General features: G+C 45.7%; 5 protein-coding genes, 3 long non-coding RNA genes and 2 pseudogenes across 8 annotated transcripts; 3 read left to right on the top strand and 7 right to left on the bottom strand.

The window, feature by feature from the left end:
• Nucleotides 1-25,744: 25,744 nt before the first annotated feature.
• On the bottom strand, nt 25,745-28,069 carry LOC120665653 (keratin, type I cytoskeletal 9-like). The gene is made up of 2 exons (XM_039945273.1): nt 26,547-28,069; nt 25,745-26,461 (listed from the first exon to the last, which is right to left on the bottom strand). Exon 1 carries the CDS (start codon nt 27,630-27,632, stop codon nt 27,033-27,035), a length of 600 nt encoding a protein of 199 aa, XP_039801207.1. The 5' UTR covers nt 27,633-28,069; the 3' UTR covers nt 25,745-26,461; nt 26,547-27,032.
• Nucleotides 28,070-29,781: 1,712 nt separating this feature from the next.
• Nucleotides 29,782-32,542, bottom strand: LOC120665652 (ABC transporter G family member 23-like). Its single transcript, XM_039945272.1, has one exon. The coding sequence runs from the start codon at nt 32,164-32,166 to the stop codon at nt 30,073-30,075; it is 2,094 nt and encodes a 697-aa protein (XP_039801206.1). The 5' UTR covers nt 32,167-32,542; the 3' UTR covers nt 29,782-30,072.
• A 2,777-nt stretch (nt 32,543-35,319) lies between these two features.
• Nucleotides 35,320-48,237, bottom strand: LOC120665650. The gene is made up of 2 exons (XR_005671258.1): nt 47,820-48,237; nt 35,320-38,183 (listed from the first exon to the last, which is right to left on the bottom strand). It is a non-coding gene; the product is annotated as an uncharacterized LOC120665650 (long non-coding RNA).
• LOC120665651 lies at nt 43,549-47,649 on the bottom strand. The gene is made up of 2 exons (XR_005671259.1): nt 45,183-47,649; nt 43,549-44,344 (listed from the first exon to the last, which is right to left on the bottom strand). It is a non-coding gene; the product is annotated as an uncharacterized LOC120665651 (long non-coding RNA).
• Nucleotides 48,238-79,072: 30,835 nt separating the features above from the next.
• On the top strand, nt 79,073-80,098 carry LOC120668103. The gene has a single exon (XM_039948042.1). The coding sequence runs from the start codon at nt 79,191-79,193 to the stop codon at nt 79,821-79,823; it is 633 nt and encodes a 210-aa protein (XP_039803976.1). The 5' UTR covers nt 79,073-79,190; the 3' UTR covers nt 79,824-80,098.
• A 4,965-nt stretch (nt 80,099-85,063) lies between these two features.
• On the top strand, nt 85,064-90,231 carry LOC120665648 (hydroxyproline O-arabinosyltransferase RDN2-like). Its single transcript, XM_039945271.1, has 9 exons — nt 85,064-85,217; nt 85,376-85,805; nt 85,900-85,967; nt 86,057-86,258; nt 86,472-86,569; nt 86,658-86,727; nt 86,815-86,886; nt 87,017-87,130; nt 89,646-90,231. The coding sequence occupies exons 2-9, from the start codon at nt 85,473-85,475 to the stop codon at nt 89,709-89,711; spliced, it is 1,023 nt and encodes a 340-aa protein (XP_039801205.1). The 5' UTR covers nt 85,064-85,217; nt 85,376-85,472; the 3' UTR covers nt 89,712-90,231.
• Nucleotides 89,776-90,615, bottom strand: LOC120665649. Its single transcript, XR_005671257.1, has 2 exons — nt 90,471-90,615; nt 89,776-90,231 (listed from the first exon to the last, which is right to left on the bottom strand). It is a non-coding gene; the product is annotated as an uncharacterized LOC120665649 (long non-coding RNA).
• A 5,563-nt stretch (nt 90,616-96,178) lies between these two features.
• Nucleotides 96,179-98,628, bottom strand: LOC120667740 (protein LATERAL ROOT PRIMORDIUM 1-like). The gene is made up of 3 exons (XM_039947752.1): nt 98,430-98,628; nt 96,910-97,725; nt 96,179-96,804 (listed from the first exon to the last, which is right to left on the bottom strand). The coding sequence occupies exons 1-3, from the start codon at nt 98,626-98,628 to the stop codon at nt 96,494-96,496; spliced, it is 1,326 nt and encodes a 441-aa protein (XP_039803686.1). The 3' UTR covers nt 96,179-96,493.
• A 28,787-nt stretch (nt 98,629-127,415) lies between these two features.
• LOC120665647 lies at nt 127,416-128,434 on the top strand (annotated as a pseudogene).
• A 54-nt stretch (nt 128,435-128,488) lies between these two features.
• On the bottom strand, nt 128,489-139,273 carry LOC120665646 (annotated as a pseudogene).
• Nucleotides 139,274-144,179: the final 4,906 nt, after the last annotated feature.

Raw genomic sequence — 144,179 nt, 5'->3', positions numbered from 1 at the left:
TTACAGATAGCCAGTAAGGATAGTACGGAATAATGGTCTAGGAGTTTTTGGGACATCCTTGCTCAGGATTATATTATTTAATTGAGTTACACGATGCTAAGTGCAAAACATGCTTCTTTATGCCAATGCAATCAAGGGATAATGACAAAATATTCTAACTTAGAGTGCGGATGCTTGATAAACATGATAATGATGCACACTTGAGATGAATGATTGCAATGCCGGTGCAATATAATGATGGAATGCTCTATGCGAATGAAATGGTGCATGTGACATGATGCATTGGTCATGATGCTGACTATGATGCGAGGATGATAATGCTCTTGTTTTATGCACGCAAAAAGATGCATAAAATATGATGCGCACAGGCATAAGTTGATGATGCACATGATTCGCACCTCGTAACCATTCTCTCGTGACTAACACCTTGTTAGCTCTATACCCTTAGGTGAGGCGAAGAAGTTAGGACACTCATACGGGTTGCATAGAAAGGGACTGCAGTGAGTCACGTCTCACATACCTAGACCCCAGCGCGCTCCTAGTGACTCAATCATGTGGCTGCAGCGCACATGAAGCCCTAGGTTCCGTTGCGGCATCAGAGTCATGTGATGAACACCACCATAAGACAATAGGAATAGCAACCCAACAGTGCCAGCAATGACAAGATAGGCTAAGAAAATCGAAGACAATCCGAAGTTCTACTCGGAGCATACCCGTTAGTTAGCTCACATTTTCTCGATGACGATGATGCAACACCATGCACTGACCAATGATATGAAATGATGTGATGCAGGACTGTTGCAACAACTGCAATTAAAAGATTACTTTATCACGACTCTTTTTAATTTATCCAAAACTACTGAACAAGAATGAAGGTACAGGGCTCAGGTGTTAGAATCAAAATAGCCAGCAATGTAAGGCATATCATCAAGAGGAATAGAATGGTCACTGAATGATGGGGTTTTGTCAACAAACATCATGGCTTAGCCAAGGAGCCATGAAGGAAAAAGGAACAAAGGATTTTGTTGGAATAGATTCAAGGCATTGATCAAGGGTAGGATTGATTGACGAGCTTAGAGACATGTAAGATTCACCTAAGATCTAAGCCACTGACTTGCCATAGGTCTTGTCAACTCAAAATCAGACTAGCAGATTATGTTGGCCTACTACCTCAATACAAAACCTAGGAGGACATTCAGATAAAAGCAACACAATTTAGTAAAACGATGTAACAAGCATGACAATCAAACAAACTCAAGATATGCAATGATGCATGTACGTGCTATTCGTTCCTCACCCAACAATTGCCGATAGCTAGGCATACGGGGACAAACGGTGGCACAATACGTACTCTCCCTATATATACTAGCCGTTCTTACGTTCAAAGCTTACGTAACGTGGTTAGTGTATCTGCAGACAACACACAGAATATAAAGAGATATATAAATCCATTTCTGTACCCTTCGTGCCAGCACACACGAATGGCCCCCATGTGTCCTATGCCACACGGGTAACGCATATGCAGTTTCCCACATATTAGACATACATTACCATCCACTATAGAGATGGCACCCAAACGTTCGACGCTGAATGGGCAGCGCTTCATACGTTACCGAGGCAACGTATTCACTTCCCGTACAAATCGCCTTACGGGACACCCAAGGGTAAACGTGTCCCAAGGTACACGGTCATGGCCAATCGCATGACAGATCTACATCTCGTAACATTGCCTTACGAGATGGCCGTGATTACAATCTGTTGACGCTCCTTAGCGCCCCAATTTATATACCGCAAGCGCACGGGATCGTGTAGCTTTTCCCTTAGAGTATTCCCCCAAGGTTTATCAATCCGTGGATCGACAAAGAACTACCCAAGATTTTCCATCTAATCTAATGGATCTATCCTAACATGAAGCATGAATTGCACATATAGAGTAACCTTTAATAGATATGAGTGTTGTGTAAAGGTTGATCTCATCCATGAACATAGGCGTAACCATAGCAAAAACCAAAGACATGACCAGGCCTATTGTCATCTAGTTGTAGTTCAAGCTAACGAGCAAATAAATCATGCATCTCAATCAATGGCATCTTTAAACCCAAAATCTTCAATCCGATCCTTCGATACCCCATCTACTTAAAGCAACGCCCTGTCACGACGCCCCCCTTTGGATGAAAGCACCCTAAAGCAAGTCGAACCCCCTTTGGTAGTTCCGCCATGAACCTCTAGCCACCATGACTACAAGATCATGCTAAGCGATCTATCTCGATAATAGATCTAGGATGAAGCAAACCCAAAGAAAAGAACGAAATCGAAAGAGAGAACATGGTCGCTAAAAGATTCGGAAGACATGATTATCATTACTCACATAATAGATTCGTTTGGATCGTCACCACCGAGTACATACCATTGACGACTCCAACTAGCTCATGAACTCCACCATGGCACAACCACGCAGGGAGGTCCATGGCGGCTAGGGGCGGCCTAAGCCATCTCCTAGACAACTTCGAAGACTTGCGGCGGCTGTCGTCTCCCTCCGGTCTTGGCCCTAGGTTTTTGTCAAGTTCTGGGTGGATGGATGCCCCAGAGTTGAATAAGGTGCGAGCTATTTATAAGCCGAGGAAGCCACCGGTCGAAGGGGAGGCCGAACCGCCTCGGAAACGGGCTAGGCCGGCCGGCTCCTGGGCCTAGGCCGGCCAGCCTACCCTCTTTCGGGCCCGCCTCGCTCTCATCTTTCGCGTGTAGATTCCTCGCATCTTCTAGAGTTTATGTCCTTCACGATTGCACCCCTTTGGACGTTGTTATCTTGGAGATATCTTCGAGGAAAGGATAAGATAGGGAATCCTTCCTTAAATCTTCATTTGCTTTGCTTAATCCCGAAGTATTTTGATCTCATCTTCGTGGGCTTGGTCCTTTGGGCTCTCTTGGAGGATGGATGTGCATGAATGGGCTTTGGTCCTTCCTTTGGGCTTTGGCCTTCGTCTTTCTCCGTGTTAGCGCTCGATCACGGGTCTCGTCATTTCATGCTCCAAAATAGCCCAAAAACCTGCAAAAACGAAGTTCCTCCAAAATATATGTGCAAGTGTGAAAATGACCAATAATTAGGCCGGGGTTAGGACGGTTAGTGATTTTGATATCAAATTCATTCCATTATCAAGGATAAACAAGAGATAAAATGGGTACTTAAGGAGCGCCAACATTCCCCCCATGCTTAAACCTTGCTCGTCCTCGAGTAAGTCTAGGAGCTTTGCTTATAAAGAAATCAGCGTTGCCCCTCAATGTCCTCTCTGCACTTAGTCATACATAACAAGGCATATTGCTCTCTCAAGTATTTAGCATTTAATTTCATATTGTGACCGGCTACTTTTTCATTATGGAAGATAAACTAGCAATTAAAGAACAAGCCACAATAATAAATAAATGTCCATGCTCTCAAACTTAAGCGAACTTCAAACCTTTACCTTGTTTCATCGTGAAGAGTTTTCAAAAGAATGTATATCAAACATAAGTGAGGTTCTCTTGCAAAAGATCATGGAAACACTCATCTCATCAAGTCGCTCAAGCCTACATTGGATTGTCTTCAACCTATTCTACTCATATATAAAAATGGAAGGTTTACGTGGAGCTTGGTAGGTAAAAATAATCTTAGCAAAACATTATACTTGAAATATTATCAAAGTAAGAGAGAGATCTAATGGAATTACCGAGACTAGTCAAAAAGGCCATTGGAGAATAATGTTGGAGAGGGAGAAAGATGAAACACACACATTTAGATAGGTGGACATGTGCAAGTGGCAAATGGATGATCCCGATACCCAAATGAAGTTCTCGTTATTGGATTGCACATGGTTGGAAGATTTGAGTATGGAATAATTCTTCAAAGTAACTTGGAAAATTAATGAAGCCAAAAAGAACTAAGGAGCATTTTATTCTTCTCTTTTTTTTCTTTCATTTTTCTTTTCTTTTCTCCTTTTTTCATTTTTTCTCTTTCTTTCTTTTTTTTCTTTCTTTTTACTCCTTAGAACTTTTGATAACATAGAATACTTACCCAGCCATCCCCCCATGCTTGAACGAATGCTCGTCCTCGAGTATGAATAGTGGGAGAACCAACTAGCTAGGGTAAGTTTCTCAAATTCACCTTCTTCTTTGTAGAACCTCTTGAATCTCCGGGGAGTCTTGTCTCCCAAAACTTTTCCTTATATGGTGCCCTTGATTCTTTTGATTCCGTCGAAATGATAATCCATACTCAAATTAGGTTGTGGTCAAGGAGGTAATCACAAAAAGATATTTTTGGTTTAGGGTGGATATCCAGAGAGGTTTGCAAAATTCCCGAAGAAGAAATTCACAATGCATGGATAAATAGGCTAGCAAAAAGAAGGTTACACAAAAAAAACGGAATGACCAGCTTCTTAGTCTCATACCAAAGAAATCAATCTTAATCCAACTCATCAAAATATAAGTTTGCAATCTAAAGGTTTCATCATGAAAGAATATGTATGTATATGCTTTGGTAGGTAGAACTTTGCAAGAGATTCACAAATGTAGATAGCATAGGAATTAAGTTTTCAAATTAAACAACACAAGATGTAAGGTCATCGGTAGACTTAAATCAAAGAGCAACATAGAATATGTGGGTCTAGAATTTAGTAATTTAGCCTCCACAAATAAAAGAGCCGGTATTTAATCATTTTAATTCCATTTAATTGAGAGCAAATGGTCAAGTCATATACAACATAGCGTAGGTAAAACAAAGCAGCAACTTTCATCATTTTTCCATAAACATAAGGCATTGTCAAAATATATCAATGTGGTGAGCACAAAGTGATGGTGGTTATCATTCATTGAAAACAAAAACAAATCAAGGTTGTACTCCTAGTAGCCATGTTATTATAGGGAGAGATATACGAAGGTTACATCTATGGTTGAAGGCATATATGTACAAGCATTTAGAAAAAGAGAGAGTTGAGGAAGAATTACCGTCCTTCTCGATGCTCGTAATGAAGTGTAGCGCGGCCTCCCCCATACTTAAGCATTGTGCAAAGCATGGAAGAAGAATCATGAACATCTTGTGGCAACCGTGATTATCTTACTCCATGAGATCTTTCTTCCTTGTCCCCGAATCCTCCCCCATGCTTAGCATGATGCTAGTCGTGGAAGGAGAAGATGGACCATCTTGCAATTCTTAAAGTCCTTCCCTCATGTGTATGAATATCATCTTCAATGTATCTTCACCTTTATTGCTTCAATTTTCCTTCAACTTCTTCTTGTACAAAGTCATGGTCCCAATCATTGCTTCACGTCATCGTCGCCTCCTTCAATTCCTTGTTGTCCCATTGCTGCCTCATCTTCATGAATTTTTTCTTTCAATTTCCAGAACAGAACATGTACTGAAACATTGCTCCATTGCGAAGTGCATGAATTTTCCTTTCCAACGAGTCCTCATTCGCCGAAAATTGATTCCGAATAAGAGAGTTATGTCCATTTCGTCCCAGTGCTGCAATATGTCCCGACGAATTTCAGAACGCGCAACGTTCAATGTTCTTGCCATATCTCCTTGTACGGGTCTTCGAATTCATTGATCTTGAATGCATTGGAACGGAAATTTCATAGAGCTTCTAAATATCAACTTTTTCTTCCTTGTACGTCTCTGTCCATATGTAAAATTTGATGAAAACAGCTGTGTTTGCTCTCTAACTTTGGAGGTGTTGACGAATTTGATTTCTTCTTTGATCACGAATTCATGGGAATGCTTTGTCATGCCTGCAAAACAATCAAGTGCACACACTACCCCCGGGGTGATGGTCGGGAGTAGAGACAAATGCCAACAAACCAAGCATCCCTAGACTCAACTTGTGGCATGAACAATGGAATGGATGCAAAGTGCAAATGCAAAGTTAGCAAAAACAAGTGTTAGCAAGATTGAAAAGACATTTCGATGTTGTTCCGCAATTAGCTTATTCAAAAACAATTGCTAAGAGTGACAAAAAGCCTTCGCGACACTTCATAAGTAGTGAGGCTTTTGTCAATGAAAATGTTATTTATCGAAAAGGACCAAGCAACCGAGCTAACAAGGTTTTAGAAGTAGGTTTATGGGTTTCCTATATTTTTTTTGGTTTAAAACAAAAATTTTGAAGAGAGAGTGTTGGGTATAAGAATTCTACCTAAGGTGGTTTTTTTAAAAAAAACTAGAGAGAAACAAAAGTTAGATTTTTTTTGAAAGAAAAACATAACCTATGGTTTTTAGTATTGCTCTATGAGTGGTTTTGCTAAGGGTTTTAGGATCTCAAAAGTGAGGCTAGTCAATGTTTTTAGAAAAAGTTTTTTTAAATGCAATGTGCAATGCAATGCAAGGGTGGGTGAACAACATGGTATGCAATGCAACACGGGGTAGGTGAACAAAATGATATGACATGATGAGGTGGTCTAAAATAAAACACAAAGTTAGCCTAAGTTAACTAGCCACAAGTTTAGAATCAAAGGGTGGTGCAATACTTCATAAATCTCTCTAAAAAGACACAAAGAAAAAGACTCAAAACACTAATAGGCACATAAAAAGGTCTACAAGTTTCCCAAGATCAAATAACAAAGTGATCCCTCAATAACATTTAGAATGAACAACATGAAGTTGTGGTTTTTGTTAGAGCAATGGTACAATGTTACTTGATATTCCGATTAAAGAGTGCAATGTAGACGGTCATATCAATATATATATAAAATAAAAGATCGGGTTGTCTCCCGCAAAGCGCTTCATTTAAAGTCATAGAGCTCGACTTTCTTACCTTCAAATTGATGCGAAGCTATGGTACTTAATGCAAGAGGTGAAGGTGTTCCATGCAGCTCTTATTCCACTTCCCATGTTGGACATGATCAATCACACTTAATGGAAAATTTGTCCAATCGTCTCTCACATCATCGTCACCTCCTTCTTTGTTGTCCTTCGTTGCTACCTTTCTTTTCACGGATTTTTCTCTCTGTCCAGATTGGGAGTTGTGCCAACCAATTGATCCAATGCAAGGTGCACGAAATCTTCTTTCCAACAAGTCTTTATTTGCCCAAAACGCATTCCAATTGAGGGAGTTATGCCCCTTTTTCCCATCACAGCAATCTGCCCCGTGCTGATTTCAGCACGTGCATCTCCGATGTTTGAGACATAGCTCTTCCCGTGGGTCTTCAATTGTATCGATCATGGATGCGTTGAACCGAGAAATTGATGGAGATCCTGAATATTTAACTTTCTTGCATTGTAAATCTCTGGACTTGTGCACAAAATTGATGAGGCTTAGCGACGTCCGTTCTTGAAACTTGAAGATGTTGATGATGGTGTTCAAAATTTTGGGCACGGTTTCCCTCCTCATCATTTGAGTTTCATGTCTTGCATGGTTAGTGAAATTTGGGGCTTCTCCCTACATGCATTCTTTTAGGGTCATGAGCTTGACCAAGCGCAAAGCAAGATCAAAATTTGCAATTATTTGTAAACATATGCAACATAATCACATCCTCAATTAAATTTCATCAACAAGGCATGGTGTAATTAAATGCAGCATGTGTTTCTTGCATAGCACGGAGCTCATTATTAGGCAGAGGTTCTTTAAGCATGAAATCAACTTTCTCAAGAAACTCTAGCCTATCATCAAAAGAACAAGGCATAGAATTTAAACTTTCATTCCGACTATTGGTTCGAGCATGAGATTTCTAAAGATTATCAACTAAACCAATAGAAGCTTGAGAATTCAATGTATACCTTAGCCTCGGAGCTTTTTCATACTCATTGAAGTCGTGGTGCTTTGTGCGAGATGTCATCTTGATGCACTCTTCGTGGTCCGTCGTGGTTTGCTTCTCACGTCTCCATGTGTTGAATGTTGCGCTCTTGTAATCCGTCCTGGTTTGTTTGCAACATCTTCGTTTGTCGAAGGTCAACCGCTTGTGCCTTCATTTGCCAATGTCATTGGGGTTCTTCCTCTGCTCCAAGCCTCTGAATTTTATCATGTACGCTTGATGAAAGCATTGCCCAAGCTCCCCTTCATTGTTGTCATCGTCATCTTCTCTATCTTGTTCTCATCTCGTTGCTCCTGCCTCTTCTTCATGGAATATCTCCTATATACTCAACAGAACATATACCAATATATATATATTGAAATGTTTATGAAATTACCTTTCCAACGAGTGGTCATTCATCTTAAACCGAGTCCAAACGAGGGAGTTATGCCGTTTCACTTTTGGCGTTGCGTGCTGTCCAGAAATTTTCAGAGTGCACAACCTTCAATGTTTTGGCCATACCCGCTTGTAGGAATCTTCGATTGACTTGGTTCTTGATTCGTTGGAACGGGAACTTTGTGGAGCTTTTGAATATCCAAAAATATTTTGCTATTTGCTTCTGAGGTCGAGCTGGGCATTGATGCGAACAATATCTTCTTGTGAATTCATCCGCAGATGTCAATGATCTCGATCATGTGGTCTTTGGAGCGTAGTGTCGTGCGTCCCTAGGCTTCAAGGTCATCACCATTGATTACCAGCAAATATCACGGCTTCAATGATGTGTCTTCTCCATTGTTCTTGCTCTACCCAAGGTGTTGGGATTGGAAGATGCTCCTGTGCTTCGTGTTGATGATCCGAACGGTTTCCTTCCTTGATAGCATTACTCGATTAGAAGTATATCGAGCATCCCACTGGAGAAGATAGGTGGTGTCGTGGTTCTTCTAATCTTGTTGCCTCCAGCTTTGGTCAACTTCAAATCATCATCTTTTGCGTACACAGCCTTCCAATCATCCTTTGACATCGTCATCACCTTCTTCATCGGTTGCTACTGCCTCTGTCCTCATTGAATTCCCCTTCATCCAGTGCAGAACATGTACCAAACTTCTTCTCCATTACAAGGTGCATCAAATTATCTTTCCAACAAGTGGTCATTCGCCCTAATTGGACTCCGGATAAAGAAGTTATGCTTGTTTTATTACGGCGCTGCAATCTATCCAGAGGGATTTCAGAACGCGCAGCGTTGAAAGATTTTACCATAACTCTTCACACCGATCTCCAAAGTTGACAGTTCTTGATCTGTTGTAAAGAAGACTTGATGGAGCTTTAAAATAATCTATTATTTGCTCATGGTACTCCTCTGATCTTGGATGAAAAACTCATCACAATAGTAACACTTCATAGATGATGAAGATCGCACAATTTTCTTCGCGGGCATGCTTCATACCTATTGCTTGAACAAACAATTCTTCCCAAATACATTAGTCTTTAAAATTAATTGACACGGCGGCGTACCTTATTTATCATCTTTTGCTTTGGGGAGTGGGGACTCGATAGCGGATGCTGGGCCACTAACAAAAGTTAGCACCTACCACTAAAGAGCGAATCTCGATGTTGTTGCCGCCATCTCCTAGACAACTTCAAAGACTTGCGGCGGCTGTCGTCTCCCTCCGGTCTTGGCCCTAGGTTTTCGTCGAGTTCTAGGTGGATGGATGCCCCGAGTTGAATAAGGTGCGAGCTATTTATAAGCCGAGGAAGCCACCGGTCGAAGGGGAGGCCGAACCGCCTCGAAAATGGGCTAGGCCGGCTGGCTCATGGGCCTAGGCCGGCCGGCCTACCCTCTTTTGGGCCCACCTCGGTCTCATCTTTCGCGTGTAGACTCCTCGCATCTTCTAGAGTTTTATGTCCTTCACAATTGCACCCCTTTGGACGTTGTTATATTGGAGATATCTTCGAGGAAAGGATAGGATAGGGAATCCTTCCTTGAATCTTCATTTGTTTTGTTTAATCCTGAAGTATCTTGATCTCATCTTCGTGGGCTTGGTCCTTTGGGCTCTCTTGGAGGATGGATGTGCATGGATGGGCTTCGAATCAACATGGGCTTTGGTCCTTCCTTTGGGCTTTGGCCTTCGTCTTTCTCCGTGTTAGCGCTCGATCACGGGCCTCGTCATTTTATGCTCCAAAATAGGCCAAAAACCTGCAAAAATGAAATTCCTCCAAAATATATGTGCAAGTGTGAAAATGACCAATAATTAGGCCGGGGTTAGGACGGTTAGTGATTTTGATATCAAATTCATGCCATTATCAAAGATAAACAAGAGATAAAATGGGTACTTAAGGAGCGCCAACACAATCACACGGAAAGAAATCCGCACTCCATATCAGGTGGCAGATAGCGACAGGCTCGTTTGAATTGAGCCTTATCACCACCTCGTATGCTCATCATACGGGACCCGGGCACGTATAAAACACGTGGGCTATTCTAAGGACTACCAAGTATGCTTACCTTGCTTACCTTAGCGTAAGTGCGTCGTTATGGAATAACAGTTGTGCACATAAGTAAAGTTTAACAAAAAGTAAATGCTGGAAGTGCTGGAATAAAATAGATACATAGATGCCACCATGACTAATAAAACCTAGGTAGGGCATACGAGCTATCTATCTTATTCCTTAGCGCATCTAACATCAACTTTTCGAAACCGAATATTTTGCAAGACACAAAGTTAGTTTTAAACTTAATTAAGCATACAAGTAATCATCTCCAGTGTGTTTCGGCTCTGATACCAGCTGTGACAGAACCGCCTAAATTAAACCGGTTTAAGTGCGCTAACTATCATCTTAAGCGTTAATCAAGTAAACACGCACTTAAAACGGTGTAATCCGGCAGCCTGTTGGGTTAAGGATCGAAAACATTGGAAGTCTCACCCGAAGGCGATAGCAGATGATTACAAGAATACATAAGTTTCTCAAATCTAAATTACAAAACAGAACTTCACAAAACAAGTTTAAAGTAATTGTCAGAGTTAATATGCAACGGAATTTAGATAAAAGCTTAGTTTGAAAACAACGTTATCTACGAAGTCGTGAGAACGTCACATCGAGCCCACCGATGTGAATCCTGGTTAGCTTCAACCAGCAACAGCTACCTGAAAACAGGGTAACAACAAACCCTGAGTATACTAATACTCAGTAAGTCTTACACGACTATGATATATACTTAGCCGACTCTTAGACATGCAAAGCAATTTGGCTCTGGAGTTATTTTGCTGAAAAGCTATTAATAGTGGGTCCTTACTTTCAGTATTTTAGCTCAAGTTTACTATACATATACCGACTAGATTTGCTATGATGTGACAGAGAGATCAAGGTTCTCATATCCGCGAGTCATGGCGAATCGATTCGATTTAACCATGCAAGGTAGACCTAACCAACACGACACATGTAAACCCCGTCGGGCCACACGCATCAACTGTTTTCATTGTTACCACGACATCTGAATCGCGCCTGCTAAAACCCAGGTGTTGGGCCCCTCATGGTGAACTGCCAGAGAACCCGAAGGTGGCATCCATCCAACACCCGCCAACTCCCACGCCCAGCTAGCAGGTAGGGATTCAAAGTATCGTTGTAAAGCGGTACACAGCTTACCGGTTTCGACTACCTCCTACTTCCGGCATCTGGTTAGTACTGTTCAATCCTCGATCAGTAGTGCCAACAACGGTACGGTCCTCAATCGACACAGGCGGAGACTCACTTTCCATACCTTCCATATCCATAACCAAATTCATCTACGCCTGGTCTCCATCTTTCCTTTCTTTCCCAATGATTCATTCTCTAGTAACCCTTTCATAAGTAACAAGGACCTATATCTCGCGAGTGACAGGAATCACTCGACTTCTATCGGGTTCCTACTTAGCACAACATTTCTAACGATACTTGTATACTAGCAGAGACTCATAGGTACCTAGGGAGAGACATGCATACTAGGGTTTCATTCAACTCCTAGAAAACTTAATGCGCAATACTTAAATAATAACATTGAATACTGAAAGTAGGGGTTACGCTCCGGGGCTTGCCTGGTTTTGACACAAAGTCAGTGTTAGTTAGATGATACTCGCTTGGCGAGCATCTGCTTTCGGTCATGCACATCGGGATCCATCCATCCATCTTTTGGATATGTCAACCAAACATCATCTTTAGGTTCGGCTCCGACTTTATCCTTTAGTTCCACGCGTCATGCATCTAGCGTACCTATATGATATGCAACGATGCAAAGGCATGAACGTAAAGAAAACAACACACGATGCATTTAAAAGGCATACAAGATAAACCGAGTCACACCACACAGATTTAAGCACCAAAAGGTGTTTAATTTGATACTACTCAAATCTTCCATAGAAACATAGCAAGGAACATCAAGTATGGTAGGCAAAGCACGAGAGAGCAACTAAAGACTTTATTTAGCTAACAAGCCAACAAAAGCAAGTTTTATAAAAACCACCAACATACTAGTTCTAAATGACTTCACAAGGTTAGCACATGAACAAAACAAGTTGACGCAATTATCTATGCAAGAAGACATTTCTTAGCAATAACAAAAGAAAAACTATATCTAGGAACCATATAAATGTAAAAACTTGACATGCAGCAAGAATCTAATAGCACAAATTAAATATCATGCTAAGATAGTGATAGGGAGTGTAAAAACAATTTGCCAACATTTGTTGATAACATAAAGTATTTATTTTGGTCTTAGCAATACAAGCTGAATAAAAATAGATTTACAAACATACACATAGCTTTAGGATCTGAAATTTTTACAGTGAACTAGGCATGTAAGGAGTAAGCTACTGCATAAATTTCATAATTTATGAACATCCACAGATATTAAATAAACAAAGTAAAACAAGCATTAAACATGATTAAACCAATACATCACAGAAACATTAAACAACCAGCAGGTTAAATATTTTTCCTAAGTTATACATGGCAAAACAAAGCTAACCCAACTAGTTTTACATTTTTGCCATTTTTCTACTATTTACTATGCATTTTCAAATCTCACAACCACTTAAAATAATATTTAAACTGGAGCAAAAACTATTTTGAAACTGAAGATCAACCTGTAAGGAAAGTTGTAGATTTTAGAACAAGGAATCCAACAAATTTTAGTTTGTATTTTTCTGATTTTTCTATGATTTACTACGATTTTCCAAAGTTTCATCAAATTTTCTTCAAAAAGACCCTTCGCGACACTATTCACCTGAGTCTTGGTTTGTGCAGTTAGCCCCCTAAAAAAGTTTCAATTGTTGCGTGGAGCCCCTGGTCGCGATTTGGAACAGGGGAGAATGGGGAAACGGTGATTCCGGCCACGGGGGTGCTTGCTGGCGGCGAGGAAGCGGTGGGGGAGTTTCAGGGCGTCAAAAGATACCTGTGGGTGGCTTCGTTTAGGGTTGGGGGCGACCGGACAAGGGGTGGCTGGGGCGGCACGAACCCACGACCAGGGAGGAGCTGGGGCGCGCCGTGGCATGGAGCAGGGCGGCGCGCGTGCGGCCCGCGGCGAGCGGCAGCATGGCGGCGGCGACGGCGCCATGACGTGCTGGGCTCGACCTGCTCGTCGATTGGGAGCATGGGAAAGCTTCGTGCGACTGGCGTCATGGCGTGCTGACGCTCGAGAGGGAAGGAGGAGATGACAGGTGGGTCCAGTGAACAGTGACCTTGAGAAATATCTTCTACAGTGAATCTATTCCAAAACTTAATTTTTCATATTGAAACTTGAAATTTGACCAAAATAGAAGTTGTAGAGAAAGAGAAGATCTACAACTTTGGTTTTGGGAAAAACTTGATTTGAGACTCGGATCAGGGGAAAAAATGGGGTTGAACTCAACTAAAGCTGATGTTTACTATGCATGCTTAATTAACGCTAATGACCGAATTAGGATCATGATTAGAAATTAAGCACAAAAATTAACACCGGGGTGTTATAGTGTCGGTCGTCACCTCGTTCCCACTCGGTGAAGTTGTTCGCAACCGCGACGCCGTGGGGCGGATTTCTAAATGGGCAGTCGAGCTGATGAGCTATGACGTCAAGTTCGTGCCGCACACAGCGATAAAGTCCCAAGCTCTCGCCGACTTCATCGCCGAGTGGACGGAAGTTCAAGCCCCGACCCTAGAAATCTCTCACGAGTACTGGACCCTCTACTTCGACGGGTCGATCATGGGACCCGGCGTGGGGGCCGGGGTCGTCCTGGTCTCCCCAGAGGGAGGCAAGTTCCAGTACGCAGTCCGCCTCCACTTCCCCGCATCAAACAACGTCGCCGAGTATGAAGCGCTCATCAGCGGCCTACGCATAGCCATCGACATCGGGGCAACCCGTCTGTACGTCTACGGCGACTCCAAGCTGGTAATCGACCAGGTCATGAATAACTCCAACTGCGAGAGCCCTCTCATGGACGCATACTGCCAGGAAGTCCATAAGCTAGAAGGGAGATTCCGGGGTCTGGAGCTCCACCACATCCCACGGAAGCAAAACCCCGATGCGGACGCTCTCGCAAAGATGGCCGCCGAGCGCAAGCCGGCGCCCAGTGGTGTTTTCATCAATGACTTGAACACGCCGTCAGTGAGAGAGAAGCAGCCGGCCGCAGACAGGACAAAAACAGAGAAACACAGAGCGTGCAGGAAAAACAGAGCACGCTCCCTCCGACCCAGCCCCTGACCAGATACCCGGGGGCCCACTCTGCTTAGCAACGGGCCAACCCGACCCAGGCCAGGCAGACAACATAGATTGGAGAGCCGATCTACTGGCTTATCTCCTACACAAAGTCCTCCTAGAGGAACATAACGCAGCCCGCCGGGTAGCCCGACGAGCCAAAACTTTCGCCATAATCGACGGCGAGCTTTACAAACGCGGCCCCTCCGAAACTGGCATCCGCATGAAGTGCATCCCCATTACCCAGGGCAAGGAGCTTCTTCTCAAGATACACGCCGGGATCTGCGGACACCATGCAATGCCACACTCCCTGGTCAGAAAAGCTTTCCGACAAGGATTCTACTGGCCAACAGCACTGCGCAACGTGAAAGAAATCGTCCGTGCATACAAAGGCTGCCAATTCTACGCAAAACAAACCCACCTGCCAGCCCAAGCCCTTCAGACCATTCCCATAACATGGCCATTCGCCGTGTGGGGTCTAGACATGGTTGGGCCGCTCAAGAAGGCACCAGGAGGGTTCACCCACCTACTTGTCGCAATTGACAAGTTCACCAAATGGATAGAGGCAAAGCCGATCACCACAATCGACTCCAAGGAGGCCATCAAGTTCTTCCTGGACATCGTCTACAGGTTCGGCGTGCCCAACTCTATCATCACCGACAACGAAACTAACTTCGCAGGCCATTACTTCCAAGAGTTCGCGGAAGGATACGGGATCCGGATCGACTGGGCATCAGTCGGACACCCATGCACAAACGGGCAAGTTGAGAGAGCCAACGGCCTAATCCTCCAAGGGCTAAAACCACGAATTTTTGACATGTTCAAAAAATTCGCAGGCCGCTGGGTGGAGAAGCTACCGGCAGTGCTCTGGAGCTTGCGAACCACACCTAACCAGTCCACAGGGCTAACACCTTTCTTCCTAACATACGGCTCCGAAGCCGTGCTCCCTTCCGATCTGGACTACGGTGTCCCGAGAGTCAAAGCGTTTGACCCAGAAACGGCAGCTGAAGCCCAGAGGGACACCATGGAAGTCATAGAGGAAGCAAGGCTAGCAACGCTACAACGATCAGTCCGCTACCAACAAACTTTACGCAGGTACCACGAAAGGCGCATACGGGAGAGGACGCTGCAGGTCAGAGATCTGGTTTTGTGACGAGCCATGTCGACAAAGGACAAGTACAAACTCTCGCCGCCATGGGAAGGACCCTACAGCATCGTAGAGGTCATACGCCCAGGCACCTACAAGCTAAAAGACTCTGACGGTAACATTCTGACCAACTCTTGGAACATAGAATAGTTACGACGTTTCTTCCCGTAAAAGCACTAGCGGCTCAGTCCAAGTGCCCCGACCCGGCCACTTCCAGCTCGGAGCACTCGGGGGCCCGATACCTGTCGATTTTTTCTCTCCCGCACATCACAGTGCACTCACCCAGCATCCCGACCCGGCCATTCCCGGCTCGAAATCACTCGGGGGCCGGACACCTACATTTTTACCTACTCACAGCATACAAGCTCCCTGGTTTCTAGCACCCTGACCCATCCACATTTGGCTCGGAGCGCTCGGGGGCCAGACCATAGTCTTCGACCATCCTACCTTATGTTGTTTTTTGCCTCTACAGCCCCTTGCCCTGAGTATTCTCAGACCAAGGCACTCGGGGGCCTCACTAGGACGGACCGTGCAGCACATGCACACTGGTCTCTCTTGTCACACAACACACGACTCTTTCTACTAATTCACATGTTTTCCATCCTACTCAAACGTTTTTCCGAACTATCCGATCAATTGGATCCGTGTAACGATCTACGGCGACTAGCGAATGATGCCTCTGGGCCAGCTCCCAGCTATACGTCGCAGCCTACGATCAGCACGCAGTTCCAAAAGAAAGGAATGCAGAGGATAAAAAATGTTCACGAGCAAGCGTTAAAGCGAACAGTAGAATTCTTTTCAGAAAAATAGATGTTTACTTTGAACACGAAGCGCAAGATGTTCTTCCCCTCACCACCAATCCCACGCAAAATGAAAACTAATATAAACTCGTTTATTTTTGCAACGGTGGATCCACACTCGAGGAAGGAGCGGCAGATCCGCCAGTCGACGACGCGTCCGCCATGGCTCTGGCGCTCCCACCACTCACATCCAATTCCCGCTACGCACGCCGGACTCTCCTCACTGCCGAGAAAGTCAGACCCCACGCAACCTTGTCTGCCATGGGCTCTAGCCTCCTGGCCACCACAAGAACGTCATCGTACGGCTTCCCGACAGAGAGATCATCCTCAAGACCTGCCAGATCCAGCTCTGGATGCCGTAGCACCACGGTGCTCAACGCAGTTGAAGCCCCGTGGTAAGCCGCTATGGCCGTCAACACGGCCAGCTCCTTGAGGACTCTCCGAAGATCATCCTGCAGAGGGCTCGACGGCGGGGAGCCAAGGAAGCAGGAGCAAACCTCTTGGGCTGACGACCGCAGTCGGTCAAACTCGCGCCGCAAGGTCCAGATCCGAGTAGTCATCTCTGAAAGAAACATCACAACACCATGAGGTCACGTTGCAAACATAATCAAAAGAAAGGAATGCGAGGGAAATCACCATCCAGCGCTTTCTCCATCGCTTGGCGACCCGTCTCTTCTTTCGCCAAGTCGGCCTCCGCGCGGGCATGACGAGCCCGTTCCTCCTCCAACCAGGCTTCTATGGCCGCAAGGTTATGGCGATACTCTTGAGCATCCGAGGCACGTGCGGCCTCCACAGAGCGCAACCGCTCTGCAAGGTCCCGGCGCGCTGCCTCGCCCATCACCTCGCGACCATATTCCTCCCGCAAGAAGGATGATTTCCTTTTGGAGATCTTCTCCAACACCTGGAAGACGAAAGGAAGTCACAAGAGAACACCTACGGGCAGGAAGAAACAGACCCGATAAAAAGACCTTACCCCAACGGCGGGAGGCAGGCCAGAGGTAATAAGCTTCTCAGCCCGTTCTACCTCTCCCAGCAGCAGGGCAATGCGGCCCTTGGCGGAGACGAGCACCTCCTAAGCCTCAAGGCCATGCCGACCCACGTGTCGCCAGAGTTTATCCTCCCGAGAGCCATTCAGCATGAAACGCGTGTCACCATCGTCATCGCGAGACGGCCACTCCAACGGCCCCTGCGACAGACGATAGGGAACCAAAGTGCCCTCTGCCAATGGTGACTCCCCCAACACAACGGCCTCCCCTGCGGGTGGCGACAGGAGAGAGCTCTCGGCGGAAGCACCCGCGCAATCCGCAGAATATGGCATGAACGTTGTTGCCACACTGACCGGCGAGAAGATGGGTCCTGGCACCGCCACTGTGACCATCTGCGACGAGGACGTCCCCAGGGGCGCGCTTCCTCCCCGACACCTAGCGACCAGAACCGCCAGCGAAGGACGCTCAGTCCACTCCACCAGATCAGCCAACGGCTGGAAACCGATCGAGATCCTGCATCATGGAAACAAGAAAGCGCGTCACCAAAAGGCTACACCTCCAAGAGCACCAGAGCAGGCGCAACACTCACGTTCTCGCCGCTGTCTTCGTCGGGATGGTCTCGGCCGATGATGTGGGAGGCGAACGCGTCACGACGGCCGTAGTAATAGGCGATGACGCCCCATCAGCCCCTCCGAGGAATGGAGGGAGGGTGCAATCAAAATCCGGAGGGACGTCGCCAGCGATCCCCGGCACACCCGGGCCTTCGCCTCGGAGCCGTTTCGCCGATTCCTGCTCCACATCATCGCGAGCACGCTTGAGGGCCTCGGATCCGCTCGTCCCATCTGGGGACGCATCCAGACCGGAATCTTCACCCCTAAGCGGCTCCAACTCCTCCTCCTCCTTCCCGTCGGATCCGGACTCCGGATATTTCAGGTGTCGAGCGTCAACCAAGTCCTGAGCTTCCGCGGGGTCCATCCACTCACGGATAAGCTTGGCAACCTTCTTCTCACGACTTTCGTGCTCCCTGGCATGGAGTGCTTTCTTCTTCCTCCTCTCCAGGGCCCTCTTCTGCTGCTCGGCCTGGCGAGCGGCCCCTTCCGGCCCCTTACTGCGGTGAGGGAGAGACTTGGGCATGCCGAGACCCTGCAATCATGAACGGTGGTAAGACAGACAGGAATGAAAATGTAGCAGGAAGGGGCAGGAAATGGAAGGCAAGACGGATGCTTACCAGGTTTGGGGGCGACCCCAACCAAAAAGGGGACGGACCGCCAATGGCACGGCGGCCTTCCCCCGCAATCATGCCTTCGAGCCACCTCCAAAGCCCAGAGCTGTCGGGGTCCTGCAGCTCTTCTTGCGGCTCGTCATGCTCGTAATCCCACATCTTCCCCCGCAACGCAGAGAGAACGCGCACTTTGCGAAGGAAGATGGTGGCGAAAACACGGGCACCATCCAGACCGCGCGCCACCAAGCCTTTCAGCACCTCCTCATTCATCTCCACGCGGTTCTTTCTCCTCCGAGCGGCTCCCCAAGTCCAGCTATCCTACTTCTCCGGAGCATTCCTGGTAAAAACCGGGAACGCCTATTCCCTACCGCATGGATTCCGGATGTAGAACCATTCATCGTGCCGCCACCCCCGATTGTTATACACCGGGGTGTACCGGGGATACGAGGCCTGCCCAGGCTTCCGCTGCAGGCCAAAACCGCCGACGGGATACGACGCGCCGGCTTCACGCCTCAGCGTAACCGGGTGACCAATGAACACCTCCCGGAATAGATCTACGTGTGGATCTATCCCGAGGAACGCCTTGCACACCGTCACGAAACCCGCGATATGCAGCATTCCGGTGGGGTTAAGATGATGCAATCCGATTCTCCACTCCTCCAGCAAGCCTACCAATAAGGGGTGGGCAGGGTGCCCGAGACCCCACCCGTAGAAGATACGGAAGGAGACCACCTCGTCAGGGAGCGGATGGGGACTAACCTCGTCGGGCCGCGGCGCCCTCCAGTGGGCTACGCTCCTCGGGGGAATCGACCCCTCCGCGGCCAGCCTTTCGAGCTGGACCTCGGTCATGGAGGGCAGCCTCCACAGTGACATCGCCGCACTTGGATTCCGACGAAACAATGGAAAAGGAGGCGAAGGCGAGGGCGGCGACGAGTGAGAGCAGGAAGGAAAGTAAATGCTAGACGTGGTAGAGGTAGGAGGCAAGATCCGGGCAAAGAAGAAAGTAAACCTCCCCCGCTCCGCGTATTAAAGGGCCAGAGGGCTTGGCCTGGTAGGTCCCACCGATCGGCGAGAAATCCGAAGTGGCACGACATCGAATGCGTCCGGTGCATGCCCCCGTCGGTCGGGAAGCGGGTCGGGCCCTATGGGCCAATTACCCGTTGCACGATGCCGAGGCCTGACCATTCCCGACCTACCCTTGGGTGGCAACCGACCCCACGGGTCCGCGAAGCCCGGAGACCATAAACAGGATGGTGGCAGAAGTGATGGTTTCCTTTGGGCCCATCACCCATGGCGGGAATGACCCTCATCCGAGGCAATACACCTCGACCGATCGGCAGATAGGAACAACGATGCCGAGTCTGATCACGCAGAACAAATCTACTTTCATACTGGTTTCATTAAAATGATTGGCCAAAAGCCGTTACAATGGGCAGGGATTAGCCGACACCGACTCGGGTAAAAGGCAGGTACAATGGATCAAACCCATCACATCCCTCCGGAGGGAAACCAAAAAAAAAAAAGAGAGAGAAGAAAAAGGAAGGCGCCCCCAAGAATGCCTTCCCCATCTACGGCCATGCCCCTCAGCTGCAGAAGACAAAGGCAACGTACGCCCCGGGCAGAGGTAGAGGACATGCTCAAGAGAACCCACGGGGTTTCCTTTGGAGCCCTTGCTGCCTCCTCCCTCCGGGGCCCGTTTCACCAGGAGACCTCCAACAGCGAAGAACGCGGGAGGCCATGACACGGGAAGACTCCAAAGGCGACGCGAGGCAGGGCGCTCCGAGAGCGCTGCCTTCAAGACCGGCGCGGCTCCGTCACGCCAGCGCTGGCGCACGCCGAAAGTTGAGAAAACGGACATGTGGATGGGACGCCATGGCCAGGGGTCATCAAGACCAGGTCCAGCGGCTCCGCGATTACAAAAATCACAGAGCCACTTGGGGGCCTCTGACGGGGGTATAAACCCGGGACCTCTGACGGGCCTGACTCGTATGAAGGAAAGCCCAACAAGCTCCCTGGGCCAGCCGCGATGCAGCCTGCCACCCCGCCTGGGCGGCTGCCTTCGTTCCTAAGCAAATGTAGTCGGGAGCCCGACCTCCCGGGACACGTGGAAGTCCCCCGACCTGGCGCCTCGAGTCAGAGCCATGCCGGACAACCCGGGTCGTGCGCTCCAAGGATGCCGCCCACCCTGACAGGCGTGCCGGCCAAGACAGGCCCCCGTACAGGCTCCACGACGCCAGCTCTCCTTATCTTGCGGTGTAGACATAGGCTACAGGGCTCCCTGACAGAGGGGCAGCGCCGCCCGTGCAGGCCCCGCGACGCTAGGGGAGAGGGCGTCAACGGACGTCCCCTCCCGCACTGTAATGATGGTTGCCCCTGCACACCACTCCTTTACGCCAGCGGGTGTGACCGGACACCCCCTGTCTGGCCTCGGTAAGGCACCCCTCACCGGGAGTGCTGTCCTACGGACAGGGGTTACGAGAGAGAGGCGCAAGATAGCCCTGCAGATAGGGGACGTAGACCCAGGAGGACAAGACTGGAGATGATCCCCGAGCGCCCGTCCGAGTGATCAGGCCGCCCCGACTTGCCAAGGGTGGGACATCACCTGGACAACCCGTTGTCCAAGAAAACCAACCAGGATCAAGCCACCCCACTCCCGACTGACTGAGTGGGCCCCGACGACTGACAAGGACGAAGGACACACCGATGGTGCCAAGACACTACGCTAGGTATATGTAAATGGGGGCCCCACTTTGGAGTATAAAAGAGAAAGCCCCCCACGTAGGAAAGGATTGGACTCCTAGAGGTTCGACACTGCTTGACCAGCTTGTAAGTTTTCCTCTGAATTTTGAGCACCCGGGCTCGAGAGCAATAGAGCAAGAACACCACCCCCCATACTGGACGTAGGGCACATTCGGCCTGAACCAGTCTAAATTCTCGAGTCTTTGCGTGCTAGACCATATCCGATCAAGCACACAACAAATGAGCAATCGAGTAGTTTAGTAGTCGCCTATTTCCCTCAGCGACAGGTATAGTCTATAACTTCTTATAAAAGACTGCTACAAACATCATCTATCTAAAATGGTAAAGTATCCAACAATTCTTACTAGTAATACATCATTCAATGAATCGTATTTCCTATCTTTTCAGTTACCTACACGGTACCTTACCACAAATGACAAATGTCAAATCGTTCCTACACCGTACCTTACCACAAATATCAAATCGTTAGGTCAGATCCAGACCCAGAAATTTTATAGAGTCCGGGCCAATATCACAACTAATATATAAGAAGTTCGCATGAACTAAAGCAAGTAAGATTTAGAGTTGATTCCCTCCATGCCACTGAGAAATATAATTTATCTCTTATGTGCCATTGAAAATTAGCACATCTCCTCTATGCCATCCTTTATAATTTCTCATCCCCTATGTGCCATTACCGTCAGATTTCACTAACTGAGCTGTTAAAGGGTAGCGTGAAAAGACAATTCTACCCCTGGCTAGAATGAAGCCCGAGCTTGGAGCTCGGCGGTGCAGCGGCACGTGCTCGCCGTGCGGAGGAGGAGCGCGGGGCGACTGGGCCCTCAGCGCCCGAGCTCGACGCGCGGCGGCGCTGTGGCACGCGCTTGCCGCACGGAGCAGGAGTGGGGCGCGCTCGCCACGCGGAGCGGGGCGCAGGGGCGGGAGGCGACGATAGATGGGCACTGGCCACGTCCACCGCGTGAAGAGGCTGGGCGCCAACGATGGCTGGCTGGTGTCGTCACGCCGCGGGCGTCGCATACCCGAGCCTAGCAGCGGCCGCGTGCAGCAGCGCCGCCGCGCGTCGAGCTCGGGCGCTGAGGGCCCAGTCGCCCCGCGCTCCTGCTCCGCCCAGCGAGCGCATGCCGCTGCGGCCCTCGCTCCCCGCCGGTTGCCGCGGACCTCGGCGCCCTCGGTCCTTGTCGGCTTCCGCGGCCCTCGCTCCTCCCAGGCCGCCATGGATGTGCTGTTGAGGATGTTCAGGCGTCGGTCCTCACGGCGAACATGGGCAGATGCGCGATGGACAGGAGTCCAGCGGCAGCGGGCAGGCCGGCTTTGATGCCGCCGCCGCTGCGGGCTTGGAGAAGAGCATGGCGAGCCCGCCACCGCCCTGAACCGGGCTCTGCTCCCGGGAGTTGCTCACGCTAGGGCCCTCAGCAGCGAAGCAAGGCCACGCGCTCGCCGCGCGGAGCCGCAGCGGGGCGCGCGCGCTGCGAGGGGCTGCGCGGAGCCGCAACGGCGTGAGCCGGCACCGCCGCAGCAGGCCGGTGGGACGCGGGCCGCGGGGGACGCAGCAGACTGGCGGGGCGCGGGTCCGCAGCAGCAGGCCGGCGGGAGGTGGGGTGCGGGAGGCGCAGCAGGCCGGCGGGAGGAGGGGGGTGGTAGGGGCGCAGCATGGGCACAACCCGATCTAGGTTTAGGGGATTGGGCATCGCGGGAGGCATGTGTGGCCGGGTGGGATTTTTTTTAATCGATCTGGTGCCCATGCGATGGATGCAGGGGTGAAAACGTCCCAGCATAAATAGTTTAACGCCGTTAACACCAGATTTTGACGGTAATGACACATAGAGGATGAGAAATTATAAAAAATGACATAGAGAGGATGTGCTAATTTTCAATGGCACATAGAGGATGAACTATATTTTTCAATGGCATGGAGGGAATTGACTCTAAAATTTATGCCGAAAGCTGTACAATGCAAGGAATAGGGGAGCTGTCTGTACTCCACAACGTGCTTTGTGCCTTTGTCCTCAACTCTGCTACGCTATTTTGGTTTTACCCGTCTTCACTGAGATTGCACATGCATGCCGACTTCACTGGCGGAGCTCGGGATGGTGCCCAAGATCGCCGGGCCCTGGTCCGCCCATGGTCAGATCAATACGGTAAGCACGTGGAAGATTCACCCATCCTAGTTTGTTTTTCTCCCATTTTCTTCTATTTTGATCTTTGTAATTAATATGATCACCATCCTTATGATAACCAAGAAACTCCAAAAACACTATTTTTTAGCAAAGGAAAAATCTAAGTAAGAGAAAAAAGTGAACACCAAAAAAGTGTTCCATGAAAAAGTAAAGATGTTTTGAGCAACGATAAAATTATTTCAATAATTGATAAAAGCAGACTCATGTTGGACGGTAATACTATTCTATACCCAAGGTGTAGCGATTATTCTACACCTTGCAGTCAAATTACTAAATAAAATGTCCAGAAATTACTGCATCATGTTTCGTAAAATGGTGTCAGTAATCTCGCGTAGTAGTTATGACTAAAATTTATCCAATAAATGGTTAGGTATAACTACATCAAGAATAACAGTCTAGGTAACCGTGCGATAACACTTCCCACTGAGACTGGCCTTATAGGTTATGAAAGTTAAATGGACATGTTCATATTCAAAGACCTTTAACGTGACACTGATTTTACAGCAATTGATAACACTCCTCATCGCACGCAGTTAAAAACAGTATCGAAAGTATTATACATTATTCACACTGTTTTGTAAACCGAATCACGATTCTGAGAAAAAAGCGGATATGAACTTTGGGAATTTAAAATCCACTTTCAAATATAATCCTCCTGCATAATTCAGTTTAGACAGTACTACTATGTAGAGTAGTTTTGCAGATCAGGCTGGACGCGATGCCTGCAGGCTGGATGGAACATACTAGGACATCTCACGCGCTCCGCCGCGTGAAGAAAAAAGCACAAAGATAAAAAAGAAGAAGAGGTGAAAACATTACAAAAGAGGGGGGAAATAAAAGAAAAAAAAGAAAAAAAAGAAAAGCCAAAAAAAGAGGCCGGCGTGTGGGCGGAGGAGGCCAAGTGGCGACCAGCGACGGGCAGCGCCTGCACGTCGAGATCTAGCAAGGCGGAGGTCGGCGGCAGGGCGGGACAGCGGCGACGACCATGAGGGAGCGGGAGGGGAAAGGGGGTGGCGGCGACAGCGCGGAGGAGCCCAAGCGAGGGCCGCGGTGACTGGCGACGGGCGCCACCAGGGGCGGAGGGTGGCGTGGGGCGATGCCGCGGGCCAGATCCGCCGCCTGGATGGCCGGATCTGGCGAGGCGGAGGGGCGTGGCAGCGGCGGCGACCGTGAGAGAGCGGGAGGGCTAAGGGGACGGCGGCGACGGGGGGCGTGAGGTGGAGAGGTTAGGAGACCTGCCGCCTGCGCGCCTCCTCGTCGACGCCGCCAGCCAGATCCGCCACCGGCCGGATCCCCCGCCTACACGCCGAGATCCGCCAAGGCAGTGGCCCGCGGCGACCGGGGTGGAGCGGGAGGTTGAACGGGGCGGGGACCTCCGCGGACGATGGCGCCAAAGTGCGGAGCACCAGATCCGCCGCTGGCACGCCGCCGGTCGATCCCCCGTCGGCGACGGCGCGGAGCGGACGCCGGGGTTCGAAGGGGCGGCGAAGGTGGGGGGTGGGGGAGGGGTCGAGAGGTGGGGAGCCCGGGAGCGGGTGGCGGCCAAGGACGGCGACCGGTGGTAGGAGAGGAGGGCGAGGGGCGGAGGGCGGCGCCCGCCGGCGGTGGCGGAGTGTAGCGTGGCGGCGGCGAGGAACGTTAGGATTAGGGGAGAGGGAGGGGGCGGGGGAGGCCGAGGGAGGGTGCGCGGAGGAGGGGGGAGGGCGGTTGTTAGGAGGGTAGGCGGCGGGGGTTTTTTGCAAAAAGACATGGACGGTGGGTTTGATTACAAACAAACTGAAGGGTCTTTTTGCAAAAAAAAACCCAGGAGCGGCCTGGATCAACCTCTTGCAACTGATCGGACGGTTCGCGTCGGGCGTCTTCTCCGGTAGCGCCACGTGTCGCTACCGGGGAAGGGAGCGCGGAGAGGGCTCCCTCTCCACGCCGTATAGAAGTTAGAGTATATATACCGGGAGAAGATGGCTCGTCTCAACTCGAGAGCAGCTTGATTGATTTGAGTAAACAACTCGTCTCGATCAGCAGAGGCGACGACATCGCGTATGACGGTGACAGTCCCATTTCATTAGTATTGCGTGCGCGAGGTGGATCCAACGTCCAAGCTGCCGCGAGCGACCAAGTTTACCTTGCATGCGGCTACCGGTGTACTCTGTTTAGCTGGATTAGTCGGTCAGCAGTATTTTTTTCTCACACTAAATCAACATCAACTACCTACTAGCAGTCAACTAATAGTATTTTTCTCTTAAAACAAATCAACAACAGCTATTAGTTGCAGCCAGCCGAACCCAAGGATGCTTATTAGCTAAGGCACAGAACTACTCCATCACAATCATCATTCAAACCCCTTTTTGACAATCAGAACCTGACCAGATCATGCCCAAGATTTTAGCTCCAGCCTCTTCCACGAGAATCAAAGCACACCTCCGATGGAACGGCCGCCTGCTGACGTGGATGTTTTACTTGGTACAGTAGCACGCTGACGTGGATGTGGGTGCGCGTGGGCGCCATCCAAACCCGTCCAAGCGGCCGCGCCAAACGGCCCGGCGGTGCTCGCAATCGCTGGTCGATCGCGACGCGTCTTTCCCTCACCTTCTATCGTTCTTCTTTTCTTTTTTCGAAAGACATTCTATCGTTCTTCTTGTGACGGGGAAAGAAAAAACATGGCCTTTCGTTCTCGCGTGCTGTCCTCGTCGACGGGACATGGACGTGGAGCAGCAAAGCCGCCGCCGTGCCAAATGCGATCAGCCGCCGGCGGCGATGGTCCTCCGCCCTTCGCTCTTCTGATGTTTTGCTTGCAGCTTGCACCGTCGGGCTGACACAGAAGATGATGATTCAGAGCAGGCAGATGATTTGGCGCCTTTGATCCTCTGGAGTTCCAGCAAAATTACAGGCGGTTCAGGATGCGGCGTCGTCCCTGCAGTTGTCTTGGACTTTTCATCCTGGCGATTCTCAACGCGTACGAAACCTTCACTTTGATTGCAGGGACCGTGAGCTCTGACCTGTGCTGATGAGCCCGCCCTCCACAACTGGCACTTGGCACCACACCTGAGAATTGGCATGGTCCTCCAGCCTACTAGCTTCCAGCGCTGTGCTGGCCTGTCCAGTGGCCATGGCAAAAGGCCACAAGCAATTCTGAGGTCGAATCGAATGCAGCGAGACAGACAGACAGGTAGAGAATGGCAACGGGACAGGGGGCGCGCATGCACATGGCGGGCTGCCTTGCCTGCCCATCCATCACTCGGCTCCACTTCTTTCAGTTGCTCAAAATCACGGCGGCAAGTACATGCACAGATGGATCATGGCAAGGGAAAAAGAAGCCCAGAAAGGAATTTCAAGACTCAATCAATGGCCCGCCCGATCGAACCGAACACCGCTGGGGAGTGAAAATTTTCCTCTTTTTTGTCGGTAAAAATTGTGTGCGCCGCCGCAATGCGCGGTGGCGGTGGTGGATGAACTGCGGCTAACCGGTGCGGGCGCCGGGCCGGCTACGGCGAGGGAGCGTCGGCGGCGGCGGCGTCGGGGGTGCCGTCGGCGTGCGGGTTGCAGTCCGCGGAGAAGAAGTCGTTGCGCTCCAGGAGGGAGCGGAGGCCGGGGTCCTCCTTGCCGTTGGCGCTGGGGTTGGGCTCCAGCGAGCAGTCCCCGCCCGGGCACACGCAGCACCACGCCGGCGGCGGCGCTGCCGGGGCCGTGCCCGGGCCAGAACCATCGTCGGCGTCGCCATCGGCCGGCGCCCGCTCCCGCTCCCGCCGGCTCGACCTCCTCCCCGCGCTGCTCCCGCCGGTCTCCTGGACCACCGAGACGCCCCCGCGGCCGCCGCCGCCCCAGCACGACACGGCGGCGGCCGGCAGCCCGCCGCGGATCGCCCTGGCGACCGCCTCGCGCCTCCCCTGCTTCTTGCGCCCGCCCTGCATACCGGCTCCCCGGTGCTCCTCCCCTCCCTCCTCCCCCCTGCCGGACGAGGAGGACGACGACGCGCCCGCCGCCGCCGAGGAGGAGGACATGCCGGGCTGCCTCCGCCGCCGGAGCGCGTCCCCCCCTTCACCCCCGCCCGCACCATTGGGCCGGCTCTCCCCGCCCGCATACATGCAACCGCCAAGAACCGTCGGCGCGGCCGCCACCGGAGCCGGCCCTCGCCGCGATCGATCGATCGGCCAACCAATCGACCTATCAGCGACCCCGGCCGCCCAGCCCGCCGCCGGCGACGGAAGCCCTCCTGGCCGCGATCAGCGGGTTTTGGTGGGGATTGGGGGAGGAAGGAGGCGGATGCGCGAGGGCGAGAAGCGCAACGCAACCGCGCTATTATTAGGCGGAACAGCTCTGCGCACGGCGTCTCGCTCGTCTCGACCCGCGCCACAGCCAGGCAGCCAGCCTTGGTAGCAGCTTCCCTTTCGCTTTCGCGTCGCGGGGGGTGGGGGAGAAAGAAACCACCCGATTTGTCTCGTCATGAATTGGCCCCGCGCGGGCGTGCTGAAAGGAACGAATCGGCGCCTCTAATGGAGGAAGGTATATGCGACAGCGAAGAGAAAGATGAGTAATTTATTTATTTAACTGCGGCTGGTGATCTAATCTAGCGAGGTTCCAGTTGGATTGCGTCGCGCCACGCTGGTAATCACTTATCACGAGACGCGTTCTTGGATGCCATCGAAATGGGCGAGAAAGAGAAGGGTTACATTGGAAGGTGATGATGTCAGGTTTCGCTCTCGTGTTTCTAAAGTGGTGTGGTTGGGATTTCCAACCAAAGTCTAAAGTAAGTTTACTTTGTTAAACAAAACAAGACGATGCTCCCTTTCATAATCGCGTACGGAGTAAGTCGGAAACATTGTTTCTGTGTGTGGTAACGTTTTATTATCCCATGGTTTTACCAACCGGATTGCTGATTTTTTTCTTTATTTTTATATGAGTATAGTTTCACATATCTACCAATATTTTAGGCTGAACTGTTCGATTGACAAACCTACATGTTCCTGGCCAGCAGGACCCACCACATGTTAAATTGATGAGATGCGGCTAACTCCAAACATCTCACCATCAGTTTCTTAGAACAATCATAGTTTCCGAAAATGGACACTGGATCTCAGTTTCTACTACATTGCCCGTCTTTGCCATTTTTTGGAAAATAACACAAGTAGCCCCTACGAGTACATCTGTATCACATCATTTGTTATTAAAAAGTATTTCCTCCGTTCCAAATTATTAGTCATTTTAAAAATCTTGAAGAGTCAAACCATCTCAAAGTTTGACCAAAATTATAGAGAGAAACATAAAGATTTATGGCATCAATAGGTACACTATGAAAATATAACTAACAAAGAATCTAATGATACTTAATTATTATCATAAATATTATTATCTTGTTATATAATTTTAGTCAAACTTCAAAAACTTTGACTCTCCAAGATTCTTAAAATGACTTATAATTTGGAACGGAGGGAGTATATTTTATCACCATGGTTATAGATGCATGTAGGGAGTGTTGGACTGACGAGCATATCAATTTCAAGACCTGTGTTCGACAACCATGAAAGATGTTTCCCTCACGAGTCATCTACCAATGACAATTTATTAATACTCTATGACAAAGATATAAGTTACTACTTCAGATATTATTATATTTTGCCTAAAACAGTAGACATATATGTATCCACGCTTTAATTGTGTCCTTTTGTTTTTTTTTTTAAAATACTACACTCTGTTATTCTTTGATAGAGGATGTCCCACATCATGGACGCTGTGGTGAAAGTTAATTAAAATCTACATTTTGTCCCATTGTAGTAACTAAGGGTGCAACATATGAACTGGAAAATAGATTCATTATAAAATCCAAAGAGAATGTCTAGGATCAGATTCGCAACAAGTGGTAAAGTTTGAACTTAACCATGCAAACAAAAAAATTCATGGAAATTGCAGTAGGTAGAATACAATTTGGGAAACTAATGCCTGGACTATTAGTGAAATCAACATAGATGGGATGAAACAAGAGCTGGCATAGCTCAACTTTTTCAAACCATCGGGGTATCCAATTTCATTTCGTGCCAGTAGAAGAACAGCTAATGTTGTTGAGTTGGTTCACCAAGCACTTCCACGCTGAAATATCCCGTCCAAGTGTCAAGTGTGGTCAAACAAACGAGCTCGTGCTCAGCATCCTACTTCAATCTAGCTATGGCTGAATTACTGTGTAAACAAGCTCGAGCCTACACCAGTGCTTGTCGAGCTAAATGAGCCGAGCTCGAGCAATTTTGTCACTATAAATGAGCTGGTTTATTGCCGAAGATCACACTAATGTTCCACTTAGCCAAGATTAACATCACATTTCTTAGTAAACACCAACTCCCAAAATAACCCAAAGATAATAGTAAAAAGGAATACAATACAGAGATATTACATGAACCAATATAACTTAATCAACTAGTGACCTCGAAACAGAAGACGATGCCTGCTGAAACAGAGTACTACAGGTCTTCCCCTGACTGAATGAACAATCGAAACCCTGAAGAGAAGAGAAGCGATGCCAGAGATCGATCACAGTCACAGGGTGGTCTTGGAGGCCCTCCTGACGAGCACGGCCCAGCACATGACCCTGTAGAGCAGGAAGAACCCCAGCATGACCCCGACGTTGGCCCACTTCATCACCTCGTCGATGCCCCTGTCCCTGAGCACGTCGGCTCCCGTCCGCAAGCACACGCCGCCGCCGGCCATGGCGGCGTTCCCCCCCACCCACTCCACGCACCTGCCCCTCGCGCTGCCCCCGTACTCGTTGATGAGCAGCAGGTCCAGCGGGTACCTGTACATGGACACGTAGTACATGAAGGCCCAGTACCTCGGGATGCTGCCCCTGGGGATGAAGTAGCCGGAGAAGAGGAAGAAGACGCCCAGGCACACGCAGATGAGGGCGTTGCCCAGCACGAAGTCCGGCGACACGGCGCTGAGGAAGAGCACCAGGGAGCTGGCCATGAGCACGATGAGCCAGACGGCGAGCACGAACAGGGCGAAGGCCCCGAGCGGCGCCGCGCGGAGCCCCGCGAGCCAGTAGAGGGGCCCCGAGAAGAGGAGCGCCACGGCGAGGAGGCACGGCGCGAAGACCAGCGCGTTGGCGACCACGTAGGAGGAGAGCCGGTACGCGCGGCGGGAGGCCTCCCGCATCAGCACGCGGCGCTCGTGGAGGAGGATGGGCAGCGCCTCCACGGTGGAGGAGAGGAGGAAGGACAGGGTGAAGGCGAAGAGCCCCAGCCGGAGCGCCACGCCGTCGGGGCCGTCGGGGCGCAGCCGGAAGTAGACGCTGCCGAGGCCGAGCCCGCCCACCACGGCCTGCGCGGCGCGCGCCGCGAAGAGCTCCCGCGTGCGGACCATGGTGCGCCAGCAGCGCACGGTCAGCGCCGAGACCTCCGTGGCGCGGCTGCAGTAGCCGCGGTCGGGGACGTCGAGGCGCCGGCCGGCGTTGCTGCTGCTGTCGAGGAGGCTGCTCATCGCGTCCTCGTCGTCGAGGAACCCGGCGCCGCGGCGGCGGCGGTCCTCCGCGAGCTCGCCGGTGACCTCCATCTCCATGGCGAGCTCCAGCGGGTTGAGCTGCACGGGGATCTTGTGGCCAAGCCGCGCCAGCGCGTCCTCGAGCGACTTGAGCGTGCCCGAGTGCGCGACGGCGCCGCGGGAGAGGAGAAGCAGCGAGGAGATGTAGCCGAGCATGCGGTAGCTGGGCTGGTGGATGCTGAGCACCACCACCTGCCGCCGCGCGCGGGACACCTCGCGCAGCAGCGCCAGCACGTCCACGGCCGACCGGCTGTCCAGCCCCGACGTGGGCTCGTCCAGCAGCAGCACCGGCGGGTCGTGCACCATGTCCACCGCGATGGACACCCGCTTCCGCTCGCCGCCGGACACGCCGCGCGCCCCGCCGCCGCCGCCGACGTAGCTGTCGGCCACCTCGGACAGGCCCAGCTCCTGCATCAGCGCCTCCACGCGGTCGAGGCGCTCCCGCGCGGTGGCGGCGGCGCGGAGCCGGAACCGCGCGGCGAAGAGGATGGTCTCGCGGACCGTGAGCAGCGGCAGCAGGTTGTCGTCCTGCGTGACGAACCCGCAGAGCCGCCGCAGCTGCGCGCGGGAGGTGACGGCGTGGCCGTTGAGCGACACCGTCCCCGGCCTGGCGATCTCGGACCCCGTGCCGCGCCCGGACAGGATGCGGAGCAGCGTCGACTTGCCGGCGCCGCTGGGGCCCACGACGGCGAGGATGTTGGAGCTGGAGGCGGTGAAGGACACGGACTTGAGGAGCAGCCTCTCGCCGCCGCCGCTGGCGTCGGTGGCCGGGGAGGTGGAGAAGCAGGAGGACAGGAAGGACGGCAGGATGGAGGCGCGGCGGCGAGGCGCGGGGCAGGAGAGGTTGCTGACGGCGAGGGTGTAGTGTGGAGGGGACGGGTGGGAGAAGGAGAAGGAGGGAGAGGCGGAGTCCGGCGGCGACGAGGAGGACGTGGACGCGGACATGAGCAGCGCCGGGTCCAGCTCCGCCGACAGGTCCTGGTGGTGATCCATGGCCCTTTCCCTGCCTCTCAGCTGAGCCGCCGACGACGACGAGGATGCCGCGAAGCGGCTGAGCAGATATAGCTCGCTTCCGCCGCCGCCTTCGTCTCCCATGAGCACGCAGATCCGATCCAAACAGCTCGATTACTTGAACGTGTCACGCACCCATTGCGCGCGCGCACGAAACGTCGCGGCACGCCACACCGCCATCAGCAGCTTGCTGCCGAGGGCGAGCTTCTAGACCTGCTCAGCTCCATGGACCACGCAAATCAGAGCGAAGAAGGGAGAGCTGCTAGGTCTCGTTTGGGGTACGTGGTTTGCATTGGGTGAGCGAATGGGAGAAGAAAACGAAAGCCTCGTCGGCGCAGGGGGCGACGAAGAAGAAGAAGAAGGAAGAAGAGTGAGGGCAACGGTTTCGTTTCGTGCATGTCGTTTGGGTGAGGGGCCGCTGCGACCCGCGAGCTACTCTGTGACCTAACGGCGGCCATGTCCGCGCGTCGTGGCCGTTGGACCTAAGCACGCCGGCCTGACCAACCGGCCGGGCCGGCGCGCGTCGCGGCCTGGCTGAACAGGTCGAGCCGCGGGCACGGGGCTCGCGTTTCGTGGCGTGTGGTTGGGGTCTGGTCTCGCCGCGCATCTACCTCCTAGGATACAAAAGGCACCCGAGCCGGGCGTAGCAACGGTTGGTGAGAGCTTGAGCTACACGAGTCACGAGTGGCGTTCTGCCTTCTGCTTGAGAGATCAGATGACTGCATTTCACCTACAGCTTCAAGTAGCAGATTATTTCCGAGTATGTGAGAATTAGAATTTGTTGGGTGTCAATTGGTGACCCTTAGGTATCCGTAGTTCAAAATTTTGTACTACTTCTTCAAAATAAGATTTTATTTTGGACTAGTATAAAATTTTGAACTAAAAAAGATTGGAGGTATAACTAAAAATCACCAATTTGCACCCCAAGAATTTGTGTCATACCCATCCCATGTAAAAAGCCCATGATCGGAACACAACTGCCCTCTATTCTACATTTCTACTCCTAGTATGTCAGAAATGTTTGTTTCTTGTTTGGTGCAGACCTCGGCCAAAGTGGAATCAAATCCTGCTGGGAAACTTTGCATCCCGACCTACAATGGCAGCCAAAATCCTTTGCGCAATGGCCACTTTGAATCTTTGGACCTTGCTAGGAACACTAGGAGGAACATATTCTGAAAACGATATCCCTTTGCTTGGTGTGTGAACGTATATGCAAGATAGATCAAGCAGCTGCCACTACATGCATCTTTTATGCACATGAGAAAGAAAGCGGAAAGAATTGCGAAAGGAAAAAAAATGCAAGCCTCCCTTTCCTTTTTATTTTTTCGAGAAACAAAGCAAATGCAATCGCTCACGTATGCACGCAGACTCTTACAAACACGTGTGCACCCTTATTAGCTCTATCAACATCTGTAATTAATATTTTTTTTGGATCAGCTAATTAATTTTAATAGCATGCCACTCTAGTTTTTTTTTTTGCAAGAACTTCCAAATTATTTACACAGAATGACGTTCTAGTTCATTTGATCAAATCTTTGGGTCGACCAATGATCCAAAATATATATAACTTACATCCCTAACCATGGAAGACAGGAGCAATAAATTGAGATCGACCAAGCAACCACATGTGTCTGAACATGTTGCTTACTAAAAGCAATTAGTCAAAATTGTAGACACCCCGGTTGTTCACTATGACGAATCTAACTAACTAATTTGCATCCAGTTTGCCAATATATAGTCTCATATTGATCACGTATTTCTATTTTCTTCAACAAACCGAATCAACTAACCCCGCCAACTACCCTTGCTAATTTTCATCTCTAGCTTTGTGACACCATAGAAGAAATAATGGTTTGCATTTGATTCGTCCATTGGTACCTTAGGTCTCGTTTGGAAACAGGATAATACCCTCCCCAATCAACACGTATGGGAGGATCAGACCTAAAGAGAAGAACAGTTCATTTTGTACTCTAAACCATATGTAATAATGGGATGGAATCATTTTGTCCAAACAAAAATATTTACAGGGAGCCTTTGCCCCAAACATGCCTCTTCTATTTCTCGCATATATAACTAAACATAAAGCCATCCACCAACCATAACAAGTCAATTCCTTATGTCAACCAGGGTTCACCAAACCGGCCGGAACCGGTCCGGTTACCACGGTTACCGGTCTAACCGGCCCGGACCGGTTCCGGTTCCGGCCGGTTTTAAACCGGCCCAAATTCAAATTTTAAATTTGAATTCTAAAAAATAGAAAAATCCCAAAAAATCTTTAAAATACTTCAAGTTGCGACGAATCTAATGATGTCAAATTTTTTCAAATATTCGTTCATTTAGTATACTTTGCGAGCATTTAAAGTTAAACAAAAAAAACGTGCATACAAAAGTATACAAATACAATGTAAAAGTAGTATAAAAAAGAGTTGGAGGGTTCATTTAGGCTAAAACATGTTATACAAACATTCATTTAGTATACTTTGCGAATATTTGAATTTAAACAAAAAAAGAAAAAAAATTGAATTTAATGGGTTACCAGTCAAACCGACCGGTTACCAGTCAAACCGACCGGTAACCGGTCAAACCGGACCGGTAAACCGGTCTAACCGGCCGGTTAGCCGTTCGAAACCGGTATAACTGCGAGTTTTGAATTCAAATTTGAGTTTGACCGGTTTTTACCGGTAACCGGTCAAACCGGACCGGTTAGCCGGAACCGGGCACCGGCGGTTCGGTCCAAACGGTCGGATAAAAAAACCCTGATGTCAACTAGGTGTATCATTATCAATATTACGTGAGTACCCCGGACGTTGTTGCGGGAACTTCAAAGATGGTCTTTGCATATATGGGTCTTTGAAACTAGATAAAAGTGAAAGTATTACTGTTTTGATCATATCAGATAAATTATCACTTGGATAGCTATAAATTGTTGCGAAAGCAGCCAAGACGTTAAGTGAAACCTGGATAAGAGCATAATCGATAGCACAGAGCAGAAGACACGCAATAGAGCTCCTACCTGATGCTAATATATGATGCAAATAGACTTTCAGTAGTCAAGCCGCAGAACAACTTCAGAGATGCAAACTTATTATGAATTATGTCAAGATCATATACCATATTGTTTTATGATCAGAAAACTGTGACCGAAGTGCTTTTTGGATACTTGGATATTGCAAATCTCAAATGTCTTCTCTAATTATAACTAAAATTGCTACCACACAGGTCAAAGAAGAGGCATCCTGTAAATAAAGGCTTTAAATTTCATCAGTGAACAAAATTCTTATAACCACATTTTTTGGGAAAAATACAAAATATAGTGACCCAATCTTCTTAATTTACATAAGTTGGCAAATAAAAAACCTACAGCCAGACTACAGGAGATGGAAAGACCTGAACGCGGATGAAGAATGACGAATATGATTGAACTTGGGCTTAAAATTGGATGGACATAATAATCTTGTAGATGATGTGGCTCAATGTGGAAACAATAAATGAGGTTTAGTGGGTTCCGTTTATATATGGTATACAGATTAGCATTTGACTTGTTGATCACAATAACCTTATATGGGCATATACCTTGTCTAATTCTCTTGCAACCATATTCTTCTGCTAGCTTCTCCATTCTTGTTGAAATGATGCTTTCAGTTGCACATAAACAAAATGTTAGTAGATAGTAATGGAATAAAATTATCCTGGCCCCTGCATCACAGGAAAATATATGAAGCTGTCTGTTGTTACAATGTGACATCCAAAAGGCGGAGAGATATAGAAATTAGCCCAAAAACATTTCAAACTGATAGAAAGATGAATTAGGCTGGACCCAAGCTTGAGAGAATGATTTTAGGCCTGGAAGGGGCACACCTATTTAGCCCCCATCATAGCCTCGAATAAACTGGGCTTTTAGACCATATTTTAGATCCCCAAACAAGACTTTAGATGCAACACACTTGCTATCTATATATGCATCATTGTTATAAAACAAATCTGATGCTTAATGTATTATTATTATTATTATTATTATTATTATTATTATTATACCATGTTGTCAAAGGTCAGTACATGGTAGTGTACTTCACTGGCTAGGTAAGTCTGAACTCCATTGTGCCGGTGGTAAAAAAAAAAAAGCAGGTGGTTATTTGTGGTGAGCTCCTCCGTCACTGGGTGGCCGAAAGTAGAGACACGGACTAGGGCTGGGTTGGAAGAGGAGCCCACCATATATGAGATAATAGAGCGGCTCTATTACCATGTAAACTGGATGGCTGTTGGTTTCATTGAACCCTTGTGAGAGATGCACCTTTGTTGATAACTTGATATATGCTGGTAACAACAACTAGCGCGACATGCACATCGGTAGGTTTGTTATTGTAGGAGAATAGAATTCAGTATAATGTGTGGATGATTGTATTGCATTGAGACCAAGGCCGGTATATATTGGGGTACATGACTTGGAGGGCAAGCCTCTCCTACGGTATGGTAGAATCTGGATACAATCTTAACCTACCTATCATAGAGAATATCCCAAATATACTCCAATAGTTATAGAAGTTACTCGCACAATTAAGATAGGTAGAACTAACTCTACCGCTTGAACAACACTACCTAAAACTAACAAATCTAACAGAGGAACCCGGACTATTGCTTGTCGCTTCAAGTTCATCGAGTTCATCAAGTTTGAATATTTGGATCTCAACTCCATCAACACAGAGGGAGACACTCCAGAGGAGTTGTTCCATTCATCAAGCCTCAAGAACTTAATTTATTCTTATGATTCATCAAGCCGAACTTGGAATGCATCTAGATACGTCTGGCAGTCACTAGAGCTTTAAGAGGAGGATCAAACGTGGAGATAGAGGGGCTCATGCCCCTCAACCTGATAGAGCTCCATAGAGAAAAGAGATCAAGAGGAGCTATGAAGACATCCATCACACAAGATTGCAGAATTTAATGTTGCAAGAGAACAATCTAACAAGGTGGGATTCCATATGGTCTTTTTGCCCTACTTTCTATTACTGTCGTCAACCTATTGCTGAATAAGCTCAGCAGCATTCTTCATCCCGAATAACTAGCATTGATAAAGTCATCAGTTCAGCCTTGTCAATTGTTCAACAGCAGGATAACTTGTTGCCATGCAATATATGAAAGTACATAGGTGCATTTTGTATGATGCTAGTGGCATTAAAATTTGAAGCATACATATCATTTATCATAGCCTCTTGTATGTGATTATTGTTTTTAGATTCATAATTTGAATAGCTAAAATAACAACCTGAATAATCCTTAGTGGATGCAATATGTTCCCTACCAAGTAGGTCTAGCAACATGCTACAATAATTCCTTAAATGAGGCCCTTTAACTTGGCAGAGCTTTTCCAACTCATATCAAGACAAGCATATAATGAATATCTCAACCTGCAGGTAGATTTGGACAGGCTCAGAGAACATATGGTCCTGATGATTTGCGGAATTACATATTGGGATCACCTAAATTTAATATATGCTGTTCGGAGATTTTATAAATTCAGTTTCAGTGCTATACATCCACCTTTGCCCTTGAAATGGATTTGAAAAAGCAAGTGCGTGCGCAAATTTAAGTTCTTCGCTTGGCTTTTACTCGATGATCATTTGAACACCACAAACATTCTAGGAGAAATACCTATCTACAACCAGGCTCTAACTGTGTATTATCCGCTGAAACTGTTCGAGAAATATCCATCTTTCCTTAGAATGCTCCACAAATACTGGGTTCACAAATGGGATACAATATAACAGGTTCCAAGAGGTTAAAGCATCAATGCAAAATCCTTTCTTAATGGAAGTTTTTATTATTGCTATTTAGTTGTGTTTGTCTCTTAACACTCAAAGCAGCCATCTTAAGCATAAAAAAGAGAAGCCACTCACGTAAAAAGGGGTAAGAGGGAAAGGGAATGATTGAAGAAAATGACTTTTAATTAAAGATTGATATGTGCTATGAGAACGTGCAATCTAACCAACTGTGGAGGGATAAGCAAAATGCATTCTTCAAAACTCAGTGAGTGGTGCTGACCTCATTTGCTCTTTAGATACTTGTGTACGAGCATTCCTCTCCTGATACTAACGATAGAAATACTACAAAAAGAAGCGACAACAATTAGAAGTATTTCATTCAGAGATCCATATTTAGCATGAAATAGAGGAACACACTTGCACATGGAAAAAGAGTAGGGGGAGCAAATCAAAAACAGGTGTTAAAACAAAGAGAAATTTTTGGAATGAAGTAAAATGTGTTTGCTTTATATTATGCAATTGGAACAAGCATGGAGATCCAAAATACATACTTCACAGCAAGCTGTTCCTATTTAGGAGTGATTGAGTGTTTGTGCCATAAGCATTAGATTCAAAGAAGCCACCTCAATCAAGCATAAAAAATAAGAACACATTTACACATGAAAAAGGTAAGGGAGAAAGAGAGGATGATGTTATAATTTTTTAACCGAAGGAAACTATGTGAAATGGCGGCAAGCTTCTGGCATTCTTTGTGACAAGAGGGTGCCACAAAAGCTAAAAGGCAAATTCTATAGGACAGCAATTCGTCCGGCGATGTTATACGATGCTGAATGTTGGCCTACAAAAAGGCGACATGTCCAGCAACTGAGTGTAGCAGAGATGCGGATGTTGCGGTAGTTTTGCGGGCACACAAGGAGGGATAGAGTCCGGTACGAAGTTATTCGGGATAGGGTCGGGGTGGCACCAATTGAGGAGAAACTTACCCAGCATCGGCTGAGATGGTTTGGACATGTCCAAAAAAGGCCTCCTGAGGCGCCGGTGCGTAATAGGGTTCTTGAGCGGGTCGATAATGTAAAGAGAGGTAGAGGTGGACCTAAACTGACGTGGGATGAGTCTGTTAAGAGAGACCTTAAGGATTGGAATATCTCTAAAGAGATAGCTTTGAATAGGAGCGCTTGGAGACTAGCTATCAATGTGCCTGAACTTTGAACTTATTTCTTTTGGGTTTCATCTCTAGCCTACCCCAACTTACTTGGGAAAAAAGGCTATGTTGTATGTTGTTGTTGTTGTTGAAGGAAACTATGTGTATTTTCAATTCAGAAATGGGATTGAGGCTAGGGTAAATATAAGTGCTTCCCTTGCTCTTTATATAGACCCCCCCTCTCTCTCTCTATGTGCAAGTGCGCTCGTCTGCTGACTCTAAAGGTGGGGATACCACAAAAGGAAGCAACAACACTTGGGAAGTGTTTCGTTCAGAGCATCCACCTTTAGGATCAAACAGAGGAACACACTTGCACATGGAAAAAAGTAAGGGGTAACGAGCAACAGAGATGAGTTGAAAAATATTCTGGAATGAAGTAAATATGTGTTCCAGAATACATGCTTCGAAAGTCAGCAAGTAGTTTGTTACCTCATTTTGATTTTCATTCTGTAATGCCACTTTCCCTTTCCATGTGTGATTGTGTTTGTCTCTTAACACTTAAAGCTGGAATGCTATAAAAGGAAGCAACAACACTTTGGATGTGTTCAATTTAAAGCAGCCGCCTCAAGCATAAGAAAGAGGAACACACTTTCACATAGAAAATGGTAAGTGGGAAAGGAATTGGTGTAAGGAAAATGTTTTTTACCTTGAGCATAATATGTGCTATGAAAATTGCACTTTAACTAACTGTAGAAGGATATCCAAAATGCATGCTTCAATACTCAGTATGCGGTTTCCTAACTCATTTGCTCTTTGGACACCCTACTTCATTGTGTGCGAGTGTGTTCATCACTTGAAGCTAAAGATATAAATATTACAAAAGGAAATAGCAACAATTAGGGTTTTTCATTCACAGCATCCATCTTTATTGTCAAATAGAGGAACACACTTGTGTGTTGAAAGAGAGTAGGGGAGAGCAAGCAATGGGAAATTTTTAGAATGAGGTAAAATGTGTTTCCTATATATTCTGCAATTGGAACGAGCATGAAGATAAAAAATGCATGCTTCAAAAGTCGGAAAGCGGTTACCTAGATCATTTTCTCTTTCCTTCTTTCCCTTACCTTATCTATGGGTGATCGTGTTTGTCTCTTAACGCTTCAGGCAGGAATACTACAAAAGTATGATGTGTTCGATCCATTGAAACCACCTAACAATCCCCATCCCCTTCCCTAAACCGCCCTGCCACCCATGCTTTTCTGTGTGTGAGTGTGTTCGTCTCTTGACACTAGAGGTCAAAATACAACAAAAGCAAGCAACAATACATGGAAAGTGTTTCATTTGGAGCATTCACCTTTAGCCTCAAACAGAGGAACACAATTGCACACAAAAAAGAGCAGGTGGCAGTGTGCGAAAGAGATAGTTAGAAAAATGAGACCATTTTGGAATGAAGTAAATATGAATTCCAAAATTGCTTGCTTCAAAAGTCAGCAAGTAGTTGCCTTCCTCATTTTCTCTTCTCTACTCTTTCCATGTTTGTGTGAGATTATGTTTCTCTTATAGGAAACAATACTTGTCTTATTTATAGAAACCCCAACTCCTCTTCTGATCTGTCCACAATCATATTCAGTTTTTATCCCTAAATGTAGGAATAATATAAGGAGAAACAACATTTGTGAAGTGCTCCATTTGGATCATCCACTTTCAACATCAAACATCAGATGTGCAAATGGAAAAGTGTAGAAGCCTGACTAGCGAGAGGGAGAGGTTATGAACTGAGTTATTTTTAATTAAGTAAAATGCATCTGTCTTGTAAATTCTAGGACCAAGGTTAGAGAGATAACCAACATGCATGCTTTAAAAGTCATAAATGAATCCCCTACCTCATTCTCTTCCCTTTCCAACATTTCCTATATGTGAGTGAGTGTGTTATCTATTGGCATTTAAAGTAGGGATAGTGCAAAAAGAAGAAACAATACTTAGGAAGTCTTTGATTCAAAGGAGACACCTTAAGCATCGAGAACATGTGTTTGTGTAGAAAATAATAAGGATGAGCAAGGAAGAAAATTTGTCTTTTGGGATGAAAGTGTTTTATACATTCCATTGTTGGAAAAAATTTAGGGAGATAACAATAATGCATAATTCAATACCCAATTCACAAGCCCTCGGGGAGAAACCATGGTGCTCGCACTGGACTGGGCACTGATGGCGTACAACAATGACAATAATAGTTTGAAAGCATGAACCATGCTACCAAAGATGCTCCTGTTAGTGCACCTATGTTTGAGCATCGTTAAAAGTTGGAAGAACCATGCCAAGGACAGAAAACCACATGCAAAAAGTGCATATTGCAAGCTCCAGCGAGTTGTATGTGATTGAGAATAGCACGCGGGATGTGCTAGTGGGAGTTGGAGTTAGGAGGCCCTGCTGATCACATTGTGTGCTGATCACGGGAGTTAGGACCAATAATGATCAGTGTCCTGCACTCCTGCTCCAACCAAGGTTCTAAATAGCGGTTTATACGATTTAGCAGTAGCAATCCAAAAATCCCACTAAAATCCTGCTATAGCGCGCTTTAGCCCACTATAGCCCACTAAATCGCCGCTATAGCCTGTTACGGCGACCTTCTCTAGGCGCTATAGCGCCGCTATATAGCTGGGCTATAGCCCGCTATTTAGAACTATGGCTCCAACACATAATAATGTGGTCAAGCCATCAAGGAGTACGACAATGGCCTACATGAAGTGAGCTTATCGAGGTCGCTTGCAAATTTTCAAACAACATAACCTGTTGTGTTAACACATCATAGAATTGCCTCAATCCACTTGGCAGCTAGCTCTACAGCTCAATATCCAATTGCATGTACTGCTCGGCATCTACCTACAAAAGATCCCCCACTAACCAATCAACTTCACCAAATCTATTAGACTCCATACCTAGGGGTGGTAAAGGGCCTACAAATTTAACCTTGGAATTTTAAAGGTCGGGACTAAGAAGGGTTGGGCTCATATTCTATATGCTTTTGTAAGAATGATTAAGGATTGAGTTGGATTGTGAAAGGGGCATAGTGGCCATGATCCATTACCATCCCTATCCATACCAAATATCATGCTTCTTCCGTCGAATTAATCAGCTCTTTTTCCAAATCAAGCCTTCACCAAATCGGTTTGTCTTATTCCTAAATTCGTCAACTCTTTCCCTAAATATGTTGCCCTCCTCCTAGTTCTCTAGTACCAAAGCATCGAACGTATAAAGCTCCATAGTGATAGTGTTGCAGTTTTGAGTAACATGGTGAGACATAAAGCGATGGTCAAGTATGTTGGCCCCCTCCTAGTTCTCTAGGACCAAAGCATCAAACGTATAAAGCTGCATAGTGATAGTGTTGCAGTTTCAAGTGACATGGTGAGACACGAAGCGATGGTCAAGCTCAATGTTTTCAAATAGTTAAATCGAGTCTAGACATTGGGCACCGACTAGATGACACTACTCAAGTTTGTTTGATTGCAGTAGCATGGCAAGGCTCAACTCCTAGTTGAGAAAAAGGATGGCTTGATCTATGAGACAAGTTTAGTTTGGTTGTCAAGGTTTTATGTAGATGCACAATTGGATGGGTGGCAATGCTAACATCGTGTAGTAGCCAGTTAAGAGGTAACTAGAAGTTAATTTGGGAGATTTTTATGTCGTGTGAACCATTTAAAAACTTTTGAGTGTAACAACCCCTTGCCGCCGGTGATGTTTTGGAACATGATGTGACATCCGGCCCAATTTGGATATGGCCCAGTAGTGGCCCATGAGTGCTGTGTGCATATGTTTAGTACCACATTGCTAGTTGAGTAAGGGTGGAGCCAACTTATAAGCCTTTGGCTTCCAACCATAGCACCTTCGGGTTAACCCTTTTACGCGAAGCGAGGACGAAAACGTAAGTAAGGTGCTATGTGTAAGCGGGCTCGCCCCTAGGAAGGGCCGGACTGTGCGGCGTTGGAGGCCGAGGTGTTACACATGAGTAGATCACAGAAAGCAACCGTAGGTGGAAGAGGCCGGGCAGAGAACCCTGACACCCCGAGCAAGTATTTTTTCTCATGTTTCATGTCCTCACAACACAAAGACTCGGCCTATATGCGCAAACTCAGACACTGACGCACTGGGTCCACAATTATAATTGATAACTAAAATAAAGTGTGACTCAAATCACACATCGATGTTGTAGGTTTCCCACGTCCTCCTCCTCCGTATACTTTACGTTGTCTTGAAACTAAACTTTTGGCTTAGGGACTAGGTAAAATAATCAGACAAGTTTAGGAATCATCACTATATTTTTATTCTAAATAAAATCCTTCCATTTAATCAATGGAAGTCTTCATATACACATATAAGATTAATATGAATCTAGGATAGCTTGGCTAAATCCGACCTTGTACCTATTTGCACCATGTTGTGATTGAGCAGAATTGACAATGGATACATGCATATTTACATTGCACAACTTAAAAGTGATAGCAAGTGTAAATTGGCATGAAAAGCAATGGTTCTAGTTTGCAGGTACCACATGCATGTAATATAGAGTTTCGGTAGCAATATTATCATGAGATGGATTATTTTATAATGACTATTCCTTTACAAATATGAACATAGGTGTCAACATTGGAACTGAAGAGTCCAACACTCTACCAGCTGAAATATTGGTCCTTCAAATGCATCAGCATAAGTTGTGGTAGTTTGACGTTCACGCTTGGTTCGAGGCAATTAACCTTTTCCATTATTTTAGAGGGTGCATTCTTAATGTTGTCCTTCCGAAAAACTTGGACAAAATTGGTATTTACAGCTCATTATTTATTGAAAAGTTAACATTTTGTTGAGCTAGCACGCCATGTACACTTTTTAGGCCCACTCGAGCGTTGCACTAAAGGATTGTGCCCCTACCTTCTTATTCCTCCCTTTCTTATCCTTCCTCCTTCTAGTCATTTTGAGAGCTCCTCCATGGTTGGTGTCGGCGCTATCAGCACTCCACCACTGTCATGGCTAGCTACCACCCACTCCCACATTTAATCATACTCCTGCCTACTACCTTTGCAACCATATGCCACTGCTATGAAGTATGACCATCACCATGTGCCCCATAGGGAAGAGACGGGGTTATTGCATTCTCAGAGGCCAAGTGCGATGGTTACGACGTTGTAGAGAGATTTTCAATCTCAATCTCATCTAGAAGGTCCTCTATGTGACCACCACTTCGGAGAGATCAGTTTGGATTTCTTGCCGCCGGAGCAACACAACATTCCATGTTGTCTGCTTGAAATATGAGGGCTAGGAGCTCCATTAATGGTAGAGGGAGCAAGACTTTCGGCGAAAACATTATTGGGGTCACCTGCATAAGAATGGATAGCCTTTGCCAGCTTCACTTGGATAGCTCAACGATGCCACAGTTTGCGATAGCAGCACATACATGAAACAGGGCTAGAGTAGTTAACTAGAAGGATAGATGAAATCATGAAACGAAAATAGGAAAGTAGAAATCTAATGTTATTTCTTGTTCTTGATCGTATTGATCTAGAACATAAATAGGATATGCTAGCACCAGCAATTCTATTATGAGTTTGACTCATATCTCTGCAAATCAACTTCAGCCAAAATCTACTAACTAATTGACTCTCAGACCAAATACAACTCATAGATAACTCAAAGCCAAAATCCTAGCTCATTTGATTGTAGTCCTAGTCCTGCAACCTATGCTAATGGCAGTTTCTTAACGTGGTTCTTCGCACTACACTGTGTTTGATTTAGATGGTTATGACATAACAGAGTTCCTATCCAACTGACCACTTTTCAGTAAATGTTTTGTTACTTTTGCTTAAAAAAGATTATTTGAAGTAGCTACAATATCAAAATTAAGCAACTACAATGAAAATACAAAATAATTTTCCCAAGTTTTTCTAATTGTACTAGTACCAGCAATGACCCCTAGAACTAGAATGAGACTCATGGTAAAGTTATTGAACCAAGCATAATGAAAATTATCATCTTAGAAGCACTAAGAATAAAGGAAATTCCTGAGTGTATACAAACGACTTGAGAACAAGGTTGAACAAGCAAAGAGAATTTTGCAGATGAACTGATCATTTTTATGGTAAATAACATTTTGGCATCATGTGATTGGGTACATTAATAATAAAAAAAGTTTATCAAAAAGAAGCATCTTGACTCACATTACATTATCCAACAATTACTCTGGACAAATGGAACAATATTATGCTTCTCTTTCCCTGAGAACCATATCAATATAGATGGACCTGGAGCATGAAAAGAATGGCACCAAAGGGATTCATACGTAAAATGAAAGAATATGTAAGGCTTCACAAATATGTGATGGAGAAATGCAAAAAAAATTATCTTAATGAATAAATTGTGGCCTTCCTCAACACACAAGCAATAGTGTACAGGTTTCACCAAGCATCAACACAATAGCTAGTACCAGAATACCACAATACCGACCAACTAAAACTCTAAAGAAAAAAACAATACTCCAAATATCAAATGCGAAGGTGCAAATGCCATGGAACAAAGACATGTGTTTCGCCCGCAGCAATGCATAGTATATTTGCTAGGCAATGTTAAAAGTGGAAAAAAAGATCGCATGTTCTCTATAACACCACAAAGAGATTAGTTTGAAGGTTCAAATAACATTATCAGATTTAGAAGTTCAATTAAATCATCCTATTGCCATATCAAGAAATTTATATTTCGCTAAATGAACATTCCGAATTTTAGAATCATAATTAAGTGTAGATACTAGTAATTTGTTTATAACTCACAATTGAGCAACTATCCAAGCAAAGCTTGACCTAGATCATATTTGGGAGGTCCCTGGTTCTAGTCCTCACTGTTACCTCCATATCCATATGCTTCTTATTACAACAATAGGCCCCATTCAAGAATTGAAGAAATATGAAAAAAAAAACAAAATGGGGGAAGAAACAAATAACATGTGATTCAATCCTAGAGCCATGATGACAAGATGTACCTGTTTATCAGAAGCGCGATGCCTTCTTTGGACTTAGAAGGGTTTGTTATCTCATTCTATTTGTTTAAATTTCAGGTAAAAATCACCCACAGTAACACTTTAGACAAGATTAATTTCACATAGCCCACAAGGAAGAAAACAGAACATAAAAACAAGATCTAGTTAGAAATATGCAACTGGATGTTGCCTATCAAGATGGCACATAGGTTTTTGTTCCCCAGCGAGATAGCTTAGGTTGCCGACAGGTCACAGGTACAACCATTACTGAATGCGACTGTATCGATACAGCATATAAAAAACCATAAAATGAGAAATAAGTAAAGGCATTCGTGTTATTGCCCTATAGAACTTGCCTTTTAGGGTGCCACAAAAGCTAAAAGGCAAGTTCTATAGGACATCGATTCACCCAGCGATGTTATATGGTGCGTAATGTTGGCCTACAAAAAGGTGACATGTCCAGTAACTGAGTGTAGTAGAGATGCGAATGTTGCGGTGGTTTTGCAGGCACACAAGGAGGGATAGAGTCCGGAACGAAGTTATTCGGGATAGGGTCAGGGTGGCACTATTTGAGGAGAAACTTACCCAACATCGGTTGAGATGGTTTGAACATGTCCAATGGAGGCCTCCTGATGTGCCGGTACGTAGTGGGGTTCTATAGCGGGTCGATAATGTAAAGAGGGGTAGAGGTAGACCTAAACTGACTTGAGATGAGTCGGTTAAGAGAGACCTTAAGGATTGGAATATCTCTAAAGAGATAGCTTTGGATACGAGCGCTTGGAAACTAGCTATCAATGTGCCTGAACCGCGACCATTGTTTCTTTTGGATTTCATCTCTAGCCTACCCCAACTTGCTTGGGAAAAAAGACTATGTTGTTGTTGTTGTTTTCATGTTATTGCCCTACTTTACAGTGCAATCATGGCTTTACCCTTCTTAACTCTGTAATTTTACCCTTGCTATTCACAAGTCAACGCAATTTTGCCCCTGGTCAACAGTCAAAACAGGGGCAAAATCACCTTGAATAATCAAATTATCAAATGACATACTTCTCTCAAAGCAACATTACACTATTACAGCACACAACTGGATGACCCTCTCAAAGCAACGTTCACCCTACGTAATGTATGACAACCCCAGACCGGGTCGATGATGCCAACCAGACCAGAGCAAAGCATCAGTCCAGTAAACAATTCGTTTAATAATCAAATTATCAAATGACATACTCCTCTCAAAGCAACATTACACTATTACAGCACACAGCTGGATGACCCTCTCAAAACAGAGAGTTTTCAAAACGATGTTCACCCTACGCAATGTATGACAACCCCAGACCAGGTCGATGACGCCGACCAAACCAGAGCAAAACATCGGTCCAGTAAACAATTCGAGCCCACGGCTTCCCCATATAACCAAAGGCCAACAGATTGCAGTTGAACTGTACGCGAGAGAGAGCTAGAACAGAATTCATCCCCTACCCCCCATCCGTCCACCGGGGGTACAGCCCCGCCCGGCTGGCGGCGCGGTCCCGCGCCGCTTCGCCTCCGCCGGCGACCTCTCCACCCCGTCCCCCCTCCCCTACCTTGGCGGCGCGGCGAGCGGCGGCGGTGGTCCGTTGACGGGCCTTCTGCGACCCGTTGACTCCCACCCGCGCGCGTGAGCCCTAACATTGGGGGTTGGGGGGGGGGGGGGGTGATGATTCCCGAGAGCATCCATCGATTCCGGATTCCCTCAGCCCCCAATCACAGAACAGAGCAAAACACGAGCATATAGGCCGCGCCAGGAAGATTTCCACAGCATTTCGAGGAGGGGATCGGGGACGCAAACCTGCTCAACGTCGCGACTGGCGGCCCACGGTCCAGGCAAGGCCGAGATCCAGCGGCACACGCCCGGCACCGCCGTCGCCGCGCCGGCAGCCTCCCTCGGCGCCGCCCGGCCCCCCGCCAACGCCCCCGTGGCGCCAGGGGATGCGGGGAGGCCACATCGTCGCCTCGATTCAAACCCCGCCCCGGTCGTCCCTCCGCGCAACGACGGAGGCCTTCCGACCCACCGCCCACAGGGCGCGCGCGGCTCCGGGTCGCCGGGCGACGCGGGGGTGGCGGAAACGCGGAGTCCGCGCGCGGCGGAGACACGGGCCGCCCGGTCGAGAGCGGCTGGGGCTTCGGCGCGGATCGGGGTTGCGGGATCCTGGCGCGGAGAGGGGAGAGGGATTTGGAGACAGCGGCGAGCGAGCGGGAGAGGAACACGAGGAGCGGGCTGGGGGAGGGCGGGGAGGCGAGGGCCGCTTTTTTCTTTTTTATATTTAAAAAAAATAAAAATTTCAAAAGTATATGTCCGTTTTGAAATATTTCAAAAATACAGCCGATCGCCCCCATAGGGCGACAGGCCTTAAGTGTAATTTTTTTCTTTAAATTTGCAACGAGGTCCCTGGAAAAAAAGGGGGCCTGTCGCCCCCCTCGGGCGATCACTGGGCCCCGCCCACGGGCGCGTCAGGGGGGCGTGTCGCCCCCCCGGGCGATAGGGGGCCTGTCGCCCCCCCGCGGGCGACCGGGGTACCCTTATATAAGGATCTGATCCCCATTACCTCCTCATTTGAGCCCGAAAATTCCATCAAAAATCCAGAAAAAAAAGAGAGGGGTGAGGAGAAGGGAAGCGGCGAAGCCCTGCCGGATTCAGCACTTGTGATCTGCAGGTTAGTACATTTAGTTTATATATTTTTCCATTTAAGTACTACGCATTTAAGTATGAGTAATTTAAGTAGGGGTGAGTAATTTAATTTAATTAGTGCTATAGTAGAACCATTTAAGTAGGAGTTTAATGACACTTTAGTTTGTAGTTACGTAGTAGTAAATTAGTTTAGAAAATTAGTACTACGCATTTATTATTATAATTGCAGTACTATTAGAGACGTGTTTATAAATTAATTATGATTTAGAATAGAATTTGGCATATGCAGTATAGAATTTGAGTGTCATCACGTAGTTATAAATACTTATACGTTGTAGTTGAATTTCATACTTAGTTTTTACGGATTATTGAATAAGGTAGTGAAGTAAAGAGTATAACTCGATAAGTATTATGTGATATACATATATGGCGAGCAAGATGCAGTTTCAAGTATTTTATGGTGACTACAATGTTTTGTATGGGCCAAATGAAGTAGATCTTTCTGCCTTTAAGTGCACATCTAGCGCCATAGATAAATCTCTGGAAAGGAGTTTTGGTTCCATATGTAAGTGGCTACAGCGTGGGTTCCGTGTTGATCTGTTGACACATGTGATCACCGTCCAGTCTCTTGTTAATTGGGAGGTAGAAAGTGATTTTTGGGAATTGATGATGATACACAGCACTGATGACTGGCAGAAGTACATGCAAGCAGCTCTAAAGCGTGGGTGGCCTCTGGCCATTCTTGTTCAAATCTGGGAGAAGACAAAAATGAAATCCAACATTGTGCAGATCAAGGAACTCCGAGTATTCGAAGAGAGACCAATTATGTTGAGCAAGATGAGTCAGAAGAGACAGATAACCAAAATATGGGACCACAGGGCCTTACTGATGAGGGAGAGAGAATACATAGCATTGTGGACGAGATGGAGGCAGAAGACCAAACCGCAATAGAGATGGAAGAATATGAGGGCTCATCTGATCACGAGCAGCACTCATTGCCAAAAGAGTGGAAGGAGCATGGTTTTGGCAGTCATGTCGCAGAAGACGTACGAAATCAGGAGTGGGAGTACAGAGGGAATGAGGTAGTGCAAGGTGCAACATATCCAAATATTGAAGCCGTAAAAGATGCTGTGAGACTATGGGCAATATCATTGAAACGAGAATTCAGAGTCGTAAAGTCTGGCAGTAAAGAATATGAGGTGAAGTGTGTAAATGATGGATGTCCATGGCGAGTACATGCATTCAAGGGAAAATGGAAGTCGAATTGGAAATGTTCCATTGTGACAGAGCACACTTGTTTGCTGTCAGAAGTTCTTCCCTCGCATCGCAATATATCATGCGACTTTGTTGCAAAGCAAATGTATGGGTTTATTATGGACAACCTAAATTATGAGCCAAAAATGATTGTTCGACACATTGAGCAGACTTACCAATACACCATTAGTTATTTGAAAGCATGGCGAGCTAAACAAAGGGTGTTCGAGATGCGGTTCGTCACATACGAGGCATCATATGATAACCTTCCTCGTATGTTATCCCAGGTTGCTGCTAGAAATCCTGAAAGTTTTTATGACACATACCTCGTACCAGCCGTGACTAGGGGCAAAGAATTATGCAACGAGCCTTCTTTTACATAGGTGCTTGTGTTAGAGCATTTCAGTGTTGTCTTCCGGTGATCTGCATTGATGGCACATTTCTGACTGGAAGGTATAAAGGTCAGATACTCACCGCAATCGGGGTAGATTGCAACAACCAAATAGTTCCGCTCGCATTTGCATTTGTTGAGAATGAGAATTTAGACAGTTGGTATTGGTTCCTTGAACGAGTGAATGTTCATGTTGTTGCTGCACGTCCAGATGTGTGCCTTATTAGTGATAGGCATGCAGGTCTGCTGCAATCAATACTGAAATTGCAACGTGGAACTGCGACAACACCTCCATTGTGGCCCGATGTCCAAAACAGGTGGTGCATTAGGCATATGGGTGCAAACTTCTATGACCATTTCAAGAAAAAGGATCTTAAGAACCTGTTTAAGAGGTTGTGCACCCAAAATCAATAGAGAAAATTCAATGCATTATGGCAGATGCTTGATCAGTTGACAGCAGAGCTAGTGAAGGTAAGGGCATCAGGAGCAGGCACGAGTCAGGCTGCAGAGGCTAGGGATTCAATTGAGAAGCCATTTTTACACTGGATTCGAGGTGCACCTAAGGAGAAATGGTCATTCCTTTATGATACCAACGGAATACGGTATGGTATTCAGACAACGAACCATGCAGAGTGTTTCAATATGGTTATGCGTTCTTGTCATGCCTTTCCTCTTGTGGGAATTGTTGAGTTCATCATGTATGGGTGCATGAAGTATTTCAGAAAGCGTTACACGGCTGCAAACATAAACATCAGCAACCCCCAAATTCAGTTTTGCACAAGAGTGACACAATATATGTAAGAGAAGATTGAAAAGGCCAAACTGCACCGCATCATATCGACAGGTACAATGGAGCATAGATTTGAGGTTCTATGCATTGGTCGTGGTATCCGTAGAGATAGGGTGGTACAGGAGAGTTTGATTACAGTAGATGGCAAAGCCTTCTGCTCCTGCATGAAGCCTAAGTTATTGCATTTGCCATGCTCCCATCTCATTGCGGCATGTGCAGAGTCTGGGTTGCAGCCAGGAGTATTTGTTTCACCTTACTTCAGCAAGGAAGCAGCTGTATCCACCTGGGGGCATGAGCTATACGGGATTGGAATAGTGGGGCCTTTCATTCAGGATAATGAGAATAAGATGTTTATTCATGGTCCAGCCACTAAGAAAGGCAAAGGCCGCCGTCAGACACGCCGTATTCGGAATGGTATGGACGAGTCCGAAGCAAGCAAGGCACAAAAGCGTTGAAGCCAATGTGGAGCATTGGGTCACAACTACAAGAAGTGTCCTCAGAATGCACTTCACGATGCTCCTGACGTCGGTCCTTCCGGAAATCCCAGAGATGGAGCATCTCCTACGTTCAGACGAGCATCGGCGAGAATTGCTCGTGGAAGGCATTCGGTGTCATGATCCACAATTGTATTTCATTATTTGTAATATGTAGTAATGAAATATTACAGGTATGTAATGAAATATTATTGTACCTATGTGTCCAGTTTGTATGAAATATATATGTACCTATGTGTTTTCATATATTTTTGAATGCAGGTATGGAGATGAACTCCTTGCTAGACCCAGTTATCGACTCGAGCCACAGGTCTTACTTTGCAGCTGTTGAGCACCGAGCCCTAGAGGTGCTACGTCCTCGTCCACCCGGGGAGGCGATCTCTATACACCACGATTGCTGTGACCGGTATGTAACGAAATATTATTGTTTATCACTTATGTATTCGTCGGTATTTCTTTGTTTCGACAATTTTGTTTATTGCAGGTTACGTGAGGCCGGTCTACTGACTCTGAGCTGTCTTGTCGAGGTTGGGCCTATTCAGCTCGACCGATCCCTCCTGACGGCACTCGTTGACAGATGGAGGCCGGAGACACACACGTTCCACCTCCCGTGTGGGGAGATGACTCCTACGCTGCAGGACGTGGCCTACCTCCTCGGCCTCCCTATCGTCGGGGAGGCTGTAGGTCCGCGTGTGGTGGCGGCCTCGTGGAAGGATGACCTGGAAGCCCGTTTTGCCCTGGTTGACCGTGTGGAAGAAGCAGGTCCGATCAACCCGCACCCGCGAGCAGCAGGTTCTTCGAAGACCTAGTTCCTACAGTTTACAGTACGTATTCATTCCATATATAAATTTAATTGTTACAATTCACATGTTCCATTGTCAGTTGAAACCATTAATCTTAATTGTTTATGCAGCCTGCCCTGTTGGCTGCGGATGCCGACGAGTACAGTGTGACCAGATCGCTGGAGGCGTACCTACTTTGGTTGTTTGGTTACATCATGTTCAACAACACTCATGGCAACTTGGTCGATAGGATTCTCCTTCCGTATGCATGGGAGATTGCAGATGGAGACGAGGACGTACCGCCCTACAGCTGGGGTGAGGCGGTACTTGCAGCCACTTACCGTGGACTCTGCGACGGCTGCATGAAGACACATGGGAACGCTATCCTGGCAGGGTGCCCACTACTGCTACAACTTTGGTCGTACGAGAGGCTAGCCGTTGGTCAGCCCATGGTCAGCCACAAGCCTTACCACAGGGGCATGTACGGCGACGAGGAGGACGAAAGGCCCACTATGGGAACTATCTGGATCTGGCGTCAGGTACGTTCGCAACAAATCTAATTTTGTTATTCATTGTTACATGATGCATTAGCGCACTTTTAATTTTTCTTATTCGGAATGCAGAGGTCCTGGGCGCATGCGTAGGTTAGACGCGCATATCCTGAGTTTGTTTCGGAGCTCGACATGCTGACGCCCGAGGACGTTGTCTGGGAGCCTTACAGCCCAGAGGCTGTGGCTACCCGTGCACCAGTAGGCCTGTCTTCGCACTGCTCCGCCAATGCGAGCTTGTGGCTTACTAATGCCATTCTGGTTTATGACATCGCGGTTGAGGTATATTGCCCCTGGAGAGTCAGGAGACAGTTTGGACAGCGCTAGGAGTTTCCGGTGCCCACCGCGTTGGTGCGTGTCAGTCGCCAGGACCACAGGTAATTATGAATGAACTTGGCTCATACATTCATGTCGAATCTAACGATTCTTCGTGGTCCACTTTTGTAGGTTGTCAGGATGGCTATGCCCGGCACCACGTGGAGGCACTAGCTGGCGCGGTGAGTCTCTTGATCATATTTGCATATATATATATATTCATATTCATAAGATAATTAATGTGTTTCTAACTGTACCTTTACTGAATGGATGCAGTTTCGCCTTTGCAACATGATGGAGACGGACTGCTCGACTTACCTGACGAGGGTACGTGCCGGATCCCCAATGACCCAGTTTGAGCAGACAGAGGCATGGTCGAGGCAGCGTGATCAGTTGCGTCAGGTAGTGCACAACTTGGGAAGCCGTGTGCAGTACGAAGACAGCCACGGGTCATCCCAGGCCTCGTCGTCGTTCCCGTGTCCGTCGACCGTGCACGGGCCGACGTCGCAGTTCTTCCCAAGTGCAGGTAACGCACATATCTCTTTAAAATTAGATCAAGTGTTCGTACATATTTACTAATATCACATACAGGATATGATCCAGCTACTGCGTTCGGCCATACTGGAATGTTTAGAGGGACAGCACTAGTTGGCGGACCGTATCCAGGGATGGTACCGGGGCCACAGATACCGGTCTATACAGGTTAGTTTATGTTTCGTATTTTGGTTTCTACATGTCATGACGAAATACATGAGCGTACGCTAACATCCACATTTTATGCGTAGGATTCTACCCCGATGCGGGCGCCGGACCTTCTTCTTCCTCCTTTCGACCAGATAACGAGACCTTCACCTTAGACGACCTCGACAGCTTGACTCCAGAAGAGCTTGCCGCGCAAGGTGACCCCGATGTCTTGGGGTATTCACAGTTAGGAGGAGCACCACTTGGGATCTCTCAGCAGCAGACACCGCAGCCCCTTACGCGTCCTGAGCGACAGGTGAGGTCTCCGGATGTTCTCACCTACTCCGAGGGCCATGTCCGTGCCCAACAGAGGGCTAAGAGGGTCCGACGCCCTAGGGGTGGTTAGATATATCTGATGTTTATTTGTAATGAGATAGATGTGGACCGCTTATTTGTATCCGATGTTTATGATTGTTCTAGTTTACTTGTCATTTGTTTCTATAGATACTATTGATGTGAACTTGTTATGTTTGTGGGTTCCATAATGCTCGTGAAATAAGGGAAGTTCTTGCGATTTTTTTTCGTGATTTAATGAAGGACAAGTTAGGTGCGGTAGGAGTTAGCGCCCGAGCTCCTGCCAACGATGATAACGTCTACACGCTCGAATAGCTTAAAATAGGAACCATAGTGTATCTAGCTGCGAGTACGAGATCACAGGTTGCCACTGCTCAGCACGGCGATCACGGGTTTCCCAAATGTCGCATTCTTTGCCCAGACATACGTGACCCAATAGCAGTGCCCTTCCACCATTTCAAAAAGATGTGACAACACGGCAACCATTCCAGCTCACGTTCAAAGCAGTCTCTCTGGCGAGGACGACGGACCTGTCATTCTACAGCGCAGGTCTGTGGCGTGTAGTGGGGAAGGCGGCATCTAGGCGCGATCGACCGAGAGGTAGCAATGCAGCACTGTGAGTCTGCATGCACAGAGATGCATCGAGTAGTCATTTCGAGAATCGAATCTAGCCTTTTCAGTGTTAGGTCAGCTAGCCTCTTCACTGTGTTGTCATGTAGGCTTTTTAGGTGCATTTACACTCCACACTCCGGGTATCAGACCTTTGTGCGCCTATAAATACTCCGAAGTTTGTGAACTCCCAGCAGCACTTAAACACCAAAGCTCATTGTATACCCAATGTCTGGAGGTGGGTCTAGCGGGAAGAATTACTACGGTTTTGGGAAAGGAAAAGGGGGAAGAAAGGGAGACCCCATAATATGGGAGGGGCCTCTTGGACCTGATTCCTTTCCGGAACCAGTGTTTGAGTTTCCGCCACAGCACAAGAGTGAATTTACCAATGAAACTCCTCTTCGACAATACGATAACCGTAGAGAACCGTGGCCAAAATGCAGACATGGTGAGGACTGCTTAGTGCAGATGTGCACCGACGGGATGGATGGCGGTCGGCGTTTCTTTAAATGTCCACATGCATGGGTAATACTCGGTTGTTTCATTTCTTTATCTTCAATGAGACACCTTACATGAAATTTGTTTTGCAGTCTTCCGATGCTCCAGAAAACTATGGTTTTATTAGGTGGGTCGATCCTGCACCAATTGATTCTGTTCAGGAGTTCATCGAGTACCTCCAGATAAAGATCTTTGATCTGGAATGCAAGGTGAACCATTATGAGGAAGTGAGCGAGGGTAACAAAGACGACGAAGTTGATGATACCAGCAATGCTGCTGGTTCACAGAATGAACCATGCACTATTTCTTACTGCAACTGCCCTTGTCACAAGAAGAAGGGCCCTGCGCCTCCGGCACCACCGCCTGCACCACCTGCAATGGGTGGATACTGCGGAGAAGGCTCAACGCAGTTTGCTACGTGGGGGTACGGCTACTAGGACTACCCTATTGCTAGTGACATGCTGCATCGTTGTGTTTGTTCTGTTTTTTTAATTTCCTAAGGCATGTTAGGTTAGTCCGGAATCTGTTTACCGTAGTTTGCAACGGGTTCTGCCATGCCACTGCATGTGTGATGTGTGTTTCATTATCGTTGTATTATAATGTAAAATTTGATGATTCACATTATGTAATGCATTTCTTAGTTCTTATTTCTTATCGTTATATTAATTAAATGTATGCCTTTTAGTATTCTAGTGACATGAAAAGCTCCGAGGGCCATGTCCGTGCCCAGCAGAGGGCTAAGAAGGTCCGACGCCCTAGGGGTGGTTAGATATATCTGATATTTGAATCTCTGATGTTTATTTGTAATGAGATAGCTGTGGACCGCTTATTTATACACTTCAACGTTCGCCTCTGATCACTCTCGTATTTTCCATTACATACAATAGATGGTATGTTTATACTTCGATGCTCCATTACGACTAAGTACGATTCAAACTCGACATTATGTACATGTCCAGTGAATGCAAGTTAGGTACGAGACATACATACAAGCATAATACAACATTAACAATACTAAATGCGAATACATCTTAAACCGATGAACGTCATATGTTATAGATCATGTCATAAAATCATCTAGGTCATCATCCCAGTTGACAGATGGTGGTGCTGCAGGTGGTGTAGTATGGCTCGACGAACCTCTTGGCTATCACTTTCTCTCTTTTCTGGATCTACATTCATGTACAGGGGGAGGAACATCATGTGTTGGAGGCCATGGTTTGGGGGGCATGAAGTCATCCATGTCGTCATCCCAGTTAACACAAGTTTGTGCTGCAGGTGGTGCAACATGACTTGACGAACCTCTTGCCTTTCCCTTTGTCTCTTTTCTGATTCTAGGTTCATGTAAAGGGGGAGGAACATCATGTGTTGGAGGCCATGGTTTGGGGGGCATGAAGTCATCCATGTCGTCATCTCAGTTAACACAAGTTGGTGGTTGAGGTGCTGAAGCATGACTCGACGAACCTCCGGGCATCTGTTCTTGCGCAGGCCAAGTACTATCACCCGAATATCTTATCCACCTCCTTCGTCAAGTTTGCGGCATAAGTCCACCAAAGATACATACCAATTTACGGAAATTTGGTATCATTTTGTTAATCAACTCCGTGTCCTCAGGGTAATCCTAGCATATAATTAAAAAACAATGTTACTGTTTCATAAATATGGATTCGAAATGACGGACGGGATTACAACTGAATGAGAGTTACCTTAATGTGCATCTCATACACCTCTGGCCGCATCCATATCTTAGAAGAACTTTGTAAGAATCCAATGATATTAGGATGATTCGCTAGTTCACATACTCTCATGTATATCTTCCGACGTTCTAGCAGGTGTCCCTTTACATCTTGCGTCGTAATACCTCGAAATAATGTGAAATCTTTAAACTCTACTACTTTGGACAACACCATCTCTATCGTACCATCCGCTAACGGATCCAACTTCTTACTGATAACAAGATGGGTCATGATATCAAGTATTATACTAGATTTTTCTTCGATCCATGAAAATCCTCCACAATTGGAGGCAGCCATTGCCTTATGCTGCAATATCAATAAGGTACTTTCATAATTCTATTCTAATTTATAATTAATTTAAAAACAAGTCTGTAATAGTACTGAAATTGTAATACTAAACGAGTGTTCTAAAGCACCAAATCTAATTCAGCTAATCCGCTAATTAAATTAAATTGTTATACAATATCAATGGATTCATACGGAAGTTACCGGTAGATCACAAGTACGCAATTTAGCAGAGCTTCGCCGCTTTTCTTCTCCTCACCTCTCTCTTTTTTCCTGAATTTTTAGGCTCAAATGACAAAGGGAATGGCGGCATATGGCGGCCAGGGCTTATATAGGAGGGAGGGGACCCTGTCGCTCCCCAACGGGCGACATGCCCCTGTCGCCCGTGGGAGGGGGGGGGGGCGACAGGCCCCCTTTTTTTTTTGTCAGGGACCTCGTTGCGAATTTGAAGAAAAAAAATAACACTTAGGGCCTGTCGCCCTATGGGGGGGCGACCGGGGGGTATTTTTGAAATATTTCAAAACGGACATATATTTTTGAAATTTTTATTTTTTAAAAATATAAAAAAGAAAAAAGCGCGCGCGTGACACTGCGGAGTTCAAAGGCGAGGCAAAGCCGCTTTTGTGATGTCACGCTGCAAGTGCGGCTGCGGTGGTGGCCGTGGTGCGAGGCTGACGGGCGTCCCGGGCCGCAGGAGTTACAGGTGTTGTTTGAATGACTGCCTCACTTTGCCGGCCACAGTTTAGAGCATTTTTAAACGCTCTTCTATTTTAGGTAAGTTAGCTAAAAAAAGAAAAAGAAGATAAAAAGTCCTATCCAACTGAAACTCTATTTACCTCGTCTTCTATCCTCGTTTTTTATCTAGAAGGTACCGCTTGGCATCTTTGTCTAGCGCTGAGCGCTAGCCATTCCTTTTTGGATTGTAGAGAAGTTGTTGGATTTCATCCCTTTTTCGCTAGCTATTTCATTTTACATAATAGCTATATCAGGATTTTAGCTATCCATAGATACAAGAGCTCTTGGAGATGCTCTTAGGCGGCAACAGATGGATGGCTGATGTTTGCTTCAGCATTCAAGTTTGGCCACCACATTCCTTTTTTTAGTTTCCAAAAAATTTTCTACGGTACTCGTCACATCGAATCTTCGGATACATGCATGGTGCATTAAATACAGATGAAAAAAATAACTAACTACATAGTTCAATTGAAAATGACGAAATAAATCTTTCAAACCTAATTAGTCTATAATTGAACACTAATTACTAAATAACAACGAAAGTGCTACAGTACCCAAATCCAAAAAATTTCATGAACTAAACACAATCTCAGTGAAAAAGGACGCCAAAGCTTAGGCGGCCGTTTTCACCGCCACAGGTGCATCGCCGCCACACTTCCATGGCAGGGTATGGCCGGCATCCAAACATGCCCATAAGTTGCTAGCGTGATGCCATCGCTCGAAGACTATTTTTATATGATTTTAGCCCAATTACTATTTAAGTCCAGCTAGATTAGGGTTTTGGGGTCATGCCAGCGCTCCTTCCTCGTGTTCACGCCACCGCTCATCATCGTTCATTGTCGTGCTAGGTTGGGATTTCGGGATTAGGGGTTCGCGGCTGCCAGGGGGGCAGCTGCTCACCACTGGCCAAAGAGGGAGGGCCCGGGACGGCGGCGGACTGGTGGTGGCGACGAGTTGTGGGTGGGGCGGCTTGGGGGCGGGACGCCGCCGGCTACAGGTGGCGGAGGACATCCGGTGGGCGGGGGTAGGTGGTAGGTGAGCGGCTTTTCTCCTGCGATGGCCTGGAGCTAAGGACGACGGGACGCGGGCGGCGGGAGCTGCCAAATCTGAGTAAGATGGCAGGCGACGGGAGGAGGTAGGGTGAGGAGGGGACGAGGGAGGTGGGAGCCGCCAGAGCCTAGGAAGATGATAGGGCGGGGGCGAGGAGGATGGGCAGTCACCATCATCTTGAGGTGATGATGGATTCGGTTTTCATCACCTGAAGTGATGTCCAATCACATGTGTTCTGGGGCTCCTGGCGGCCACTACAGCAGTACTGCTTGTACTTGGCAACGATCGGAGACTACAACAGGCACATTCTTAATAAACTATATTTTCCCATCTGGAGTGTGTTCGCTTGAATCCGCTTCTCCGGCCAAAAGCAGCTTTTAGAGGAGAACCCATAGCAAAGCCAAACAAAAACCGACCATCAACCAAAAAGATAGCGAAAGATGACAACGCTTGTTTTGCGGGTGACCACTGGATGCATGTGTAACCAGACCCGATCAAAGCTTGGGCTTGGGTCAGGCCAGATTCAGGCCTGGCCAAAAGAAAACTAATATTCTTTTCTGTCGGCCCGCGCCCGACCTCCCGAGCTTCGGGTCGGAAATACTAGCCTGTGCCCACCCGATGCACGGCCTGACGGTCTGTAGGCCGACCCGGTGGCCCGACGCTAGCTCCATGGCTGTCGGTTGCCTTGTGGCACGGCCGCACAAGCCAGATGCTCCTGGCCACATGTTGTCGATGCCCACCCGCGCGCCGCCGGCTCCCGCTCGCGGCCTGGCTGCCGGCCACCGCACATAGGAGACAGGAGAGGAGAGGAAGGAAGGCCATGGGATGGGGCTGCGAGTGAGAGGAGCATTTGCAAATTAGGATTAGATTCAACTATTTACATGTCTTTAGTTTTTGAATACTTAATGCCCTATTTGGATGCAACAAGAATCATGCAGTTCTGAAACTATGATAGCATTTATAACTTAATGGGATGACTTTTTTTCCCAGATCATGGTCCTACGTATCTCCGGTCTCTAAGATCGTAGTCCGTCAATACAATAGTGTTTCAAAAACTTTAGCATTCAAAAAAATGCCTAATACACTTATGCTACGAAAGGAGCTTCTAAAGGGCCTGCAAGGATCCAAACAAAGAGGGGCATCAACAACAGAAGGAAGGAAGGAAAGGACGAACTTGCTTGTTTTGTGGTGTGACTTGTGAGTGAGCACCGGTCGCATATGTAACGAAATATCTTTCCACCTCTCTGCACTAAATTTATCTTTCCACCTCGCATCACAATAGGATTGCTTTTCATCTGTCACTACTAGAAAAACTCCCTTGTAGATACGTTGCAGTAGTAACACCACTTCAAAGCGTCTCTACATTGCCTCATAAATATGTTTCATGAAATGTTTTTCGAGAATGTGTCAAATTGTCACGATATTAAAGATGCTTATAGCGTCAATAGTGCTGTAAAGATCTTGTAGACGCTTACTGCTAATGTGGAGGACCTCCAAAGAAGAAGAAGAAAACCATCAAATCAGAGAGGGTGAAGCACCACAATTCTCTATGACATTTCCACCAAGGTAAAATATTCTACACTTTATGCTTATAACTTTAAGGTTTCAAACAGCAAATCTAATTTCCATTTGTCTCACCGTATAGTCAAATCTTGGAAACTGCAACTAAGCCAAAGGGGAAAAAGGTTACCCCTAGTTCTCAAGCATATATAAGATAGCACTACTTGTTTATTCTACTTGTTGAGTTATTATGTTTACATGCATGTAAATTTTTCTTTCGTTTTGAATTTTATTCTTTGTCATTATAGCCGAAGTTGGGGCACAACATGTGACTCTAAGAAAGTGGGGAAAATGGTAACTTTGATTCTGGAACATTAAAAAGGTAGCTATATTGGTTCTGAAATTTTGATTACATAATTGTGCTTTGCTGCTATTTTCATTTGATTTACTTTCTCTAAAGTTGTTGCTGCCATACATGGACAGGCGTAGGTAAGAAGTGGATCAAATCAACTTGATCCTGTTGAGCAAATAACTGCTCCGGCAAAGGTAGCGGCGAAGAGGAAAAGAAAAGAGGTACAAAAAAAAGGACAATCCAACATATATATATATGCTGCCATTAGACATTCCAGCAATGGCCACAAGAAGCAAAAAAATGGATCCCTGCAAGTCCTGCCATGAGCACACGAAGCAAACGACGTCTCAGCTTGTGATTTTTTCGCTTCCTTAGTTCCTTGTAAACAATATACGTATGCATGCTCCTTGTGTAATGTTTCAAATGGGATGTATCTGGACATGTGATGTGTGTGGACAGCTTGAAATGGATGTATCTTGTGTGTGGACAGCTAGACATTGTGTATGTTTTAACCTATTGTGTTAACCTTATTTGAAAGTGCTTTGTCTGGTCGTTAATTTATATTTCAAATATTCTTCCATTGCAAGCATGAATTTGCCTGATCATTAGTTTACACCTGATTAAGTATGGTACGCAACAAAAATCATGCTGAAATTATTATCAGATCGACAAAACAAGAGCCTAGAAAGATGATTGAATATGTATAAATACGTAAACCAACTTGCTGATTTTTTTCATTAAATTTATTGGGTGCAAAACTCTTCCGGACATCAGGGGAAAAATGGTCTATTAATGCTTGATTTAACACCATGAACCGTTAAAACACCCGGTAGTGCCAAATAGGGAATCAAAATTTGATTTGGGGTCAAATAGGGAAGAAAAAATTTTGAGAGCAAAGGAAGGAATAAACAACTTTTGTAGTGCCATATAAAGAATTTTCTCTAGTTTGAACAAGAAGATGAGGTATTGAGGATGAACCGATGAAACCAACCGAATCGAAATGATGAGAAAAAAAATGAAGCCTAACTCACAGTTATGTCAGGAAGATTACCTATTAATGAATCCTAGATGTTACGTTGCTCCTCTCCCCTGGTCCACATAGTTATAGGAAGTATGTGCTGTGTGTGTTTTTGAAAACATATATATACTGGGTTCGTGGCTGTGGGTTGCTACGCGCGGTAAAAGAATTTAGCTGTTGTGTGTTTGAGGCAGAAGCCCCGTTGATACAGATTAATGGGCAAATAAAACAACAATTGTTCAACTCGCAAATATAACAATAGTATACCTTATGACACCAAAAATTGTTCGCTCAAAACATATACGATATAACTAAACAATAAAAAGCAAACATAAATACGCGCCCAAATGAAGTCTATTTTATGTCCTTTTCCTGCGATGCACCTAAGATGATGCTTCATGTTAGCAGGTAGTAGTTTTCGATACGCATTCGCATCATGTGCCAACACATCAATAACGAAGTCTATCGCATTATCCTCGTGTCCTGCATATAGCCATTTTACATATAAACTTTACCTCATGTGGCATAGTTTTTTATTATATTATCTCTCAAAAAAATTTCAAGTTGCATCAATATTTTGTACTCATCGAATACATGGGAACATGGCGGTTGCTGTGATAAACCATTTGAAACACATAAATAGGTGAAACTAAACTTTACTCGGCATTAGATGGGTTCTATGGACTAACATACTAAATATTAGTTGGGATGAAACAAAACTTTAGTCCAAAGTTTGGAGCACTTAATGGACTAAACTTTAGGCCTAAATGTCAGTCCATGGATCCAAATAGGGCCTTATTAGTCGTCGGATCAAGTGACTTCTAAGGCACCCACGCCGTATCGTGCTATGAGTCATCGTGCCAGCAGCGATCCAGAACCGGCGGTGATAGCTCTTCCCATCACCATCGACTTAAATCCAACGCCTCCCAAACCGGCGGTGATAGCCATTTTGAACTGGCTGTGATGGAGGACGCTGAAGTAGTGGATTGAGGATCCTGACGGCAGTCTACGCGTCCAATGCCACGTGTCACCGCCGTCCAACTTGTGCCGCAGGTACTGGAATTGAAGTAAGGTTTGGAAGGCGTAGTTTGATACTACAGGCACAGCGAGATATTGTGTTCGTGATTGTTTCAATGACGGATGACTAGCCATGAGAGGAACAAAGTATGGCATGACGATCGGAGGCGATGGACGGCTACAATTAGAGATGCATACGGCACGAACGGACCGCATTTGCGCACGGCAAGTCGATGGGCAGGCCGATTGTTAGGGCATTAGCGGAGGGGGATCGGTAGGCAATGGATGGCTAATGATGTGTAACCAAGACGACCGTGCGACGAGCGGCGCAAAATTACCGTTGGCATGCCCATAGGGCGACGGACCGTTCGCCAGTTTCTTGTTTTCAGTAGCTAGTGATGAGAGATGAGAGGTCAGAGCATACAGGAAGGTTCAAGTCCAACCTTAGACGCCAGAGAATCTGCTACTAGTGCACTTGTTCATTTGAAATATATCATAATTTAATGGTTAAATATATTACTTGCCTAGTAAAATGATGTTTATGCAACGTTATTTTTATACGAGATGGGCCTCTTAAATCTTTAGAAGAGTCAGCCCAGTCGCATCGAGAAGCCCGGCGAGGGATGTTAGCAAGGGGACTAGAGTTCCAACTTCCTACTACGGAGCTTATGCATGCCTTGCTTTTCAAGTGTATAGTATCTGTTTCAAAATTCACGCTGCTATTTGATTCAACTTAGGTGCCCACCAAACCCTCTCCTTTTCCTTTGTTAGGCGTTAATGTCAATTTTATCCCCAACCTAATTTTTCCTTTGTTTGCAACTAATAAAAACCAACCTTGTAACCCTTTAATTTTTTTACGCTAAATTAACGAACCACATGCCATTCGAATTTCGAACACATGCAAAACATACGATTAATCTACAAGTTTTCAAATGTATGGGATTTAATTTGTTGCGATTGTAATAATGTTTTCCTCTCTTTTTCCTTTGCTGAGGAGAGCGCAATAAGCAATTCAACGGACTGTCATCAGCTTGAAAATGACCAAACCAGCCCCGGATTACGATTTACGGTGGTCCTTGGTTTCCTTTTTTCGCAGTTGACGTATGCATGGCCGGGAGGAGACGGCGATCGAGGAGCTTGCCCGTCAAGCACGTCCGCAGGTCGAGCTGGCCGGTTGATCAGCACGCAAAACACGTGGTCGAAACCGGCGCGCTGACCGTACAGGCTAGGTATTACCAACCGCGCGCACGACGCACGTGCTAACCACAAGGCAGGGACTCTCGTCGTCGTGCATCGGCGTTGCACTACTAGAAAACAGGTGTTCAGCACCGACTGAGAAGGGCCTAAGGTACTGGTTTTCCAACCGGTGCCCTGCAACCGAGACCATTGGCTTGGGTCTAAAACACCGGGTATTTAACCCGGTGCCTTAAGCACACATTGGTACCGGTTGGAAAGTCCAACCTGTACTAAAGAGGCTGCCACGCTGACGCACTGCCACGCTGACGCAAGGTGGCAGCCCCTTTGGTACCGGTTGTTCTTTCCAACCGGTACCAATGATATTTTTCTTTTTTTTCCCAAATCCAGTTTTGTTTGCTATATTTATTACTATTTATTTTTTATAATTGCTAAACGCACTCAAGCTCTACAATACTATACGTTCATTGGTCGTTCGTGTTCGTTTTCAGATAATACTTGAAACTAACTAAAAGTGAAATGCGAGCATATAATTAAGCTAATTAGATGAACTAATATATTTACAAATTTACAAACATCAAGGCATAATGTTTAAAAATATTTACAAATGTACAAGTCATGTTTGTAGTCCAACTACTGGTCCCCTCAGAAGGTTCGATGGAAGTCCTCTATGGATGTGACCGTCGTGGTAGAACTCGCCTCTAGGATCCAAGATCTCGTTCAAAATGAATCCGGCGAGCTGCTCGCACACGTCGTTGATCCGATCAGTAGAGTAACATTATTCATCCCCCATTTGAGACATCTATCATTTAGGAAAAAAGGATTAATATCATGTGCGTTAGTACAATTATAAAAATATACTAGTGAACGGTTTGGATGTATAGTACAATTATAAAAATATACTAGTGAACAGTTTGGACGTACTCTCGTGTCTTCATCAGTAGCCTTCCCGCATGGAGTCATGATGTGCAAGTAGTCGCATACGTAGTACCCGCACCAATCAGTTCCTTGTTGTTGTCTCGCACACTTAAGGAGAAACAAATAAATTACTCAATTTAGAACAATTTGGGATTATATACCTAACTAGACAAATCTTTATGAATCAACATACAAGATAATCCATGTTAGCGTTTAGTTCGGACCACCATTGACCACGTCCTTTGTTATTTTTCACAAATTTTTTCCAAACCATGTGCTCAAAGTTAAGTTTGATATTCAGAAATTGTTATTAACAGAAAAAGGATTTGATTGTGCAACCTGAACTTACCTGTTCAAGGGGTCTAGGATATGTTGGATTGCAGACTTTGGATTTCTCATTGAGTCAAAGACTATAAGATTGCCGGTCTCTATGGAAAGTATGAGTAAAATCCAATGATAACTAAAGATATAGATAGGATATATACATACATGCATTAGACGACTTAGTATTTATTTAGTAATATAACAGAGGATTGAGTCGACCAAGACTTACCCAAAGTTGTATGGTAGGAATATATAGGATTTGTAATTTTGCCTAGTCAACGAATCATACATGTTTTGGCACGTTTCCTTGTAATTTTCGTTGAGCACTTTCTGGTTGACTAGCAAAGGAGTCATGAAGCCGATCTGATGGTGCCATCCATGTTTTCGGCTTCTTTGGGTCTCCTGTCTAAATGATACAATAGAAATTTTATAATGCACACATATAATTACGTTATTGTTAACAAAAAGTATTAATGTAGAGGTAAGTGATACTTACAAAACTCAAATGGTGATGATAGAGGCGTCGAGGGCTTGTCGATGGTAAATGTGATATAAATTTTCGAAGTACACCCAGAAGTCGTCCTCCCCGCGTAAGAAATCATGGTCACGATACTTGACTCCAAACATTTTCCCTTCGTCATTCGACATTCGCAGGTACCATCTATGCAAATTGAACATCTGCGTGCCTAGACTTTTCTCCTCTTTCTCAGTGACAAAAGGTTTTCCATACTGCAATGGAGTAAGAACGGGAGCAACAGGGGTTTCCGCCTCCACTTGCCCCGTTGCCTCCTCTAGCGTTAATCTAGTTTCAGAAAGAAATATCACGGCCTGTAGGTCCGCCTGGAGTTGTACGTCCGTCGGGTGTAGGAGTGGCAACCCTGGCACCCGGAGGGGCTCAAGTTCTTTTTGTTGTGTGCCAAGCTGAGGAATGGTCTTGCCACATTTTTTCTTCAGATTTCTCTCCTTGTGTGCCTTTGTCAGAGTACGATCATAGTCCGAGGGTAAGCTTTTCGGTTTTGGTGGGTTGTCTAGGTTTGCGAGAAGCTTTTTCCCTAGTTCTAGAGGCACCTTTTCCCTCGGCGGGGGGACTTTAGGCTTCAATTGTTCTTTTATATATCGAGTAGTCTCCTCTTCCAACTCCTCAGCGGTTTTCTCATAGGTTAATTTTCTTTCGACCGTTTTCTGCTTCTTCTTTGAGGGTCCAGTCGCTAAGAGGAATGTTGTCTTTTTCTTTTCTTTTTCTGGTGCAGGAGGAGTTGGAGTACTCGTGGCCCTTTGCGCCGGCGGAGACGGTGGTGAAGGAGGTGGTTGTGGGGACGGTGGTGAGGGAGGCCGCGGAGACGGGCGATCGGTCTGCACGGGAGCCGTTGTGCTTGCAGTAAGTTTGATGTCGGCCTTGCGCCATAGAACGACCCCGTGCAGTGTGTCTCCCAATGTCTTCTCTCCATCCCCTCCAACGAAGTCGAGCTCAAGATCCTCATTATTTCCAACTATCTGCTCGACTGTGACGGAGGTGTAGCCAGGGGGTATCGGCCTTCCATGAATTGTAGTAGAAGGATTCAGGGGCAGGGCTGACCCGTATGCGACATGAATGTATATATTTCTTGCTCGCACATGAAGCTCTCACGGTGTCGGCATGGTGACATCATCCACTAGATACCTCTTTTCATCTACTGCCGTTGGCTCAATCTGGGGTTGTTGTTCCGCTTGTACGTCGGGCGCTGCCGTGGATGCACAGCTGCTACGTCGCTGAGAGGCCGGGCTTATCACAACATCCGGGTGCGACCCAGCTGTGCCCCTTTGGCTCAGAGCTAGCTGCACTGCCTCATTGACCCTGGCATCTATATGAGATTCCAAGGACGCAATCCTCATGTTCATCTCTTCTTGTATGGCACGAAATTTTTCTTCCTGTTCGGCTTTGCCCTTTCGGTGAGTCTTGTAAGAGGAATCTCCGGCCCAAGCAACTTTCCATGGGACCACGCCGATGCCGCGGGCTCGTCCAGGGTGTTCCAGATTCTTTAATGCCCTTGTCAGCTCATCATTCTCCCTTTGAGGCTTGAATGTTCCTTGTTGGGTCTCATCTATTGCAGCGACTAGATCGCGGGACACTTCTTGCATATGCTCGGGCACGACCAAACTTCCATCCAACTGGTTTAGTGTCACGCCATTAGCAAATAACCACCACTTGGATCTATCCTGCTAATCCCAAGTCGTCGGCATGATGCCTCTATTCATAAGGTCTTGCTCCATCTTCTGCCATTTTTTAACTGACTTCTTGTATCCGGCAACCCCAAGGTGGTGGCTGTACTTCTTATTTGCTGCATTCACCTTGGCCTGTTCGGATTTTTCTTGGGCTTCCTCTGATAGTTTGTATTGTTTGAACTCTTCCCAGTATGGTTTAACCTGAGGAAGATCGTCCCAGTTCGGCTCCTTATCCTTCTTGATGTAATTGATGTACAACTTCTTCTTGAAAGTTGCAAAGGCAAGGGCCATCTTTTTCAAGGCACATTTCTTCACAAGTTCTTGGTCAACTCCTTCAGGAAGAGTGAACATATCCTTGAGTTCTGCCCATAGCATTTCCTTCTGATGTGCAGGCACGGCGTGTTGCTGTTCTTCGGGTTTGCTCATTTTCCATAGTCTTGTGGTGATCGGAATTCTTGCCCGAACAATAACCCCACATTGGTTGACAAATTTTGTGCTAGCAGCCTCTGGAGCACTTGGATAGCCCTCTGCGTCCACTTCTGTGATGACCTATCTTCCCTCCATTTTCTTGGTTGGCTGGCGTCTCCCTTTTGACTGGCTCAACGAAGTCGATGCGGAGGTCGACTAAATTATAGAAAAGATATGTTAATCGCAAAACTAATCTACCAAAGTCACCGTGCATATAGTTTTAAGATTCGTACTGAAACATGCTGCTGTTGATTGGGCAGCGGTGCAAAGTCATCATCTTCTTCATCGACATCTCCAGACATATTCAGGAATGAATCAGGTGTCCGAGCATCTTCTTCAGCGATTGGCTGGGTGGTGTTGGCCCTCATATCTTCGTTTATTGCGTCCAACATGTATTGCTTGGCGACCTCGTCATCACCGAAGGGGTCCATCCTTAATTGAAACTGTAAAAATGTGTTAGAGTATGTGTCCATCCTTAAATGAAGTAGGAGAATTCAATTCTTTGAACGAAAATGCTTGTTTGAGAGAGAGAATGTGTGTGTGTATGTTAGAGGGATAGAGAAAGAGAGAGAGTTAGTGAGTGTGTGTGTGAGTCAGTGTGTGTGGGTGGGTGTGTCTGTGTGTTAGTGGGATAGAGAAAGAGAGAGAGAGAGTTAGTGTGTGTGTGTGAGTCAGTGTGTGAGTGTGTGTGAGTGAGTGTATGTGTCAAGGGTCGAGGGTCGATACTTCATATAAATGTGTTAGAGTGTGTTAGGGTGTGTTTGTGTGTGTGTTAGAGTGTGTGTGTGTGTGTCGAGGGTCGATACTTTATACAATTGTGTTAGAGTGTGAGTGTGTGTGTGTTAGAGTGTATTAGACAGTGTGTGTGTGTGTGTGTGTGTCTGTGTGTGTGTTAGTGGGAGTGTGTGTGTGTGTGTCGTGGAACGGGGTTGAGGGTTGAGGGTCGAGGTCTAGGGTTGAGGGTCGAGGGACGGGGTTGAGAGTCGGGGTCAAGGTCGAGAGTCGAGGGACGGCGAATGCGTGAGTTTTATATGCTTAGCCGCAATCATATATGTGCCAGGATCAAGTCACACGTATATACAACAGAATGAACAGTATATCACAGCACATATCACGTAAAAGATATAATAAAGCCAGTACGAATGTTATTTATTACATAAATGACAAATGTCTGATACAGAGTATGCGGAAGCGTAAAACATGTACGAAACTCAGAAGCTGGGCGCCACAGGGACGTCGACTGGGAGACGACCGCCTAGAAGTCCTCGTACTCCTAGTAGCTCTGGGTGAACTCCTCCGCGCCGCCGGGAACTGAGCAGCAGTAGAGTTTTCCCAAAGAGAACAAGAGGAAAAGAGTAGAGGAGGCAACCAAAACTGAGCTAAAGCTATTCTACGCGTTACAACGATCACGTGGACAAAAAGAACACCTAAAACGGAGCTAGAACGTGAAAACTAGAGCTAAAACTAGGTCTAGGGACTAAACTGTGAGAAAAACTAAGGTTCTAGGGGCTTCTACGCAAAAACCAGGGACTAAAACATAATTAAACCTTAGATCTAGGGTCTAACATGCAAAAAGATAGGGGTTGGACGGCGGGTCCTATTTTTAAAAAGGTCAGGGGCCTAAATGTTAAAAACTGGGCTGATCTGGAATTATTTTTGAACTACGCTGGACTGCGGGTTGATTTCTAATAAACAGAGGGGCTCATTAGCAAAACTGCCTCGGCTGACCGGTACGCGGCCGGGTCAAACGGCTCTGGGCTGTTGGATCGCGATCGTGCGATCCCGAGCGAAGGGGTACGCGGGATCTAATCTGGGCCGCGTGTCCCGGATCGGGCGGCCAGGGTTGGTTGGGCGCGCGGGGCGGTGGCTATACGATGCCGACGAGCTATCCCACGGCGACGCTGGGCGAACTTCGCCGGACTTGGCTAAATCCGATGCTCAGGGGTCCAATTCGTCCCGAGTTCTGGTCAGGGGTGGTGTACGCGACATGCGTAACCCTCCTAGGGCAACAGCGGGGTTCTGCAAGGGTCGGAGCGTGGTGCGCAGCAGCAGAGGCGGCGCTGCGGTGGCGGATCTCGCCGGCGCAAGCGGTTGGGCGACGCCAGTGCTCGGGTCTCGGCGTAACCGGGTCAGTGAGCATGCGCAAGGTTAGCGCGGGCCAAAACAAGGGCCGCACGTGGCTGTGCTGTGCTGTGCTATAGTGAGGTCCGCCACGGTGGATCCGCGGTGGGTGCGGTGGTGAGGCACCGGCGTCCGATGTTTCGGCCCCTGGGGCTTGCTACAGGCTACGAAAGCTGGCCTAAAAGGAAGAGGAGAGGGAGGCGAGGCTCACCGAGGCTCAACACGAAAGATGACGCGGTGCGAGGGCGGTGCGTTGCTCGTGGACGGGGCTGCAGGAGTACACCTCCGGGCTCCTGGACTCCACGGGTCAACGCACGAGGCTCCGGCGAAGTGGGGGGGTCAGCGTGGCCGGAGCAGCACCGGCGGCGACGATGCGAGGGCGCGCGGCGGCGGTCGACTGGAGGAGGCGATGAGCAGTGGAGAATTGGGAGGAAGAAGCAGAGGTGACGGATTTATACCCCAGGCAAAAGGTACCGGGTAAAAAACACAACTGGTACCTATGTAATCCTTAGGTACCGGTTGTTGACCCACCCGGTACCCTTGGCAAGCCTAAGGTACCGGTTCTTGGCACACCCGGTGCCTTAGGCCCCAATGGGCGGGAAATGAAAATCACCTATGGTACCGGGTGGACTTCTGGAACCGGTACCTTAGGCCTTTTGAAGTTAACTTTTCTGTCTACTTTGACCGGATTTGAATGGAATTCTTCAGTATCTCAATGGTAACGCGATGTAATTTGGGCTCCGCAGCTACAGTTCGACTCCCGCGCGATGCCCCACTTTTTTTTACCCAAATAGGCCGCTAAGGTACCGGTTAGATTTTCCAACCGGTACCAATGGTTCTCTTTTCTTTTTGTGTTTCTTTTTCTCTTATAATTCCCTAACAAATCATTTAGGTGCATAACTAATTATTTTAATTGCATAATTAATCATAATAAATCAAATAATTGCATAATAAATCATTTAATTGGACAATAAATCAATTCATTGCATAAGAAATCTGATAATGTTCACAGAAAATATTACAAGACATAATCATTCAACTAAGGGAATATTAACGATGGTTCGCTTTACAATCGTCCCTTCATTATGATCATGACGTGCGTACGGAGCCTCCTCTTCGGCTAAAAGAATACTTGTGTCAACCTCCACTGCGAATGGAGTCATATCTTCAACCTTATTGTATTCTTCTTCATCTGTGACATCGTCGACTCCCACAATTTTCCTTTTTCCTGCCAGAACAATATGGTGCTTTGGCTCATCTCCAGCACCTACAAAACTTGATTTATTTCTAGACTTGTCCTTTCTCGGTTTGGTAGACATGTCCTGCACATAGAGAACTTGAGTGACATCTTTAGCTAGGACGAATGGTTCGTCTCGATAGCCAAGCTCTTTGAGATCTACCGTTGTCATTCCATACTCGTCGATATCGACACCTTTTCATGTGAGTTTAACCCATTGACAACGAAATAGAGGTATCTTTAACGGCCCATAGTCGAGTTCCCAGATCTCTGCAATGTAACCAAAATATGAGTTCGTTTGGCCACTAGAGTCGGTGGCATCTATATGGACACCACTATTTTGATTGGTGCTCTTGTTATCTTGGGCTCTTGTATAAAATGTGTAACCATTAATTTCATATCCTTGGTACATCAGGATTGAATTTGCCGGACCCCTGGCTAGCCAAGCTAGCTGCTCATGAATTTGATCGTTGGCCATGACTTCCTTCTGCAACCAGGTGGCGAATGTATCATTATGATGTTTTGTAATCCATGTCTCAGACTTCAAAGGGTATATGCTTCGCACAATTTGCATGTGCTCCTCCATGTATGGAGTCACCAAGACTGATTGTTGTAGAACTGTGAGATGTGCTTTGCTCAACGTGGCATGATCTGTGGCATTTACTGATTTTCTTCCAAGTGTGCCCTTTCCAATCAGCCGCCCCTCATGACGTGATACTGGAATTCCAATTGGGCAGAGTTCTTCCACATAGTCAACACAAAACTCAATGACCTCCTCTGCGACGTAACCCTTCGCAATGCTTCCTTCTGGACGAGTCTGATTACGAACGTATTTCTTTAGGACTGCAAAGTATCGTTCAAAAGGGAACATATTATGAAGGAAAACAAGACCGAGAATACCAATCTCTTTGACCAGGTGAACTAGAAGATAAGTCATAATATTGAAGAATGATGGAGGAAATATCATTTCAAGACTGACTAAACTTTGGACAACATCCTCTTGTAGCCTGCTTAAACTCGGTGGATCGATATCCTTCTGAGAAATTATGTTGAGAAAGGAGCCTAGCTTTATAATTGTTGCTTGAACATTAGCTGGTAGAATACCTCTAAGTGCAACTGAAATCAATTGCGTCATCAACACGTGACAGTCATGGGACTTTACGTGTGCGAATTTCTTCTCTTTCAAATTCAGTAGCCTCTTTATATTCGAAGAGTAGCCTGATGGGACCTTGATACTGTTCAAACAGTCAAACATACTTTGCTTCTCTTCCTTACTAAGAGTGTAGCACGCAGGACCCAGATAATGACGTCCTTTATCTCTTTTCTCTGGATGTAGGGCGGCCCGTTGTTTCTTACGTTGAAGATCTTGCCGCGCTTCTAATGTATCCTTTGGCTTACCGTAGACACCAATGAAGCCCAGATGGTTCACACAAAGATTTTTTTGTTAGGTGCATCACATCAATTGCGTGGCAGACGTCTAAGACTTCCCAATAAGGTAACCCCCAAAAAATACTCTTCTTCTTCCACATAGGTGCACGTCCGTCATCACTCTGCACTGATCTGCTGCCGGGTCCTTTTCCAAATACTGGTTTTATATCTTTGACCATTTCAAACACCATTTTCCCACAACGGTGCCTAGGCTTGGTACGATGATATGCATTTCCATCGTAGTGAGCATGCCTCCTCCTTAATGGGTGCTTGATCGGAAGAAATCGACGATGACCCATATACACGATCTTTCTATAGTGCTTGAGGTACGTGCTATCGGTTTCTTCTAAACAATGGGTGCATGCCCTATAACCCTTATTAGATTGTCCGGAGAGGTTACTTGGTGCTGGCCAATCGTTGGTGGTTACGAAAAGTAATGCACGAAGGTTAAAATGATCATCTGCGTGCGCATTCCACATACGAACATCCTACTCTTTCCACAACAATAGAATATCCTCAATCAGTGGTTTCAGATACACATCTATATCGTTACCAGGTTGCTTCGGGCCGGAGATAAGCACCGGCATCATAATGAATTTCCACTTCATACACAACTAGGGAGGAAGGTTGTATATACAGAGTGTCACAGGCCAGGTACTATGGCCACTCCTCTGCTCATCGAAAGGATTCATGCCATTTGTACTTAAGACGAACCTTATATTCCTCGCATCATTTGCAAATATTGGGAATGTTCTGTCCACTTTTCTCCACTGCGACCCATCAACGGGGTGTCTCAACATATTGTCTTGCTTACGTTCTTCTTTGTGCCATCGCATCAATTTAGCATTCGTTTTGTTCATGAACAAACGTTTCAGACGTGGTATTAGAGGCAAATACCACATCACCTTGGCAGGCACCCTCTTCTTGACACGCATCCCCTCAACGTCGCCTGGATCATCTCGAGGAATCTTATACCGGCATGCATTGCATACAGGTCATGAATCCAAATTTTCAAACTCACCTCGATATAGGATGCAGTCATTAGGACAAGCATGTATCTTCTGTGCCTCTAATCCTAAATGACAAACAATATTTTTTTGCCTCGTATGTTGTCGCCGGCAAGGTGTTACCCTCAGGGATTAAGTTTTTTATAAGTTTCAGCAACTCCTCGAATCACTTGTCAGACAAACCATTTGATGCATTCCATTGCAACAATTCCAATGTTGTACCTAACTTCTTTTGGTCTTGTTTGCAATCAGGGTACAACAATGTTCTGTAGTCCTCCAACATACGCTTCAGATCTCTTGATTCCTTTTCTATTTCGCAACCTTCCTCAGTTTCACGCAGCATCTGACCAAGATCATCTTCTACAACGTATCCTTCAGTATCTTCTTCAGGCTCACCCATTGCAGTGTCATTGAAAAAGGCATTATAATTGGCTGCAAAGTCAGGAATCCTGTCCTCTTCTTCTATATTATTATCCAGCATAATTCCTCTTTCGCCATGCTTGGTCCAAACATAGTAGTTCGGCATGAAACCACTATTGAATAAGTGACTGTGGATGGTTCTTGATGATGAGTAATCCTTCTCATTCTTACAGAATTTGCATGGACAACGAACGAAACCGTCATACTTGTGTTTCAAGGCCGCTTCTATGAATTCATGCACGCCATCAATGAACTTCTTTGAACGCCGGTCGGCCATGTACATCCATTGCCGACTCATCTGGGTCCATAATACATTTATATACATTATTGTAGTATACAAATAGTTCATTCATACTACCAATTTATAACTAATATTGAATACGCTATTAATAAAACTGAACTACAAAATTATAACGATGCATATGGCCTTCTGACTGCATGACTGTGTAAAAACATTATTTCTCTATATGAAACTTTATATTTTTATACAAGAAACGACGCATGTGGCCTTCTAGCCTAGCTGAGCTGCGGGCCTCGAATTGGCGCAACATGCATCTCGAATGTGGAATCTTGTAAAGTTTTGGAATTTTGAAGGGAACTAAATAAAGCACCCTTGCATATGTAATTGATAATATTTCTATACAAAATTTGAATTCAAATATATAATTGATAATGCATATAATTATAATAAATAGATACTATTCACTTATCAAATAAATTGATAAAACATATAAATACAATAATTTGATAGTATTCACATATCAAATAAATTGATAACACATATAACTACAATAAAATGCTACAACTAAAAATAAGTATCAAATGTATAAACTAAATTAAGTGATAACTGCTTCTAAAAACCAATTGCTAAGTTATGGAGAAAAATAACTAACTTTTTTAAAAAAAAAACAAAAATTCGCCTCCCCTCCCCTCACTCAGCTGCCATGAGAAGTGAGTTCACGGCAGCTTGGATGGGGGAGGGGTTGGGGGTATTTATAGGCGTGGCTCAAAGACACCGGTTGGTGCTCAACAACCGGTGCCAAACAATAGACATAGGCGCCGGTTGAAGTTACCAACCGGTGCCTTTGTTGTGGGCACGTGGCGGCACCCGGTCATGGAAAAACCCGGTGCCATTGTCCGCCCTTTAGGCATCGGTTGGTGCCACCAATGGTACCGGATGGTGGCACCAACCGATGCCTATACTGGGGTTTTGGTATCGGGTAATGCTTTAACCCGGTACCAAACCCCTTATCTTGATCGCCGCTGGGCAAAGGTACCAGCTGCTTTTGCAACCGGTACTGATGCGTCATCAGTACCGGTTGCAAAAGCAGCTGGTATCTTTGGCCATGACCTTTGGCCCGTTTTCTAGTAGTGGACAATCCAGCTTGCTGACGACACTACTAGGCGCCCACATCATTTATTTCTAAATCACCGACTAGAAATGAAAGCATGGGGATATTCATGATGAGCTGTAATCGTAGTTCCATGCGGAATTTAATCCAGAATGTTCTAAAAAGGAGCTCAAAAATCGGACGAACCTAGGTTGGTCTCATTGACAATGAGCTTTGGCTAAGCAAAGATGACAATGACACAACGAGCAATGTCAAGCTTCAGAAAAAAAAAAACTTGCAGCGTTCTTCAGAAGATGGCTGAAGCTGTACAGCCTCCTTTGAATGAATGTGATGGTCAACACCGACATTGGTAGACTACAACAGGAGTGATAACCGATTGGGGTTTCCGTGACGTAAGAAAACATGTCATCGGGAAAAAAAAAGGTGTTCATGCGTAGGGCCATGGGCCAATATTATTTTCTGAAGCATGTCGGCTGGCTGACTTGTTGGACAAAGATTCACCAGTTAAGGAAGCTCCTGACGGTTGACCTCCATCGTGTGTATCACAACATAAAAAATAATATATTATATCTTCTCTATTGAAAAATACTAGCCTGGTTCACTACTACAAAAACGATTTATATAAATGCCTCATTTTTTCAAGGGACAAGTCAAAATATAATCGGCTCTTCCCAATAGAGTGGACCTACTGAGTTGACTCGCCTCTAAAAATACATTTCTAGGGGCGGATTATAGTGTCACCCATCCTTGAAAACTAGAGAACTTACAATAATTTTTAGGGCTGGGCACCACCATCACCAGCCCTTGAAAATTGATCTTTAGGACAAGTTGATGCCATCACCTACCGCCGAAAATGGCCATTATTTTTCGGGGGCAGGTGATGGCTTGATCTGTCCCTACGAATGGTTTCACACAAAAAAAAGAAAAATCATAACATTTTCATATGATCTCAGATAAAGACAAACTTTATACAAAAGTTATAGAGCTTGATGAGATTTAAAAAATTTTATTTGATAAATTTTTTATTTGAGGTTATTTAATAGTCCAAAAAATTATTGTAAGTTTTTCGGTTTCAAAATCTACTAGTTTTGAATTTGAATTTCTTTTCAAACAACGTCGGATGTAGAGTAGTTCCATATCAAAGTTGAAGTGGTAAGATCTAAAATTTTATAGTTCATATATTATTCATTTAAGACCTTTTAGGATCACAAGATCATTTACTAGTTGTACCCTACATATGACTATGACTATATACTATCTTATACAACTCAAGTTATATTTTCAAGTTTCCACTATCTTAACCTTTATGTACAATGAAATATAATTGGTTTTTTCTATATCTATAGTTTAAAATAACCATAGTGTAGAAGTTTCACTTTTTTATTTGTTCTGTTGTATTTAAAGATTTAATGAATTTTTAGAATAAAATAGTAAAGTATTTTTAGGGGTGGGTGATGGCGTCACCCGTCTCTACAAATCGATTTCCACGTTAATATAAAAGAATAGCATATGTCATAGAGTCATAAGTGACTGTGTATTATAGTGGAGAGGAGGGTATGCGCGAGGCTTGGCGTAAGCGGTTTGAACCTCGGTGGTAAATGGACTTATGGTGTTGGCCGGTTGACTAGGATATTCTTCTTTTTTATTTTGTTATTTTCAAGATTTTTCTATTTTTTTCATTATCTGATAATTGATTTGCAGGGGCAGGTGACGCCATGACCCACCTCTGTAAATGCATTTGTTCGTACAAATCGATTGTTCGCTTGGGGAACTAGGGACAGGAACCGCATCAGTTTCTAAAATACGTTTTTACCCAGCTCTAAATTTTGATTTCGTTTTATTTCAAATTCGAATTTAATTATGAAAATATGACATCTCCAAACCCCACATCTTCTTTGGCTTCCTAGTTCCTAAACGCTCACCTATATACACGTATAGCGGGGATCCAAGTGCTCTTTTGGTCAATAAATCTTCTCCTACACAAACTATCTATTATGTCATTTTTCCTGAAAAAAAAATATCTAGTTGAATAGACGCCAGGACAAAAGGCCAGACGCATTGGTTCCGGATAGGTATATTATATAGTCCCGGTTGGAAGAGACTTAAACCGATTTCCAACCGGGATAATGAATGATTCTATACTAGTGTTCGAAATTATAAACGTGACATGTCCAACCTCACATCTTCTTTGGCTTGATCAAACCCAGCCTATACACGTAAAGCGGGGATCCAAGTGATCTTTTGGTCAATAAATCATCTCCTACGCAAACTATCTACTCTGTCAATGTATGAATGCTCCTCCACAATTGATGTTCACGATACATACAGTTCTAAGTCAATGTGAATTATCATAAAAATTCTCTTCTTTTAATGCCTTTAATTAATAGGGGGTGGTGAGTGGAAATATTAAAATCCTCAATGGACATGTTTTCTCGAGGAATAGGGCAAACTTATTTCACAAAAAAAGTAGGATAAAATACATATGGTATCTCAAGATGAATTGGATGTCAAAGGATACAAAATGAATTTAAAATTCTGCCTAGATTTCAATTCTTAAATATAAATTTATAGCTTTTAATAAAATGTCATTGTGTCAAGGGAATGTTGACTCCATAAATATTAACACCCCCAATCAATGGCATGGCTCCGAAGTCCTAAGGACAATATAAAGCTCTAGTTAGTGTTCTCTTTTAAAAAAATTCTATAAAACCATCCAAAATTCAAACTTTATAATGTTTGACAAAAGTTAGCTTAAATTACTCTATCCAAATTTAGTACTATTGGATTCATATTTGAAAGTATTTTGATATATAATATTAATTCATAGATGAGATATTAGCTGTCAAATGTATAATTTAGAGACCCCAAGGATTGAATTTGGGCTTCAAATTCCGAAATGGGTTGGGTGAGAAAGACCTTGCCCAATCAATTACTGCGGTGTTGCGTCAACAGCCCCCAACAATTACTGCTCAACTACCCGGACATGGCATCGCTTTTCTTGGGGGAACCATTCACCCAAATTACACACGAGCAAAAACTACTCCCTCCATATCTTTTTACATGTTGTTAGGACATAAAATTTTAGTTTATTTTAGTACAATTATTTGGTCTGAAACGTCATATAAAAAGATACGGAGGTAGTACCAAGTTTCTAAATCTTGGCCACAATGGGGCGTTGACATACGATACGAGCCTCCCACTAACAATTAAATAAGGCCGACCGTTTTGATTTGAGCACCTATCTCTGGTCAACCCTCTAGCTAACACAGAAATCAAACCCAGAAGCTCTGACCATTCCAAGGTCAAACCCGTCTGGTCAACCCTCCCCTATAAATACATCTCCACACGACACCCCTCCTCAGGCCACCCATTCGGCTCCTTCCTTTCACAACCTTTGCGCCTTGGCAAGTTCTAGAAGCTTCCATCCGGTAGCCTCACCCCATCGCTCGCCATGGGCAACGGCCTCTCCCCGTGCCTGTGCCCCGGGTCCGCGCGCGGCGAGGCGGCGCGGCTGGTGTTCTGGGGCGGGTCGGCGAGAACGGCCGGCGGCGAGCGGCGGCCCGTCACCGCCGGGGACGTCGCGGCGGAGCTCCCTGGCCAGCACCTCGTCTGCGCCGCGGACTCCTTCTTCATCGGCCTGCCGGTCCCGGCGCTGCCGCCGGGGGAGCGGCTCGTGGCCGGGCGGACCTACTTCGTGCTCCCCGCGGCGCGCTTCTCCTGCCGCCAGGCGCTCACCGCCGCGACGCTCGCCAAGCTCTCGCCGTCCCCCGCCGCGAAGGTGCCCATCGCCGGCGGCGCGGCGTCCCCGTTCGAGTACGTCACGGGCGCCGACGGCGCGCCGCTCATCAGGATCCTGCCCGAGTTCATCGAGAAGGTGATCACGTCGTGCGGCGGCAAGTGCGGCGCAGCGGAGCAGCTGTGCAGCACGCCGGAGCTGAGGAAGCACTACATGCAGCTCGTGGGGGCGCGGGCGGAGCGGCCGTGGTCGCCGGTGCTCGAGACCATTTCGGAGGCCGAGAAGAGGAGGAGGATGCCGTCGCCGGTGAGGCTGATCGAGCTGGCCAGCAAGGCTTCTTCAAGATAGGAGATAGGAGATAGGAGATAGGAGATAGGAGGATATAGGAGATGGATTCCAAGATAGATTGGGGATAGAATTTAACCCTCTTTGTGTCTTCTGAATTCTGATACGGAAGGGAGAGGATGCAATGTGCATAGATTCAAAAAAGCGAGATATGAGTAGGTGGATTTGAATTAGTTTTAGTTCATTAATTTTCTCTCCGGAGTCCGGGACAACAGAAGATTAGTGGAACGGATGCAAATGAACGAATTAATGAAATTGCATGTCATCCAATCCATGTTTACCATGAACCGTTGAAGTAGTACTAATTGCGTAGAAATTGAAATGTGTCAAACTAAATGATGTGTTTTCCTCAAAGTTTCCACTTGACATTGGGCACTACAGATACTGATAATTAACCAAGCTAGATTTGGAGTAAACCAACAAACTTTCGATTTGGAGCAAGACAACAGATTGCGGCGACCCTCAGCTCATTTGGAAATAGCTAGGAAAACCTTGATGTTCTGTTGTTGAATCTTACTCCTAGTATATATAGAACTCGAAGATTTAAATTCAGATTTGCTGCAATAATAGTCCTGCAACCTGCTGCGGTACATCTTTCCATTTGGTGTGGTATGTCTTTTCGATTTGTTGGGATGGCCTTTCGATCGATTTGTTGTGCAGGTCTTTTGATTTGCTGCGGCAGGCCTTTCGATTGGTGGTTCAGACTTCAGAGTGTCTTTCGATTTATTGCAAAAGTCCTCCGGCTTGTTGTTTTGTGTTTTTATTTCATTTCATTGGCTGTAGTATTAGTAAATTTAATTGAAAAATAAATAGAAGCTTCTATCTGGTAGCCTCTCCTTCACTCGCCGGAGTATTTTTTATCATGGCTTACTTTATTAAATGTATACTCTAATCATGATTTATACTTTGCATGTTTGCGGAAATTTTTTGAATAAGATAAATGGTTGAACGTCATTATCAAATTGAATGGTGTGAACATATAAAGACAAAGGAAATAGTGACTAGGTGAAATTATTAAAATTTAGTGTCATATGCATGGTGGGTAATTTCCCGTTAAAATCATGCTTATTTCATTTTGTTAGCACAAATCTTTGACAACAATAACTTTATTAACACCAAAGCCCTAAATAAATCATAGGAATCTCGTACTAGTAGTTTACTTCCTTTTTCGAAGTATGGACACAATAGACACATAATCAAAGCTATGAATATGTAGGAGAGACTAAACCGATAGATCTTGAGATTAATGAAGTCACTTGGGTGCCGTTATGGATGGGTACATCATTATATGGAGCACGGGTGCTGAGTTGCATATTTGAACCCCTTGGGTCAGGTCCCATGTCTTGATTTGGGGTAGAACACAATTAGGTTAGATCATTACATCAAAAACAAGCTTTTCATCTAGTGGTGCAAATAAACATGCCCGATAGAACATTTAATTTGGCTTTCCTTCTACGAGATAACTAAACAATCAGATCATGCTCTCAACTCTGTACTTAATTCCCTCTTCTTGAAAAGGAAATACGTGCCGTGCACGTTCTAGAAAAAAGATCATTCTCCCAACTCTGTAATGTTGAGGAAGATAGTTAATTAGTAGTGCTTCGGTGAGGCTATCTTTCCCATCGGCCATGCCTTCATGTGTAGTCACTAGTCAGGCTAGTGTCAATATAGTGAATTTTCTTGGGGTTAAAGTTCTAGCGATAGTCTGAAGTCTGAACAAGGTAGAATGGTCCCCTCCCCCCCTAACACTTAGTTTATTTTGCTTGTGGCCTAATAAATTAACCCTTGAGAATTCGTTCAAACTTTGGCATGCAAAATCACGGCGACCAAAATAGTTGCCAAGTTCTTGGTAGCTTGCTTTGGCTGGCATGAAATGAAGTGCCAACCAAACAGATTCGAGATGCTTGTGATCAGTAGGGCAGTAGGCAGATATCTATGGTAAGATGGTTATTAGCTGTTCATCACACATAAACCAAGGCCCTTCTCAAATCTCACCTGATAATAAGCAATGCCAGGTTGACCTTTGACCTTCGCCCATCATATCATCAGGCTAAGTCAACCACCATAGTCTAATCTCCAAATCAACTCAACCTATCGTGCAGTGTTGCCCTTCTAATCCGTGGCAGCAATCAGTCTCCCAGGTAGGTCAGGTCAGGTGAGAGTACTACTACGTGTACATCGTGTCCGCGTGTCGCTCACAAACTCCACAGTACAGATAAAGATCCTGGACGATCCCTGGCCACGCCTTTCCCGAAAGGAGCATCCCCAGTGGATCTCGCCCTCCCAGCGTGTGTCCGAGATCTCGCCGGGCCGGGCTGGTGGCACCCACCATGCTATTGCGGCGACCACGATGAATCGCCGTCGTCGGGCTTGACCGGCGGAGTGCGCGGCCGGCGGGAACTGACCCGGACGAGGAGGAAAGCCACTTTGCTTAGAAAATTATCAACCTGGTGAACCGATAAAGTCCCGCGCGATTTTGTTGACCTAATCTTGAGCTCATGCGTGCATCTAGGCGTGCAGACTGATTTGTGGTGGGCTGTGAACTGCTTGTTACTGGCTAATAAGGAAAGTCTTTTAATCCCTTCCACACAAGAAAAAGGAGAGAGTCCTCAAGAGAAGGAACCACAAAAAAGAAAAAAAGGACTCGGTTGGCGTACGGGTGCACGCTGTTCACTTTTGTTGGCAATTGAGATCCATATACTACTCCCCTATGGTTTTTCTTAAGAAAGAAACAAAGTTTGGAGTTCCACGCTGGTTCTACAAGGAAGCAGGAAAAGGGCTGTTCAAATTCTTGGCCCAAAAGCAACGCATCTGGTCGGGTAGCGAAGAATTTCAAAAGAGACAAGTGACACTTGAAACTACCATGTTTAACTAAAATATTTCTAGCAAAATTTTACAGTTTTTGGTTTGATTGGAACCATCTTGTTTTAAATTCGGCATGCTTAATTCATCTCGACGCTTAAGAAATGCTTTGTTATTGGGCCAATTATGAACACATCAAAATGGAGCCACATCAAGATATTGATTTAACCACCCTATCGCAATGCTTAAGAAATCGATTGGTATCAAAACCAGATTTGAAAAGTAACTGTTCCTACTCTCACATAATTGTGTCTTCTCATCCTAATGTGAACACATACTTCATATAACATTTACGCCCAAATTTTTTGCTTGCTGGAACGCTGCGTGCGGTGCAGACAGTGGTGCTCACTGCAGAGGAGCATCAACGGTGGTGCTCACTGCAGAGGAGCATCAATGAGTCTGACTGTAGAGGATCTATTTTCCTTCGCAAAGACGACAAAATGCCAAATACAAAAGCTAGTTGACTGCTGACCACTAATTGAAGGCATTTCTACAATTGCCATCAAACAGTTGGATCAATAGTTGTTCATCTCTGCGATCGTCAGAGTCATGGGAGACAAATCGAAGTAGGACGATATATGGCAGATGTAGCTCTATAATTTTCATTTCGAGCCAGCAAAAGTGTCAGTCAAGTAGCGGTAACATTTTTTTTTCTTTTGAAAGGTAGGTAACATTTAGATTCGCAGTCCCCGATAAAATCACGAGATGGGCGTGCAAGAACGGCTGAGGTTGAAGCAATAACTAGGGATCAACTTTCCTAATCCCTTCATTGCAAAATATAAGTCGTTTTGATTTTTTTTATGTTCATAGATTTCAGTACTACTATGCACCTACACATAGCGGAACACACGGCTTAAGGAGGAGGCCAGCCACGGCGACGGCTTGGGGCCTATAGAGGAGGGAGGCCCAACATCTAGTATATCATAGGTAGTAATATTTGGTACAACTTGGAGTATACGAGTAGGCAGCTAGGTATACAAATCTTTCGGTAAATATTAGGAGTCACACGTGTGACCAGCAGTTAAACTATCACACATGATGAAATAATTTTTCTATGCTAGAATAATTTGTTGTTCCACCAATAAAAAATTTATATTGACCCAACCTAACTTCTTACTATCGGCCCATCTAAGAAGAAAGTAGCTTGTCATGCCTAGCATCCACTCGGGGTCCAAGTAGCGCTTGGTTTTCCGGACTTCCGCCTTTCCGAGCCGCGATCGCGACTGGGGGTTTCAATTTCATCTGCTTTCATTCGGACCCGATGTCGTGTATTCTCCTTTTACAGACGACCAGACACGAGTTTGACGCACTCATGCACATGCAGGCCGGTCGGCACGGCAGCACCACGCGAGCATATGCTGCCTTGGTGCTAGCACTAGCGCTCTAGCAGGTTGCTGGTAATTCAAGTTTTATGGTGTTTCATTTTAGTTTGTAATATTAACATTATTCTTCATGAATTACATATATTTTTAGAATTTCTATATTACTTTTAGTTACCATCACAAATAAAAAATAGTTGACCTAAAGTGTATATACACCGTGTTCGGCTGGTGTGGAGTGGGCTGCTATTGGCTGGCTGCAGCGGAAGCAGCCCAGTAGCAACCAGCCGAACACCGTCATAGTGTCTGGCTCGCACTGGAGCCCTAGGAAATCACACCCCCCCCCCCCCCCCCCCCCCCCACAAATGAAAAGTAGTTGCCTATAGTGTCTGCCTTGCCGTGGCTCTTGGAAATCATGAGCCCCCTCCAATGAAATTTTTCTCTTGCAATCCTCCTATTTCTTAGTTATTTCAGACTGCGGTTTCAAATTAGCCTCCCTTTAATTTAGCTAATGTTCCACCACTGCATACATTATATCTAGGATTCTAGGTGCATAACAAATATTATGAATTTAAAATAAATCTAAAACGACTTACATTTTGAAATAGATCGAGGGAGTACTTCCCTTCCCTTCCTCCTCGTGTCATAGAATCAGCAAGCACCGACAAAGGGGAACCTCTCTAAAATTAGAAGAGAAAGCAAGTGTATTCTTGATCTTATCTGGCGGATTGAAGATTATGACAAGTATCCAGTTATGCTAACTGCTAAGCAAACTCACTGAGGAGGATTGGTATCCTGAAACATGCCAAAACTAGCATAGCAATTCCTGCCATGACAGGAAGGAGTAGCTTCCTCTAGCCAATGCTACTCCATCTGATCGATGAGCCTGATGACGACGACTCGCGAGGTCCAAATCCAAACGCTCCAGTCGAATCATATGCTGTCGAGAAATACGTCTCCTCAGAGCGGATACGGGGTGAGCCGTGAGCGCCGCCCAACAGATAACGGAGCGAAGCAACGCGGGCTGACGGAGCGCGAGCGAGTCGACAGGGATTTTGCCTTATACCTATGACGGCGTCAGCTTAAGCCCTTCCTCTCACTGTTCCCTCTACTGCACCGAGTTCTCCTCTTCTCCTTCCCGGCCGCGCCACGCACGGCACGCCATCGCCGCGGCGGAGGCCCGCGAGACCGGCCGGCCAGCGCCGGCCTTGTCGCGGTCAGTACCCTCGCCTCGCCTCGACCTCCCCTTCGCCTCCCCCTATTCCCTCCCGGCAATATTCTCTCGCCCGATCCCTCAGCTTCACCCGCCCGAAGGCGATCCCAATCCCAGATCCGGCCAGCGACTCACCCAGCTCTATCCCACTCCCACGGCAGGCTCCCAGGTGACTCCCGCGATCGGCCCCCGCCGGCGCGCGGCGCACGGCTCGACTGGAGTAGCGGCGCCCCCGGCCCCTGGTTGCGGTTGTCGAGGATGAGCGGGAGGAAGAATGCCGGCAGGACCTCCCCCTGGCTGCTCATCCTCATCTCCGCAGGGTGCTTCTTCGCGACCTACAACTTCCTGACGATGCACGGCCGGGGCCGGGACGGGCCGCGCAAGCGGTTCCACGTCGCGCTGACGGCGACGGACGCGCTCTACAGCCAGTGGCAGTCCCGGATCATGTACTACTGGTGCAAGGAGATGAGGGACCGCCCCGGCTCCGACATGGGCGGCTTCACACGGATCCTTCACTCGGGGAAACCTGATGGGTTGATGGACGAGATGCCCACCATGGTGGTGGACCCGCTTCCTGAAGGCACGGATAAGGTGGTGTCTTGGTTGTTCTTTTTTGGGTGTTTGTTTGGCTAGTTATATGACACCACATTGGATGATGCTCGTGCTCATACGATGATTTATCCAGGGATACATTGTCTTAAATAGGCCTTGGGCATTTGTCCAGTGGCTGCAGAGAGCAAAGATTGATGAAGAGTAAGTAGATTTCCCTTCTTTTCTTTTCTTTTCTTTTTTGCTCATGTTTGAAGGATTTCTTTATGTACTCATAATTGAAACGTTTGCAGGTATATACTAATGGCGGAGCCAGATCATGTCTTTGTGAAGCCTTTGCCAAACTTAGCTCATGGTGATGAACCAGCGGCGTTTCCATTTTTCTACATCAACCCAACTCAGAATGAGAAGATATTGCGGAAGTTTTTTCCAGAAGAAAAAGGGCCTGTCTCAAAAATTGATCCTATTGGCAACTCTCCAGTAATAATAAAGAAGGTATCTCATGATTAATGGAACACTTGGATTTGGTTATGGTGGCTGCCAAGATAGTATACGTGCCCATGCATTGTTCTTTTTAGTTTTTATATAGTTGTGCACATGTAAATACTGATTTTGTGTTAATAACATTGTCCAATGCTAATCCAGTCTGTTTACCTATCATGTTAATCTTGATTGATCTGTTATGGATGCCTTCACGAACATCTTTAGGCCCAACTTGAGAAGATTGCTCCAACCTGGATGAATGTTTCATTAAAAATGAAAGAGGATCAGGATACAGACAAAGCTTTTGGATGGGTCTTGGAAATGTCAGTATAGAGTTCTTATCTGCTTTTATTTGTTCTCTTTAGCATGTGTGAATCTTATTCATGTCTATTTTTCCCATTGTATCTGTAGGTATGCATATGCTGTTGCTAGTGCACTGCATGGTGTGCACCATAGTCTCCGTAAAGATTTCATGATTCAGGTGCTAAGTCTTGTCACTAGATAATTAATCGCATATTGAAGTGATGGCAGTTTATATCATTAAAGATGTGCTTGATAATAACTGCAGCCTCCTTGGGACCTAAAAACAGACAACACATTCATTATCCATTATACATATGGATGTGATTATACAATGAAGGTGACTACACTTTACCTTAGTATCTATGAAATACTTTCAGCCGTGTCGATGCTCTCTTTTGCTCTGTAAAATCTATTGATCTGCATCAGAGAAAGATTGTATGCTTACTGTTTTCCTTGTGCTAATTCAGGGTCAGCTAACTTATGGGAAAATTGGTGAATGGCGTTTTGACAAAAGATCTTATCTTGAATCACCACCACCAAGAAATCTTTCACTACCCCCTCCTGGAGTTCCTGAAAGTGTGGTATGTGCATAATATTTTGTATTGTTGACTATGTGTGATGCCTATTTGCTTCTACATATGATTGGCCTTTCATGTTTATGAAATCTCTGAACTGCTTATTGAATGTGTAAAAATGTGTTTTGTGTGTTGATCTATGTCACATTGATTTTCTATTCTCACTTGTTTAGCCTCACATTTAGGTTATAATGTGCTCCATCAAATAATGTTGAATGAGTACAATTTTATTGAGATATCAAGAATATTGATGTTTTCCTTGTGTGGTCTTCTTCCAATTTGTAGTTGGAGATCTGTTGTAAACTGTTGGTCAAATTTAGGCTAGGTGCTCATGAAATTGTGTTGCCGCCTATATACTACCAGAGTATTGTTTTGTAGAAGTTGTATTGTATCAACCAAACAGTTTATTTATAATATTTTTCTATGACGATTAGAAAACCTGTTGTGGACGTCTTTGTTGGGCGCACCCATAGGCGCCGTGACAAGAAGGCACAGGCTCTGGCCGGTTAGTTGAGTCAGGAAATCAGCGAGGAGGATAGCATTAGTTGGAGTGGAGGTAATCTTATCTAGTCAGGTCTGTTAGGATTTGTTTGTGGCCGGCAGTATCTAAGCCGGCTAAGCCTTGGACTCTGTAACAAGGAATATATCTCTAAGTTAAGAGCCTCTTCGGAGGCAGAACAAAGAGATATCCTTCCCAAATCGATCAATAAAGCTAACCTTGTTAAGCCCATATCAAAACCATGTTTTCTTAGCACAAGCTTTGTGGCCATATTGGTATCTATGGTATTAACAGGTTTTATTACCAGACCCAAGAACATGATATGGCAAGTTTGTATTACTCTAAAAACAGCTCCTAGTTGGCTAGTTCCCAGAAAAGTATAGGTCTAGATTTTGAGGACAAAATAATTTTAAGATAAGCTACTGATTGACTCCTTGATGATATGCATATCCAATCTGCATTATACAGTCTTGCTATTGTGGTATCCATTCATCATCAAAAGCTTTAGAATGATAATTACTATACTCTTTTCTTTTGGTAACGAAGTGCAATATGTCTTCTTATTTACAATTGTGATGCACCTGACCGGACATGTAAAGGAAAAAAGAAGTCAACCCATGGAGAGAGACATCCCAAACACGTTGCACACTTGCATCGATAAAAGGCCCTGAAAGCCGGCTACTACCTGCATGCTGTCGCTTTAGCACTTGCAGTACGACCACAGGGAACACACAGTTATTGGCCTTTTTTTTGTGAGTACATGAGTTTGAGCCTGGGTTGGTAGCCTCTCAACTGGAGGTCTTACCACCATGCTATGAGCGCATCCCAGACATGTAAAACAACCAAACTAGAATCCCAACAAGTGTAAACCATATCACAGGGAACAGGGTCAATGCCACAATCCGGACCCAGGAATGCTGTCCCAAATCACTGGTCCAAATCAACTGGGGTTGATGTTCTGTTTCAGGCTGGGTCGCGGCCCTTCGGTTCCTGGGTCATGAACTTAGGGTCAAGGTTCGCCGGTGATGGGAAAGGATCAAAGGAGTATGAGATGCAGGAGAGGATGCTGCAGTGAAGGTTGAATTGGATGTATGTGGTGGCGGCTTTGGAGGGCGACGTGAGGTGGCGCTGCATCGAATGATTGCATGGAAGTGGGTAGAACCGTAGCAGGAAAATCCCAGGTAACAGGTGGCGACGCTGCTTTACAGAAGAGAACTGCAGGGGGGAAAGGAAGCAGTGGTTGCGCTTCCACACAAGGCTTCCTGCACACGAGACCAGAATACTAGGGTTGGAGGGCTGGTTGAGGTTAAAGTGGGCTGGATGGGCAAGGAAATAGCGGCTGATGATGTCATTTAGTCATTTTCTTTTATTATTTGCCTTTTTCCTTTCGAACATGTCATTTATTTACGTGTGGGTTTAGTCACATACGGATATTGTGCATCCTTTGACCTATTGTCATCGACCTCAGTTGCTTGGTGTTGCGTACCACGTACCCATTTATCATCCCTTAAAGATGTAACACCCCCCCGGTTCCCCATTTTCTCCAAGAGCACCAACCCACGTCACACGACCCTGTTCGTTGACCTGATCGACACAACCTGGACCTTTTCTGTGTAGAATTGCTTTGCTCAAGTTCCAATTGTTTGATTGTTGCAGCATATTGAAAACACTAAGAGGACAGCCCGAGCCCATCCCAGTTGTGCACATGTCAATCATTTAAATGTTAAATTTGCCTCATTCATTTTTATACCAGTATTATCCAACTAGGGTGCTATGCTGCTGAAGTGTTGTTATTGCTGTCGGTTGTCCAGATCTTCTGCCATTTTTGCTGGCAATCCACACAGCAATGGACACATGAGGAAGCTCAAATGGCATTGCAAGTTCAATGCATATTCTAGAGCGAACTTACAGAATTTCACCTTTCATGATCCTAGCCTTAGTATGCTTGATCAATATTTTTGAAATTAGAATTTACTTCAGGCGACCCTAGATTCATATGTTAATCTGAGTTTTTTTTTTCAGGCCACCCTTGTGAAGATGGTGAATGAGGCCACTGCAAACATTCCAGGGTGGGAGGATGAGAGATAATATGATGGCTTGGCTGAGTTGTAGCTTATTTTAGCTCCTAGCTGGTATGGTTTTTGTTGGAAAACATAGAGGAATACCACGGGTGAATAAAAGAAGAGTGTTCAATTCATATCTGAAGTCTAGGACTGTGTCCAATTTTCCACAGTTTAACCTAGGTTAGTGTTCGGGAAGAAAAAGATATATTCACTTTGATCTAGTGAGTTGCATCGTTTTTGTATTGTAAAGCAGAAATATAGGCTTCTGGCTACTTTTGGTTCATTTAGTTAGCCGTGTTGTAAAGCAGAGATGTAGTTTAGACTTCAGAGTCCTCCAACCATGAGAGGTTTGTTATTAGTCATCTTGGGAAAAGTTCTGGTGGATGCTGCCAACATCCTGCTGAGTGCTATCACTGGAAACCACCAAAGACTTTCAGAAATAATCTAGTGTACCTAGATAAAAATATTTGATGATCAGGTTTTTTGCTTTCGAACCTATGTGTGTAATACAGCTGTTGTCTTTGTAGTACTTACTGTACTACTCCCTCCATCGAAATATGATAGATATATTTCTATATGGCACAATGACCAAGGGCACCAAGTGTGCTTATCAATCTCATAAATGCAACATAGATTTTTTGTTGGTCCTCCAATGTTTTAACTGGGAACTCCTCGTTTCTAGTGCTATTTATTGCCACAACCTATGTCAATAGCAAATATAGCTATCATTTTTGAACATTTGAAGTTTTGAAATATAGCTATCAAAAGTGGATGGAGGGAGTACTATTTTCTTCTGCCCAGAATACAGATGCTGCCGTCTAATCTGGAAAGAGGGCCTCTGCACAGTCAGGATTGTATTACCACCCATGACCCATCAATGTGTGCCATAATTGTGGATGAATACTTGCTTCAAATTCCCTAAAAGCAGGATACTCTTTTGTCTGTGTTGGTTACAATTTCTTTGCAGGTGTGGTGTTGAGTGCGGGTTTATACGCGTCTTCCTTGCACCCCTTATAAAGAGTACTTGACTTCCAAATGATTTTCGGGGAATCTAATGTCCAATAGGAATAATTTTAGAAACAAAAACTGCCTTTTTTTGGGGAGTCTATTCCCTATCTATTATCACTTTCCGTACGTTTGTATTAAGTCATAAGAATGGTCCTATCAGGAAAAGAAGTTCCTAAAAATAGCGATCGTAAAAAAAAATGACCCGTATTGAAGTGTGGATAATTGGGTAAATAAGAATGGTCCACACAAAATAGGGTTTGGGTGATGGTGATGTACACAAGGTGGAGTGTCAACGATGGTTGCCGAGCAGTGAACTCCTTGTGATGTCTGGAATAGCAATAATTGCTGACAAGTGACAACCCTTCTCATGATGCGCAATAGCAGGAGCCAAATTTACAGGCCAAACACAGGGCGGTTCATTTTCATAGACTATGTATGGTACCACTGCAATCACAAAACAATACTCCCCCCCGTTCTAAATTGTAAATTATTTTAGTATTTTCAGATGCAGATATACATTATGCATAGATGAATAGCAAAAATATGTACATAGAAATGCTAAAACGGCATATAATTTGGAATGGAGGGAATACTAGCCACTAAAGAAGCTGCAAAGTACAGGCTTAAAGCCAAAGAAAATCACCTGGCACCCGGTAGATTTCAACCATAGAGAAATCATAGAGGAAAAACGCAGCAACCAAAATAGCCGGTACCAGCATGAAAGGCCTATAGGATCCAGGGCTGGCGGCAAGTAGGTGGTGTTTGGTCCATGGGACTTATACAGATTTTTGGGGCTAAAGAACCAAACAGAAGAGACTTTTTGGGGACTAAAATGGTAGTTGGGGCTAAAGAATTAGAAGTCTCTCTTGAGTAGTTTTTTGGGACTAAAAGCCTACATGAGGCCTACTATTCCACCCCTATCCCCGGTCCCCACCTCTTGAATGCATACAGATTAAAGGTAATATAGTACTTTGTGCAATCATTTAATGACTTCTAGTTCCTTTGAATCCTTGAAACTATATATGCCCATGCAGCCCGAGGCCCGTTTTTTTGGCCCAGCCCAAGCACGGCCCGGCCCGGGAGAGCAAGCCGTGCCTGGGCCGCACCCTAGGCACGTAGGCCGGCACGGGCACGGCCCTCTCCCACCAATAGGCCCGGTAGCGGCCCGATGTGCCTCTGGCCCACCCAGCCAGCCAGCCCACAAATCCCCCCTCTTCACAAAACCTAACCCTAAATCCCCTGCGCCTCCAGCCTCTTCCCGCGGTCTCGCGTGCCGCCACATCCCGCTCCTCCTTCCGCATCGGCGCGCACCTCCTCCCGCCACCGGTGCACGCCACGCAACCCGCCATCGCCGCCGCATCTCCTCCTCCCGCTGCTGGTACTTGTCGTGCCTCCCGCCGCCGCTGATGCGCGTCGCCGCCGCCGCACCATCCCCTGCCGCAGTACCCCTGCCTCCTCCCCGCCGCCGGTGCACGCCGCGCCACCCGCCGTCGCCTCCGCACCTTCTCCCACAAGCGCCACCGGGGCTGAAGACGAGGCCGCGCCACCCGACGAGGAGATGTCGAGACGAGGAGAAAGAGAAGGAGGCCGGGGCTTCACGGGCCGCCACGGCCTGCTATGTTTGACGGGCTTCACGGGCCGGCATGGTGTAACGTCCCGCCTCCTCGAGGCCGGGCCAGCTTACTTCTGGCAGCTTTATAGGACATAGATTACCCTCACAGACCAATACCAGTCTTTTCTACACACTTTGTCCTCACTCGTGCGCACCCGGGAAGAACTTCCTGGTCGGTCACCCATCCCGAAATTGCTCCAGGCCAAGCACGTTTAACTTTGGAGTTCTTTCGAGATTAGCTTCCGGGAAAAAAGTTGCAACTTATTGGTATGAGTATCCTATTAATCATATTAAGCCCAAGGCCGGGGTGTCACATACTCACCCCCTTAAGAGACCGACGTCCCCGTCGGTCAATCCAAAGCCAGGAACGTCCTCTCTTGTCCACGTCTCGTACGTCAGTGCCAACGGCCCATGTGCCACGTCTGTGCGTCCAGGGCCAACGGTCCCTGTGTCACGTCCGTGCGTTCAGTGCCAACGACGCATCCCAGATGCCCGCGCACTGACCCGCCATGCGCCCGTCCACATGCCGGTGGCATCTGCGCCCCCACACGCCCGTGCTCATGCCCGCGCACTTACGCCCGTATGTGTCCGTGAAACCATTCTGTAACGTCCCGCCTCCCCGAGGCCGGACCCGCTTACATCTGGCAATTCTCTAGGACATAGACTACCCTCACAGACCAATACCAGTCTTTTCTACACACTTTATCCTCACTCGTGCGCACCCGGGAAGAACTTCCCGATCGGTCACCCATCCCGAAATTGCTCCAGGCCAAGCACGTTTAACTTTGGAGTTCTTTCGAGATTAGCTTCCGGAAAAAAAGTTGCAATTTGTTGGTATAAGTATCCTATTAATACTATTAAGCCCAGTGCCGGGGTGTCACACACGGCTCGAAAAAACGGCTCATAGTGCCGTGCCTGGGCCGATTGCCAGGCACGAAGCACGCAGCGGCTCGGCCCGTAAGGCACGATGGCCCGTGAGGGCCCGAGCAGTAACGGGCCGTGTCGGGCCGGCCCATTGGACATCTATACTTGAAACCAAACAGATAAGGACTAAAATTTTAGTCCAGAAACTAAAATTAGTCTAGGGACTTTTGGCAACCAAACACCACCGTAGCCTTTGCTTCAAACCAACGCAGACCTTCCTGCAGGAATTTATTGAGAGCCCCTTGATTGCTTGAATACATTGATGTTTTTTATTTCAAAAAGATACATTGATATTTTCGCAATTGATATATGGAAGATGAGGCACAATAGGTATTAGTGTAGAGCATTGTCAATTAGGACTTCAAAGGTGATGTGTTCTTACCTCTTACGCACAAGCTATAAACGTGATGTGTTATATGTAATTAATTTAGGGTGAAAAGTAAACTAGAAACTAGAATGATATGCCATCATAATTAATCAGCTGGTCTGGAAAACACCATTTGATATCGTTTCATTTGCATGTTTTGATATCATTGCATCTGCGAGGTAGCTTGATAAAAGAGTACAACACACACTCATAGCTCAACTGAAGAAAGTGCACCATATATGTGTTGCTTGACAGCGATAAGATATTAGATGCTTTGCATTGCTGCAATGATTATAAATAGCACAATATGTATTGAGGAAACAGGTTTAAAGTAGCATTATTTTAGCATCCATATTTTGATCGAGCAAACATGTGAAATCATGGGGAGTGTCACCATATGAATAATGATAGAAACTAAGAATAGACAAGTTTGAAACCAAAACAAAAAGGGGGCAATGAATTTCATAATTCGGTAACCAAACCAACTAAGAATAGACAAGTTCCAAATAATGTCCTTTATGATTGATAATCGATCATTCGACCCATTTTCTAATCATCGAGTCGAACTATTCACCTAGGTTGACGACTTTGACGACAACATTTACCATGCACACAAACTGCTTTGTTTTACCGTCTGAAAGTATCCCCAGTTAAACAAAGGCCATTAGTCAATGCACGACGTACGCGCTGCCTGCAGGTGATCCACCAAGATTCTACTCCACTACTGCATCAAATAAAGAAGCGCCCCGAACAGTAGCCGTGCTCCCTGTGCGGCTAAGCACGGCGGCATGGACCAAACAAAATCTAAGCCCTCATCAGCACGCATTCAATAATCATGCATCAGCCTCTAAACCACAGCTCTGATCCTGACAGGGACAGTTGACAAGATGGTGTTGTACTGCCCATCAGCAGCATCAACCTCCAAAAGCACAGCCAAAGGTTTCCTTAAAGATCACTGCGCTACGTCGCTACCGACTCCTCCAAATAACCACCACCATCATGCAGTGCATGTGACACGGATTTTGCGTAGGTGGTGAGGGATCAATCATTGGACATGACGCGATTAGGTGAGAAACAGCCAAGACAAGTTACTACTCCAACTAAAAAAGGAGGACCCAAGCAAGTTTCTGCAACCAGCCCACCACCAGTACAAAGTCCTGGCTTTGCCTTGACACCGCCTTTCTTTCCCTTCACATCTTTTCGCTCTTGATGGGATCCAGCAGGATGAAACAAAAAATATGAGGATCATGCACAAAGATTGGTGAAGTGCAAAACAACACCAAGTACGAAACGCGCAAATTTAGCTCGTTTTACTTGTTGCAAATTGAGAATTAAGAAGTTTAACTTGTTGAAATGCACATGTTGCCACTCATGTAAAACGTGCAATATGATTAGTGTATGCCCACAGCCTTTCTTTCCAAAGAAAGAAACTACCGCGAGAAGCAACGCCTAGCTAAACAAATCTGCCAAAGTCACTTTGTAAATTCCTAAAAAGTAGCCGAGGAGGCTAAAACGGCCCATATTTACAAATCAGTTTATATTTAGATGTGCATTTACGAGATCCATCATCAAACGTACCACTCCTTTGTCGCCACTATAGGGACTTCCAGTAGGTTCAGTATTATAACAAGGCTAAGAAATCCTATCAGCACATGCAATGCGTGTTGCCCTCACGGCTACAAGTTCCGATGCGTGGATAAGAAAGATGCTTAATTAACAGCTAGCACATATAATAATAATAATAATAATAGCAGGTTTAAGGTAGTAGTAGTACTAGAAGAAGCAGTAAGAACCTGTCAAAGCTGCGTGGCTGAATAAGGGCAGTCCCAACCCAGACTCTATCATGGAGTCTAAGCCTCATATTTATTGTGTTTTGCTGATGTGGCAGTATATTTATGGAAGAGAGAGGGAGAGAAATCAAGACTCCAAGTCTTATTTAGACTCTAAGTCTTCACGCAAATCAAGAATGAATGTGAGAGAGACAAGTGGGTCATATAAACCAAAGTAACACACTTTGCATTGGGAAGTATAGTTTTTTGTGATGGAGTCTTTGAGGCTTAGACTCCATGAGTGAAGTCTGCATTGGGACTGCCCTAAGGTAACAACGGAATATTGGCGCTTGGAGCCCAGTGCACGCAAGGGACTGTGACTGGGGGACTCCAGTCACGGCATTTGGGGAGCATGGCATCGAAGAGTCAAACTTTTCAGCTGCAAGCCAAACACCCCAATTATCGGTCCATTCCATCAGCGACTTCCTCTCTCGTTGCTTCTCGAAAAAAAACTTTAATTAATTTTATATAAAAATATATTAACATTTATGATACATAATTAATATTATTAGATAGATCTTTTAATCTAACTTTTTAACAAATTTATTTAGAGACACAAGTGTTGCACATTTTTTCTACAAATCGAGTCAAACTCGTGACATGCACACCAACATCAACAGTTAAAAAGAGATAGAGGGAGTAGTCAGTAAAGAACTGCTCCTAGAGCCCCGTCACTGGAAAATTTAATTTGGTTTGTTGCTACGAGTTTTCAGTAAATTTCATGCATTGTGTCATGTAGATTTCATGGGATCTGAAGAAATTCAGATGTCCCAAACGGCATCAGGCGCCCCTGTGCTGTGACTTCGGGACTTTGGGTGCCCAGTTTTTCTTGCAAAGGGTGAAAGATGTGAGTGCTGAACTATACCCTTTCCAGCTTCCGGACACGAAGAGTTCAATGGCAGCAGCATCGCCAGTAACATGAAACTGAGCTACAGTATACTACTGCTGCTTGCAGTGACTGGGAGCTGAAACAAAGAAAGCGAAGGGCAGAACATTGACTAGGTAAAGGTACCCTTGCTGGCTGCTCGATCCTGGCTGCTGTGTGCTGTTGCTTGCTTCCCATCAGTTCATGGCGTGTTACCGTAGCCCAGGCCGCCGAGGATGAGCGGGGCGCTGGCGCCGCTGCACAGGTTGGCGGCCGCGGCCGAGGCGCTGCCGAGGTGGAGGTCGGAGGTGCCGAGCTGCACGGCGTCGGCGGCGCGGCCGTCGGTGTCGGCGCCGTGGTCGTACAGGAGGCCCCTGAACAGGTGCCCGTTGATGGTCACCGCAGCCTGGTACGCGACCTCGCCGCCGCCGTCGTCGACGGACGTCACCTGCACGCACCGGAACACCGCCGGCCCCCGCACCTGCCGGGGCAGGTTGTCCTTGAACGACGCGTCTGCGGATGGCGAAGGGAACCGAGACGCTCAGTGATCGATCTTCCCTGAATTGTATCGCTGTGCAATTGTGAATAAGACGCCGACGCCGATGATGATGCGGTTACCTTGGTGGCTCGAGGAGGTGTCGAGGCTGCGAGGGGTGGTGGCGTTGGAGGTGGAGGTGCGGGAGTTGGTGGTCATCGTGGAGGTCTGGCACGCGAGGCGTGGTTTCTTGGCGGCGGCGGGCGCGGGGGGAGGTGGGGACGCGCCGGCGAGCTGCAGGCGCTCCCGGCGCCGGGCGGCGGGCACCCAGGTGCTCCTGACGTGGGTCTCGCAGTCGAAGCCGCGGCTGTTGCAGCAGGTGCGGCAGCGGCTGTGCGCGCACCCCTTCTTCGCCTGGTTGCCGCAGTCGTGGCACGTCGCCGCGCCGGACCCGGAGCCGGCCCCGCCGCGGCCCTGGTCCAGCATGGCGAGGGCCTTCTTGCCGCGGGAGCCGTCCGCGGCCGCCAAATCCCCCGCCTGCGGCTCCGGGTGCCAGAACTGGATGGCGCCCGCGGCGGACGGCTTCCCGGAGGCGGCGTCGGCGTCGACGAGGGTGCGCTGCGCCGCGGCGATGAGCGGGAACACGGGGTCGTCGGCGGCCGACGCTCCCCCAGCCCGCTGGTGGTGGAACGAGCCCGCGGGCGCGACGACCAGCATCCCGACGTCACCGGCAGCGCCGCCTACCGCCCCGTACCCGAGCGCCGCGGCGGCCTGGCGCGAGGCCGCGGGGCCCCAGAGCCCGGCCGCCAGCGAGCCCGCGCCGGGCCCCGCGGAGGCGGCGCCGGCATTGAAGCCGAGCGAGAGGTCGTCCCCGCGGCCGCCGGGGGCCGCCGGCAGCCAGCCCGCGATCGCCGTGGCGTCCGCCGGGAAGCGCCGCCCCGACGAGGACGCCACGCTTGCTCACTCGAGGAGGAGCCGAGCCGGAAGCAGGGCGGAGCAGACAGGATCACGCACAGTGATCGGGTGGGCTACGCGGAGCAGGCGGGGAGAGGAGCTTCCTGCGAAAGCTAGCTAGAAGAGCCGCTAGAGGCTACACTGCGCCGCGCTGCCCCCCCTTTCTCCCTGCCTCGCCTCCACTATAAAGAATCTCGTCTAGTTGCAGGAGCACTCGAAAAGACCTAGCCTCTAGAGCCTACGCCCTAGCTAGGTAGCTATGGTCGCAGGCTTTGCCTCACCTCTACTTCCCCATTTAGCTGCGTGTTTACACCTGTAAAATGATGGTAAAAAGAATCACGTAGGATACTATAGTATTTTTCGTTTGTTTAGGATAATTGTTGTCGTACCATGATCTAAATAGGTCAAAAAATTCGTCTCGTCGTATACATTAAAACTATACAATTAGTTTTTTATTTACCTATATTTAATGCTCCATACATATATACACGAGGTAAAAGATTTGATGTGATGAGTGAATAATGAAATTTGGATTGAGAAATTTTGAAACTAAACACAGCCTTTCTCTCTCTACGCGGCACAGCTGCTACTTTCTCAGTTCTTTTCTCGCTCGCTTTTCCGCAGAGGCAGGCGCGAGAGAGAAGCGAAGCGAGAAAGGAACGGAGGGGAGACGAGAGAGAGGGAGAGAATCGATCGTCGGCGTGGGGACCGGCCGCGGCCGGCTCTGGGAAATTCCTCTGCGCGGGCGGGGATCGATCGCCACTCGGCCTCTGGCCCTTGGGCAGGCAGGAGCTCTGCGCTTCTGGCTCACTGCGCCTGCGGCCGCCGCCTGCTCGGCAGGACTGCAGCAGGAGGCTGCTGCCGCGGCGCGCGTTAAAAGCTGGCCCGGGCGGCTGCGCGAAGGACATGCGCGGCAGGGGGGCTAGAGGACGGCAGCCTAACTGCCGCCTAGATCGGCGGCAGCGCGCACCGCGCAGGCGAGCTGCCGAGCTGAGCCGACGGTGCCGATCCGTCGTCGTCTTTGCGCTCGCAGTGGCAGTGCCTGCGGCTGGGCACGGCGATGATGCGATGCGCCGCGCGCTCCCTGGTCCGAACCGGAACGGCCGAACGGGAACGCGACGGGGTCGCTGCGCCGGTGCCGCCGGCTGCGGTTAATGGCGCGGCAGGTCCTCCTTTTCTCCACGGATCGGCAGGACCAGGGGCTAGGGCTACCTGCTACCCCCGTACCCGGCTATGGCCTATGGCCAGGGTAGGGTGGTAGGCGGAGGACTGGGGAGTTTGGGGAGGAGCTCGCTGCTCGATCCCCATGGCGTAGCTGCGGCGCTCCTGCCACGCCTAGGAGTACGTACGTTGCCAAGGGCTGGGACGGCAGGTCCAGCCGTGCTGTCCGGTTCTGATCCGGCTGGCGGATCTGCCTTGCTCTTGGCTCTTGCACCTGCCCTGCACCGAGCAATTTTTAGTTCGATTTTTGGTTGAAGTTATTTCGAATTTATCTTGACTTTTTGTCCCTGGTCCAAATTCCGCAGTGTGCATTATTAGCTAGGAACAAATTAACTTCAATGACAGAGCCATTCTGAATATCTATCTAGCCTTTTCTTTTTGAGAAAAATAGTACTTAACGACAGTAGCTGAGGTAGTAAGATAGGTAGAACAAATCATTATCATCCTTTTCTTTCCACGAAGTGAAAAGAGACACTAGCTACGGGCCAAAGATGTCATTTTCGAGTGGTTGTATATCTGGCCTAAGTTTTGACCCTACGTTCTCGAGGTAGATTGGATCAAAGAACTACCGCATATTTGGCACGACGACATCAGATATCTTCTTTTTTGTGTATCCATTTAAATGTACAAGCCTTGCTTTGACTGCGTGAGGTATTAATTGTTCAAATTCCAATTGGAATTCAGACCCTGATTAGGATTTAGATTGATGAATCAAGAAATTATTGCTTACTTCTGAAATAGCAAAGGTAGAGATAGAAATAGAGATTTCCTAAAATTATTAGTATTCTTTATGTATTCTCGTAATTGCCTAATCAGATAAGAAAAGAAAAACACATATATGCAAGCACGTGTAACAAACCACGCACGTGTATTGTTCATAACCCGTCCACTTATGCTTGCATGCACCGATGCACGCCACAAGCGTGGCCGGGTGAAGATGAATTCTCAAAATGACGGGGAACTAATCAATGTGTATGTCACTTAATGGTCGATTTTGATTAGTTTCTTAAAATCTCAAGCGGATCGAAAGATTTGCTCTGGCGTTGATTATGGTAATGACTCTCGGCTTTGGCTCCCTGTATCCAATCCTTGTGCGCCGGCGGAATAAATTATTTCATATCCGGCTACAGACATAGTTGGTGTGCCATATATAAATATCAGATACATATAGTTATCTGTACGTTAACTTGTACGGAGAGTTGATTCGACTCATAAATAGAATGAACTAAGACTCATCTGTCAATAATTCTGCCAACAAAAAATATTGAGTTATAGTCAGAATACAACAAGATTAGCAGTTAGGTCAATACCAACACAAGACACCATTAGTAGTTTCTATACTTGCCATGTCATATAGATACTACTCATAGAAATTATATCCCAATGGATATTTTCTTCAAAATAAGTTGCTATCCAATCATATCTCTTCTCTCTCTTATCCCTCTCCAATCCTCTTTCTTTTTGTCTTGGTTTTTGTGTAGACATGGTTTCTTGCATGAGACATGTTCTTCTTATTTTATCTTCTCTCCTCGTTAACTTCCTTGCCACCTCAGTTTTTTTCTTACGTGGCAACGTATTTAATGATATGGAAACCAGCTGAGTTGGAGGGTTGGGACTGCTCTTACGACTAATCTCTTTGGAACTAGCCATGAGGAGGATGGCTCTGCGCTTGTAGTAAGGTCTGTGGAATGAGTTAGAACTAATAATTGTTCGATTGACTTTGGCAAAATAGAAATATTGATCCTTCAACTTCACTCTTTGGATCAAATTCGTCCCCCAACTCTTAAAAAGTCAATTTAGTTCCTCAACTTTTATTTCAAGATCAAATTCATCTACTTCAATATTTAATTGTCTCCATGTCTTTCACAATGCAATTATTTCTTGATATTTGATATTACTTTAATTAAATGGACTTTACAATCTAAACGAATAGTCTTTGTGGGATAAAATTTAATGGCTAAATGAACGGTCTTTATAGGACGGAAGGAGTACACTCTACAACCCATAATGTCATGGTGTGGTTTTCTATTAAACTCATTGTCTCATCTCCACACAATCATATTTGATCTCCATTTATTATGAAGACACCACCTCCCTTCCAATGCATAATTTAACAAGTCTAGCGAATAGATTCTCTTGTTGACTTTGGGTCTTGCATGAGATCCAATTTCTTTCTCTCTCCACTCTCTTTCTCATTTATTATGGTGCCACATAAGCTTAAAGTTCTATCTGGCACTAAGAAGACGATACCGCGCGTGACGAGGAAAGAGCGAAAGGCGGCTTTGTCGAACTCGCAGCCGTTGTCTGGTTGGAATGCCATGATCGGCTTGCCGTACTGGCAAGGGCGAAGCCAGGCAAGAGAGCCGCGGGGGTCTGATGCACTAAACACTGGGGTCAGCCACATGGATAAACAGTGCTAAACAGTAATTTTCCATTGATTTTAGCAAATTTTGTCGGGGTCTGGCGACCCCGACAGCTACATGTAGCTCCGCCCCTGCGTACTTGGTCTACACAAAGGCATGAAAAGAAACTAGAGTGGCGAAAACGTCGGACTTGCGGCGAAGCGGGAACGTCTAGACGTAATGAGAGTAGTCATCAAGCACGACAAGATAGTATTGGAAAGCCGGAATCGCTAGTAACAGGTGATGTCCATACATCACAGTGCAAGAGACAAAAAGAAAAAGGGGAAACAATGTTTGATTCACTCAAAGGGAAACATGTTTACCAATGTGACAAGAGGTGACAAGAGTGTCACTCAAAAGAAGGGTGGAGGAAGAGGAAGTTGTAGGAAGAGAGCCATGGTCGGGGCACTGCATGGGCAAGGAGGCCCTGTTGCCGACAATGATCCGAGAGGATGATGGGGAAAGGGAGGACAACATACCAGAATGGCTCGCCATGTGCAACAAGACGCCAGTGTCGAAGACCAAGTTGGTGCAGCTTCGCGGAGAAGACCACAACGACAGGATGATGAGCACCCGATACAGGGCCGGCGACAGCATATCAGTCGGGGCATGCTGGGCACTCAGCAACTATTGTGGCACAACATAGGGACGCACACGGAGGATGCCAGTACCCGAGTTCTGGCCACTGGAGGAGGAAGAGGTGGAGCCGGCACATGCCTACTGCTTCTTGCGCTTGCAAGGACGATTGTTGCCATCGGCGGTGGGGTTGGCAGGTGGAGCTGTAGGGGAAGGGCCTGATCCGACAATGGGTGCACTGGTGGAGGCACCAGTGGATCGGGATGTGGCAAGTAGAGCGGTAGACGCGACCCTTTGCACCCGATTGGCGGACTAGATTTCCTCCTGGAGAAGAAAGGACCGCGCTTGGAGGAACATCATGGACAGCCGTGAAGCTAAGATCGTAGGGATGCGATTAGCAAATTTGTCACTCAGCCCGCTCAGGAGGTTGATGACAAGCTCTTGATCGGTGAGTGGCGAGGCGACATCGCGCAGTGTGCCCGCTAGAGTCTTGATCTTGCCACGGTACTCGATCACCGTCATGTCGCCCTGGTGGGAGGGCGTGGAGTGCCTGCCATGCCTAGATTATGCGTTGCACATTGTTGTCGAGGATCTGGGAGCCGATGGTGGCGTTGCCGTTCGGTTGGATGACCATCAAAAGGAGTTCAGCGGAAAGAGTGGTGTAGAGCCAAGAGACGATGCAGGTGTCGATCTGCATCCACTCGGCATCGACGAGCATGGCGCGAGCATCGATTATGTCATCGACGCGATCCAAAGGCCGAACTTGCAGAACACGATGTAGAAGAAGGTGTGCTAGGTGCTGAAATTGGAGTTGCCGAGATCAAGAGTCATCGAAACGTGAGACTAGATGTTGATCAGCTACGCCGTCGATGCCTATATGGCCATAGGTTTGGCCGCGAAAGGGTTGGTGTTGTCGGAGGAGTCCGAGCGCGACGCCATGGTGGAAGGAGGAAGACGAAGGAGAGGAGAAGTAGCGGAAGCAGATGAGGATTAGATGGCGAATGGTACCACAAAAGAGGATGAGATGCAACGCGTAGCTCTTTTGATCACAAGGAATGTGTACATATACAAGCCAGTGCAACTCATGCGCCAATGATCTCCTGACAAAACGGATCGTTGGCGATTGCGCACACAAGGAATGGAAGAACCGATCAGGTCACAAGTAACTGAAGTCTATCCTCAAGTCTATACGCAACACGATTAGCCACGTTGATAGAAGGGAGTATAACTCGTTAGATTCGTTTTGCAAATTAGTTCAAAATTCTACAATTAATTTTACAATTAAATTTTATTTAATACTTCTAAATAATAAGATTCTTTTTAATGTGGTGGAATTAAAGTTTATTGTTTAGTCACTCGATCCAAATACCACCTAAAAAACTACAACGTCCATGGAGTATAGTACTCCTATATCGAAATAACACGGGAGGTGGAGATTGGGTGATGAAAGGAGATGGAGACATTGTTTAGAGCATGTATAATGGGGCTTATTGGGCGGGCGAAATACAATGACACATCAGCAGGATCCGACATAGGAGAGAGATGAAACCTGGCGAGTTGCTAGTCGCCGGCGCGAAGCGAGCGCATGCTTGCTTTGTGGGGCCGCTGCCACCGCTCCTCACCTCCCATTGGCCGGTCCATCATCACAGCTTTTCCCGTACGGGTGACCTGGCGTTTCTTTTCGCCGGCCACGAGCGCACTCATTAGCCCTGCTCTTAGAAGAAACAGACGCCCTGTTCGGCTGCGCTGATCTTAGCTTGGGTGTGCTCGAGTCTATACCACATGTAGTTGCTACAGTACCAGCCGCTGCAGTACCAGCCGCTACAGTACCTAGCCTCTCACAGGAATCAGCCCATCCAAAACAGAAGCCGAACAGGCTGAGAGATTGAGAGACGAGGAATTCTGTAGGTTTCATAGTTGGCTAGTTCCTGCGGATCAACATTGACGGCTATGAATTTTATGTTCACCTTCGGCCTTCCGCCCAAACCCGAATTCACATTAGTCGGCACGCGCACGCAGAAACTTTGGCATCCGTCCATCGCTCGAGGACGCGCCGCGCGCGCATTGGGCGGGGGCGATCGGCGACGGACAAATTATTGGCGGCCGCGTCCGTTGCCGTGCGCGGGCGCATCCAGACCCTTGCCGGACGCCGTTGGCCACTTGGCCGGCCATTGTTGGCGCCGCGGCGCGTGGGGGCCACCGCCTGCCGCCTCCGGCCATCCGCACAGTACCGTGCTTGCTACTGTACAGGCCCCGGCTCTGCTGCCGCCGCTGCGGATCAGATCACTCGATGGCGTCTCCGGCCCTCTATTTATGTCGGCCTGTCTCTCTCCATTGCCTGTCCTGTCCGTGTGTGTGCGCGCGCCCCACTCCTGTCCAGCTCTCCTGCTGTGGATTTGGTTCGAGTCCTGCAGTCCTGCTGCCGCCTGCTTCGCTTCTCCTCGGTTGGCTGCATGCGCACAGCGGCGCGGCGGCACAGCCTTCCAGTCCCACGCCGGGACGGGCGGGTCCCCTGGAGCTCCGCGCCCGGCAGGCGGCGGATGCCGGCTGGCGCTTCGCCTGCCTCCATCGATCGATCTCTGCGCGTGGCGCCACCACGAGCAGGGCTGCTGCGCAAAGGGCCAAAGGCAAAGCCGTGCTCCTTTCCGTCTCTTTCCCTGTGTGTGTGCCCGGCCTTTTTCTTGTGAGCTGCGAGCCGACCACGCGCGTCGCGCACGCAGACGCAGACGGGAACTGGCCGCCGGAAGGCCATGGGCTGTGTGTTTAGTTCTAAAATTTCTCTATTCACATATCACATCAAATATCTTGTCTTATGCATGAAACATTAAATGTAAGTAAATAAAAAAACTAATTGTATAGTTTTGATGTACACGACGAGACAAATTTTTTGAGCCTATTTAGGTTATGGTAGAACAATAATTATTACAAATAAACGAAAAGTGATACAATGTGCTACAGTGTCCGATATGACTCTTTTTACCACCATTGCGGACATCCTAATGCATCCTAAATTTGACACACTTTTTAGTGCAGAGGAGTAGTATTAAAATTTATCGTATCAAGAAGGGAAATGATTATACCTACCATTTCATAATACACTATCTAATATCTAATAAAATCATTATAGCTACTCCCTCCATACCGGAATATACAAGGTATTGGAGAATTTAAAATCTATCTATTATATTAATAATGGAGTGTTAAAAGAAGCCACCACGTTCGCCGAGAGGGTCTAGAAATTCCCACGTTAATCTAAAAAAGAGAAGGATATACACCGTCAGATTTTATAAACATCTAACGGTCCAGACTAACCCATAGAGTCCTTATCGAATACGACTAAATATATATTGATTTAACCAAAGAATCAATATCAAATTCTAATAAATTGCTAAATTTGGAATAAAATATTTGAAAATTGTAATAAGAATCTAACGTCACCGAAACAGAATAAAAGAATGCTCCATACAAAAGGCTGGTATCACTCTTATTTTTGCTGAGACGTCGCCCGTCCCCCGTCTGCTTCCACGAGCCGTTCTCCTGACCTTGCGAGCTGCCACCATGGTTATTAGCCCTAAGGCAGCGACCCGGTAAGCCAGCAAGGCCGCCCATCGACTCCAACAATCATTTGCTCAGATGTCAGATCCAACACAGGCCAAGCGGTTGATTCCAACGTGAAGGAGCATGTGTTCCATGACACAGGCCAAGGGGAGGAACGGGTGCCTCAGGAAATCTATCTTGGCATTTGTTTGTGGGAAGGGATTTGGAGATGCGGCAAAATCTACAGAGAGTTAAGGCCTTTGGGGAAGCTCATTGTTGCCGGAACCAGTTCTGGATGTCAAGGGCTCAAGACCGATATTTTTTTTCTGAGGGAAACTCAAGACGGATATGTTAGCACCACGACAGCGTCAGAAACCACTCGAAGGAGGATATAAAGTGGATCAAACACCATTAGATGTGCATATGGCTCGGCACCTTCTAGACGCCCAAGCAGGCGGCCAGACTCTAGATATGACGCTTGAGGTCATCACAACAAAGATTTGCAGCACGACAAGCACCCCCATCTTGACATCTTCCTTCCCTTAATAACACTGGCATCCAATTAAAGTACTTGGCATCTTGCTTGAGTTTGTTCGCATGCATTGAGAGGAAGTGGCAATATTCGCGTACTCATATCTCAATATTATCTGGTGTATGTGTTAAATATATCTGTATATTGGAAACTTATTTAATCAATTTAAATGACACCTTATTAGTTGTATATTCTATTCCTCTGCCATAAATCATGATATAGTTACCAAAGTGATATTTACTAATCACTATGCCACATGTAGGTTGAACTGTGATTATAATGTGTTTGTCTGACCAGCTAGATTAAGTATATGATGATGTCTTTCCTGGTAACTCAATGTTAGAAACAGGGATATTTGAAAATTTTAAAAATAAGCCACCACGTTCACCGAAAGGGTGTAGAAATTCCCATGTTAATCTATAAAAGAGAAGGATTTGCACCGTTGGATTTTATGAAGATCTAACGGTCGGAACTAACTTGAGAGTTTATATCAAAGAGTTCATGCCAAAAATGATTAGTAAATATTTAAATTTGGAATTACAAAATAAGGAAATTAGCAGTTGACCAAAAAGTTTCTGTGGAATACGATTAATAAATTAAATAGATATGGAAACCATGAAAGATACATGTGCTATTCAAGTCGACATCTTCACCGGTTTGCCCTCCCGTGAGAGTGTTTTCTGGGGCAAGAAGAGCTCCGATTCGATCTGGCACACATCAGTCTCCCATCTTGCTCGATTGAGAGTTGCTCGGTTCAAGTTACAAGTGTCGTCACATGGCCTGTCACGATTCAGGATCTCGAGCTCTCGGCTGCAAATGAGTGCTAGGTGGCTGGTAGATAGTTGCCGCTGCGGTTTGCATTGGTGATCATCAGAGTAGACTCGAAGCACTGGAGAGACAGCAAGCAAGGCAGCTCCATATCAGTACAACAAAAGAGAAAAAAAAAGTAACGGCATCCTCCATGCAAAACAGAACTTAATACAATTATGTTTGCCTCTCCAGCAATGCATGCAACGATGAACATGAACAACATGCTATCGTTCAACTGATAATATGATCCTGGTGACTGGTGTGTTCATACTGTCACTATAGTGAGACATTGATTTCGGTGGTGTGTATATATATATATATATATATATATATATATATATATATATATATATAGAGAGAGAGAGAGAGAGAGAGAGAGAGAGGTGGGAGTTTGCACAAAGGTCAAAGGCAGTACAAGGCACATACCACATCTGTTGGATCTCGGGAGTTAAAAATTCGCATGTTAATTAATTTGAAAGAGAGTTTTTTATTTGTTTGGTGAATTAATTGCATCAACACTAGAGAACCCATAAGTATAAACAAAAGTTCAAATTTAAAAGAAGTAAAGAAAACCAATCAATATTGTTATATTATATAGAGTTGTTAGTAGGTTTAACTTAACTTCTACAAAAGCAATATCTGGTGTATCCTTGGAATGAAAAAAAATAATTTAAGGGTATTGACTAAAATAGGAGTGCTAATTTATCCCTCGGTGCCCTAATGAGCTAAATAAGGACTAACGGGCTCTCACAACCAAATAAACATTATCTATGCAATTAGATTACCAATTATCCCATATGTAGCCCTTTTATTTGGCATCCATATAAACAAAGTTAAATTTAACTCTGAAATCCATACACCCTCTAAATACTTAAGTGTTAAATGAATCCAATAGAGTCTCTTATGGGTACCACAATAATAGGTCAAAATATATAAATATCTCCATCACTGATCTTATTAGTGGATTCATGTCATAACAAATAGATTTTCTATGATACAAGGGTAAACTAAAAGCATCTCAGGATGACACACCTATAATGATTACCTTAAGTGCGTAGTATATACTCCCTCTGTTTCCATTTACATGTCGTATTATGTTTGTCTCAAGTCAAACTTGGTACATTTTAACCAAATTTATAGAAAAAAGTTAATAATATTACAATACCAAATTTATTTTATTGAATCCACCATAAAATATATGTTGATAGTATAGTTGTTACTATATCTTTCTAAAGACTTGGTCAATGTTAGTCAAGTTTGCCCTAGAACAAACCAGCTAATGCGACATGTAAATAAAAAGGAGGGAATAAGTGCCAGAGTGAATTGGCGTTTATAGAATCATCAAGGTAAAATGAGGGGGAGTTGAGGAGATCTGATGTGTCCTAAATTTCTAGCACCAGTGTAGAGAAAGACCAGTGGTCCAAATGTGATTATGTGAGTAACGGAATACAAAAGGTGAATCAGCTGGCAGAAGGTAGAAATGCTTCCTAGCTACGGGAGGACGCATGAGGCATTGGTGCATGTCAGTGAAATATTTTTAGAAGTAAAGGCTTTTCGTGAAACTATAGAAGCGGTACGTGAAATAGACAACTATGAAACAACTAAAAACTGAAGATCCATAGTGAGTCCAAGAAGACAAAAATTTAGTGAAATCAGCATCCTGATTTTCATACGAGTTTATAATTAAAATAATCAAATAAGAGTGTATGTCAAATACATAAAAATAACTCCTAGAGTTTTTAAAACAAGTTAAGCAAATCAATATACAAAAAATACACATTTTTATGAAACTATTTTCATAGGTATTAGGAAGAAAAAGACACAAACAAATGAGTCCTGTAAAATCTAAGTCATAATAACTAAATGTTTAGATAAAAATAGGAAAACAAATCAAATACAATATTAGGAAAAGGGACACTAGCGAGCAAAGGAGTATTGAAGGAATTATAACAAATCCCTACTCTTAGTGCTTTGCTCTTAATTTCATAATTTGAAGTACGCTGATAAGGACTGGTCAGCCAAAGAGTACATAGAAGCACCATCAAATTAGGGCGTCTGCATTTAAACTATGTTCACAATATTCCCTTTTATCATGTACATATTTTGCACAATGAAATAAGATGATAAAAAGGTGATATCTTACTAGACTATTTGGACAAAAAAATGACAATGAAACAATTAGACAAAATCACTTGAATACATTTAATTTTAAGTTAAAAGGGTCCTAAATATTATCATAAAAAATTGCTAGCTACCCGCGCTATTTGTGCGGGCCACCTTGCTAGTTTGTACCAAAATGAAAGGTATTTTAGGATCCTTTGCAAAAAAAAAGGTTCATGCTAATCTCTTTGGTTTTGGTGCTAGTTTTATAAAAAATGTCAATTGCGGTGGGTCAGTGGAGTATACAAACCTTCTTGGTTTTGTGTCACTCTGAAATTTTTGGATTTCAGGATGTGATTAAAATTAAAAACAAAACAACAATTTTCTCATAATTTAATTTTTTTTCCAACATTTATTTTCTTCACAGGGAATTTAGTATACAAAATATAGAATAATTAGTCGTTTTTTAAATTAAATGAGGTTGATCTGTTTGTGTTGCACTCATGCCGCTTTTGCATGGTTTTATTGTTTGAGTTCATTTGAATTTAAAGTCTCCAAATTTAAATTCAAAACAATGTGCTTGAATCCTTTATGCCAAAAAAAATGTTTCTCTTTTCTCTCCCCTCCTCTTTCAGCCCAAACCGGCCCAGTATCATTTCTTTTGGCCCAACCCGGCGCCTCTCCCTCTCTCCCTTCCTTTCTCTCCTTTCTTCCCCATGCAGCCCACTCCCGCCGGCCCAGTTCCCGGCCCAAACCGCCACCCCCTCTTTCTCTTCCCTCTCAAGCGCTGACTGCCTGGTGGGGTCCGCCCGTCGGACCTGCCCCTGAGCTCGAGCTAGGCTCGGACTCGAGCAAAGTCCGGCCGGCACACGCGCCGCCGTGCTCTCCCTTGGCACACATGCCAAGGTAACCCCCGCCGCGCCTATTTAAGCTCCGCCCTACTCCCCCTTGGCCCCCTTCTGCCCGCAGCCGCCGCCTCTCGCGCAAACTCTAGCCCCGAAACCGCCGCCGCCATTGGAGCTCCACATAAGCTCGGGCCGTCGTCGACCCACTTCTCCGCCGCCTCCCCTCGACGCCCGCGCATCACCGGAGCTCCGCCGCATGGTGAGCGACGCAACGCCCCCTCTTTTCACTCTCTCTTGCGCCTCCTTGCCACGACAATCGCCCGCCATCGCCGCTGTCCTCCCCTCGCTGTTGGACGTCCCTCTCCAGTCCTTGGCGTCATGTCCCGATGCCCTAGTCGTGTTCCTCGTCGCCCCAGCTCGCTCCCAAGCCAAAACCCGAGTTGAATCGAGCCTGGATGGCCGATTTCGGCCAACACCGGCGATGTAGCAGCACCGTCTAAATTAAACCGGCTTAAGTGCACTAACCATCATCTTAATACTTAATCAAGTTACTGTGCACTTAAAATAGTGTAATTTGACAGGTTGTCGGGTAAATCTTGATTAAACTACTATACTCCAGGATCACAATTGCACTAGTAGACCCGTACAAAGATGAGCACAGGTGATACAAGCATACAACAAAACCAAATTAATTTACAACACTGAGTTTTACAGATAAGTTTGATATATCAAATACGATGTTTTTAAACATACAGCGGAAGTTTAAAATGGGATTTCAAATACAATACGGTAGAAGAAAACGACGATACAAGGTGAACTCCAAATCCTGCCCACCGATGTGATGCCGATCTGCCCGACCTTCACGGAGAAGACGGGACCCACTCGACAGTCCACCCAGGAGGAAATGGTTGTCCAATCCAGGACGCACAGACCTCCTCGAAGTGAGCGGAGACACAACCTACTCAAAGGGGCTACAACAACAACCCTGAGTATACTAATACTCAGCAAGTCTTACCCGACTATGGTATATACTTAGCCGACTCCTAGACATGCAAAGCTGTTTGGCTCTGGAGTTGTTTTGCTGAAAACCTACTAATAGTGGATCCTTACTTTCAGTATTTTAGCTCAAGTTTATTATACAAATACCGACTAGATTTGCCTGAACACCTAGAGCACGCATGGTTGATCACATTATCTTTTCAGAGTACCACAGTCATACCTCATATTCTCAACTTTCCATTTCCAATTCCATCATTTACTACGATGTGACAGAGAGATCAAGGTTCTCATATCTGCGAGTCACGGCGAATCGATTCGATTTAACCTTGCAAGGTAGACCTAACCAACACGACACATATAAACCCCGTCGGGCCACACGCATCAACTGTTTCCATCATTACCACGACATCTGAATCGCGCCTGCTAAAACCCAGGTGTTGGGCCCCTCACGGCGAACTCCCAGAGAACCCGAAGTTGGCATCCATCCAACACCCGCCAACTCCCACGCCCATCGTAGCAGGTAGGGATTCAAAGTATCGTTGTAAAGCGGTACACAGCTTACCGGTTTCGACTACCTCCAACTTCCGGCATGTGGTTAGTACTGTTCAATCCTCGATCAGTAGTGCCAACAACGGTACGGTCCTCAATCGACACAGGCGGAGACTCACTTTCCATACCTCCCATATCCATAACCAAAATCATCTCCGCCCCGTCTCCATTTTTCCTTTCTTTCCCAAAGATTCATTCTCTAGTAACCCTTTCATAAGTAACAAGGACCTATATCTCGCGAGTGACAGGAATCACTCGACATCTACCGAATCCTGATTAAGCATTGCAGTACTAACGACCAGTACACTAGTATAGACTCAAAGGTACCTAGGGAGAGACATGCATACTAGGGTTTCATTCAACTCCTAGAAAACTTAATGCACAATACTTAAATAATAACATTGAATACTGAAAGTAGGGGTTATGCTACGGGGTTTGCCTGGCAGGTCAGCAGGGTTAGTGACTTCTTCGGGAGCTTGATCAACGACTTCTCCTAGCTGTGGTTCTCCTGCGGAAGGCTCCTGGACCGGCTCAGCAATCAACTCGTAGGCGACTTCAGTTTCAGCGTCTATACGAATAAAATATGCCATGCATGAGACTCATGAAATGATGCACTACAATGCAGTACTCATAAATAGAAGCGTAGGCAAGACCAGTAAACAGGACTCTCAAAACTATGGCTCAAAGGAATGGTGTAGTGCTGAGATGGGATCTTGGCTCCAAATTCTCTTTAGCCTGAAGTGTCTCCAATAAGAAAGACTGGGGTGCATTTGAGCAAAGCAAGCTCAATTCCAACTAGAAAAATGTAGTTCCAGGCTTTAATTGCTCTTAAACAAGAACCAGCAAAACCATCTAGTAAAATAACGAAACTCTCCATTTCATGGTTCTATCAGATAGAGCATGAAATTACGAAGCTAATGCAACTGGTTTTGCCCTTTTAGCATTTTTCTAGGATTTACTACGAATTTTGGAAGATTTCAGCCATAAAAAACAATAAAGAAAACATTAAAAGGGGCTGACAGCCGAGCCCCACATGTAAGTAGGCGCCGGCCCAGCTCCCAATCCCCCCTCCCCTGTTTTCGCTCGCGCCACTGCCGGCACGCGGCCAGGCGGCTCGCGGCGGCGCTCCCCTCGCCGGCAATGGCCGGCCGGCGGCGCGGCTTGGCCAAGCCGCGGCCAGGGCGGCCGGGGAAGGCAGGGGCGGCCCGCGGCCGAGCAGGGCACGCGTGGAGGCGGGGCACAGGGGCGCGCACGGCCTGGTGGTGGCGCACACAGGGCAGAGGCGGCGACACCGCAATCCCCGCCGGCGGGTGCCGGCCGACGGTGCTGTGGTGCGGGCCCACGGCCAGGACGGGCAGGCGGGCCCGGGGCGCGCGGCAGGGGCGTGGGGCCCCGCCCAGGACGGCCCTGCGGCAGCGAACCAGTGGCGGTGGCGGCGGATTCGCGCGGGGAAAGGGTTGGGAAGGAGAGGGGGTCGCGTCCGAGCTCACCGCGGGTTCGATTTGGTCGGAGGGTGACCGGAGGAGTGGGATCGACGGAGAGAGCGGAGCTCCGATGAGTGGCAATGGCGGCCGGCGTTCTGCGGGCCCGATTCTAGCCGGGTTTGGGCACGGCCGAGCTCGGGAACGAGTGGAGAAGGCAAAGGGCAAGGCGAGGGAGGCTCTCGCGCAAAGGATTCGAGCGGGTTGGCGAGGAGATGACTGGCGTAGCGAGCGGCGGCGGCTCTGCTCGATTTGGCTCGTCTCGAGCTCGAGCAGGAAGAAGAAGGGGAGCGAATGAACCAGAATGCGGATGTCGAGGAGAGCGGCGAAGCTTCGAGGCGAGACAGTGTTCGCCGCGATGGCCGACGCGTGCCGTCGCCGGCGCGTCGCCAGTCGCGGTATGGGCACCGAGGCGTCACAGTGCCGAGCATAGGAGAGCACAGTGAATGATTTTTGACCAAAATCGACTCACATTTGACCACCCGAAACTCAAAATTCGATATAGGAACTTGAAATTTGGCCAGAATAAAAGTTGTAGAGCAAAAGAAGAGCTACAACTTTCGTTTTGGGCGAAAGTTGATTTGAGGCTCGGATCAAGGAGAAAAACGTAGTTGAACATGGCTAAAACGATGTTTAACATGCGAACTCGGTTAACGCTAAAGACGCACTTAAGCCATGATTAGCGATTAAACATGGGTTTAGCGAGCACAACTAACACATGGTTGTTACAGCCTTCGCCCTTAAAGGAATCTCGTCCCAAGATTCACGCACAATAGAAGTATAAGGCGAGAAGGTTCAAAGGTGAAGTACCTGAATGAGCGTTTAAAAAGTCCAGATACTTGGATTTCAGAAATTCCTCTTTCTCCCAAGTAGCTTCATCTTCGGAGTGATTGCTCCATTGCACTTTGTAGAATCGGTTGGTTGTGCAGCGAGTAACTCGATCCTTGCGATCAATAATCTTGATAGGATGCTCAGGATAAGTGAGATCAGACTCTAGTTGAATTGAGTCGCTTTCAACAGCTTCAGTCGGAACTCTAAGGCACTTTCAGAGTTGTGATACATGAAAGATGTTATGAATTGTAGAGAGATTTGCTGGCAGATCCAATCGGTAAGCCACAGGACCGCATTTTTCCACAATTGGATATGGCCCAATGTAGCGGGGAGCTACCTTTTCTTTTATTCCAAACCTTTGCACGCCTTTCCAAGGTGATACTTTTAAATAGACATGGTTACCGACTTCAAAGACGAGTGGACTACTCATTTTATCCGCGTAGCTCTTCTGCCGAGACTGCGCGATCCTCAAGTTCTCTTGGATAAGACGGACTTGTTCTTCAGCTTCTTGAACTATGTCGGGTCCAAAGATAGTTCTTTCACCCGCTTCAGACCAATTCAGAGGTGTTCGACATCGACGACCATATAGTGCTTCAAATGGTGTCATTTTGATGCTTTCTTGATAACTATTGTTATAAGAAAATTCAGCTAATGGCAAGCATTCATCCCATTTCTGCAGGTAAGCTAAGACACAGGCACGGAGCATATCTTCTACAATCTGATTTATTCTCTCCGTTTGGCCATTGTTTGAGGATGATAGGCTGAACTGCAAATAAGATGGGTCCCCAAACAAGCATGCAGTTGCTCCCAAAAGCGAGCAACAAACTGGGTCCCTCGATCTGATATGATGGTCTTTGGCACACCATGTAAACACAGTATGCAATCCATGTACAACTCAGCATACTTCTTTGCTCGATAGATAGTTTTAACTGGAAGAAAATGTGCTGATTTGGTAAGGCAATCTACAATGACCCAGATCGAATCATAACCCTTTTGAGTTCGAGGTAAACCGACTATGAAATCCATGCTGATATCTTCCCATTTCCATTCAGGTATACTTAAAGGCTATAGAGTTCCAGGCGGCCTGAGATGACTAGCTTTGACTCTCCAGCATATGTCGCATTCTGACACATATTTGGCTATTTCCCTTTTCATCCAGGTCCACCAAAAATGTTGTTTCATGTCTTGATACACTTTGTTGCTACCAGGATGGATGGATAGTCGTGAGGTATGAGCTTCATCAAGAATCTGCTTTCTGAGCTCAAAATCTTTAGGCACCACTAATCGGCTCTTAAACCATAGTACATTCTCACTATCTTGGTGGAAACAATTTACTTTCGGATCTCCTTATGAGATTCTTCTCTGAATTTCCTTTACTCCTTTATCTTTCTTTTGTGCTTCGATGATCAGATCACGAAGAGTAGGAGTGAGTTCTAGATGAGTAGGAGTGAGTTCTAGATGGACCAATGTGCCATGTGGTACAATGCTCAAGTTCAACTTTTCCATTTCAAAGCAGAGAGACTCACTTAATGGTATAGCCGAAAGACAATGATAGTGAGCCTTGAGACTTAGTGCATCCGCAACTACATTTGCCTTGCCAGGATGATAATGTACTTCGAGTTCATAATCTTTAATCAACTCGAGCCATCGTCTTTGACGCATGTTCAGATTAGCTTGAGTGAAAAGATATTTGAGGATCTTGTGATCTGTATAGATATTGCAGAGTGTACCGATAAGATAATGTCGCCAGATCTTCAGAGCATGGACTACAACTGCTAATTCAAGATCATGTGTAGGATAATTTTCTTCATGACGCTTGAGTGATCTAGAAGCATAAGCAATCACCCGACTTTCCTGCATCAGAACATAGCCAAGTTTTGTGCCTGAGGCATCACAATAGACATCAAATGGCTTTGCAGTATCAGGTTGGGCCAAGATTGGAGCCGAAGTGAGAAGTGTTTTCAATTTCTGGAAACCTTCCTCACACTGGTTACTCCAATAGAACTTGGCACCCTTCATCAGAAGCTCAGTCATAGGTTTAGCTATTCTGGAGAATTCCAGAATGAACCGACGATAATAACCAGCTAAACCCAGGAAACTGCGGATTTGAGGAACTGAAGTTGGAGCTTCCCAATCCAGTACATCTTGTACTTTGCTGGGATCAACAGAAATACCTTCAGCAGATATGACATGACCTAGAAATGGAACTTCTTTCAGCCAAAAGTCACACTTGCTGAATTTGGCATATAGCTGATGCTCTCTGAGACGCTGAAGTACAGTATGAACGTGTTGAGCATGTTCTTCCTCATTCTTGGAGTAGATTAAAATATCATCAATGAAGACCACGACGAACTTATCTAACTCCGGCATGAATACTGAATTCATGAGATACATGAAATAAGCGGGAGCATTGGTTAATCCGAAGGACATCACCAATACTCGTAAAGACCGTAACGAGTAGAGAAAGCTATTTTTGGTATATCTGCCGGTCTGATTTTAATTTGATGATAGCCAGATCGAAGATCTATCTTTGAGAATACCTTAGCACCATCTAATTGATCAAAAAGAAGATCAATACGAGGAAGAGGATACTTATTTTTGATTGTGACCGCATTTAAGGGTCGATAATCTACACATAATCTTAACCCATGATCCTTCTTCTTTACAAACAAAGCCGAACAACCCGAAGGTGAGGTACTTGGTCGGATAAAACCTTTATCCTGCATCTCTTGCAACTGGATTTTCAATTCAGCCAACTCACTTGGAGTCATTCTGTAGGGCCTTCGAGATATTGGTGTGGTACCAGGTTGTAATTCAATAACGAACTCAACATCTCGATCTGGAGGCATGCCTGGCAATTCCTCCGAAAACACATCGGAGTATTCACAAACCACATGAATTCCTTCTAAATGTTTCCCTTCTACATGATAGACTGTACTGTCTGGGATCTTGTAACGAGAAAGATGAACATCCATCGGACCATATGTAGAAGAGTTTAACCGAATGATGCGAGAAGTGGTATTAATGATAGCACCATGCTTTTTCATCCAACTCATTGCAAGTATGACATCTATCCCTTGACTTGGAAGGACAATGGGAGTGATCGGGAAATTTTTCCCACCCAAGTTAAGAGTCACATTCCGAACTACCCTGTCGGTAGTTAACCGTGTGCCCGGTGTCTGAATAATGTAGGGTCTTTCTAAGTATGTTACTCGTAATTGATGTCGAGCAACACATGCTTCACTTATAAAGGTATGGGATGCTCCAGAATCAAATAACACAGTAGCAGGGCAGTGATCAATGGAAAACATACCAGCCATCACTTGAGTACCCTCAGGAACATCCTCCAGTGTGGTGTAGTTCACACGTCCGGTTTTAGCAGATACGATCTTTTTCTTCTGATCTTGCTGACTGGAACCTTGACCCAATGCAGGAGTCTTGTAGTTATTATGCCTAGGTGGCATAGGGCAGTCACATGCAAAGTGCTCCAGATTACCACAGTTGTAACAGGGGTAGTTGTTGGGGCGTGTAACTTGTGGCACTAGAGGCCGCTGCCCCTGCTGAGGTGGTAGAAGACGTGGTGCCCACTGCTGCCGTTGCTATGGTGGCCTAACGACCCAATGATCTTGCTGCGGAGGGTGGTTTGGAGCCTGCTGAATCCCTGTCTGAACCATCTTGTACCTCTGGGGTGCATTGCTAGAGGACCCCACAGGTGCCTTTCTTTTCTTGTCAGCCTTGTGTGCTAGCGTGGCATCTTCCTGAATGATGGCCTTATTAACTAGCTCAGTAAAATTGTCACCTGTAGTGAGAGCTAGCTTATCCTGAAATTTTGTATTGAGTCCCCTCTTGAAGCAATCTTGCTTCTTTTCATCAGCATCCACATGATAACCACCATATTGAGCTAACTGATTGAAAGTTTGGGCGTATTGAAGAACAGTTTGACTTCCCTGCTTCAGTGCTAGGAATTCTGTCATCTTTCTCCTCATCAAGCTAGTAGGGATATGGTGGGCTTTAAAAGCTGCCACGAACTCATTCCAGGTGAAATGCGTACCAGCGGGAAGTAGAGCCTGGTGATTAACCCACCATATCTTCGCTGGGCCTCTCAGTTGTTGCGCTGCAAAGGCGGCCTTGTCTACTTCTGTGCAATTGAGGATACTGAACTTGTCCTCAATGGTACGAATCTAGGCATCAGCTTCAAGGGGATCATCTGCCTTGTGGAACAGAGGTGGTTGGGTGGCTAGAAAACCGACATAGTCAGTTTCTGCTGGTGGTGCTTGTCGGCCTCTGTCAGCATTGCTTTGCACCAGTTGCCACAACAATTCAGTCTGCTCATTGCGGTCGGCAATAAGGGCCGCAATAGCCTGAGCCAAGGAGGGAGGTGGCGATGGCTGTGCTCCTTGACCCCCATTTCCACGGTTAGCAGCGTTGTTATTGCCCATCTGCAAAAGCACCATCCCTTGGTTAGCCATTCCGCTATCGGGACTAATCTATGCAATAAAGAATGTGCATAATTAATATGAACACACAACATGAATCGTTCCCTTCGCGATATGGTTCACCAAGAGAACAAAATGGCTTGCTTCAATTGGAAACCGTATCTATTCGGATTTGAACAGCAGGTTGGTAACTCGGCTAGCCACAAAGTTGTATTCCTAAGGTTGCACAACTATAAACTACGAAGCGACCAACCAACTCGAATATGCAAGATGCATGCACGTTCTATCGTTCTCACCCAACAATTACCATTTATGGTATACGAAGACGACTAGTGGCACAAATACATACTCTCCCTATATATATACTAGTCGTTCCTACAATCAAGGATTTCATAACGCCCTTGATGTGGTTAGTTTACCTGCAGCAGAACACAAAAGACAGATATAAAACCACTTCTGGACCCTTCGTACCAGCACTCGCGAACGGCCCCCATGTGTCCTACGCCACATGGGTAACGCATATGCAGTTTCCCACATATTCACACATACATTACCATCCACTATAGAGATGTCACCCAAACGTTCGACGCTGAATGGACAGCGCTGCATACGGCATAATAACGTATTCACTTCCCGTAAACTCGCCTTACGGGACAACCAAGGGTAGACGTGTCCCAAAGGTCACGGTCATGGCCAACCGCATGACAGGTTTACATCTCGTAACATTGCCTTACAAGATGACCGTGATTACAATCACACGATAGGAAATCCGCGCTCCATATCAAGCGGCAGATAGCGACAGGCTCGTTTGAATTGAGCCTTATCACCTCCTCGTATGCTCATCATACGGGACCCGCGCACGTATGAAACACGTGGGCTATTCTAAGGACTACCAGAATGCTTACCTTGCTTACCTCAGCGTAGGTGCGTCGTTACAGAATAGTAGTTGTGCACAAAAGTAAGGTTTAACGGAAAGTAAATGCTGGAAGTGCTGGAATAAAATAGATACTTAGATGCCACCTAACTTGTACCACATAATTAGGGCATACGAACTATGTATCATATTCCTTAGCGCATCTAGCGTCAACTTTTCGAAAAACCCGAAAGTTTTGCAAAACAAGAGTTGCTTAACTTAATTAAGCACGCAAGTAATCACCCCCAGTGCAATTTAGGTCTGATGACAGCTGTAGCAGCACCGTCTAAATTAAACCGGCTTAAGTGCACTAACCATCATCTTAATACTTAATTAAGTTACTGTGCACTTAAAACGGTGTAATCTGACAGGCTGTCGGGTAAATCCCGATTAAACTACTATACTCCAGGATTACAATTGCACTAGTAGACCCGTACAAAGACGAGCACATGTGATACAAGCATACAACAAAACCAAATTAATTTACAACACTGAGTTTTACAGATAAGTTCGATATATCAAATACGGTGTTTTTAAACGTACAGCGAAAGTTTAAAATGGGGTTTCAAATACAATACGGTAGAAGCAAACGACGATACAAGGTGAACTCCACATCCTGCCCACCGATGTGATGCCGATCTGCCCGACCTTCACGGAGAAGACGGGACCCACTCGACAGTCCACCCGGAGGAAATGGTTGTCCAATCCAGGACGCACAGACCTCCTCGAAGTGAGCGGAGACACAACCTACTCAAAGGGGCTACAACAACAACCCTGAGTATACTAATACTCAGCAATTCTTACCCGACTATGGTATATACTTAGCCGACTCCTAGACATGCAAAGCTGTTTGGCTCTGGAGTTGTTTTGCTGAAAACCTACTAATAGTGGATCCTTACTTTCAGTATTTTAGCTCAAGTTTATTATACAAATACCGACTAGATTTGCCTGAACACCTAGAGCACGCATGGTTGATCACATTATCTTTTCAGAGTACCACAGTCATACCTCATATTCTCAACTTTCCATTTCCAATTCCATCATTTACTACAATGTGACAGAGAGATCAAGGTTCTCATATCTGCGAGTCACGGCGAATCGATTCGATTTAACCTTGCAAGGTAGACCTAACCAACATGACACATGTAAACTCCGTCGGGCCACACGCATCAACTGTTTCCATCATTACCACGACATCTGAATCGCGCCTGCTAAAACCCAGGTGTTGGGCCCCTCACGGCGAACTCCCAGAGAACCCGAAGTTGTCATCCATCCAACACCTGCCAACTCCCACGCCCAGCGTAGCAGGTAGGGATTCAAACTCTTTTTGTAAAGCGGTACACAGCTTACCGGTTTCGACTACCTCCAACTTCCGGCATGTGGTTAGTACTATTCAATCCTGGATCAGTAGTGCCAACAACGGTACGGTCCTCAATCGACACAGGCGGAGACTCACTTTCCATACCTCCCATATCCATAACCAAAATCATCTCCGCCCGGTCTCCATTTTTCCTTTCTTTCCCAAAGATTCATTCTCTAGTAACCCTTTCATAAGTAACAAGGACCTATATCTCGCGAGTGACAGGAATCACTCGACATCTACCGAATCCTGATTAAGCATTGCAGTACTAACGACCTGTACACTAGTAGAGACTCAATGGTACCTATGGAGAGACATGCATACTAGGGTTTCATTCAACTCCTAGAAAACTTAATGCACAATACTTAAATAATAACATTGAATACTGAAAGTATGGGTTATGCTCCGGGGCTTGCCTTGCAGGTCAGCAGGGTTAGTGACTTCTTCAGGAGCTTGATCAACGACTTCTCCTGGCTGTGGTTCTCCTACGGAAGGCTCCTGGACCGGCTTGGCAATCATCTCGTAGGCGACTTCGGTTTCAGCGTCTATACGAATAAAATATGCCATGCATGAGACTCATGAAATGACGCACTACAATGCAGTACTCATAAATAGAAGCGTAATCAAGACCAGTAAACAGGACTCTCAAAACTATGGCTCAAAGGAATGGTGTAGTGCTGAGATGGGATCTTGGCTCCAAATTATCTTTAGCCTGAAGTGTCTCCAACAAGAAAGACTGGGGTGCATTTGAGCAAAACAAGCTCAATTCCAACTAGAAAAATGTAGTTCCATGCCTTAATTGCTCTTAAACAAGAACCAGCAAAACCATCTAGCAAAAGTAACGAAACTCTCCATTTCATGGTTCTATCAGATAGAGCATGAAATTACGAAGCTAATGCAACTGGTTTTTCCTTTTTAGCATTTTTCTAGGATTTTCTACGAATTTTGGAAGATTTTAGCCATAAAAAACAATAAAGAAAACATTAAAGGGGCTGACAGCCAGGCCCCACTTGTAAGTAGGCGCCGGCCCAGCTCCCAGTCCCCCCTCCCCTGTTTCCGCCCGCGCCACTGCCGGCGCGCGGCCAGGTGGCTCGCGGCGGCGCTCCCCTCGCCGGTGATGGCCGGCCGGCGGCGCGGCTTGGCCGAGCCGCGGCCAGGGCGGCTGCGGAAGGCAGGGGCGGCTGGCGGCCGAGCAGGGTGCGCATGGAGGCGGGGCACAGGGGTACCCACGGCGTGGCAGCGGCGCACACGGGGCAGAGGCGGCGGCGCCGCATTCCCCGCCGGCGGGGTCCGGCCGACGGCGCTGCGGCGCGGGCCCATGGCCAGGACGGGCAGGCGGGTTCGATTTGGTCGGAGGGTGGCCGGAGGAGTGGGATCGACGGAGAGGGCGGAGCTCCGGTGAGCGGCAATGGTGGCCGGCGGTCTGCGGGCCCGATTCCGGCCGGGTTTGGGCACGGCCGAGCTCGGGAACGAGTGGAGAAGGCAAAGGGCGTGGCGAGAGAGGCTCTCGCGCGAAGGATTCGAGCGGGGCGGCGAGGAGATGGCCGGCGTAGCGAGCGACGGCGGCTCTGCTCGGTTTGGCTCGTCTCGAGCTCGAGCAGGAAGAAGGGGAGCGAATGAATCAGAACGCGGACGTCGAGGGGAGCGGCGAAGCTTCGAGGCGAGACGGCGTTCGCCGCGATGGTCGACGCGTGGCGTCGCCGGCGCGTCGCCAGTCGCAGTATGGGCGCCGGGGCGTCATAGTGCTGAGCACAGGAGAGCACAGTGAACGATTTTTGACCAAAATTGACTCGCGTTTGACCGCCCGAAACTCAAAATTCGATATAGGAACTTGAAATTTGGCCAGAATAAAAGTTGTAGAGCAAAAAAAGAGCTACAACTTTCTATTTGGGCGAAAGTTGATTTGGGGCTCGGATCAAGGAGAAAAACGTAGTCGAACACGGCTAAAACGATGTTTAACACGCGAACTCGGTTAACGCTAATGACGCACTTAAGCCATGATTAGTGATTAAACACGGGTTTAGCGAGCACAACTAACACATGGGTGTTACAGGCGATTCCGCCGCCGCAGCAGCTCAACGTCGGCGCCCAGCGCCACCGCTCAAACCTCGATCCGCCTGAGCCGTCCGATCGTGATCCGACGATGCAGATTACATCCAAACCCAAGTCAACAGATCCAATACCGGTCAACCCTAGATGTTTTGCAGAAAGACCCCTTGGTTTTGTTGAAATCAACCTGCGGTCCAACTTTATTCAAAAATATTTACAAAACAGCCCGATTTCTTTTGTTTTAAACCCTGTGCTTTTACAAATTAGAACCCACTGTCCAGGACCCTTTCTTTTGCAAGCTAGCCCCTGAAGTTTAGGTTTAATTACATTTTAGTCCCTGTTTTCTTCAAATCTAGCCCCTGGAGGTTCTAAACTCTTTCAATCAAGCCCCTGGAGCCCTGTTTTATCCATAGTTTCCATGTTTTAATTCCGTTTCGGTCTGTTCTCGTTGCTTTAGTTTCCTTTTCGCGTAAGCTATCGTTTCGTAGTGTCGTTCTGCCATAGTTTCTGTTTTGAAAATAAATATAAATTTAATTTGATTAATAATCTCTCAACTAGTTTTTCTGATTAAAAACTAATTAGATGTTTGCTCCGCTTTTTCATAAATTAGTGTTAACTTGATTAATACCGAAATCAAATGTGTTTCAATTTAATTTGTTAGTTCAACCTAAATTCTACGTTTAGATGCTCTCACGTATCTGTTCTCTAATTAATTGTTTAATTAGTGAAATTCTACATAGGTATTAAATAAAATTTGACTAAGTTTCACATCAATTTTATAAATGCAAATATAATATGAGTTAATTATAAACTGGATGCTTATTTCAAAATATACTTTACATGTGTTTTCTTAATTAAAACAAATCCAGCTTATATTTTCATTTCTTTTATAATTTTAAATCTCCCGATAGCTGTTTCTTTTCAATCTTAGCTCCGTTTTTCGAGTTCCTTGCGCGGTCGTAACCGTAGCAAGGAGCCATATCCTTTTGTATGCTCTTTTTAAGCCTTTCTTTTGTTTTGGTGTATTGTTCTTAGTTGTATTGTTTGCTTTGTATGTTGCCCGATGATTGCTTCGAGAAGAATGATCGTTGTTCGAAGCTTGAAGAATCAAGAATTCCAAGTGAGCAAGAGCTGAAGAGCAGTGAAGAGCAATAAGAGTAGCTTTTCGTTGGAGAAAGGCAAGTGACCCTAACCATACTTCTATTTATATTTTATTTACAAGAATACTTTGTTTAATTGGAACATGGAGAACCACCCAAAAAACAGTACAACCACAATACTATATGGCTCTAGTCTTGGCTGATTAATTAGAAAATTTAGCTTGTGACAGTCTTACCGAAAGGACAAGAGGGGCTGCATCGATGGGGTATAGCCCGGTCCTCTTGGGGTAGCGGCCTTTGCCAAGGAGCTGACCATTAGGGAGGGTTACGCTCTGCTTTGACTTGAAACCTTAGCGGGCTGTCATTTGTTAGGGAATCTTTGTAAAGGCCTCGTAGCGTCCCTATGCAATCATACCTCAGAAGTGTGGTATTGTGCCTAGCTAGCACATGTGTGGTTGGGTTCAAAGTTCTTCGGAACTTTTACGCGAATTGTGGTGAAAGTGTACAACCTCTGCAGAGTTAAAACTAACAGGTTATCCGTGCTCACGGTCAAGAGCGGCTTGGACCCTCACATGATTAATAAACTTAAAGATGGATATAAATCACATTCTGGTTATTTCTTGTGGCCTTGCTGAGTACCAACTATAAGTGTACTCACCCTTGCTTAGTGCTGCTCAGAAGAGAAAGTTGTTGTGAAGTCTTTTGAAGATGATGCTGAGTTCTAGGCATACGCAACCCTCGGTCGATTGCCTGTGAAGTTGAAGCCTTCGTTTCCAGGATAAGCTGTATAACTCTGATAGTCTTTAATTATTTTAATTCTCTTTTTCGTGATACTGTTACTGATTATTCACTTATAATATCTCTATATGTATGAAACTTGATCATGACATATATATAGTTATGTATTCGGTTTTGTTCTTAAAACCGGGTGTGACATTTTGGTGCGAGCACTGAAATTAACTAATTGATTAACAGAACAATGCCCTAATGAGAGATATATTCATCTTTTCTCTATCTCTAAAATATGTTTATAAAAACCAAGAACATCTATATTTCAAGATGGAGAGAGTATGTTCATATTTTTCAAAGTTAAATATTGATCTACATTTGGATGTAGATATTGGAGCTTGGAATCCAGAATTGGCATTGGCAGCTGCAAATGCCGGCTATTTGGATGTCCTGGAATTCAGAATCGGAAATCGAGCTTAATGCCAACTGGTATTCATCCCACCATCAATACTGATCCGGACCCCTCTGTAAGTCTGTATTCACTGGCATTCTCTTTTCCCTGTCATCTCACACCTCTTTCTCCCTCGCTCTAGGCCGGCGAGCCATGCCACCCTCCCCCTCTCGTCACAGGCAGACTGCGCACAGCATTCAACAACGGTTCTTCTAGCTGTATCTCCGTAGTCAGCACCAGGGTTTTTTTTACGACCAAACCGCCGCCCGCCGGTCTCGGTAAACTGGACTGGTTTGACCAGTTATCGAAAAAACTCGGCCAAATTCAAATTCCAAACCAAAAACGATAGTTCAACTGGTTTCTACCGGTTAGCCGCCCGGTTAGGCTAGCGAACTGCTCCGGTTTGAGCGGTAACTGGGGATTTGAATAAAAAACCGATGGTTTTAAAGTGGTTCCCCGGTGTGAAATAACGAAAATTTTAGCATGAGCTATGCACATATTAATGTAAAAGACCACACCAAAGCAACAATTTATAGTCATGCATACAAATACAATAGTAATAAGCGTGCATACAAATACCGTAGTCATAAGCGTGCATACAAATACCATAGTCATAATCGTGCATATACTGATACACATCAATAAAAGTTCAACATATGAATGGGAAGACCCCCATTTGGGACGCGATTTGGTATTCGGCGGTGGACATCACAGCGATACCTCGCACTCTAAGCAGCTCAGTCTTGTAGTGTTGCCATGTTTGGCCCGTCCACGCCGATGTTGTCTCCCATTACTGAACTAATATAGTGTAAAAATGGGGGTCTTCCCATTCGTACACCCATCTCGTCGATGGCTGTATGCTGATGTCAGATATGGGATAGTGAAAAGACTGCGAGGTATCGCTGTAGGAGGAAGAAGAGTACTGTGGAGTGTCGTAGTCCGTCGGTTCAACCGTTCTCCTCTACGATTGCGGTGCTCCATGGTCGATGTCCTGAGTAGCATGTGTGAACTGAGTCTCTCCTACAATCAACCATATATCATAATTAGTACTCATAGTCAGAAACATGTGTGTATATGTAGGTGCAATGTATACCTGTGAAACGAACACCACCAGCACCACCACTACAACCAGCACCACCACCACCACCACTACCACCACCACCACCACCACCAGCATCAGCACCGTCACTATCATCACCATCATCAACTGAGCTGCTATCCTTAGACTCCTGATACGGTGGACTACGCTCACCATTGCCATCATCAGTTTCGGTGTCGCTGCTCACTGGTTTTACTACTGCTTTGTCTTTTCCTTTTTGACGCTTCGGGTCACCCTTCGTAGGCCCCTTCTGGAACTTCCTCTTCTCTAGGTGAGTGTCACCCACATGTTTACGTGCCCAATTGCTGATGCAATCATCCCCCGTAGCCTCACGTAGATATGAGAGGTTTATTTGATCTCTGACAATATGGGACGGGAGAGGGACGTCTCCGTCATCATCATCCTCGTCGAACCACTACCCCCTCTATGCTCGTATGCATCTCCTCTCTGTTCCACCCCTCATTGGTACTCTGCTTCCGCTCTCGATAGGTCCATGGCACGCTGCAGCTGAGCCTCCTCATCTTCTTCTTCACTGGGATAGTTTCCCTCCGTTGCAGCCTTCTGCCGTCTCAACCTCTCTCGAGCCCGGTCAGCAGTTGCCTTCTTAGCCCTTTCAATGTCACGCTGAAAGAACTCCCGCACATCTAGTGGCACATTCCTGCAATGGACCACCTCCGCCCCGCGCCCAGCCAAATGTTGTTTCAATCTAGTCGCACAACCTCCTCCTTTCTGCGCACGATAATAGTTGCATCGCCATCCGGGATAAAGATTTTCACCATGTTCCCATACAACATCTTTATCTTTGCCTGACATTGTCTATCTGCATAAATGGACAACAAAAATATATCAATCACATAAATAAAATCCTAAATACACCTAAGTCATACACCTAAATCTTACCTAAATCCTAAAACAAATCATCTAATATTCTAAATCAACTCATAGGGTAAAAAGATATCGAGTTCATACCTTATAAAATCCTAAATATACCTAAGTCATACACCTAAATCTTACCTAAATCCTAAAACAAATCATCTAATATTATAAATCAACTCATAGGATAAAAAAAATTCGAGTGCATATCTTGTACGGCCGGGCCGGCTTACCGGAGCTTCCGCCCGGCTAGTCGCGCGCTCCGGGCGGTTGGCCGGCTGTGAGCGCCGGTCGCGACGTGGGGGCGGCAGAGGGGTCGCAGCGTGGGGGGCGGGTAGGGTTCTGGGGTGCGGCGTGAGTTCTGGGTCTTCATAGGGTCGTCGGCGCATTCGGGCCAAAATGGACCTTAATGGGCCGGTCCATTTTTTTCTTTTTTCTTTTTAACTTCACATGCCCGCAAAGTATACTAAATGAACGAATATTTGAAAAAATTTGATACTATTAGATTTGTCGCAACTTGAAGTATTTTTAGAATTTTTTTGAGAATTTTTCATTTTTTGAATTGGGCCGGTTTTAAACCGGCCGGTACCGAACCGGTCCGGAAACCGCGGTTACCGGTGTCACCGGTCCGGACCGGTTCCGGTCGGGGAAAAAAACTGTGGTCAGCACCACCCCCGACCGCGCCACAGGCCCGCAGTAATGCCGCCGACGCCGCGGAAGCGGAAGGCGCCGCCGCGTTGTAACCGGTCCGGACCGGTTCCGGTCGGGGAAAAAAACTGTGGTCAGCACCACCCCCGACCGCGCCACAGGCCCGCAGTAATGCCGCCGACACCGCGGAAGCGGAAGGCGCCGCCGCCCAAGACGCGGCGGCGGCCGCGGTCCCTCTCCCGCCTGGAGTTCCAGTCGCCGGCGGACGGCGCGTGGTACGACGCGCGCGTGGCGGTGCAGCGCGGCGCGCTTCGCGTCATGTACGAGGAGTTCCCCGAGGAGCAGGACGAGTGGTACGACCCCGCGGCGCTGGCATCCTCCGCCTCCGCCGCGCGCGACGTCGCCGCGCTCCGCGCCAGGTTCCGCGCGGCGTCGCCGCCCCTGGAGGACGTCCGGTGCCGCGACCTCCGCGCCGGCGCGCCGCTCTGCGTCTCCTGCCCGCTCGACGGCGGCCTGCTCAAGTTCTTCGACGCCGTCCTCGAGTCCGTACGTCCCTCCCTGATCCTTACACATCCAGACGGCGGCGCTTGTTGTTTGGTGTTTGAGGCTGCAGCGAACGCTGGACGAACTGACGTGCAGGTCGTGCCCGGGGCCCACGGGATCGTGGACGGCGAGGAGCGGTGCGCGTGCCGTTTCACGGTGCGGTGGACGCGGGGGGGGGGGGGGGGGGGGGGGGCGCCTGGAGCAGGGAGGAGGTCGGCGTCGAGCGGGTCTGCTGCGTGCAGCCCTCGCCGGTGCAGGACCCGGTGCTCAAAGAGTTCCTGGACGGCGTGACCAAGCTGCTCGGCGATGGCACCAGCGGGAGTGTGACGGCGTCTGACGAGATCGGGGACGTCGCCGCAGCGGAAGGCGGCGTCCCTGCGGACGCGCCGCCCGGATTTTACCGGAAATTTGGGGCGAGAAAGTAGGCAAGGAGCAAGCGTCTTGTTGCTCATGGTTTTGCGGCTTGGCTTTGCATTAGTTGTCTCCGACCTGTGTGTTGCTCCAACAAATCATGTGCGCATTTTGTCTTGGGCTTATCTTCTCTTCGAAATCCTGTATCCTCTTGGCCTGAGTATTAAAAATGAAACTAGTCTTCTATTCATCATTACTGCTACTGTCTCAGCTTGGTTATCTAACGAACAAAAACTAGGAAATGTCTAAAGCACAATGCGGATACAACATAACTGAGAAAGAAAAACAGGTTCTTTATCACATAACAGGTAGACAGCAAATATATAGTAACAAGAAACAACAGAACTGGGCACTGCATCGTCTGAATTTGTTTGTTTCATCGATGACGAAGGCATGTTTCCAAACCAGCAAGAGTGTCTTGTATGGAAACGGGATTTCTATTCATCCAATGTCTGGCGCCCAGAGAGCATGCATTGAGAAGTTTTGTCAGGATTAACTTCTCTTATGCCGCACAATTAGCATGACATCCTATGGAGCATTGTGATGATCAACCAAAAAAGGGCATAATGAATGAATATCATCATAGGACACAACTGGAGAACCTAGTAACTGGAGAACCTAGTAAAGTCGTTTACGGCAGTCAGGAGTACCACAGTGGCAGGCCAACTTCACGATTTGGCCATCTGCCCCTGTGACACTGTCCAGGTGATACCCGTAGTCGTACGAGAGCTCCTGCAACAGTTTACACATAACTTTGGTTCAGTAACAGCGGGCAGAAGGATTACATGATAGTCAGGTCCACAAAACATTTTATTTTGACAAAAGTGCGAATCAGCAGCAGGTGCAAGTGCAACAGCAGGAAGATAAAAGGCATTTTATGATCACTGGCTGTACAAATGATACATGATGACCTTATTTTAATTCAATAAGTTTAAGGTGAGACAACCATGCATGTTCAAAGGCAACTTATGTATGAGCGCAGTTGAAGTTTCTTTTAATAGACAGAAAAATATGATTGAGCAATGGAAATAAAAGTAGCATGAAAAAAAAAGAATCAATCATTAGAATGACTAATAATCTTAAGGTCACATTGCTAAATCCTGTTGGTTGGACATGTGTGATTTAAACCTCGCTGAATTTCTAGATAAATATGTTTTCACATATCCATCAGAAAGGGAAAAGGCGATGATGGCTCACCTGAAATGGGGGTATGGTATCAGCTGCAAAAAGCATAATTTTTGCTAGCTTGACATCGCTATGTGAGCTCAAGACACACTGAATGAAAAGATTAGGTTGGCAACTGTGATTTATGAACCTAGCAATGTTGCCAACAGAACCAGCATCAATGCAATATTCAGGAGCTTGAGATGCCTCCAAGTCATGCTCAGAATTAAGTGATGCTATGTGAAGTTCTGAGCCGGCCCTTTGCTGCAGAAAAAAATAATTAAACAATAATTATCTTTTATAGAAGGAAAACTAATGACAATTTAAAGCAGGAACGAAGTAGTTCAGCAGTTTTAATATTTCTTCTGCTTTATTGATCTCAATAAATAAAACAAAACTTATGAAACTAGCAGCCAGGAGTTGATCTTTCTGTTGCAAGTAGACAGGCAACAGAAACCAATAGAGTAAGACTACGTTGTCTAGTGCTAGGAAAATCAAGGCTTTTGTCCAAAAAACAAATGAGTCAAGGTTAGATTGGTTCCACTTCCCAAAAAGAAACTAAGCACATAAAAAAAGTCCACTACAACAGCTCTGCCTAACCAAAAAGACAAAAGAAAACATTGGATACCTCTCTTCCATCCAGGCCTTTAATTGTTTGAAGACAATCTATATCAAATATGTAGTTGTTCTCCAGAAATCCTTCGACTTCCGTAGTCCTCCTTAATACCCCAGTGTACTCACAAATTAGGGCTCCAGGAAGAATAGTGTCCCACGTCCTAACACCCCAACCTTTTGCTTCTGTCTTGAATACCTGGATTCACAGTTCAGTAAACATGGAAGATAACGACTGAGGATGGTAACCGAAATGATAGGAAGACTAACAAAATAATAACCTCTAGGCGATACTTCAATCCTTGCTGGGAGGTTCTATTAACACAGTTGCAGTGGCAGGTACAGTTAGTACTTAGTACCACACTCATAGATAACAGCTTTTGGCTCCACTAACCTGAAGGTTAACCAAATGGTTAAAAAATAGAGTAGAGTAAAAGAATGTTTGAAAAAACAATCCTTAATCGCATGATGGCACTACCCTGCTCCCCAACACCCACCCACACATTGAAAGTAACTGTTTACTGTCAACATGTTCCCACAGCCAGCAAAACACAACGAAATCTTAAGCAGGAAATCTTACCTTCCAACACTGTTATGTTTAGAACCAGTCCGGTTCGCATCTTTCCTTTGTGTGGACACATAAGGAAGATCAGAACCATTGCGCTTAGCACACAAGCAATGCTCAGAGGTAGAACAATCTCCACTGCAATTACAACCGATTTTATCAATTGGTATCTTGATATGTTCTGGAATCTGCAGTGACTTGGAGTACACGAAGCCTACAAGGTGTGAAGTCACGGAATAGATCAAACTCTGTTCAAGGGTTCTTTGACATTTTGTTAACAGTGAAGAAACACTTATCAATCAAATATTAAAGTTGCAAGAAGTCAAAAGATCAAATAATACCAAACATTAAAAGAAGCAAGCAACCTCCAAAAATAAGCAGAGAAAAAAAAGCAAAAATTGCATAACTCAAATAATAATAAAAAAATGCAACAACGATATAACATTGGATAAGAAACTTCTGTAAAGGTTTGTAGCGTACCTGATGGAGGAACAGGAGGATTATCAACTAAATTTGTAGCAGGAATGGGAAAGTTCTCCTGACCATTAGAAATGTCTGCACAGACCAACCTATTGAAATAAAAAAAATGGCTTGAGATGTCAAAGGAAAATTTAATGCTCACAGCAAAAGATTAAACTGAGAAATTTGTATAGTAGATGAGTGAATGAGCAACACACCCAGGCAATTCAGGTATTGGCATGGGAACATTTCCACGGGTAAACAGTACCTGCTCAAGTATGTGTTTAAAAAAATAAAGGCCATCAAATAGAATGGGATAAAAGCATAATGATCAAAGGAAACGACAAAGTGGAACAGAAATAGTATAAACAAATGCTGCTTTAAAATTATGAACTTTAGTACAATAAGCAATCAGTCCACACTCCACATTAGATGTTATGTACATGAATTATAGAGGAATCTTCCATCAAGGAATGTAATCCCTAAGCTTCACGCCCATTGTATATCTTGTCATAACATCATTATCATCATCAAGACTGAAAGAGCTGAAGTGGAGGATTTACTAGCAGTAAGAGTATTGCAGCCTGAAGTGGAGGATTCTCACATCTGGAAATTCTCAGTATCTGGACAATATTCAGCAAAATCAGCATATGATGCAATGTTCATTGGAGCCATTCATTTCCAACCTCGCGAAAGGATATGGAAGAGCTGGGCCCCAGGTAAATGCAAACTTTTTATGTGGCTGGTTGCTCATAAAAGGTGCTAGACGGCTGATCGGCTTGCTAAAAGAGGATTGTCACATCCAGAGAAATGCCCCGTGTTATCAGGAAGAGGATTGTCACATCTAAATTTTCTTGTGTCTTTGCGCGCCAGACCTAGTTTGAAATCCTGCAAGGGCTTGGTCTGCAAGTGCTTGCTCCCTAATTGGAGGATCCTTCATTTGAGGAATGGTGGCACAAGGTGAGCAGTAAAGTCAGTGGTCAGGTCCAAAAGGGGCTAAACTCAATCATTATCTTAGGGCTTCTCCAGTGAGGGAGAAAAAGCGATGCATGGGCTTGTGTGGAAGCAGTATGAATCGAGTTGACCACTGGAGTATATCGAAGCATAGAGGGGGGAGAGAGAGAGAGTCGATGCATATCTTTGCATCGGTTCATAGCAAATAGAAAAATGAATCCAGCCCCTCGGACAGAGTGCACAGATAGCAACTGCAAATAAAAAATCAATATCCAGTGAGTGAAGGGGATGGATCATGGTTTGATGTGGGCACCACATCATTGCAGAAGCATGAATCAATTTCTGAAGAATTCGACTCTAAGCATATGTGGCTGAGACTTTTTCCTATGCATCGAATCGCTGCTGCAGATGCCCTTAGTGGCCTGGTCGTTATGGAATCATCGAAATCGATGTGTCTTTGATGGTCTTCAACCTAACCTAAATGGACTTCTGTCCAGAATTAGAGAGGAGCTGCACTTGTGGGGTTCAGCAGGGGCTCGAGGAATTAGTTATCTCCTCACCCTGCTACCTAATGATTAGGTTGTTTGGTGTTTCTCCTTTAGGTCAGGTCCTGCCTGTTTTGAGGGTATAATGTTATCTTGTGTGTGTTGGTTTTTTTTTTTTTGGGGGGGGGGGGGGTCAGGTTTTCCCCCTCCAAAAAACTGTGTACCTGGGTGTCTCACCCCCTTTTTTTCCTAATACATTGACATGCAGATCTCCTGCGTGTTCGAAAAAAAGACTAGTGTGCTACAGTACAACTGAACTAAAAGATTGTTTAAGATAACAACGAATACAAATACAAATTTGGGCAATTATCTTTGGCATATTAGAAAACATCTGAACAAAGAGACAATAAACGAATGTGAAATAACTTGCAGTCCAGGGTCCTAAAAGGCACGACAGGAAAAATAAAGTATGTAGCCTCCTGATTCCCAGAAAGTAGACAACCCAACAGCTTCCTGATTTTCATATTTCCAACTTATATTTTTCATTCAGTTTCTATGTACACTTCTAAACTTCTTTCTTCATAAACCTGTCACAACCTCCCCACCAGCATGACTGACTGTCATATTCTAATCGCTAGCTATGTGTACATGACATTTCATGGCTAGATAGTTGCAATCAGGATCTTCAACACTGTCCTAATCAATACAGTCCACAGTCTAATGCACTAATGCTCATACAATTGTTCTTATGCAGCAAGAAATGATGATAGGATCAGCGATCCTACCGCGGCTGCGTAGGTTGTAGGGGTGCGAGAGAGGAGGGCGAGGCTTGGGCAGTCGCCGGCGTTGAGGTGCCGTGGCTGCGAGGGGCGAGCGCTGGAGACGGCGGCGGCGGCTGCGTGGAGTGTGTGAGGGCAGGGAGAGAGACACGAGGGTTTGGGGTGGCCCCGTGAGGCCAACTGAGATTAATTCTCAGCCTGCTTTTTCTTCCAAACAAGTGTATCCTATATAACTTACAATAGTCTCAACTTATGGAAATAAACTTCACGCCTAAGGAAACAACGATTGTGGCTCTCCTAGCCACTTGTGCGCCGCCGACGCTGGTACGTGATCAACCGCGGCGGATGCGCAGGTTGAGGCGCATGAGCCGGCTGGGCCTGGGCCCTAACAAATGAAGAGCTGAACGTAAGCTTTGCTGTAACATACCTGAGAAGTTGTTAAAGGTGGTTGGCCTTCAAGCCGTTTCAATCTATATTTGAAAACCAAATGCCCTTGCACTCCTTTTTGTGGCCAGTACCCCACAACCTATGGGAAAATTTTATAATTTATTAAATAAGTCATTCCAAAGCACTACTATGACTATAAGACGAGTTTAGCTTCAGAATCAGTAAACATATATGTGACAAACATGATAAATTTGTGTGTTTCAGTGATGCACTAGTTTAGTTATCATCAGATTGCTACCCAAACTTTCTGATGAGGATTACTACTGGCTTCAAGAGATTTTCCAACAAAACAAGTTTACCGGAGGTTGCACGAAAAGTAAAAGAAGACATTGTGCAACGAAGATGTCATGCTGCTGTCTTGATCACCCTTAGGGAAATTCTATTGTGATGCAATTCTTTTAGCTGGTGGAAGTCTAGGCCATGTCTTAGCCTGCGACTGGCATTCTGTTAAACTCTTTTTCTACCTATAACAAAAGGCAGAGCTCCTGCCACTTTGCTTCAAATTTTCTTTTCTGTTTTCTGTTTTTTAGACAAGATTATCATGTAAACCTAATGTAAGAAACCTTTGGATGAAAATGCATATATTTCATGACAAGACAAAATAGAATGGTCACTTAAGAGAGCTAGTTCAAACTTTCAAAATAAATACTTAGCATTGGACAAATATGTGCCAATAAGATCATTTGAGACATGAAACCTTATACAGCCCATCATAAGTGTAAACTTTTCCAGAATAGCTGCTCTTTTCAACATGTCCACGAATAACACGTACGGGATTTACCATTATCCTTGCTGTTCTGCAGGGTCAGCAGAAAAAAGGTTATTATGAAAAATTACACCCCCCCCCCCCTCCCCCAAAATAAGAATGTAGAATTTGCAAAGAAAAGTGCTAGCTAAATTTTGAAAAATAATGACTGGTATCCAACATTGCTAAGACAACAATAAAGAAAAGAAAAGAAATACCAGCATAATTATGAGGTAGTCATGACACGAAATAAAGAGAGAATGGTGGCTCTAGATAAAATTTATACAATAGAAATATCCTATCCTCATCCCAATTTGGGTAATCATCCGGATGGAGGCAGTCAACAGGTCAACAGGGTCTGGATGGAAGGGCAACTGTGAAAAGACAACAGGGATGTTTAATCAGAATATAAGATCAAGGGAACCATGAGAACTAACTTTCAGTGCCAAGTTTCCACAAAGCAATTTTTGTGCCGTTATCTGTTGACGGTTGCCAAGCAAGTTGTTCCCACCTTGGCCAGTGTAAATAATTTCATTTGCATTATCAAGATCATCTTCATATACACCTGACAATACGATGCAGGTTGCAAGTGGGAAAGTAAAGTCCTCACATCCTTTCTGCATAATCAATGGAAAAGACTATTGCATAAATAAAACTTTCTTATGGTAAAGTTAAAGACGATGTAACATAAGCCAGCCACATGCATGTCATATGAACAATGTGAAAAGATAAGTATAAATATTTTTTATTAACTCAACATTTAGCATTTATTGAGTTGTATGCACCAACCAATTCAACCCAAAAACTTAAGCTGATGGGAAGAGGTGGGCAATTCACTTATACTTCACTCCCCCTCATGTGCAGGCTCCGCCAGACCTCAAATGTGGAAATAGGATTCGGCTGCAATTATTTTATTTAGTTGCGTCCGCCAGGATTCGAAATCAAGACCTCTAGCCCTGATATCATATTGAGTTGTATGCACCAACCAATTCAACCCCAAAACTTAAGCTGATGGGAAGAGGTGGGCAATTCACTTATACTTCAACAACGTGAACTAAATAAAACTCAACAATAGGTGAGACTCCACTGGGCTTTGCCCTAAGAAGGTATTGTGCTCCAAACCCATGTTGGGATAGGAGTTTCAACAACTCCCAAAGTTCAACCTCTGCCCACCGTAAGAAGCTTGACAAATTTAATCAACTTGCTAGAAAACATAACAAAGGCCACCAGATCTGGAGTTTGTATGCTAAATTAAAGGTGGTTTAAATATATATATTTAGACTAACATAGAAACAAGATAATTCACCCATACTTAAAGTAGGAAGAAGATCCTATATGTATGCTCAATGCATTCTCTAGTTGCAGCAAAGATATTCTAGTTTAGGAAGGAGATCCTTGTTTTTCATCATAAGTAATGACTATCAATTGGATGTACTGTGGATAAGTAAAAGTGCATTAGCATTAAGCCAAGAAGTTTGGATTTCTTTCCAACTACAATTAGGGCTCTTTTCACAGCAAGCGTATATTCCGATTTCTGCCCACGTTATTTCAAGGAACACGAAAAAAATTGTGTAAGATATGCACATGACTATTAATATAAGAATATAATTGCCAATTATCACTTAGTACTTTGCACTACATGTAGAAAAGTGCCATGAACAAAGTAATGCTGAAGCTTTAACAAATTCAACATTGTGGAATAACACATTAATGTCAGTGTTTATACGTAATCCTTAAATAACACATTAGCTAGGAAGCCTTTTACAACATGAAAAGGTGTTGAATTATATAAGTTCATAATGAACCTTTTTTTAAAAAAAATAAGAAAACATGTAGGAGGAAAACATGTAGGAGGAACAAGGTGTGCCATTAATCACAAAAAGACACCCAATTTGTGTCAAAGGACGTGAGAGGTCAAGGCATGCATCCGCTCCTTTAACCACGTGAACTATCCCTGTTCCCATACTTAACCTATTTTGTCTTATAATCTGCAGAGAATAGAGTACATGCTGAAGCAGTTCCTACCTTGATATCAAATTTCACAAGTGCAACTGAACCATGACTCTTAAAAATGGATCAGTGTAACAGTACAGACTAGAACTATTACTAATCTTATATATCTGCAGCTGAAGTATGAATATTCATTCAAATAGAATTACCTCATCTTGGTATTCCGTACCCATGTAATCTATACCCTTCAGCCAATGGCTGTGAATGCCTAGAGCAACCATCTCGGCACGTGAGTAGAACTGATCCCCAACCTCAATCCCTACAAGAATGGAGACATTTATAAGCTTTAACTTGTAAACTAATATAAAGAAAGTAACAACACAAACAAAAACTACTGGATTATTCTGTAAAATATTTTCTAATTGAAAATGAAAGATACACTAACCTGGTAAATGACCTATCATTTTCTCTCGATAAAGTACAGCACCACTTTCTTGCATCTGTTTTTACTTTTAAGAACCCCGTAAGTTCAACAGATCAATAAAAATATAATTTTGAAAAACATCACTAATAGAAACATGCCTTCTTAAGTGCTTTCAGATCAGGTCGTTTGGATGCTCGTTTTGCTTCCTGGTAGTTACCATTAGCTTGGCTGTTACAACCCTACATTCACAAGATGCAAATAAAATTTAGATAATTTTACCTGGAATTTCAGGCACATGAAACAAGTATCAAGTTGCAAAACTGAGAAGAAAAATCAAGTGCCTTGTAGGGGCCAGTAGGATATGTGCATGTATGCTTGACCTTTGGTTTATGGCCTCTATTACTTCCATTTGGACCTCTATTGACATGTTGCATTGCCAGAGTCATGGTTCTCCCATACTCACCAGGTATCTACATTTTGGCACATAAAAAAAGTAAAAAAACATATAGGTATTTGTAGAAATAACAGGTTGCTCTACAAAAAAAAAACATTCATGACTAAATGCCATATAGCACTAGCTACAAAAGCAGCATATTAGCAAGTTTCAAATTAAAGACATGCTTAGGTAACATAGAGAAACAAATAATTAACTATGAGGTACTCACCTAATCTGCTTCTATATATTAGTCTATTAAGAGAAAAGGTTGCAGGCATACAGAAAACAAGCAAATGCAACCATGAAACCATTCAGAGGAAAGACCGATATAACAAACAACTATATGTTATTTGTTCCATTGCACACAACAAATTTCAGAATAAAGATACATTCAAATTAAGTTGCAAATAAACAAATGCATCTACAAAGCCATTCAGAAAGAAAGAAAGAACGGTTTAGAACAAATAAAGATATGAAATTCATTGCATTACACATGGGCACACATAATATTTCAGAATGAAGATATGTTCAACTCAAATAATTACAACATCAAAACAATGAATAGGAAAATCTGCCCCTTATACTCAAATAAAAATAGCTTCGATCTACAAAACCATTTGGAATGAAGATTATATGCATCCATGTACAAAATTGATATGGTACTATGATCAGTTTATTATGGTTAGAATTCAGAATTTTGAGTAAGATGAGCAAGCGCAAGCAAGGTATGATTCACTATGTTTTACAGACATAGTACATTTCAAGATAAAGATAATACGATGCAGCAGCACATGAAAGAAAACAAGTAACTACAAGCTTTATAACATCAAATATGTCTTTTGAGCATTGAAGTATAAGCTACTTGCACTTTTTTGCATAGTAGATCAATATGGTGTCTGAGCCAAAAGTTTCAAGTTTTGAGTCCTAGCTCACGTAACTTAAAATAAAGAATTGGACCTCACTCCTACTTTCACATTTGGGGCTTATTTAGGGCTTATGTGAGGCTAACATGATGCGAGTATAAGTGCATTGGCACCCTTTTCCCGTCAGTTTAACAATTTATGGTTAACTGACTGACACATTATAAATAGCTCAATATTGAAGCACAGACACAGTAGATGCTATCTAGTAAATGACTATTAAAATTTCACATGTAACATAGACTCGAGGTATAATGTTTCTGTAGTTGAATCATGTGAAAGAATTAGAATGGAACTACACAACTCTGCTCTATAAACCTGGATATACTACAAACATATGAAAACTAACATGCTGAGTCTATGAACCAGATTTTACGCTTTCAAGACGAATCTAGGTACAAGAAATTTGTCTTACAGCCTAACTGATTAATGCAACACAACATCACAACCAAACCTGACGTTTGAGGAGCTTGAACGCCTTGAGATTTTGCCTTACGGACTCTGCTCTCCGTTGCTCCTCCTGCATACGACACAAATCATGTCAGGCTAAAAATAGACAGACAACGACAAAATTAACAAAAGGAGGGAACCTGAACAAAGTGGAGGTAGTTTCTGCTGAACGCCCGCAGCGTCTCCTTCACCCGCAGCCTCCAGCACTTGCCGACGCCGCCGCGCTTGTCGGACCCGCCGTCCGTGGACGCCACCTCCTCCTCCGCGTCCTCGATCAGCGGAAACGCCTTTCCCACCGCCGTCACACTCGGCGCGGCGCCGGTCATGCGCCGCTTCCTACCATGCTCCTGCGCCACCGCCTCCTCGACCTGCAGGATCGCTGGCTCAACCTTGACCGCCGCCGCCGCCGCCGCCTCGGCAGACACCCCGCGCCCCCTCTTCCTTCCGCGCCAGGACTCAAGATTCTTCGCCCGGCCGCCGCCGTCGTTCCTCCAGCGAGGCGCGCGGCGCCCGTCGAGCTCCTTATAGCTCGGGTACCCCTTCTCGGCGTACCGCGCGCTCCGCGGGCGGCACGGCGCCGCTGCGGCGCCCGCAATCACCATGGTGGTGGCCGAATCGCGCGAAGCCTCCCTCCTCACGGCCGGCGTGGGTTTTGGGAGGGAGGAGCGAGACGTGACGAGACGGCCGAAACGAGTAAGAAAAGAGTGGGAGGCTCTGCCTTTAACCATTTGCGGGAATGCGTGGCGATTGTACAACCCTGCCCTTGGGACTTGGGAGGAACCGAGGAAGGTGATGTGCTGAAAAAAGATGTTTGAGTGGAGCTTTTTGTAAGCTATAATTTTTCTTCCATCAAGCAATACTGTTATTTATTTTTTTTCCAAAAATAATACACATATTTCTTTTCCTTCCATAAAATAATGATGTCAATTAATATCCTTCCAAAACCATTAAGCAACAATGCCATTTATTTTTCTTCCATAAACAATGATGTCAATTATTATTCTTCCAAAAGAAAAAATGACGTGAATTATGAGTTAACGTATGTGCAAAGAAAAATCTGTGTATACTAAAGGAAAGTAATACGTTAATACATGTCTTTTTTTCCTTCCATAAACAATTATGTCAATTATTATACTTCCAAAAGAATATAAGTCAATGTTGTGCAAAAAAAAGTATGTGTATGCTAAAGAAAAGTAATATGTGGGTACAAAATATGGTGGGTATAGAAAATTGCTGGTGCAAAAAGTAATAGAATTTTGGTGGAAAATATTGACGAAATCAATCTCCCCCTCCATTTTGTCAAACATTTTGGCCTGACAAGTGGGGTCTCCGTGAGGGATACGATGAGTCTAATCTTGGTGAGAAAGAGTTCCAATTGTTTCAACTTTTATTTTATAAAAGTTAAATTAATAATAAAAGGACTTGGCTAATTTAACCTTACGCTACGGCCAGCCTATTTTAAGAACAACATGACCTGCTGACTGCCACTTTTCTCTAAGGCGGGTCCACTGCTACGTGAAACATGTAGTACAACACAATAAAAACAAAATAGATGACATCAGCGCATGCAAAATCAATCCCAGGTTTAAAAAAACTATAATTTTACAACCGAGCATCAAAATTAAAATCCAATCACACCATTGCGTTGCCCCTAACTAAAAGATCAAAAAAGATCTCACTTTAATATATTTCGATGATATTTTTCTCGTAGTGTTCCAAAAGTACTTTTGTTAAAAGTTGAAAGCATATCATAATAAGCTTCAAGGTAGTTTAGAATAAATGTACAAGCAAATAAAATAAATTGATTTGAAGCAAATTAGAATAAATATACAAGCAAATAAAACGGAATTATGCACTTCTTGGCAGAATTCTACACGACACACATAGCAAATAAATACAGAAAATAAATCTGCAGACCTCATTTTTACTCTCCCATAAGCAAAGCTTTGAAAAACAGCAAGCAAATTAGAACATATATAAACGTATTTCACCTATCTAAATTCTAAGTATTAACAAAGTTTCAAAACTACTACCATACATGTGATTGCCTGCTTGTCTCCATAGTTGTACTGACCAAACAAAAAGATTAGAGCTACTACAACTACTACGATGCTATTCAGGAATCAAAAATTGAGGTTGAGCTACAACTACACTGCTGGTAATGACAATATGATGAACTTTCAGGCCACCAAACACCAAGATAAAGAGCATGTATTGTGCCGATTCGATGAGAAATCTTGCAGATAGAAAAAAGGCACATCAGGTTTCAGGTCCTAAACATTGTTTTGTATGACTGAAACGAATAACAAGTGCAGATAGTATTAGGAGTAAAAATATCAGCAAGCTTGAATACCTCTGGTAACAAAACATTGCTAGTTCTATATAATCTAATTTATGATCATATTTCTGCTAATACAGAAACACATTATTGCCTAAAATTTCTGGCCATATTATTACCTAATGCACAACCATATTATTGCCTAACATAATTGCATAATTTGCCTAATCTAGAATAACATTATTGCCTAATGAAAATATATGTAGACAAAAAAATTGCAATGAACGTACTTGCTCTCACTTCAGATGTTGATGTTTCTTCTGCTGACCCGGTTACCACTTCTACAGACCCTCGCCTAGGCAGTGCTAGCATGAGAGCCTCCACGACAGCTACACCCCCAGTCAGCTCAGATCAGCAGCTCCCGTCCGTCACCGAGGGCTCTCCGTCCGACGACGACGACGACGACGATCCGGACCGCTTCCTCGCCGTGCCACGACAGCCGGATCAGTAGCTCGCCTTTTTGGTGCTTTGATGCCAAAGGGGGAGAGAGTTAGGGGGAGTTGGAGTCAGGAGGAGGGTAGAGCTAGAGAGAGCTCGTAGTTACAGGACTTGATGTTTTATATCTCATTTGATGTTAGTTCATTGATATGTACATTTGACTCTTGAGTATACTGTGCCTTGAGACATATCTATGGATTCCGTTGAGCCGTTGAGCTCTTTGGTTCTCTTTCGAGTTTGCTTGAGTTTCTCCTGTATTATATTTCTCGCTCTCTCGTTACTATTTATGTTTGTGTTGTCATTAATCACCAAAAAGGGGGAGATTGTAAGCATCTAGGCCCTCTAGGTATGTTTCGGTGATTAATGACAACCATTATTGTGACTAATGAGTTTGTGCAGCTTAATGAAACATTATTGCTCATTTGGTCATATGTTAAAGAGGCCCCTCAGTTTCATTATTCAAAAAGGCGATATCGGTTTTCAACTCAAATATATATCAAGACTAAGGATCTTTATAGTCCTAAGTGTCATAAGGTTGAGAAGGATACTTAGGTTAGTATAGGTTTTATAGTTTTGTAGAGGTCGCACTATTAAGAGGGGTTAAGGCTAAGTAACTTGAGCATGGACATGGTCAATCAAAAATGGATGCACACTATGGTCACTCAGGTTCTAAAGAAGTTCAAATAAGTGGTTTTCAACTTATATCTCAAGAATATTTGGATTTCACTCAAGACTCAAATTAGAAAAGCAAAATCAGAAAAAATCTATACACAGTTTAACCGACGACTCAAATTTTCTATACGTCGGTTAAACGCAGTTAGCAGAGTCTGGACAAGTACATACACCGGTTAAACCGATGATATTTAAAATAAACGTCGGTGCAGTTGTCCAGAACGTTGGTTTTCCAGGGTATTTCAAGTTATATACACCGATTAAACCGACGATGTTTGAAAATTAACGTCGGTGCATTTGTCCAGTGAGTTGGTTTTTTTTCCAGGGATTTCAGAAGTTATACTCACCGGTTAAACCGACGATGGATTTGAGTTAACGTCGGTGCAGTTGTCTAGAGAGTTGGTTTTTCAGTTGATCAGTGGACAACTACACTCACCGGTTAAACCGATGATACGTCGGTTAATCTGCCCAAGTTGTAACGGGTAGTTTTCCAAATGGGCAGTTTACATTCATCGGTTAAACCGACGCTGGCTATTGGAGGTTCGTCGGATTAACCGGCGTTAAGTACTTTTCTGGCAGCTTTTCTCCAACGGCTCTATTCGTGTGAGCTGCCTACATATACCCCTCCAATGGGTCATTTTGCTCTCTCTTGACACCAGGCAACATTCATACACACATACTATTGTTGAGAGCCACCTTGAGCTTCATCTTCCACACATTTGTTCATTCAATCATTCAAGAAGAAAGACTAAGGACTTGAGTAGAGAGAAGCTTGTGTGCATCCGTTTTTGGTGATCGGTTCTTGCTCAAGTGAAGGCCCTAGCTTGTTACTCTTGGTGATTGGCAGCACCTAGGCGATCTTGGTGATTGAAGGTGTTTCTTCCGGAGGTTGCCAAGGATTGTGGGAGCCCGAAGAAGTTTGTACGTGGCTTGAGCTCCACCACGCCGGGATGGTGAACGGAGACTCTTAGTGAGCGCCCACGTCTCGGTGACATGGGAGGTGACAAGACTCTTAGTGAGTGTCACAACGTGGATTAGGGGTGTGTGCCAACACATCGACACCACGGGAAAAAATCCGGTTGTCTCTTGCCCACTCTTTACTTTCAAGCACTTACTTTCATGCAATTATTCATGTGCTTGACCTTAGAGATCATAACTTAGCTCTACCTTGCTTAGTTTCTTTCTTGGTGTATCTTTGATAGCTTGTGTAGTTTGCTTAGTTAGCCGGTTGGTGAATTGAGCCTTACTAGTATTGCATAGGTTAAGGTTGCTTTATTTTGTCTTAGAAATTTGAAAAAGGCCCAATTCACCCCCCTCTTGGTCCATCGATCCTTACAATGGTTAAATTAACAGTGCAAGGAAAAAAAGCTACAGGCCACACATGGGGTTAAACAAAAAATCGGACAACTTCTAGGCAAGACCGCAAGACAACTCAAGTAACAGATCACTGTGGCAATGGAATAAATAATAGCTCATGCAGTTAAGTACCTCAATATGTCTGAACAAACCTGATAAGCTGAGTTGATTCAAAAGCTACTGTTGCTGGATGAGCTGCAAAAATAAATTAAGTAATACCAGCACTTGTCCCTGCTGATTACCCGCATGAGTTGCTAATAATCGAGTAAAAGAAAGCTGATGCGCATAGCAGTGAAAATTTAGTTGCATCGATTGGGTTGTCTAATGTTCCTTGTTTATTTGCCTAATGAAGAACATTAATTTGTCGATAATAAACCACGTTATTGCCTAAAATACGAACGCATAAAAACAAACTCAATGAAAAAGAAGATCACATAAGCACCCCGCATTGGATGATGGAGGGCGCCCTTGTTGCTGCATCTAGCCCCTTGGCACTGTAACAAGTCATCCAAAAATGGACTGCACAGAGGCCAATAGGGCTAACTGCTGTGTGTTATGTGCTGAAAGTGCCCTTGCGCTATAGGTTTGGAAGGCAATAGTAACTACTGTGTGTCAACTACTGCATAAACAGCAAAAAACTATCATCATGCTACAACTAAAAATCAGTAAAATAGATCATGCTGTCATTAGAATACTGAAATCAGTAAAAGTTGCTGTCAGTAAAAATGGGATCATTGCTATCAGTGCATACAGGAAAAAACAGCAAATAC

The sequence above is a fragment of the Panicum virgatum genome, chromosome 3N, assembly GCF_016808335.1.
Source record: "Panicum virgatum strain AP13 chromosome 3N, P.virgatum_v5, whole genome shotgun sequence".
NCBI lineage: Eukaryota > Viridiplantae > Streptophyta > Magnoliopsida > Poales > Poaceae > Panicum > Panicum virgatum.
Note: the sequence above shows the minus strand (reverse complement) of the source record. Positions and strands in the feature narration are given on the sequence as shown.

Bases quoted from the DNA above. Each gene is read 5' to 3' on its own strand.
- LOC120665653 (XM_039945273.1), bottom strand. From the start codon at position 27,632: ATGTATGCGGGCGGGGAGAGCCGGCCCAATGGTGCGGGCGGGGGTGAA.
- LOC120665652 (XM_039945272.1), bottom strand. From the start codon at position 32,166: ATGGGAGACGAAGGCGGCGGCGGAAGCGAGCTATATCTGCTCAGCCGC.
- LOC120668103 (XM_039948042.1), top strand. From the start codon at position 79,191: ATGGGCAACGGCCTCTCCCCGTGCCTGTGCCCCGGGTCCGCGCGCGGC.
- LOC120665648 (XM_039945271.1), top strand. From the start codon at position 85,473: ATGAGCGGGAGGAAGAATGCCGGCAGGACCTCCCCCTGGCTGCTCATC. The intron at 85,806-85,899 runs GTGGTGTCTTGG...TGATTTATCCAG, and splicing joins TTCCTGAAGGCACGGATAAG to GGATACATTGTCTTAAATAG. The intron at 87,131-89,645 runs GTATGTGCATAA...TTTTTTTTTCAG, and splicing joins CTGGAGTTCCTGAAAGTGTG to GCCACCCTTGTGAAGATGGT.
- LOC120667740 (XM_039947752.1), bottom strand. From the start codon at position 98,628: ATGTCCTTCGCGCAGCCGCCCGGGCCAGCTTTTAACGCGCGCCGCGGC. The intron at 97,726-98,429 runs GTCCCCACGCCG...TCCTCGAGTGAG, and splicing joins CCCAGAGCCGGCCGCGGCCG to CAAGCGTGGCGTCCTCGTCG. The intron at 96,805-96,909 runs GTAACCGCATCA...CGCCATCCGCAG, and splicing joins CACCTCCTCGAGCCACCAAG to ACGCGTCGTTCAAGGACAAC.